The 144,179-nt window shown below is 38.9% G+C and overlaps 6 protein-coding genes across 7 annotated transcripts; all 6 read left to right on the forward strand.

Annotated features, from left to right (window-relative positions):
• The first annotated feature begins 3,252 nt into the window (after positions 1 to 3,252).
• LOC109030369 (UDP-glycosyltransferase UGT5) lies at positions 3,253 to 13,155 on the forward strand. Its single transcript, XM_019041303.2, has 6 exons — positions 3,253 to 4,095; positions 5,051 to 5,244; positions 7,585 to 8,056; positions 9,148 to 9,379; positions 10,921 to 11,143; positions 12,802 to 13,155. Exons 1-6 carry the CDS (start codon positions 3,889 to 3,891, stop codon positions 13,088 to 13,090), a joined length of 1,617 nt encoding a protein of 538 aa, XP_018896848.2. The 5' UTR covers positions 3,253 to 3,888; the 3' UTR covers positions 13,091 to 13,155.
• Positions 13,156 to 15,751: 2,596 nt separating this feature from the next.
• Positions 15,752 to 42,788, forward strand: LOC109030371 (uncharacterized). The gene is given in 9 exon segments (XM_072304494.1): positions 15,752 to 16,458; positions 17,199 to 17,392; positions 19,809 to 20,283; positions 22,048 to 22,279; positions 23,944 to 24,166; positions 38,404 to 38,878; positions 39,932 to 40,163; positions 41,119 to 41,341; positions 42,498 to 42,788. Coding segments are annotated over 9 exon segments (2,517 nt in total). The 5' UTR covers positions 15,752 to 16,281; the 3' UTR covers positions 42,784 to 42,788.
• A 1,861-nt stretch (positions 42,789 to 44,649) lies between these two features.
• LOC109030375 (UDP-glycosyltransferase UGT5) lies at positions 44,650 to 62,465 on the forward strand. Its single transcript, XM_019041311.2, has 6 exons — positions 44,650 to 45,247; positions 47,145 to 47,338; positions 52,303 to 52,777; positions 54,508 to 54,739; positions 57,614 to 57,836; positions 62,176 to 62,465. Exons 1-6 carry the CDS (start codon positions 45,071 to 45,073, stop codon positions 62,456 to 62,458), a joined length of 1,584 nt encoding a protein of 527 aa, XP_018896856.2. The 5' UTR covers positions 44,650 to 45,070; the 3' UTR covers positions 62,459 to 62,465.
• Positions 62,466 to 63,143: 678 nt separating this feature from the next.
• LOC109030370 (uncharacterized) lies at positions 63,144 to 81,259 on the forward strand. Its single transcript, XM_019041304.2, has 13 exons — positions 63,144 to 63,718; positions 64,604 to 64,794; positions 65,612 to 66,086; positions 67,049 to 67,280; positions 68,383 to 68,605; positions 69,978 to 70,254; positions 71,919 to 72,053; positions 72,485 to 72,799; positions 74,968 to 75,158; positions 77,174 to 77,648; positions 78,424 to 78,655; positions 79,968 to 80,190; positions 80,964 to 81,259. Exons 1-13 carry the CDS (start codon positions 63,515 to 63,517, stop codon positions 81,244 to 81,246), a joined length of 3,456 nt encoding a protein of 1,151 aa, XP_018896849.2. The 5' UTR covers positions 63,144 to 63,514; the 3' UTR covers positions 81,247 to 81,259.
• Positions 81,260 to 82,977: 1,718 nt separating this feature from the next.
• On the forward strand, positions 82,978 to 102,426 carry LOC109030374 (uncharacterized). Its single transcript, XM_072304368.1, has 12 exons — positions 82,978 to 83,579; positions 84,186 to 84,379; positions 84,887 to 85,361; positions 85,899 to 86,130; positions 87,173 to 87,395; positions 88,582 to 88,870; positions 95,666 to 95,857; positions 96,784 to 96,986; positions 98,111 to 98,585; positions 99,187 to 99,418; positions 100,087 to 100,309; positions 101,225 to 102,426. Exons 1-12 carry the CDS (start codon positions 83,409 to 83,411, stop codon positions 101,508 to 101,510), a joined length of 3,195 nt encoding a protein of 1,064 aa, XP_072160469.1. The 5' UTR covers positions 82,978 to 83,408; the 3' UTR covers positions 101,511 to 102,426.
• A 529-nt stretch (positions 102,427 to 102,955) lies between these two features.
• On the forward strand, positions 102,956 to 116,335 carry LOC109030373 (UDP-glycosyltransferase UGT5). 2 transcript variants are annotated; one of them, XM_072304496.1, is made up of 6 exons: positions 102,956 to 104,244; positions 105,946 to 106,145; positions 107,214 to 107,688; positions 109,134 to 109,365; positions 112,583 to 112,805; positions 116,203 to 116,335. In XM_072304496.1, exons 1-6 carry the CDS (start codon positions 104,068 to 104,070, stop codon positions 116,318 to 116,320), a joined length of 1,425 nt encoding a protein of 474 aa, XP_072160597.1. In that variant the 5' UTR covers positions 102,956 to 104,067; the 3' UTR covers positions 116,321 to 116,335. The 2 variants fall into 2 exon arrangements, with proteins under 2 accessions (XP_072160597.1, XP_072160596.1); XM_072304495.1 differs by lacking the exon at positions 116,203 to 116,335 and adding an exon at positions 114,494 to 114,778 and having other exon boundaries at positions 102,958 to 104,244.
• Positions 116,336 to 144,179: the final 27,844 nt, after the last annotated feature.

Genomic DNA, 144,179 nt, shown 5'->3' on the forward strand with positions numbered 1-144,179 from the left:
GGCTGTAGAAAGTGGAAAAAAATCATACGGCCGGGCTACACGAAACAATAAAAAATTATACAGTCGGGCTATAGTTCCTATCGCCGGGATTTACACTTTATCACCTGGCTGTTGCTTTTTCGCCATCGGCTAAAAAGAAAAGAAAAATAGAAAAAAGTAGTAGAAATTCGTGTGCTTTATAAATCCTTAAGTTTGTACGGAATCACCTTAATATTTACAAAACGCACATTATATTTTCCTTTACTACATATTTTTTTTTCATAAAATAAAATGAGAATAATCCATACAGAGTGTACAAACATTTCGAAGTCATGAGTTGAAAAACGCTGACTCCATCCACGAGATGAAATATTAGAGCCTAACATAAAGCGGAGCAGCGGCGCACTGGCACCTACAAACCTAACAGGGATACTTCACGCATCGCGCAATGCGTGAAGTATCCTTGTTAGGTTTGTAGGCGCCAATGCGCTTTTCGCGCTGGCTGCCCGCCCGCCGCGCCGCAGCGTACCACGGCGCTTGAAGCAACTATTTCACACCAGAAGTATTGCACAGTGTCATACGAAATTGAAGGCGCTCCAACATATTAGGAATGGCAGGCATTCTTCAAAAGTACGGAGCTTTCCTCGCAAAATAAATCAAGATACTACGGCCAAAAAAGAGAGCGGTAGTCCAAAAACTCAGTAAGTCCTAGCATCCGTAATTAGTAACGTTTAGCATACACTTTATCGCCAGGCTGTTGCTTAATCGCTATCGGCTATAATAGGCTATATGAAATTGTGTTGCCGGCTATAGAAGCTATTGGAAATCTTACAGCCGGCTGTAGGTCTATGGTATTTTGGAACACAGATTCTACTGCCAATTTTTACCAGGGTTTAGAGAGTAGGTGAATATAGGTTGTTTTGAAGGCCACGACGAGACGAGATTTTTGAGGTATCACCGACTAAGATCGGACGAGTTTGGAAAATCATCCCCTAATGACCTTGACGTTACTGAACTAAGGGATGGGCCGATTTTCACCAAAAATGAAACTTGATGAAACAAAAGAACCAGGCTTAGTTTCGTTTTGATCGTATGGAAAGTTCCGGAAAAAAACGGTCGCAAAGGTTCGTTAGATCCCAGTTATAAATATATACATCGTACTTTTTTTATGACCTACACTTTTCAACTCAGGGATTCAGGATCGATGCTCTTTGAGCAAAAATTCCCGAAAATTACGAGACCGCACCGTCAACAATAGGTAGGTATTTCTTCGAAATCTACCTAAAAAGGCTGCAAGATCCAGCGGATGGGAATGTGTTCTTTCGCTCAAAAAAAAAAAAAAAAAAAAAAAAAAAAAAAAAAAAAAAACACTCACACACAAAAGAGAGGGAAAATATGATGAAAAAAAATCCTTGACGCCATAGGTCGTCGTAGAGACCCTGGGACGGAACTTATAATTTTGAGACGGATACCCATCGAACCTACTTTAAAAAGCTTTAAAAACCCGTTGTAGACCGTCGAAAAGGTTTTCAGTGAGATTAAATGTGACTAAACAGCAAGGATAGGTTTTTTTCAATTTGATCCCCCATGAACTCATTATCGGTGGGCATCACTAGCCTGCTAGAATTTTAGTGCCTCTACTTAGAATCCATTAACGTGGCGAAAATGGAAACTCATCATAGGTCGGCCTGTCTGTAAAACTTTCCCTATGAATTCAATGCTTTTATTGAAGTTACAGCGTTGCGAAGTCCATTTAATTCGACCCTGGAAAATTTCCATACTCCAGAGACACCGACACATATTCCTAGAACGATCTATAGGTAAGTGAAAATTTCCCTTTTTTCCTGTGGAGCGAGTTAAAAAGGAACGTGATAGGTCACATAAAAAAAAGTTTGGAGTGGTTTTGAGAGTAACTAGTTGTGAACTTGTTACATTTAACGACTCAAGGTCGAGGTAAATATATTTTGATTATGTATACAGTCGTTTAAATTGTCCTTAAATTGAGTCTTATGGAGGTATAAAACCTCTAATACCCAAGAGAGGTTTCCAAAAATATTAATTTTAACAGTTCGATGAGTTTTCATACAGTCCTGCTATGCTAAGAAAGAACACCGTATGAACATTCTAGAGTTGCCAAAGGTCCCTAGTTAGAACATGCATTTTTTAGGAGAGTTATGAGTGTTTTTCATTGAAATTTTCGGATTTCTTGGATTAAGTCATGTAAAAAATCGTCCGAAAATTTAGGGAAGAAGATTCTCAACAATTCCAATAAATTCATATTTTATCGAAGGATATTTGGCAACACCTGAGGGTTCATGTGACGTTTTTCAGACGTTTTTTGACGTTGTGACAGAGATTCTCCGTCAGATGTGGGATCAAGATAAACCTGCTTCCTTTTTTCAAAATTCAGTAATTAAATTTTACTTTTTTGGAAAGACTGATTGATTATTACTATTTTATTCAAATATTTTGACAGTTTTATGTTCTTTATCACTATGTTGTAGTATACTGCACAATTTTTGAAACTTTATCGGCACTGTGAACACTAATATTTCGATTAAATTAAAATTTTTTGAAAGCTTTTTTGACAACCGATTATATCGTTAGATAACTCGCTTTCTTATTATTCTTTACGCACAATGGCCATTTCGGGCGGGCAGGCCGCCTATCTTCAGGTGACTGTCACCTGAAGATCCCCCCCCCCCCCCCGGAATGGTCATTGTGCGTAAAGAATAATAAGAAAGTTAGTCATCTAACTGTATATCGGTTTTCAAAAAAGTTTTCAAAAAATTTAATTTAAACAAAAAAATAGTATTTTCTTTATATTTATTTCAATCTACAATTTATTTTATTGTATTTATTTCAATCTACATTAAGTATTTTTAAAAGAAAAGGAGAAGTTGCCCAAATTTAAAAGCACTGGAATCGCGCTGATTCCTCCTGGCTAAATACGATTAAAATGATGATCAATATTTGCTGCATTTTAGAGTGTTTACTAAAAGCTGTTTTTAAAAATAAGTCTTTCAAACGGTCATTGCTACCAGGGATAGGCTATCTGATCACTAATCCGAAGAAATGACTCTGCCAAGATCCGACCTCGAGATATGTTGTGAACATATCATTACGTAAAGTAAGTGCGTAAAATTCATTGACCCAAGTGAGTCAGCACGACTGACTCGAGTGGTTGTGTTGTAATGTCTCGGTACATCGTGTATCGAACAGCGGCTGAATCCGGGTCATTGGCACATGGCGCTGAAACTTATCATTCATTCACCTCGGCCACGATTCTCCGAGGATTGACAGTTCGTCTACACCTTGTGAACTCGTTTGAACCGTCCAAGACGCAAACTTTCATTCTCATAACCTACCGACCGACTGACGGACTCGTGCCGCGATTCGCGAGTGTGCGGTGATCGATATTTTTGACAAAATCCGCTAGGCGGCGCCACCTCTGTTTCCGTTTTAAGTTTCGACCTTCCATAGAGTGCTGTAATAGGACGTGTCACACCGTTAAGTTCGAATGCTGCTTGGTTTAATATATTTCTGTTGTATAATACCCCACGAAGCAACGAAAATCAAAGGTTTGGCGGAGATTAGGGTGATGTCGATCAAATTGATTTTCAATTTAACTTTCGATTTACTTCAAACCAAATTAAGAACTGTTTTACACATTCAGTATTAAGTTTTGACCAGGGTTTCTTCGTTGCATACTGTGATTTAATTAGATTGGGAACCAACATTTTCACTCAACAAAATTGGTAAACAAATAGTGGTCAATCCACAATATTAATTTGTTCTCAAGTCACTTGAGAGAGGGATCAGTTTTTTTTAAAAGGTATCTTTTGAAGATTTGAAAGAGATGGATACATTTTTTAATTAAACGCATTAATTACATAGAGAACTCGACGTATGCCTTTAAAGAGAAACAAGAGATTACACATGATTTCCATATCGATTATAAGTATCCTAGTACTTAACGTGGGCACTGGGGCCTTTAAAATTTTAGTTATATACCCCACACCGTCCTTTAGCCATCAGCGATCAATCATGGCTTTGACGGAGAGATTAGTGAATGATGGTCATGAATTGTTCGTCGTCAGTCCTAACGAAGTTCAGGTAAGTACAATGTATATGAGATTTTAAGATCTTGTAACTTTTACATTTCTTATAGTTATCGTCGGTAAACTATGCAAATCTCGGTTATCGACGGACGATAGAGCGAATCAATTAAAGAGGTCGGACATGAAATTTTTGACTGGAACTGCAAATTTTGGTGTTCATTTCGTCACGTTTTATATTATCAAACAGAAAATTTCACCAGAAAACCAATGGAGCCACTTTTAGAACCTTAAAAATTTGCATAAACGGAGTTATAAGCGTTTGAAGTTTTCAAATTTTGTCTGACCTCTCCCACTGACTCGACCCACTGTTCGACGCTGCACTGCACACTAACTGAGATAGTTTATTAGCTAAATAGAAAAATTATTAACGTTATTTCTTGGAAACTTGCCTGATTTATATGTGAGAAACTTCGTAAAAATGTCAAGGAATAGTAATGGTTCGTCCGCCTTTGATAAACGAAAATTGGAGCGGATATTTTGAAACACTGCAAACAGGATTTGTGATTTTGCAATTACTCTGTCAATACAAGTCGATGGTGTTTAAAATAAAGAGGTTTATTTTTGGTTGCTAAAAGTAGATACGTCATACCATTTTGTCAAGAGCATATTGATGTCTGAAGCCGAAAATTGCTTACCACGATTACTACGTTTCAAGTCATTGCTCAATGCTCACGGTTTGTTCCACTTTTTTTTCTTTTTTTAAAAGAAAGGTAACTAATAGTTATTTCTCTTGAAATTTTCACTGAATTTTCCTCACATAATATTCACAAAAAATTTTACGGATTTAGTCTTGTTCTTAGAAATTAGAATATAATAGGAGACAATGTAACGCACAGATAGAGATTTGCATTTTCCGACTTTAGCCATCGATCAGAAGAAAAATTCGCGCCTCAACTTATTCAAAACGGTAAAATTGTATAAAATATTCTCATTATTTATACGCTTTACAGGGTTTGAAGCAGCACGGGAATTATACTCACATCGACGTTTCTTTTGCGTACGAGTACGTAAAGGATGCGAACAAAGATGGCGATATCACGCCGCATCTCAAAGCTACGAAATGGGACATTCCTAAAATGTGGGTTTTTTACGCAAAATTCACCGGAGAAGAATTCAAAAGCGAAATTTTCCTTCGATTTAAACGGTATGTTGGCGTTTAGTTTCTTTTAAAGTTAAAGATCTTAAGCAATAAAAAAATAGCACGAAAGAAATATTTAGGCGGAATGTTTGCCCCCCCCCCCCCACAAAAAATTAAAAAATTAAAAAATAAAAATAAAATATGTAACAATCTAGCATGTTTAATAAGTCAAATAATACAACAGAATAATAAAACGTACACCAACTGAAGAATGTATCTGAGGACCTTCAGCAAAGCCATTGCTACTTATGAATGTGTGAAGTAAATCATGGCATATTACGCTTCACTGTTCCTTCTGATTTAATTTATTTGGGCTTCAATTCAATTAGGAACTACTATTTCTGGCTCATCCGTAAAACCACTTTTGGACATAAGCAAACCAACGGCACATACGTTATTTCTTACCGGCGCCAGGAATTAGATCGCGGTAATCAGGAAGGAACCAAGTCACATATGGCTAAATTTCAAAGGGCAATTAAATTTTGTTCAAGAGAACGCTTTGAGCGGATTCCTTTAAAAGTTTTAAGGATTTTGTTTCCTATACTATACAAAAAATTCACTAAAATTTGCACAAACATCCGCACAACGGTTTTCATGTGAAAAATTAAACTGTCCCAATTAAATTTGGCAACAGCTGATGTGGCTTGGTTCCTTCCTGGCTTAAGTGCTTAACGCGGTCCAATTGTAGTTCCTAATGGAACATCTAGACAAGGTACGAATTTAAGCATTCTGATACTTATTTCCAAACGGAATTTTACGTAAAAAATATTTGTCCATTAAAAATTACTGAAATCAACTCCGAACTAAGATATTAACGTTTTAATTTTACATTGGTTACGATAAATTTGAGCTTTCGGTCACAAGAAACACGATACTCTACGTGAGTCAAATCGCGCACTACAACGGTTTGAATTCAGGCGTCAAAAAACATTAAATATTTTTTTTGGGGTCAATGTCAGTTATTGTTGCACGAATCGAGTTCTACGTCACATTTTCGTTAAGAAACATATATCAGAATGCTTAACTTCGTACCTTGTATAGTGCAGGGTCGGATGAAGGGGTGGCTACATGGGCCGCGGTCCATGGCGGCAAAATTAGGGGGCGACAAATTTTGCAATTTTTTTTAATGCAGGTACAAAAAATCAGATTCAGAAAAAAATTACAAACAAGAAAAGGTGACAAAATCTCTCATTTCCTGAGAGTTTATTAATTTCTAATTTTGTCGTATTTCGGGGATACAAAAGACTGCGCACCTTTAATTAGTTGAGTTAAGAGAGAAACCAAACCACGTAATTTGGCCTGGAGCGGCGCGGCGCAAAGAGAAATGATGACGAGGACTTGAGATGAAAAGGAGAAGCCCTCGACGCGGCAGTCGGAATGTAACACAAAACACATATTAGCGCCTACAAGACTGCATGAATACTTCACGCATTGCGTCAAACACAGTACGATCAACAGCGGTCGGCGCGGCGTGAAACGCACAGTGCCTACAAGACTACATGAATACTTCACGCATTGCGCCAAACACAGAGTGGTCAGCACGGCACGGCGGAGGAAGTTAAAATTATTAAACCACATTTATGTTTGTTCTTTCTTTATGTTTTAGTTCAAAAGGCTTACAAATGAAAGGCCTTGTCCCCACAGAGAAAGGTTTACGGAACTAAACTTTCCCGCAAAGTTCCGTGAACTTTTGCTAGTAGTGTTGACAGGGCTTACGCAAAAAATGTGTCCAACACGAGTGAACGCGTCTTATGCACCCTTCTCCCTCCGGCTCGTTCACTTGGTGGTTTTTATTAATGTTTCGAAATGAATGAGAAGAGGGCGGCAAAATACAGGCGGCCCATGGGCGGCAAGTAGGTAAGATCCAGTCCCAGACCCCGACCCAGTAGGTAAGTTCCAAATCCGACTATGGTAGAGGTGTCGTCAGCTAAGTTGACGGTTGTTTACTTTCGATTTGCAAGCGCCAACGACGAATTCGGGCCTCTGAACAAAGCGGCGTTCGCTACTATCCACACTGAAAACATCAGCCTCATGATCGTATCGTAAAAACAATACTTATCAGTTATGATTTGCGACTTTTTTGTGGTTGTGATTTCTGTGTGGCTAAAAATTAAAGTATTACAAGGTTTGAAAGTCTTTGAAAACTTATCTAAGCTTGTGTTTTTGCTTCTGAGAGAGTCAGATGTTTTCATGCGGATAGTAGTGACGCGAAAACGCCTGCAAACCGAAAGTAAACAACCGTCAACTTAGCTGACGACACCTCTATAGTGGTCCATTGCAATATTTAGTCGGCGTTTTAACGGATCTCTTTAGCATGAATAGATCCATTTTATTTGTATTTTTCAGGCGTGTGGAGACGGAGAAACTCAAATTCGACGTTGTGATCGCGGAGACATTTCTAATGCCTTTCACATGCGGGCTATCCCGCCTCCTGGCCGGGTCCGCGCCCATCATCTCGATGACAACGCTCCCTGTGGACTTCTCCGAGGACCCGTTGGGCAGTATCACGCATTTATCTTTCGTCCCTTTCATATTCAGCGACTACACCGATAAAATGACCCTGTGGCAACGCTTGGAGAATTGGATCTCACAGCTTTACATAATGCGGGCGTGTAGGAGTACCATGGAGGAGGCGGCGAGGAGATTTTTCAGGGAGACGTTCGGGCCTGGAAAAGAGAGTTTGGTCGATGGGTGCTGGAGTAACGTTAGTCTTTCGATCATCACCTCGAATTCGCTCTATTACTATCCGAGACTCTTGGGTCCGAATATTGTTGAGGCTGGACCCCTGCATCTGAAACCCCCCGAAAAATTGCCGCAGGTAAAAAAGTAATAATTCGTCAAATAAGGTGGACGTATTTATGCGAAAAGGAGATATGTGGAAGTGGAAAGATGGGGTGTGCTCGTTAGTGGTCGGGCCATAAGAATGAATGGGGATAAAGCGCCAGTGACGTCAGCGGTGAGTGCGGTGACGGTTTCGGGATCGGGATCGCCGTCCGGCGTGTTTAACTCATGAGCCCTGTCCACAACGCTCTCTTGCCATGCCCGCGGCTCATGAGTTAGCATATTTTGGCGCTTAGCTCCTTTTGATTTAATGTCGAATCCCGCTTTTCAATTTTCTCAAAAGGAGCTATATCCACTTTTACATTGTTTCTTATGACCCAACTAACGAGCACACCCCATCTTTCCACTTGCACATATCTCCTTTTAGCATAAATACGTCCAGGTATCAAATGGACGTATTTCTATCAAAGAGACCTATGTGCAAGTGAGAAATATGGGGTGTGCTCGTTAGTTCTCTGGCCGTAAGAGTGAATGAGAATAATGAAGCGCCAGTGACGTCAGCGGCGAAGAAACCAACGCCATTGCGGCTCGTGGGCTGCTTTAACTCATGAGCCCTGTTCACACCGCTCTCTGACCGTGCCTGCGGCTCATGAGTCTCGCATTCAGTTGGCACATAGTTCTGTTTGATAGAATGTAATATCCCGCTTTTCCAATTCTTCAAAAGGAATCACGCCCACTTTTACATTGCTTTTTATGCAGCTTTCTAGAGCAGACCCCATATCTCTCACCTGCACATGGGTCTGTATGGTAGAAATACGTCCAAATGTAAATGAATGTGAATGTAAATCAAAATTCGTTCATGGTTTAGTGAACCCGTTCAGCAAAATCAACAAAACTACATTTTCAACCGCCTTATTTCCACTCGCGTTTTATTTCTTTGCAAGGAAATTAAGCGACATATTGCCTTGAAACTTCCCGTAAATTTTCCCTTGATTCAAATAATTTGCTCTTATTCTAATTGAATGACCTTGGATTCCAAAACAACTTTTTACCATTGAAACTATACTAACCATCTTTTCACACCCTTGTCCACTCATCTTTACAATCCCTTTTGACTTCTGCTTCTAGAATTTACAAGATTGGCTCGACGGCGCTCAGAAAGGCGTGATTTTCTTCAGCCTGGGGAGTAACATGAAGAGTTCAAATTTGCCGAAGGAAGCGAAGGAGAATTTTTTAAATGTTTTCAGTCAGCTACCAGCTGGCTACAGGGTGTTATGGAAATGGGAACTTGACGGGAAAATCCCTGGACAGACGGAGAATATTCTGACTCAAAAATGGGTGCCACAGGACAGCGTTCTAGGTAAGAAGACTTCCAAATTCCGTCCAAACTTTTCACAAACTGTTCAGAAATGCACATATTATCATCGGAGTAGTTCTACGCGCTAAGGGGTCTATCGAAACAAAACTGTTCCAATGCTATGGAATTTAGTTTGGTCCGGCCCACTAAACCACATTAATCGGTTTGTTACATCCAATTGGACGTATTTCTATCAAACGGAACTATGTGCATTATGACATGAGCTTTGTTATGCATATATTCTTATGGGTCTCAGAACTCATGTCTTAATGCACATGGTTCCGTTTGATAGAAATACGTCCAATTAATTAGTCCGTCGAACCAAATTTTAGGAAATCGGCCATCACCACCGAATAGCTTGATTAAGCAAACCGAATAATTTGGTCGTAAGTGTAAAACGAAACTTAATGTAATGCATCATGGTACGAAGTTATTACTTTATGTTTCAATCAATTCGTTTTTCTAATCGGCATTTCATATCACTGAATCTACAAAATATTCAGAAAAGTTGGCAACTTCCTTTATAAGCGAATATATAGGGTGCAGTGAAGCAATGAATGATCAAGAAATGTTGGCCAGAAGGCAGTGTTTTTTGTTAAAGCACAGATCGAAGTAAATATTTCCAAAAAGAGACAAAACAGAATATTTGACTGGTTTTGTAGAAAAACTGCTTTGCTAAGAAAACAACAAAATTCAAACAATTCAAATTTTGTAAAGCTTCTTCGGTTGAAATATTCATTTTCGTGGAAAATTATGAGTTCTTTTCCTCTAAATTATCAGATACTTGAAATCAAATTGCGGGTATAGTTCTCGGAAGAATTAAAAGAAATACATTCGAAAACTTCCTGAGACATTTTTTATTCATCAAAGAAAAGGTAAAGTACTAGGCTCATATGACTTTCTTCCTTGCACGGCACAATAAATCCATCACCGTGATGAATTCATTGATATGGATTATGAAATTTCTAAATTTGGATTTCAGAATTAAAGCTGAAGGAAATATGGGCTGAATTTTGCAATTCGGAACTACTATTTCTAGCTCACCTGAAAAATCCCCAATGATTATGGGGAAATTAATGGCGCATAATTTGTTTCTAAAATGAGCCAAAAATTTCACCTCCACATTGTAAAATGAAGTCCAAGTGTGAATTGAGTTAGCACGTTCAACGTTGTTCCTTTTGATTTCATTTATTCGGACTTCATTTTTCAATCAGAAACTAAAATTCCTGAAATTTACGAATTGACATTGTTCAATAAATGAATCAGTGAGAACGAAAACACACCAACTCGGTACTCGAAAATACTCACTTTTCACTAAGGACAGACAATTTTTATAAAGGTCATTGAAGTTACCGTACCTGTTCCTACTTGGACATTTAAAGTGTCCTTCAGTACTTGCTTTTAGGCACCAAAAATCTTTTTCTTAGACTAACCTCTTCACCTTCTATGCAGTTTTGTGTGCGTCTCGATTTTTTTTTCATTTTTTCGAGTTGGTGTGTTCTCGTTCTCGCTGATTCAAATGAGTCCGTGTTTTTTTCTTTCAGCGCACCCAAAAGTAAAACTGTTCGTCACTCAAGGTGGACATCAGAGTTTCCAAGAGACGGTGCACTACGGGGTGCCAACAGTGGGCATACCGTGGTACGGAGATCAAGAATGCATCGTTTCCAAAATGGTTGACACTGGAACTGGTGCGCGTCTTCCACCCTACGACCTGTTCTCTTATGAAAAAGTAAAGGCGGCCATCGAAGCTGTGTTGTTTGATGACAGGTGAATTGAATTCAAATCACATGCTACTCTGCCGTGCTTAAGAAAAGCACCGTATGAGCCTTCAGACGTTGCCAAGTTCCTTCAATAAAAACCGAAATTACCGGGAAACTTGTGAATATTATTTTCTTACATTTTCAGACAATGGAGAATTTGCAAGGGTCTGAAATTTGATGAATTTCCTGTTTAAGTGGAATCCTCTGAGTGAACTGAACACGAAGATACCCTTGATTCATAAATCGAGCAATTATTAGAGGAGATATGACAAAATAACCGATTCTGCTAAAATACATGTGTTTAAATGGGAAATGCCGACAGATGACGTCACAAGGCGGCGCATTTTCTCACTTTTAAATCAATTTTTCTCCGATTTCCCATGTCAGAAAAAAATTATGAAAAATATTGCGAACTCAGCTCTTTAGGCACTTTCAGATGAAGCAATAAAAAAATTGCGTGCAAATTCTCCATTTTGTACATAATTGAATCTAAAATATCTGGAAATTTCGAGGAAAAATATCCATGGATTTTGTCAAAAATGAAGGTTTTATCAAAGGAAATTTGGCAACTCCCGAATGTTCATACGGCGTTTTTCCTTAGCACGGCAGTGCTCTTGCCAGGGTTCACAGCTGCCTTCTGAGTAAAAATAAACAATTTCTCCCACATATCGATGGCTAAAGTGCAAAACCACTTATCTCGATTGCAGTGTTGGAAAATATCTGCTCCTACTTTATTTTTTTTGGAGAAAAACAGATAAACTTCATAGCTTGAAATAATATAGCAGATAGCAGCATACTCGGCTAAACAGCGAAGGAAAATCAAGGAGGTTTTCAAGAAATTACGTTGACTAGTTTTCGGAAGGAAAAATAGAATATGATAGGAAGTTTGCAACGCCGCCAACGGAAATACGTGGTCTCGCCCATTAGCTGTCGATATAATTAATTCCTTCGGTGAATATGTAGTTCTACTGTTTTACTAGGCGGGAAGGAGGTTCCGATCGCAAAAAAGTACCTACCTTCAGTTTCTTGGGTATGCTAAAAGCCCTACAGAGAAACACGAATAGTCGTTTCGTTATTTTGAAAAATACGTCGCTTGAGTCTATCCTCAAGAGAATACGTACAGAAATGGGGAGGTTGCATGTGTGAGGAATTTGCCATTTGACTGTTGATTCTTATGTAAAAGTTGGCGAGAAACACGATAGTGTCACTGGTTTTCTCTGGTATCAACTCCAAAGCTCAAAAAAAGCTCTCAAGTTGAGGCCGAAATGGAGGGGATATCTCACACTGTCCTGAAAGTCCACAACTACATCAAGACGAACTCTCCATGCAAAGATAGGGAGCAAATACCCTGCTAATGCAGGGTTGCCGTGTTTTCAGTTTTAGAGTCCCCAAATAAAGTGGCAGCCCTGTCAATGTATTTGCTCCCTATCTTTGCATGGAGAGTTTGTCTGCTGTGAAATTTGCTATTCTGGATTTTTTTTTTTTTTGGTGGATAATTAAAGAGAAGCAACATTTTTACCATACTGCAGTTGCGCTGGTTACTTTTTGCTAAATGCGATCCACTTGTGATGAGTAGATCTGTTTTACCAGTCTTGTATCTAGTTTGATTTTGAATTAGGTTTCTTTCCGCCATCCAGATAACTGCATTTGCTTTCCCTTTTCCAGTTTTTCAAAGAACATGAAAAGGCTTTCTGCCATATCGAAAGATTTCTCATCTCAGGCCATGGATAAAGCAGTCTTTTGGGTGGAGCATGTAGCCCGGGTTGGAGGGGCGTCTCACTTGAGGCCAGCAACCGCCGATGCGACATTCTTTCAGTATTTTTGCTTAGACATTATTTCCGTGATCTTAGCTTCAAGTATTTTAGTCTTGTTTGTGTTTCATAAACTTTGCCGAATTTTAATTTCACTAACCGCTCGGAGTGAACCGGCGTCGAAGCTTAAAAAAATTGATTAATTATTTTACGAAGAGTTCCTATTCGAATTATGCAAATAAATCCTAAAAATTCACATGCAACTGCACCGATGGGTTTTGCCTTCCTTGTGTTATTATCCTTCCTACTTTCCTTAAAGTCTTTTGATTTCCCAAACATTCAAACACTATCAGCACAGAATCTGATTTGTATATTATCACTTGAACACTATTTAAAAAAAAAAAATTGCACCCTCCTTCTGTTTTACTCCGCAATAATTTTTCGGAACAGAAAAAAAATAAATAAATAAATAAGTAAAAAACTGAGGAGCAATTTGCAACAACTATATTTACGGCAAAACTACCAGAACCACTTATGTCGTTTGCGGTGCGAAAAAGTATCCGCTCCCATTTCATTTTTTTGAAAAGGGACGAATCAATATAATTCTAAGAGTTTTCATCACGCAGGTAGGAAAAGTCACGGAATTTTCAAGAATTGACGTCGAGTAGTTTTCCATTTGCAAGAAAAAAAAATGGAAAAACGTCTGCAACGTCGCAAACTGAGATACTATACGTGGTCTGGTATAGTTTCACTGTTAACATAAGATGCTATGCGGAGTTCATGTCGATAATGCATGTTCAGATTGCTGAAGATCATGAAATTCCGATGATATAATACGTAAACGCATAATACATGAATACAAAGTTTAGCCAGAAAATTATCCATAAAACACATTTCATACCCTTTTTTAAAATGTCATTATTTGGTGGAAAAGCGGATCTTCTTTTTTGGATCCATTACGATTATGAGTTTTATAGTGCAATGATACTCGGTCTGAATAATGCAAATGGCAAAGGCATTTTTTAATGGATCCATCAAACCTATTAGTCGAGTTAAAAGTCAAAGCAAATGCTCTTTTTTCACGCATCTAATACAGAAGCTACAGAAAACTTCGAAAAACAGCTCATTTAAACATTTAGCGTTAACATTAAAAATTATAATAAGCAAATTCACTTTTACCTTCTTTTTTTCTACCTCTATGACTAAGGTCAAAGCCCTGCTGTTTGTCTGGCTTTATATTCTAGAGAGTTGTCTGGGTCACTCGGACAAGGTGTCAAAGGGTCAATGGCCTTTCTTTACCTTGTCAACTCCAACCAACTGGGCGGATTAAACAAGTGTCGGTCAAACTTCTTATCACGTTGTCTAATTGCCTTTTAATTTATTGGGCGCTTCTGGGTACCAGATGCGCCCTTTCCAACCGTTCGACTCCCCCGATGTAACATGTACTATACTACATGCCCTTTTGCCTTATGGGTAATGACGCCATTCTGGTACACCCGGGAAAAATTGGATTTTTTTCTGCATCTGGTATTCGTAAAAGTTTTCGTGAAATGTTTTGCTTTTAAGCATAACAATCTCGCACGGACGTTTTACCTGGTTAAAGTATTTTAGGGCCTCCTTATGCTTTAAATACTTATATCCGAGGCAGTACTTTCAGATCGATTTGAAAATATTACGAACAGTCACGTGATCTCTTCATTTTAGTGACGTATTACTGTGCTACTTTGTGATTGGTTCATTTTCTTGGCGCAGCATCGACACGTCAGCTGTTTGCGGCATTGAGCGGAAGGTTTAAGGTTATGTCATGGACCAAGAGAATGAATAAGGACCCCCAACTCCAGTTAGCGGAGACATTAGCGCTGCCTGCGTTCACGCCGTGAATATGGGTCCAGCCAGCGCCGATGTCACCGCCGGCCGGCCGGTCCCTCTCTTCCCCGCGACCCGCGCTTCCCCTCCCCATTGCTGAACTCCTCTTCACGCGGCCCCGCTCCCCCGCGACCTGCGCGCCCTACCTCGCGGCGTCGCGACGCCGCTGTCCGCTAGATCGCGTTGACGCACCAGCTTTAGAGGTTCCGCCGCTCTTTCCCGTCGTCTGATTTACAGTGAATCCTTTATGTTTCCATTCACCACTGACTCAAATTCATCACAAAATGCTTGTGGAAAGTTTCAGGACTTCGCGGTCGATCTGAAGTTTTGAAGGGTTTTGCGGTAAAAGAATCCCACTTTAAATTCCAGCTTCGTCAGTCTTCGGGTACATAAGTTGGTAGTAATATGCTTTGACAAAGAAGCGCCCTTCAACGCTTGGGCGTTGGAACTGCTTGTTTTTACTTTTTTCTAAAAAAATCAAGTAATAATAAGCCTTCCGGATTCCGCAAATCTGATGTCAAATCGTCGGTTTTGCATTGTTTGCAGGTGATTTTTTTCTTCTTTTTTTTAAAAGAGAAAACTTTTTCTACATTGCTCAACGGTCATTCGTAAGGCAAAACATATTCTGTGTCCTCCCCTAAAATGTATTTATCCTTGACACTTTTATCATTATTGATTTCTTTGATCAGTGAGGGTATTGAGGGACATGAATTCGCACTGTGAATCCTAAACATAGCATGATTAAAAATTTAAGTAAAAGATACGGCGCGTCGTAGAATGTTTCAGTAAGTCAAGCAGTGGCGTGGCGTGAATTGCGATACATCGATTGTTATGCAATTTAAACCTATGGAAAAGGATTGATAAACAGGGTGTTCGCAGCGAACACCTTAATAATCGATTCTTTACCAGAGGTTTAAATGGCATAACAATCGATATACCGCAATTCACGCCACGCCACTGAAGTCAAGTGGGTCAGAATAATCTATTTGAAGGTGTTACCGAGTCTGGTGTCAAGTGTTGTCTGTGTGAGAAAATATCAGTCCACTCGTTCGAGAGCTTTGCTACACTTCTGCATGTGCGATTTAAGCCTCTATCGTTTTACTTTCAACGCGGAAACTAAATCCTAAATTGCAGAACTGCAGTCCCATTTTTCTAAACTAAGTCAAATATTTGAATTATGTATGTATTGTGAGTGTTTGAGCAAAACTCCTCCACGTGGGGGTGCTATGTTAGTTTACAACGCACAATGAGTGCTCTGGAAAGAGTGACATCATTGACAATGTATCATCCGTCATCTTGAAAAGTCAAAGTCTCGGTACATCAATCTATTCTCCTTAGAGAATAACCAGAAGGTACAATGACCGAGTTACCCTTTTTGATTAAAACGATTTGCATTGCCATTGCATATTCTGCGTGAATTTGTCGAAAGGTTTGATGAAGTTCGGTATTCGTCACAAGCCTGAACTTCTCTCTTCCAAAAGTGAACCTGTGCTGTTTGTGTGCCTTTAAGAAGGTTGCGGGATTTGAAATGATATCAGTCATCAGTTTTTTCATCTTGACACTTGGAACAAGCGGGGGAGCGTTCAAAATTCTGGTTTTATATCCCACGCCATCTTTCAGTCACCAACGTTCTATAATGGCTTTGACCGAGAGGTTGGTCAAGGAAGGCCATGAGCTGTTTGTTGTTAGCCCAAATATAGTACCGGTAAGTACTCGAGTCAATAAAACTTATGGGAATTATCATGTACAAGGCGGATGTATTATTTAAGAAAAGGAAAATAGCCGCCTTTTAAATGTTTTCAAATATATTTGGAATAATCCACAGGAAGAAATACCGTAGTTGAAAAAACATCAAAACGAAGGGACTGGTACTTGAATAAATAGGAGAGATAAAAAACGCTCAAAATTATCGAAGCACGTAATGATGGCGGTTTGCAGTTTCAAAAATTGCAGTTAAAATTTTGATTTGGCATACTGAAGGCATGAAATTGCCGAATTATGACACAAATCAGGCACTTTATTAGTTGAAAAAAAACTTTTAAACTGAACCTCTCTCAACTTAAATTTCTGTGCTTCAGGAAGGGTTATTCCGAAAAATCTTACAACATAATATTCGACCCAATTCGACAAAAATCGCTCTAAAGACCAACCATTTTTTTCATTTAGAGACGACTTTCCTGCTGTTGATTTAAACGAAGAAATTTTATCTCTGGATATATTTTTTAAATTTTTGTATTTATTTTTTCTGGGAAAATGAAACCAAGTACGTACTTTTTCTATTTAATAGATTTATAATTCTAGTGGATTTCAAACTTATAAAAATCCGAATACTTCAAGGAAAAAAATGTTGTGATTTTTTTCTACACATTCATTTATGTGTATTTTTTTGCACCTCCATTATTAGTAACTAATTAAACTCACAGGTAATTATGGTATCTTATACAGGAATTAAAGGAGCACAGGAACTACAGTCACGTGGACCTCTCTTTTGCGTACGAGTACATAAAAAATCCGACCAAAGAGGGCGCTGTGAATTTACAGATCAAAATGTCCAAGTGGGAAATTGCTGACAAAGTCGTTCCAACAGCCAACATCATTAAGAATGCATTCCAGAGTGAAGAATTTCTTCATTTCATCAAGTAAGTATAAAAATTCAGTACTCTCTCTTCATAACGACCGTCATTGTAACCAGGACCTCCTCTATGAGAAGGAATTCGGTCGGTCAGAGAGAGAGAGAGAGTGCTGCAGGTATGTACAATTACATCAACAAATCTCAGGAGAAAAATTGTCGAGGTAAAAATAAAAGGTGATTAGCGCACATAGGAGAAAAGGAAAAAAACATTTAGATTCAAGATCTTAATGAAGAATCCTAAGTTTTTTCGATATTTTTCCTGGGCTCCGACGAAAATATTTTGATTCCAATAGTTAGAAGAAATAATTTGTGGCACAGTCACATATCGTTATAACGTTTTTCTCGAAAACACGTTCATTTTTCCAAGTCCCTGCCGGCCAAGTCATCGTTAGAAAGTTGCTCGAAAAAACGTTCTTCCGGAAATAACGTTTTACTTTTAATTCTCCTTCGAAGACGTTCTAACTAGAAACGTGAGATACAATTGTAAGAATAATTTGGCATCTAATATTAGCTAAAGTTTGGGTCCTAACTTATTCGAAGTGGCATCGATAAAGGCCTGCTGGATTCCCGAATTTGTACATATGCCCATATTCACCTGACGAACTCTGGTCTTCATCCGAGTGAAATTTAAAAATATTTCTAAAAAATTGACACCAGCCTCCAAAAAAAAGGAAAGACGTTTCACTCTCCTGTCACCGATGGATGTTTTCATGGGCGATTTTTTCTTAAAATTTTTTGAACACAGTTTTCTGCTGTATTTTTGACAAAAAAAGGTGAAAGAAGAGGAAGTCAGATGGACGAATGTTACCAGAATCTTAGAAATAACTTACCGCCTTGAAACTTTCTGTGACTTTATCCCAGATTATGAAGAATATACTTCCACTTTTTAAGTCGTAGTGCGCTACTTTGTTTCCTGTTTAAAAATTAAAACACCAGAGGAAATTAGGCAAGCAGTTCTTATGCACTCTGGTTGATTTTGATTAAATCCGCCCAAATGAATAAAAAAAAAGAGGATACGCGGAGATAATGAACTGTAATTTAAATTTTGCAAAAAACAGATTGGAAATTCTACGAATAGTGTCAAATTTCTGTCATAGTCGTTTTATGTGTAAAACGTGTAAAAAAGAAATCTCACATTTTACCTGATACAGCGGGAAATAAAATTTAACGAATTCTGATGCTTGAAAACGTGTGAGTCAATTTACTAAGCTTCATTTTCGGTTTTTACGACTTTGAAAGTCACGACCGTCACTGTCATGATTGGTAGGTTGCAATCATGCAATGTTTAAAGTCTCACTGTCGAACGATTTTATATTTTTTTAAAACCACGTTATTCAACCATTTTTCTTAATAGTCGACCAAAATAATCGATGAGACGTTCATGAAATTTTTTCAAAACTTTTTTACGCAAAAATAAGAAAAAACCTGATGAAAAAGGTACCAGTATTAACTTATTAGCCTGAAACTATGCAGAGCTAGAAAAACGAATGCTCGATCCAAAATTATTAAGTTGAATTTTTAGATTATGGGAGGTCAAATTGGACAGTTTTCGTAGAAGTGCCCGTATCAATAATAATTTCACATTTTAACTGCTTTAGAATTCAGCATAACACTTGCCACAGTGCGAAACCACGTATAAAGGTGAGAGAATGCATCGTCATAGTGACGTCATCTGGCGGCATTTCCCATTTAAAAACATGTATTTTAGCAGAATAGATCATATTGTCATAATTTCTCCAATAATTGTTCAATTAATGAACCAAAGGTATCCTGGTGCTCAGTTCACTCAGTAGTATCCACTTACACACGAAATGCACCAACTTTCAGACACATGCAAATTCTCCATTTAAAAATGCAATGCAAAAATGCAACCAAATGTGTCTCTTCAAATTTTACGGGAAGTGATTCACACAATGGGAAGCTCGAAAATCAGGTCTTAAGGAAGATACGAGGGTTGCAAGCTAATACGTCGTTCCTCAAATGAAAGAACGTATCTTCGTTCCAATGTTGCAAAACCCACTACGAGAAAAACGTTTCTCACAGAAAAATTACGGAAAAACGGTTACTCAAAATTTCGATGATATTTGACGGTTGCCCCAAGAAAAATCTATGAAAAATTCAGTATCTGGCGGCATTTCCCATTTAGACACATGTATATTGGCAGATTCGATCATTTTATCATATCTTCTCCAATAATTGTTACATTCATGAACCAAGGGTATCCTTGTGTTCAGTCCACTCAGTACGTTTCATTTAATGATGAAATTCATCAAATTTCGTCAAATTTCAACCACCTGCAAATTCTCAAAAAAAAAAAAAAAAAAAAAAAAAAAAAAAGGAGTTACGTGGTTTCGCATTTTTGCCATCAAAACGTCATGTTAAACAACCATTAGACTCGACCTCCTTCTAATTAAGTTTTTCAGGCACGCGGAGACGGAAAAAACGAAATTCGACGTGGTCATCACCGAAAATTGGGTCATGTCTTTTACATGCGGATTAGCTCGTCTCCTCTCGGGACCTCCACCCGTGATCTCCATGACAACGGCCGCTTCGGACGACTTCGCCGAGGAACCACTGGGCAGCGTGACTCATCTCTCCTTCGTCCCGTCCATGTACGGTCACTACACGGACAGGATGAACCTGTGGCAACGACTCGAAAACTGGGTCTCTCAGCTGTATTTGATGAGGAAATTCAGGGATGGATTGGAGTCGGTAGCCGGGAGTTACTTCAGGGAGAACTTCGGCCCTGAAAAAGAGGGGTTGGTCGACGGCTGCTGGAACTGTGCGAGCATGTAGATTATCACTTTGAACCGTGTGTACTTCTATCCGTGATTGCTGGGTCCGAATGTTATTGAGGTCGGACCTTTGTACCTTAAACCGCCGGAAAAATTGCCGAAGGTGGGTTCGAGAACTGACCATTGTGCGAAGCTCATTTCTGCCGTGCTGAAGAAAAACGCCGTATGAGGATTCGAATGTTCACTGGGAAAAAAACACATTGGACCTAGAGTCCAGACTCTTGGAAACATTCAGAAGAAAAAATACTCTTGATTCAATTAGATGTTTGCTTAAATCAAAAAGAAATCCGCTCATATTAAGAGGCTTGGTTCTTGATTTAAGCAAAAATCCGATTGAATCACGAATCATCATTTTCTTTTCGATGTTTTTAAAAGTCTGGTCTCTAGATCCAATGTGTTTCTTCCAGCGTTGCCAAGTTTCCTCTCCAGAAATATTTACTTATTAAGAGAGTTACGAATATTTTTCCTTTAAAATCTCAGATATTTCCGATTTTTTTTCCAATATATTTATTTAATTTTTTTTAAAGGTTATGCATCAACCCAGGTGGTATCCAAAATCTGCGCACAGACACCACAATCCTCAGAGAGATCTGCTAAAATATCACCGGGTGCCCGTCATTTTTTGGAAGAATTTTTGTTAGCTCATAATGAATTTAGTTCTTCAAATCTAAAGAAATGATTTACAGAACTAAATTCATTATAAGCTAACTAAAATTCTTCAGATTAAAGTGTGAACAAAATTCTCTAAAAAATCAACGGTAAAATGCTTGCGAATTTTCCCGAAAATTTGTGTTTTTTCAAAGGAAATTTGGCAACGGCTGACGACTCGTACGGAGTTCTTGTTGATACAGGGATTTTTTGGTCTTCTTTCAAGGAGCTTCCCAAAAAGGGATTTTTTATTGCCAATTTTTAGGAAAAAAGGACAGATTCTACCAATATGTGGCTGAAATGAAACCTTATGATAATGTATATTAGCTTTCAATAAACAGGGAAGCTCAAGTTCAAGGATGGTTTCAGCGATTCAGCATTTTATTTTGTTACAAGCTTTAACATACCGACGATGAAACTGCAGAATTGCGAATCTGGGTTTGCGGCGCTACAGACTCCCTGTCATACTTTATTTTCTGCATGGGAAACTACTGAACGTCATTTTCTGAAAATTGCAGTGATTTGTCTTCTATTTTTTAAAAATTGTTCGTGAAAACTTCAAACCATGATGTTGGTTTGGTCACCTTTTAAGAAATAAAATAGTAGCGGAGATTTCGAACACCGCAACCTAGATACGCATGTTTGCAGCTTCACCGTCGGGTGGTAAGAGGTGTACTAAAAATTTAAACTTGTTATAGCTGATTGCCAAAACCAACTTTGGGCTTCAGCTGAAAATTTTAATAGAATTTTGGTCCTGAAAAAAAAAACATTGGTCAATGGCTGCTGGAACTGCGTTAGCCTGTTGATTATCACTTTAAACTTTGTGTATCTCATACCGACTTTGGTGGGACCGAATGTTATCGGATCTGAACCACTGCACATCAAATCTCCAAAGAAATTGCCGTTTGTGCATCTTCAAAAATGGGAAGACAACAGACACAAATAGAACTTGGCGAATGCCAAAAAATTATGCAAATCGGCTTCCTACACCTCTAAATATAAATTTGACAATTATGAGAAGTTTCTGAGTTCAAAAGATCACATTCATCGTAAATTGGGCAAAATTAAATTAAGACAGCCCGTGACATATGAGTGTGATGCTTTGATAGGTAAAAACTCTTTCAAAATGCCCTCAGGAATTACTCGTGTTGCTAAACTCTACCTATTTGGTTTTTACAAAAATAGGGAGGATTTTTTATTTTTTTTTTTGTACTTGCAGAACTTACAAGATTGGCTCGACGGCGCCGAGGAAGGAGTGATTTTTTTCAGCCTCGGGAGCAATATGAAAAGCAAATCTTTGCCGGAAGAAGTGATTGGCAACTTACTGCTGTTTTTCAAAGAGTTGCCGGTTGGCTACAGAGTGCTGTGGAAATGGGAGCTGGATGAAAAAATCCCTGGACAGCCGGAGAATATTCTGACTCAAACTTGGATGCCACAGGAAAGCATCTTAGGTAAAACACCACGCAAAATACAAATCGTTGCTCTTCCAGTGTAAGAGTATATCGTCACCTCCCGGCCACAGTACCATACGTGCCATGCGACTTTTAAAAATTTCCGCTGCCATTTTATTTTTTACGGAGAAATTGTTAAACGAAGCTATCTGAAAATTTCACTGAACTTTCTTTGTACTGCCGATAAAATTTGGTGAAATTTTCAAACAGATTCAACCAACAATTTCTCTGTTAAAAATAAAATTGCAGCGAAAATTTTTCAACGTTGCATGGCGCTTGTGATATTTTGGCTGGAAGGTGACCATATAGGCTGCGGTGCAATGAGCCACAGATCTTGGCGCCACGCTCGGATCTCAGCTAAAATTCGGGCCCAGCGCCATCTTTGACTTTCGTAAAAAACTGCCCAACCAACTTTGATAAACTTTCGAGCGTGGCGCCACACACCAGCGCATGAAAAAATCCGGGCCCAGCGCCACAGGGCGTAATCCACCTAAGGTTAGGTTAGGTTAGGTTAGGTTAGGTTAAGTAAGGTTAGGTTAGGTTAAGTTAGGTTAGGTTAGGTTAGGTTAGGTTAGGTTGGGTATGATCAGGTCCGATGCGACACGACGTGGGCCTCACTAATCGATGCGCGCCAGTAATCCAGGCGATATGCAATCGTGAGTTGTGGCGCTCGGCCCTGTGGCGCTGGGCCCGGATTTTTTCTTGCGCTTGTGTGTGGCGCCACGCTCGAAAGTTTATCAAAGTTGGTTGGGCAGTTTTTTACGAAAGTCAAAGATGAGCGGAAAGTCAACTGTAAGCTGAACTTTGTGGCAGGTTGCACCAGCACTTAAGCGGTTTTAAACATAAGGGAAATTCGCGGATTTTCCAGGAGTGTGGCACCACACTCTGTGGCGCTGGGCCCGAATTTTAGCCGAGATCCGAGCGTGGCGCCAGGATCTGTGGCTCATTGCAACGTAGCCACGATGTATACCTCGATTTACGCATGAGCCCCCAAAAACATGCATTTATACGTAAAACAGGAAATAGAGATACGCCCTTACGTTAGATGGGTGACGAAATGCCACTGAACGCCATTACAGAGATTTCTTTGAAAGAAATTTTTACGTGGTGAAAACGCAATATAGACAAGGTGTAAAAATTGGAAAAATTAGTTTCCCCATGCACATGAGTGTTTTTACCGATGGTGTAGAAATTGTACTTCCTAATTGTAAAATTTAGTCCAATTATAGGTGAGTAATTACGGAAATATAAAGATGGTTAAAAGACTGAGACGTCTTGGGGCTCCCTCTTCAAATCTTTACAATATTCACGGAAAAAATAGGATAGTCCTCACAACCAGCGGCTGGTTAAAATTTGCCAGCTACCGTGCGGTAATTAATATAAGTATCGCACGATGCCTAGCGCATGTTTTACCAGCCGCTTGTTGTGAAGAGCATCCTATTTTTCCGTGCTTTATGACGCGGAGAACAAAACAAAATCACTGGGAAATGAGGCTAAAAGTGAGGCCTTGTTTCCTTTTTTGTTGCAATGGTAGTTTTAGCCTTCTTTCCCACTGACGTTCATTTGTTTTTTGTATCATACATGGCAAGCTGCCATAGTTTCAAAATGTCATATCTAGCACCGAGAAACCTGTTTTGATTAATGTTGGTGCCCGATTATTTCAGCACACCCAAAAGTGAGAGTGTTCATCACGCAAGGAGGGCTGCAGAGCTTCCAGGAGGCTGTTCATTACGGAGTGCCAACGGTTGGCATCCCATGGTTTGGAGATCAGGAATGCATCGTCTCAAAAATGGTAGATGCTGGAGTCGGCGCACGGTTGTTGGCATCGGATCTCTATTTGTATGAGAAAGTAAAAACAACCCTTGAGATGGTCTTGTATAATGAGAGGTGAGTTTAATTAGACAGCTTTACGCAAAGAGAAAATGAGAGTTTAGACCCATTTATATTGCATTTAGCAGAAGGAAACCAATGAAATTTTCAGGAAAATTGAGTCATTCAATTCCATTTCTTGAACAGCTCTTCTTTTTGGGAGGCGGCATAAGTATTACACTATGATTAAGAAAGGTATAAAGAAGTTATAAGCACATGATCATAAAATTGACAATTCTTGCAAATCTGACATTCAGAGTCATTACTCTGGAAATGGATCCTTATTAGGGTTTGCGATGATTTTTCCTTCAAAAGAATACATAGCACCGAAGAAAATATTTCGTGAGTTTCGTAAAATTTAGTGTAAGTTCACAACCCTCTCAAAGTTTTCAAAACAATGATGGTTTTACTTTTGTGTTTTCTACTTTTAGCAGTTGTGGCAAATTATTGTAATTCCTAATAAGAATCGTATAAATCAATCTCCAGAGTCATAATTTGGTATTTGACTCGAGCCTCACAGACATTGTTAATTTTATGATGATATAATCAAAGCATCCTTGTACCTCCCTTAGGAACGGGGTAAACCAGGGACCCCAGAAGACATTCCCTGCGTAAAGAGCAATTATGAATTTGACCTTTGATGGTTTATCTGAATGAGCCTATGGTCATTATCTGTATAATGTATCGTCAAAAGCATTTATTTCATTACCGTTCATCATTTAATCTGAACTTATAAATTAAAATCGGAGGTTATTTGTTTTGAGCATTTGAAATTCTAAGAAAGGAGACAATGTCGCGTTAGTTCCGTCTCTGCGTTGGTTTTGTTGTGCGTTTGAGGTTGAGACAAGCGATGCATCTATCGACACAATAATACCTATTCGTGCTTCCCTGACGGGCACATAGCATATCTAATCAGTTGAAGGCACTTTTTCGCGATTGAAGGCACGTTCCCGCTGAAAATAAATTGTTGAAGTTGAATCTTGAAAACAGCACCCCACTCACTTACTGCCTACACGACATTTAAGGTGATTCGATGGACGCCATATTTTGTGGCAGAACGGCATGCGATATATCGCATCAATTGGTTCCATTATTCTTGTCATTTTTCTCCAATAATCTCCCGTCGTATTTCTAAGGCGCAATGATACAACTATTTGAACTCTCCGGAATGCGTGAGGTATCACGCCACATTCGAAGGCGTTTTCAAAACTGCCAAGTTCCATTACCCGGATTATCGTTTTGCATAGTTCATATTCTTTTGTTTTATTCCTTACCACTTGTTTATTTTTAATCCTCGTATATTAAAACCACCCATTTGCAAAATACAATTCTAGCTGAAGCGCACTTCAGCTATGCGTTCACCACTGAAAAATGTCAAAGGAAATCGACAAGCCCAGCGTGTAGGAAGGCTATTTCAATTGTAATCTCCCGTCGCATTTCTAAGGAGCAATGATACAACTATTTGAACTCTCCGGAATGCGTGAGGTATCACGCCGCACTTGAAGGCGTTTTCAAAACAGCCAAGTTCCGATACCCGGATTATCGTTTTGCAAAGTTCCTATTATTATGTTTTATTCCGTACCACTTGTTTATTTTTAATCCTCGTATATGAAAACCACCCATTTGCAAAATACAATTCTAGCTGGAGCGCACTTCAGCTATGCATTCACCACTGCAAAATTGTCAAAGGAAATCGACAAGCCCAGCGCGCATGGAGGCTATTTCAATATTTTGAGATCGTTTGTTGTTGAAGTTTGTTGTTAGGAGACTAAAGCATTCACTTCCCAATTTTAACAAAGAAATTCAACGTAATAAAGGCGTGCTTTCTTTAGAGAGAAAATATAGCATTCGAGTGCAGTTCCGATATCAGCATCGAATGCTATGTTTTCTCTCTAAAAAAACCACGCCTTTATTACGTTGAATTTCTTTGTTGAAATTGGTAAGTGAGCGCTGTAGTCTCCTGACAACAGAATTGCGATCTCAAAATGGAAGAAAAATGACGAGTAGCCGAAAAATTGGAACCAATTGATGCGATATATCGCATGCCATTTTGACACAAAATATGATGTCCATCGAATCACCTTAAGTAATTTGTCTCAATTTTTCAGTTTTTCCAAAAATATGAAAAGACTCTCGACCATATCACAGGATTTTACATCCCGAGCCCTGGACAAAACCGTTTTCTGGATAGAACACGTGGCTCGACATGGAGGAGCACCTCATTTACGCCCGACAACTGCCGATTCAACCCTCTTTGAATATTTCTGCCTCGACATTATAGCTGTGATCTTAGTTATAGTTTCTATCGTTTCAATTGTCGTCTTCTGTGTGGTCAAACTTTTGATATTCGTGATATTTAGACGCTCATCAGTTGAAAAAATTAAAGGATCGTGATTTTGAGCACGGAATAAAATCGGTCTTTTTCAAATCACAATTTGTCCAAAGCAAATTTGGATATAGTCAAAACTGATTCTCGTCGATATTTAACCATCTAAACAATTCTTGAGAGTCTTTTGGATGTACATTCATCACTTCACGTAGAACAGCGGATTTGTTCTCATAAGGTTAAAAGGATACAATTTCCGATTAGGTGCTACATGGTACGAAAAAGTAAACAGTTTTGAGTAAACAGAGTTGAGCAGAAAAAAAACGAAGCCACGTCAGCTATTGCCAAATTCAATCAAGCAATGTCATTGTTTATAAGAGAAAATTTCAGTGAATTTTCCCCACAGTATGAAGCAAATTCCTTAAAATTTTCAAAGAAATCAGCACACACTTTCTCTTGTAAAATATTGAATTTCTCAGATAAATTTAGCGATAGCTAATGTGGCTTGGTTCCTTTCTGCTAAACGTAATCAATTTATGGATACGTACGAAATTAGAAAACTGCATTGACACGGGAAAAGATATAATAGGTTCTTCCAATGACGGCACTAATTTAAAAACAATGGACCACTAGACAAGGTACGAATTTTAGCACTCTGATATATGTTTCGTAGCTAAAATTTCACGTAGAACACGATGCACACAACAAAAATTACCGCAATTAACTCCTTACGAAGATATTGAATGATTCTTGATGCGTGAATTTAAACTACCCGCTCACGAAAACTCAATGCTCTACGTGATTCACATCGAGCGCTAAATGTTATCATGACGGTCTGTGCGAGATGAAAATCTGGCAACCTCAATCTTGACGCTTTGGCCCACCTATAGCAAATTGCTCATAGTTTAAACAACACATGGTGGGAAATGAACATTGCTCAATTGAGAAGCTTGCTGAAGCCGTTGTAGTGCGCGATTTGACTCACGTAGAGCTTTGAGTTTCTTGTGAGCGGGCAGTTCAATTTCCTCGTGACCGATGTGAAATAAAAACGTTAATATCCTCGTTAGGAGTTGGTTTCAGTAATTTTCGTTGCGCGAGTCGTCTTCTACGTGAAATTCTGGTTGGGTAACATGTATCAGATTGCTTAAATTTGTACCTTGTCTAGTGCCCTAGTGGAAGTGAACCTCATGCGGCGGGAGGTCTGCAGGTGGTAAACCACCCGCGGCGGGGACTAACCTTCTGCAACCTCGTGCGAACCTCAAGCAACCCCCCGTCGCATGGGGTAGACATCCGGTTCCAGGAAAAAACCGAGTAACCTCCCGCGAACCTCCTGCGAACCTCCTGCAGACCTCTCGCAAGCCTTAGTGAACTGCATGGGGTTGCAGGCCCTTGCTTGAGGTGATTAAGGCTTGCGAGAGGTCTGCAGGAGGTTCGCGGGAGGTTACTCGGTTTTTTCCTGGAACCGGGTGTCTACCCCATGCGACGGGGGGTTGCTTGAGGTTTGCACGAGGTTACAGGAGGTTAGTCCCCGTCGCGGGTGGTTAACCTCCTGCAGACCTCCCGCCGCATGAGGTTCACTTCCACTAGGGTGGTCTATTGCCAGCAATCTAAATGCTCTCAAGAATCATTATCACGATGCAAAAATTTAAATGCGTTCCCGTCACAAATGAAGCTATATAATAAGCCAGCAAGCATGGCTGCGATAGGATTGTGCGAATGCCCCCTTCTTACTTTTATGGAGATGCATAGAATTGCACAAATATTTCTGGTGCTGAAAACCCACATGTCTACGCGAATATTCAATACTCAACGAGAATGCGTTAATGCGGCAACCTTGGTAGTTTGTGGCACATAACTATATCCTTAACGACTGTTGATTCCCTCCTCACTCACGGGCATGTCCCGCTTCGATGGATAGCCTTCACTGCGCGAATGCTTTCAAAGACTTTTAAATAGTGAACAAAGGGCCTGTGGCTATAGCCACAACGGAGCCGCCAACCATTGAAAAAAGTAGACGTAAAAAATCTTAGAAAAACCATGTTTGAGTTTTTTGAGAGATGAATGGATTCAAAATCCGACGGGTGCACCCAAAAGAAAGCGTATATTTATCTCTGCGATTGCAACTTTATGCACCACTTTTATGTTTTATTTTTAATAAATGATTTTAAAAAGCTACAACCAATTTTTCTGAAAAGTATCTCAAACAAAATTATCCAAAATTTTGACGCGATATTTTTGTTCATTCTAAAAACAAAAATATGATTTTTGTACAAAATTTCGGCCCAATCCAAAAAATGTCACTAATTACCAAAAACAAAAAAAAAACCAGGCACCCAAAAAATATGATGGCAGTACCGTTTGGATTCATCATATAAAAGGAAATGATATCAAAACGGCCCAATTTTCTCTTTCATGCCCATGCAATATACCAAACACCCCAACTTTTTTCACAAAAAAAAAAAAATAAATAAATAAATAAATACCTATAAGGTATGATGACCTGAACACGTTTATTGGATCCATCGCTTTAAAGGAGTATGATATCAAATCGGCCCAACTTCTCTGAAATATGCCTATCTCGGATCAATAATTTTTTTGAGACCTTCCGACTCATCGCTGAGGAGACACTGATCATTACTTGACCCTTAGTATATGTCCTTGTTTAGATGTCAAAGAGTTCCTTATGAGAACTGTAATGAATTTTTTTTCTTTGAAGAGATAAAATCAAAAAATCGTCATAAAATTGAAAAAAAAATTCGAAGAAAAAAAAAGGAATGGGCCGGCCGGCCGTACATACAAGTGGTAGATAATATAGGGTGATTATCGTCTCTCTTTCACATATACATGAACAAGTATCATCGTCAAAAGGAGGATCAGTCCTTCTTGAAATCGTCATTGAAAGATAGACTGAAAGATATTCACACATGAGTGAACAACTTAACAACTTTCAAGCAATGCCATATTCTTTGTTTGTTTCTGATAGAAGGCCTTACAAACTACTGAACCTTGGCGTATTATTGCGAATATTATGTGCCTCCTACTTACAATGCTTCTTTCTTAGCAACTTCATGGATGTTGGCAAGACCGGGTCGGTCACCCATGCCAAAATGTTGGGGCATACCAATGTATCTACATTTCCCCCTTTTTTTTGTACGTGCCGGCCGGCCCATTCCTTTTTTTTTCTTCGAATTTTTTTTTCAATTTTATGACGATTTTTTGATTTTATCTCTTCAAAGAAAAAAAATTCATTACAGTTCTCATAAGGAACTCTTTGACATCTAAACAAGGACATATACTAAGGGTCAAGTAATGATCAGTGTCTCCTCAGCGATGAGTCGGAAGGTCTCAAAAAAATTATTGATCCGAGATAGGCATATTTCAGAGAAGTTGGGCCGATTTGATATCATACTCCTTTAAAGCGATGGATCCAATAAACGTGTTCAGGTCATCATACCTTATAGGTATTTATTTATTTATTTATTTTTTTTTTTTTGTGAAAAAAGTTGGGGTGTTTGGTATATTGCATGGGCATGAAAGAGAAAATTGGGCCGTTTTGATATCATTTCCTTTTATATGATGAATCCAAACGGTACTGCCATCATATTTTTTGGGTGCCTGGTTTTTTTTTTGTTTTTGGTAATTAGTGACATTTTTTGGATTGGGCCGAAATTTTGTACAAAAATCATATTTTTGTTTTTTTGGAAGGATATCACGTATTTTTGGTATGACTTCTGCGAAGTATCAGGCAAAGAGAGTTCCCATTTTAAATTTAAAAGTTGTTCCCGCGGGCGCGAGGCAGAGAGGAAACGACCCCCCCCCCCCCCCCCCTCGAAAGCGGCCCACCTTTTTTTAAGGAATTTCGTTCAAACCGCATGTCAATAATCTGTAATCGTTCTCGAGACATCAGTAAGGAAGGATCCATATTTTTGGCACACCCTGTACGTCACAGAAAAAAAACCGCAGGTCAGTATTGAAATCGTGACAAAGTTGGGTCACTTGACGTAATGCCTAATTCTCATTGGCTACGAACGATAGAAACTACAGTAAAGCGCATTGACTTATAACGCAATCTAGGTCGCGCGGTAGGTAAGACAGCTAGCGGGGTAAATCAGGGTAAAGACGCGCCTTCCGCTTAGTGGATACATCCGGATATACGAACGAAAAGTACCCGTATCAGGCAACGGCGGCACTGGCATGACAGGCATTTCGGTCTCGGACTTGCTGGGTGTTGCTGAGTTGCCTATCGTCCCGCCTGAAGGGACTCTAGTCTCGCCGAAATTTCCTAATGCGCAGTCTAAGCCATAGATAGTGCATAGAGAGGTTATGATAATTATGTTATTGTTTCGTTTGGAAATTTTGAATCGGGTTTGAGCAAAATAGCATTGCAATTTCAATTTCTCCTGGCTCCTGTCTCTTTTTCTATGTCATATTATTTCTGAAATTAATAACAATATAACTTCTTGAATGGTTTTCTCATTGTACGCACGAAACATTTTCAATTTTATGCTGCCCCGAGGAATAATACTTCCAAATGTGACCATTCTTGATTTTGCATGATATTCCTTCTCTCTCTAGGTACCTTTTTCGTTGTGAGTGAGTTTTCTTTTATGATTCTCTGATTACTGAGGGCACCATGCTTGGGCACAATGTGCCTGAAACGAAAAGTTGCTACTTACTAACTTACTTGTCTACTATGTGCATTCCTATCCAGACATCATATGAAATCATCTTGGTACTTGCGTTAAATCTTTCCGTTCATAAGGAGATGGTATACAATAAACTTTAGTTGTGATGACATAAATTTTCTCAACTGCATGCTGATTATTGAAACTATGTCAGTACGACAAGGCAAGACAGCCCTATCTTAACCGTGCAATATATCGCATTTCGATCTCTTATCAGACTGCTTCAAACTTTCAATAATCGGCCTGCTGCAATGAAATCCTTTTATAGCTTTCATCATTATGATTCTCCATTTGGCCATTCTGGTCAACTAGAGTCCACAAAGACACATTGACTTTAAACGCGCAACAGGGTGAAAGGGAGAGTGCCAGTTTAACTAATAATGGGTTTATTTTCAATGATAAAATTAACCAGTCTATTTACTGTCACACCTTCAAAGTGGGTGAATGTGTCAGGCAAGAACCCTGATAATCAACAACTTCAGAGCTGCTCTTAATATAGGACTTCTATGTAATGTTCCATCTCCTGTGTACAGTAGGCACAAAACCAGGATTTACATTAGAGGCATCACCTGTGTTAAGGGATACCTTTTATGTCTTACATTATCCAACATTTTTTTTTTTGGATTCTTGGAACTAATGATAGAATGCAAGCTAAATTCTGCAGCTCTGTGCAGGACCTCTATCATTTACGCTGCTTATACCTAGTTATGCCTGCCAGGTCCTTTGACCATTCGAATCGCAATTTCTCCGAGCTCCAATTTCATCATCAGTAATAACATTGCAAACGCGTGATACCGTCTCATGAAGACAGTAAGTAAAGTAAGTATTTATCAATATTTTTAGTTTTATGAGAGATGTCTCTAAAGCTATGGCATTCTGTATCTTGAGAAATGTGACCAGTTCACTCGTCATTGGAAAAGATAAACAGTAAAAGTTGATGCTTCCGCAAGCAAAAATTACAGTTACCACAACTGAAATTTCGATCTCAATAGCATGAATCTTCTGAACTGTAATGAAACAGTTTGATAACATTTCATTTTCAGGAGCCTTTATCTGCCAATGCTGGTCATACAGAGTCAACAACGATTGAGTTTCAGTGCGTTATCAGGGTACAACAGAGAATACCACTTTAATTTTTGGTTTTCCTTTCAATAACATTTCATTTTTATGAGTCTGTATCTGCCAATTCTGGTCATGCAGAGTCGGCTGCGATTGAGTTTAAACGCGTTATCAGGGTAAAACAGAGAGTACAATTTTGATTCTTTGTTTTACTTTCAAGGATGGAAAAAAACAGTCCATTTTCTGTCACACCTTCAGGCATGAACTTTTCAGCTAAGGACTCAAATAAATGACAACTTAGGAGCCACTTGGCATGTATGATTCTTCTGTATTGGTCCGTCCCTTTTGCACGATAGACGGAGAACCAGAGGTAAAAGGAAAAACATCACCTATACTCAAGGCTTAATTTTATATTCTACGCTATGTGATCCCTCTCATATGATTCTATTGAGCGAATGATTCTGCCGGTAAGTTAATTATGTAGAGCACTATCTCATATCTACGCTGGGAATTGCCAGGAAGATCCTACAACCATCCGATTAAGGTAACTCTCACATCATTACAGTGGCAGGTAAAGTAAGCAGGTATTTATGAGAGATTTCTCAACCCGGGCATTCAATGCCCACTTTCCGTCAAAGAAGATGCTCTGTTGGTTTATGCTGTTGCAGCCCAAAATATTGATCACAACTAATATTTTTAGTCGCCTCAGTCTCAATCGATAGCTTTTATTATTCTGCCAGTTCTGGCTATCCAAAGTCCACATCTAATGAGTTTTTACTCACTTTCAGGGTGTGCCAGAGAATTATTTCTTGTATCCATTTTCCGTGCTAAATGAACCAGCTAATTTTCTGTCGCACTCTCATAGTGGGTAAATTTGCCAGGCGAGGACTCAGATAATCTAGAGGTCAGGCGGCACTGATGTATTATATCGAACAGCCGCTCTGTTTTATCTCCTAAACGTGGTAAGCAGTGACGGCAAATTTGCGTCACCAGGTACTGCAAATTTTAGCTGATGTGTAGAGAGGTTGTCACCAAGGTTATCCTGCACTAGTTATAGCATCTCAATTTTATCAAACCAATGAAATAGCAGTATAGATACATACCTTCTGCACAGGTCAATATGATAGACCTTGATTTGAAGAATTTTATCCAAACACAGGCTTTGACGATTCAATCGACTTCTGACCCAGAATCGAAGAGACTTGATAATAATCAAATCAAAGCTAATGCTTGAAGTCAAGTATCTTTGATTTTGTGACATTGAGTTGATTTCATTGAAGTGGTTTTGTTTCAGTGAAGCGTAGCTTCTTTAGGTGAACACATAACCAAGACTGACGGGTGAATGCATTTACCGGTTATCCATTATGAAGCATCCCAAGTCTATGAAAACATACAGGCTTTAGGCACCAGTTGCATGATACACTGAGAAAACACACATCAACTCCTGAAAATGTAGGCTGCCTAGCTGCTAGCAAAATTTTAGTAGAAAGTGGAAACGCAGAATCATTCCCACCGATTGAGATCCCAGACACACATCATCGTATTGAGGGAAAGGATGATTTTCTGGTGGAAAGTTGCTGAATCTGATTAACGAGAAATAGTATCTAGGACTCACTATAGTGGGATATCATCAATCATTCATGAACAATTACTTGAAAAGATCACTAGATCAGGGCCGCTGGGAAGAAATGGCAGGTTGATCCGAGTACTTACAGTGACAACTAAATTTATCAAGGGTGCGGGAATCATAAAAGGGTTATATAGAAATGGATCCAGTTATATTCGGCTAGGATAAAATAGATAGAAACATACATCGATTAATCCATCTTATTTTTATTATTTAAATATTGAAAACAGTAATGACATAAACATAACCTGAAATTTAACTTCTGGAGTCGGCGCTCACCATCCATCGCGCGGTTCTACAAGTTGTTTTCAAATTCTGACTGTTTTGAAAAATTGAAGGACCCGCTCCTTCTTTCAATAAATTCTCCTTTCGACGCCCATATAAGTCCGCAAACTTTCCGAAAGGCACATCCTGGGAGTCTACAGATTTGAATCATACCTAGTTTAATGGATTTTATGCTACCCTTACCTCCACAGCCCTAGGGACCGATCGACATTCAAATCGTCAGAAAACGGGTTAATTATTAAATTGTTCTTCTTTATACGCCATCTATTTCAAATTTCCAAAAAATCATATTTAGTTTATGTGACGCTGATTCAAAATATCTATACTTGTATGGGGTTTTTTTTCTACGGTATAGCTGTAATGTCAGTGAACTAAACACGATGGTCTCTCCCGCGACCGAACGTTTCGCGGGCCCCGTATCTGCTCAACAATTCCATCATTGTCATCTTTTGGGGGTCCATGTCGTCAAAAACTAATGTCATGTTTTGGGGTCCAAAATTTGTCGTTAAAGCTTAATAACTTTTTTAATATTTAACTAAACTTAAAAAGGGTGGTCATTACGAGTGGAGCTGAGCATACTCTACCCAAATATTATAGGGTTTTTGGGGTTTACTCTACGACTTAATTAGTAGGAGAGCTTAATGGACCGCAAACCGTGCAGAAAAGCCCGGTCGCGTTGTTTCGTGTAAAACTAGTTAGGCAGCAGCCACCCGTCTTTTTTTTTTTTTTTTTTTTTTTTTTCTTTCTTTAGGTCGTCAAATTTTTAGGGGAATTTTTTAGGATTGGGCCGGGGTGGCTACCGCCACCTAGAATTTTCTATTAATATAACCAAAAAAAAAAACAAAAAAAAACCAATTAAATATCATACAAGTTTCTGAATCGTTACAATTAGGATACATATTTTCCCATTGATCATGGTAAAAACTGGAACAAAAAGTGCAGAATGATGACACGCAGTCCTAGAGCATTCTTACAGTCTTGTAGGCGCTAACGTGCATTTTACGCCATCTGACCTACTGTACTGCGTTTGACGCAGTGAGAGAAGTATTCACGCAGTCTTGTAGGCGCTAATAGGGGCCTTATGCCGACCGCACTGTTTGATGCAATGCGTGAAGTATTCCTAAAATTTTGCAGGCGCTTGTATACGCTTAACTGTGGTCGCACTGTATTAGGCGCGATTATTCAAACTCGCATTAGACTAATCGCGGCACAGAATAATAGAGCTTAGGGCCATGATTGTTAAAAACTTTCCAGATGTGTACAGACTACCTTGAAATCTTCAAATTTCGCATTATTTTTTCTTTCTCGTTTTACATCTTTCATGGTGGCAAACAATTTTACTCCCTCGTCAATATTTACTTTCAAAATTTTGCTGCTGACTTGAACTTGAGGTTCGTAAAAATGTGACCTTTTCACGATGGTATGTTGAAGGCCAACCTAATCGCACAATGTTGACCATATGCAGTCTTCCTGAAGAACGACACAGAATATGACCCAAATTTGTAAAGTCAAGTTTTAAGATATGACGCAGCCAAAATTCCACACAGTCGAGTAGGCAAGAATCATAAAAGCTGTTCAAATTGTCATTTCTCAGATATGAAAACTTTCGAAAAACAGCCGCAGGAATTCGTCGTTATGTAAGTGTAAAATACATCTGTCACTCACTTCATATCTTCATATCTGAAGGACACCTAATTTACTGAATGAGAGCGATCAATTCAACAATCTAGAAGGTCTAATTTAGAAAAAAATTGACTCTGTTAAAAGTGAATACCGAATAGTACAAATTGAATAGTGCTACACAATTTCAGGCAAGCATCGACGTTTTTGTTTTTCCAACGACAGTGAAGTGTTAGAAGATGAGATTTTTGTGCGACTACAAGAAAGTGTTATTGTTTTACCCGACTGTATTGACTTGAATTTTCAAAAATAATTTTTTTTTAAAGAACAGTTTGGAGACGGATTCTAGATTAGAACCTTTTGCGCTCGAGAAAATCCCAGGGTAAAAAAAAAAAATAAATAAAAAAAATTGGCCCCCTAAATTGGCAAAAGAGATTTCTCTTTATGAAGTTTAAACTACTTCTATAGACATTTTTTATGAGGAGACAAGAAAAGGGTACCGAGAGGAAATATGATTCCCATATCCATTTTCATCATCCTAACATTAGGAATTCTGCAGACTGGAGCCTTTAAAATTTTAGTTTTCTTCCCAATGCCATCATACAGCCATCAACGTGCCATATTATCCTTGACGGAGAGGTTAGTGAGTGACGGCCACGAACTGTTCGTTATTAGTCCTAATGCAGTACCGGTAAGCATATTTATGGATAAAGTATTCTTGTATTTATTTAAATTGTGTATTTTTAAACTTTTCAACAAGTTGGAGACGTTAAAAGGTGTTCGGATGTTACAAACACCTATTGAAAAGAAGATTAAATTTGAGAAAATTACGTTATCCGGGTCAAGTTACGGGAGAGGTTATTTATATTATCTGTAATTTTTTTCTGGAAAGCATTAAAAGTCATGACAGACTAATCCGGCTTTAAAATTTCGATAGCCAAAGTACATCCGTACATCCGTTTGCGACGTTGCAGACTTCTTGTCAGAATGTTTTTCTTTTTTTATGGAAAATGAGTCAACGTAAAACGAATGGCAAGCAAAAAACGGAAAAAATTGACCGTCTCTTTTCAAATAATTAAATATCGTGAACAATCCTCATTGATTCTGTAGGGTTTGGAGTCACATGCTAACTACACGTACGTGGACGTTTCTTTTGCTTACGAATACTTTGGGGACCCAGACAAGGACAAAAACAAAGATGAGGTTGCGGATCTTCAGACTAGATTTTCAAAATGGGAGCTTCCTCGTACGTGCGTCGCGGTGGCAAGTATCGCCAGGAAGGAATTTGAGAGTGAAGCTTTTCGTCATTTTATAAGGTAAATTTTCCCTTCTATATTTTTCGGGGATGAAAGAAAAATCGTCCCGAAGAGATCTTCTTTCAATATTAAATGGAAGTATTTATATCCTGAAAGGAACTGTATGCGATAATGAATGAAATTGAAAGGAAGTACGATATACAACAAGATATATCCAATCCTATGAAGAAATCAACGGAGAAATTCCCAAACCACATACCTCAGTTTGCAAAGTTGCCGACTTTCTGCCATATATTATTTTTTGAATAAAGGACTACTAAACGTCAATGAAGATGTTGCATGTGTGAGGAATTTGCGATTGCGAAAATATGGCGTCGAAACTCAATATAGGCCTTCTAAGCCCCATCATTCGATGCCGCTATTATTCTAACGCGAGTTCGAACAATCGGGCCAAACAAAGTGCGACCGACGAGACGTTAAACGCAGATCAGTGCCTTCAAGACTGCATGAATACTTCTCGCATTGCGCCAAATGCAGTGTAGTCAGTCGGTCACTCGGTCAGTTGGCGTGACACGCTCATTAGCGCCCACAAGGCTGTAGGGATACTTCACGCATTGCGCGTATAGCGCAGTGCGCGCTTTAATCGTTGTAATGGAAATGTTGCAGGTGTGAGGGATTTGCGATTTGACTGTTGATTCTTATGTAAAAGTTCGCGAGAAACACGATGGTGCCACTGGTTTTTTTCTGAAATCAACTCTCAAACTCAAAAAAAATTCTCAAGTTGAGGCCAAAATGGAGGGGATAACCCACGCTATCCTAAGAGTCCACCTCTACATCAAAACAAACTCTCCGTGCAAAGATAGGGAGCAAATACATTGACAGGGCTGCCACTTTATTTGGGGACCCCAAAACTGAAAACACGGCAATCCTGCTAGTGTATTTGCTCCCTATCTTCGCATGGAGAGTTCGTCTTGATGTAGACGTGGGCTCTCAGGATAGCGTGGGATATCCCACGATCCCCTCCATTTTGGCCTCAACTTGAGAGCTTTTTTTGAGCTTAAGACTTGATTTCAGAGAAAATCAGTGGTACCATCGTGTTTCTCGCAAACTTTTACACTAGAATCAATAGTCAAATCGCTAATTCCTCACATGCAAAATCTCCATTCTTAGATATAACGTATGTACCATTAGTTTACGTATGCACATAGAGTTTGAACCACAATAGCAGTTCCAAATTGGTAAATGAGGTCCAATTTGATCGAAAAACCTTCCCAAATTTAAACCGTCGATATGATGCTTCATTATCGATGATCGAATATTTCACTTTGGATTATTCCTTTATCTACGGCTCACTATCGAGATACTATCTAAGATCCCTTTTAAACTGACCATTTCAGACGCGTGGAAACAGAGCGGATTCAATTTGATGTGGCGATCATCGAGACCTGGTTCACACCGTTCACTTGCGCATTAACTCGTCTAATCTCCGGATCCACTCCCATCATATCCATGTCAACGGTGAATGCAGACATAATGGCCGAAGACTCCTTGGGTAGCATCAGCCACCTATCATTTGTGCCGGCGATATTCGGCGAATACACTCATAGAATGAGCTTATGGCAAAAAATAGAAAATTGGGTTTATCATTTTTATTTAACTCGTGCGATGAAAAATGCCATGGATCCGGCGGCCAGGGTTTACTTCAGAGATAATTTTGGTCCTAGTTCAGAGCGCTTGGTTGATGGCTGCTGGTCCAACGCCAGCTTGTCGATTGTCGTCTCGAACTCGGTGTATTCCTATCCGAGACTTTTGGGTCCGAATGTCATCGAGACTGGACCTTTGCACCTAAAGCCACCCGGGAGATTGCCAAAAGTAGGTAAAAAACAAGCTTATACTGATTCTCTAGAAGTATCGACTCGTTTATTTTTAGTCATATTTGGACCGAGTTTAACAGAAAGGAACCAAGCCACATCAGCTATTGCCAAGTTTAACTGGGCGATTAATTTTTTTACGAGAGAACGTTTGTTCGGATTTCTTTGAAAATTTTAAGGAATTTGCTTCGTATCATGGAAAATTTTCACTGAAACTTACACAAAAATCCGCACAACCGTTTTCATGTAAAAAATTAAATTGCCCAATTAAATTTGGCAATAGCTGATGTGGCTTGGTTCCTTTCTGTTTAACGTGGTCCATTTCTGAGTAGATCATTATGGTTCTTACATGTTTTGTAACAATAAGCTGGTTCAATAAGTTTTAATTCTTGCATTAAAGAAAAGAAGAGACTGAATTCAACTGAAGTTTTCTGGATTTTGGATTGGGTTTGGGACCTTCTTTTGCGGCTTAATGTCGTTCGGAAAAATCCCAGAAAACTCCTGCAAACCAGTATCGCTGTAGTTTTTAAAAATACAAGAAGTAAAATACATATATCATTGAACAAGCTCTTAACCAAGCTGAAATCATGCAACTGGCGGGAAAATTAGAAAGCGAGGACACGGAATATTCTCTGATATACACATAAGTATTTTTGAAATTGATAACTATCCGTGCTCTGGGGCAGGCTTCTTGCATGTGCGGCTAAATTGAAGGCGAAACTCAAATGGGATATATCCACAAGATCGTCTACTGGCTCTATCAAAGCTTATTGATAAGATAAATGTGCATTTTGCAAGTGGATTCGCACTCTCTGGTAGTTTTGTTGCCTATGCGGTGAAATTGAGGGCGAAATTCAAATGATCGATACCTAGAAATAAAGTTGAGTTTCCTGTAAAATTCAGCGCAAAGCGAAAAACTCGAACCTTAAATCCCCGAAACTCACTACAGCTATCTTACCTTTTTTTTCTTTTTTTTTTTGTCTTTTTTTTTTGTCACAACAGAGGCTTTTAAAATTTCCAAAATGGAATTTTTAATTTCATGCTCCGTTTTCAGAATTTACAAGACTGGCTTGATGGTGCGGAGAAAGGTGTAATTTTTTTCAGTCTTGGAAGCAATATGAGAAGTAAATCGTTACCTGTGGTCGCAAGAGACAATTTGATGAAATTCTTCAAGGAATTACCAAAAGGATACAGGGTTTTGTGGAAATGGGAGCTTGATGGAAGAATCCCCGGACAATCAGACAATATACTCACTCAAAAATGGATGCCGCAGGAAAGCGTTCTGGGTGAGGCCTTTTAATTTGCAATTTTACCATTTTTTGTGTTGTAATTTGTGATGTAATTTGCAAATTTACCATTTTTGGTGTGCTTCCACGCAATACAGTTCGCAAATTATTCTTACACAAGTATATCCGTTGAAAAGACATAACGACCCGCCCGAGGGACATCAATGGGCCTGTTGCAAACTTTTGCTAGAGCAAAACTAAGAGTTGTTTCTTATAGATAATGCCTCAAAAATCACGATGAGCGCATCGGCAAACTCTGAAATGCACTCATAACTTCACAATCTGCGTAAGAAATTTGCGGTTTTTTGAGCTTCCCGCTTCAAAAACGATACTACGGCACAGGTGAACATTTTGTAAGAGGAGTCGTTCCATCGTCGGCAATAATCATCATGGCCGACGCCAATCCGCCAAAACACGTTTGATGGGACGAGATAACACCTGAACTGGATTAGACCAGATAACAATCGGTGTGTTAACGTTCATATTTTCCACGGCCGAATTGATTGACCTTGAACTCTCCTTGAATTACGCGCGGAACTGCGTGCAAGCGTCGGCCATGATGAATATCGCCGACGATGGAGCGACTCCTCTAACAAAATGTTCACCTATGCCGTAGTATCGTTTTTGAAGCGGGAAGCTCAAAAAACCGCAAATTTCTTACGCAGACTGTGAAATTATGAGTGCATTTCAGACTTTGCCGATGCGCTCATCGTGATTTTTGAGGCATTATCTATAAGAAACAACTCTTATTTTGGCTCTAGCAAAAGTTTGCAACAGGCCCATTGTTAAATGTTCCATACAATGTGAAAAGAAGGGTGTAAACATTTCTATCTTAAATTTTAATTTTTTATGTAATACATACATCTGAAGGGAAAATAATGGAGACAATTACGTAGGGGTAGATATTTTGTTTAAATTTTTGAAAATTTTTGATGTTGGTGCCCGCTTATTTCAGCACACCCAAAAGTGAGAGTGTTCATCACACAAGGAGGACTGCAGAGCTTCCAGGAAGCTGTTCATTACGGAGTGCCAACGGTTGGCATCCCGTGGTTTGGAGATCAGGAGTTCATCGCCGCCAAAATGGTAGACGCTGGAGTAGGCGCACAGTTATTGCCGTCGGATCTCTATTCTTATGAGAAAATAAAGGCAGCTCTTGATATGGTGTTGTATGATAAGAGGTATGTTACTACCCTGCTAAATCGTTACCTTACTTTATAAATCAAACTTAAAGTCCTGAATGGAAAATTAATGGTATTATTGGAGAATAATGGAAAGTAATGAAAATTGAATTAGTGAGTTTGAAAACACACCAACTCGGGTTTTCTTTCGATTTTCACTTGTTTACGGTTTAGTAACACTTATGGCTAAAAGCATCTGCACGCAAAAGGAAATTTCGAAATTGCAATCGGGAGTGCTCGAAACAGCGACGAGAAAAGGGAAAAATCGAAGTATTTTATTGGAAATAACAATTTTTGGCCATTTCAAGGGAAACGGGTGACCATCCGATTTTGCAGTTGTATTTTTTCGGTTCAGTATACCTTGTGCCAACAAGTTATATAAATATTAAAGCGTTATTTAATACAAAAAATATAAAGTTTTCAGGGCAGACTATGAAAAATCAGTTTCTAAAAGTCGGTGAGAACGAAAACACACCAACTTGGAAATTTTTAAACGCTTAATCTCTGTCATCAAACATGGTGTATCGGTTTAAACTGGTGCTTTACAAAGCCTCTAAGTACTTGTCCTTTGGCACCAGAAAGGTTTTTCTTAAACTAATTTTTTCGCCCGCTGCGCAGTCTTAGGTGTTTCCTGAACATTTTTTTTTTCCGAGTTGGTATGTTTTCGAACTCACTGATTCAATTGATGGAGTGCTTAAATTCAGCGTTGAAATATTAACAGGCGCCTTGAAACTGACTAGATTCAAAAAATCATTGAGTTTTTCTCAGATGCATGGAAATCCTTTTAGTGATAACAGTGGACTACCAGACAAAGCACGGAATTAAACACAACGATATGTTTTTTTGTCAAAAGTTTACACATAATATTGTTGTGTCGAAGAGGAACGCCGTAGGAGTCTTCGAAGGTTGCCAATTTACTTTCGTTAAAACACCAATTTTATGGCCAATGCAATTACACTACATGTATTAATAGCTTGCAAGTATTGTAAAATATACATTTGGAACACGTCGGACATATTTCTTTACAATTTAATCGTTAAATTAACAATCCATTTTTTCTGTGTTGTGAAAACTTGTGTTTCTCAACAACCAACAACCAACTACCAATAATCAACCGATAAAAATAACAGGTTCCCGTTGTTTATTTTTCTTTCAGATTTTTTAAGAACATGCAGAGGCTTTCTGCTATATCGCGCGATTTTACTGCTCAAGCAATGGATAAAGCCGTGTTCTGGGTAGAGCACGTAGCCCGTCATGGAGGGGCAACTCACTTGAGACCAGCAACCGCTGATACATCACTCTTTCAGTACTTTTGCTTGGATATAATAACCGTTATACTGTTTCTAAGTTCCCTCATTATGTTTGCTACTTATAAGGTATCAAGATTTGTTATTTTATTCATGATCTCAAACAAATTGACGAAAAAAATAAAAAATTCTTAACTGAGGATCTTGTTTAAAGATTAATCATTTTTTTTAAAGAAAAGGAGAAGAAGAAGAAGACGAAAAAGAAAAGAACATCCTCCGCAGAAAGTCTTGGTGCATTGGAACAAAATTGTATGTTTATTGACTTCTGTAAAGTTGAGTCGAAAACATAACTAAATCATGATCGATCGGTGAACGCGGGTGGGTATGTCAACTGCGACGTTAATACATCTTCAATCATGTTTTCTTTTCTTCACGCAAAACTATGCAAAATATTTCATTCAAATTTGTGATTTGTTTCCACCTTCTTTTTATTAAGAATGATTGGCAAACATTCACAGAAAATTTCAATAATGCTGATTTATTATAAACTGCTGGCTAGTTGTCCTCTTAAAAAGTAAAACATGTTCGGAGACATACAACGTCACAATCTGAGATAAGCATTTTTCGACTTTAGCCATGCTGTTTAAAATAATGGTATTCTGTTCCTAAGATGAGAAGAAGTAAGATAAAAGGACTCAATTAGAGTCATTTTGGAGAAAATCGTATTTTAGAGACAACATGAGCGTTCTAGAGTTAAATGAAGTCAAATGAATTAAAATATGATACTAAAATTTTGCAGTGTACTTCGAATGGAAACTTTCTTTAACATCCTGAAGAATAAATGAATCAAAAGGGTTGTACCCATTACCGACCGAACACTAAAGGGTTTTACGTAAAACAAAAACACTTAGTGTAAAACACCACAGTGTAAAACAACACATAGTGTAAGATTACACAAAACTAACGGCCTGTCGAGGCCAAGCCGGATCCTCGATATTGGATAAATTTATTTTTTGCCTTTTATGAGAAGACAGAAATTCGGAGGGTACTCACTGAATTCCCGAAATAAGAAGGGGATCTTCAAAGAGAAAATATTCAGTAATTAAGTCTGCAAACATACCTGAAACAAAAAAACAAAAGTTTATTAGGAAAAAATAAAAATAATCCATCTTAAGTGAAAAACACTACACTTATTCGGTTGAAGAAAGTGTTGAATGGTTGTAGAAATTTGTAATTAGGGGCCGTCCCTTAGTGACGTTACGCGTTTTTTCGCATTAAACTTTAGAACTTGAAACCCACTGTTTTGAAAAACAAAACTAGTCAGGGTCTAGCTTCATTATTTCGAGGAGTTGTATGATGTCACTGCTACATCTATTTTAGCCGTCAATTATACATAACTTAAATAAGTGTATTATCTCCTTTGATAGAAGGGATCAATGAACCTCTTCACTAACGACCACTGTTTCATCTTCCAAAGTCTCTGATCAAGAAAGGAGGTCTAGGAAAAACCATTCATTTACCTTCCTCCTCACTACGCGCATTTATTGAGGGAGTAAGATGTACAGAGCAATTGAGAGAGAGGACACTGGCTGGAGAGGAAAATTTCAATGAAGCATGAGCCTCTATGATGTTATGCAGTTGTGATTTCAAAATTTACACGAACAATGAGCTCCCACGATGAGCTGTGATCACAAAAATCCGCAAAATCTCATGTAAACTGACAACACTGCCAACGCCGATGTTGCCGATTTTCACGAATTTACACGTCGCTGGTTTCACGTTTTACAACATTTCAAGAGAATTTCAGCGATAGGTGCTCTGATTGGCAATTCACCGACTAACAGTTTTACAAGAATATTTATAATATATTTATGACAGTTTTAAAAATATATTTTAGCGAATCTCCGTTGAATACCTACGAAGTGACAGTAACCTCTTATAAATGTATCTTGAACAAATCTATTCTATCGGTCAGTATGATGAAATATCTTGTCTCTTTGAAACAATACGTAAAGTGTAGACTACTTCAGAAAAGTGCTACACTTAAAGTAAAGAAGCAGCAAACACTTGATTCCGGTGGAAAAGCAGACCAAGAAGAGCTCTTTGCTTACTTATAATTATTTTAAAAGCTAGGCATTCGCGCAGCGCCGGGCGCACGGGCTATAGTATAGGTAATTTCTGTGGCTGAAAAGTTCGGTTACGCAAACCAAGAAGTTTAATAGGTCCTTAAAAGATCCAAATTTGATTTTTCAAGAGATGTTATTTTTATTTGTGTTATTTCCTAATTATATCGTATGTTTTGCAAATTCCAGTGAGATCTTTATAAATTCTTAAGAACACTTTTGATCATTTTCGGCCCTTAATTTTGTTCCTCTTGCACTAAAAATTACATTTTGCCTTTGAGCTCTGAAGGTGAACAAATAACATTTCCGTGAACGTGAAACTATTATCAGTGATCTGAAGAAGAATATCCGCACTGAGGATGATTTTCCGAATTATCAGCCACATTTTGGTCCTCGCAGCCACCGGTGACGCCTACAAAATCTTGGTTTTATTCCCTATTGCCTCGTACAGTCATCAACGCCCTATTCTACCACTGATAGAGCGACTGGTTCAGGACGGTCATGAAGTGTTTGTGATCAATCCTAACAGAGTACCGGTGAGACAAATGTTGCATTTGATCGACTTGATTTTTAATTTTGATTTTCATGGACATAGCACTACCTACACTGAAAAAAAAATCTCGGTGTATTTACTAAGACAAGGGTAAAATTACCAAGAATTCAGGGTTCTATTTGATCCCAGTTTTTTCTTGGTAAAATTACCATTTATGGAATTGGTAATTTTACCGAGAAATCTCGGTAAAATTATTGACTTTCTCGGTAATTTTACTGGACCCCGGTAAAAACGCCAATATTATTTATCAACTGTGGTAGAATTACCGAGATAAAATGGCAAAGTTACCGGGAATTGATTACCAATAAAAGTGGTATTCTTACCTGAAAAAAACAGTAAAAATACCGGTTTTTAGGTAAGCTAACTACTCTGTCTTGGTAAAATTACCACAAATTGGTAAAAAAAAAGTGAGATGGTAAAGGTACCAACGGACCTTGGTAAAAACGCCGTGAATTTTTTTTCAGTGTAATGTATTGCGATTATTCATTTTTCAGAGCTTCAGACGCAAGGATACTTCTTCTATCGGCTAAAATTCTCAAATTCTCTCGGCTCAATTCTCTGACGAAAACGCATACTTCTATGAGTATTTTCTCATGAGCTCCTGCAAGCATAAAGTAATACGGATTACAAGGCTAACGTAGAAATTGAGATACGCCCTTGCGTCATTGAGGCGACGAGTTGTGAGCCCAAAATGAGATGTTAAATTGGATTTGATGGATATAGTAAGAATAAGGAACAAAGTGGAGTAATGGTGCTTATTGATCCACACAATTTCGCGGGGAAATCAAAGCCAAGAAATCCCAAAAATTACGATTAGAGTAAAAAGATTGTAACTCTAATGAGTACCAGTACCAAACTGAGGGAAGGAGGGAGGGGGGGGGGGGTGCTCACCTCAGGCAGTTTGCACTGGACTATTAAGTTGAGGTCACGCTCAGAGATCTATAACGTTATAGTTATAGATCTAAACTATGCCATATCTTTCCTCCCATTAAATACTGACCCTAAGAGTGAATATTTTGAACAGGAATGGGCCGATTTGGAATTTCTTGGTATCAATTTCGCGTAAAATTTTCCCTTAAATTTGATAGAATATTTTCAAAATTTTAACGAAAACCCCAAATGTTAAAATCACAACCCTTCGTTTACCCTCTAAGAAGTAGCCGGTTTGGCTTTGGGGCTGTGACATTTGGATTCCGTAGAGTCGATTCCCTCTTCGTCGCCCGCTGTCTACGACTGCATCCGACCTAAATAACCGAGAATAAAACCTGGTATGGGTGGTCCGGAACACCCTGCATGTATATGTCATTATAACAAGGTATATGTACAACGTAGGTATGCTCTTCCCGACCCTATCTGCCAGGACTCAGCTTTCGGTTCCCGCCGCTAGAAATGTGGCGCGTAATTTGAATTTTAACAAGTTCGCAGTCTTAGCTGAAGCAAATATGATTGTCTGCTGTTGATAAAAACGAACATAACCAGTGCAAGCAAATACTTTGAGAATAAAAATTCTTTGCTTTTAATGAGGTGATGGTACATTTCCATCAACGGCAGGCGGTCATAATTGTTTTCGGCCAAGACTGCAAAGTTGTCGATATTTTCGCGTCACAGCTCTAGCGGCGGCCGGCGGTAGCCGGAAGCCAAGTTCAAGCTGAAAGGGTCGGGAAGAGCATAACTAGGTTTCACGTACCTTGTGTAAGTGCATTTATATAAATGAGCCAGAAATAGTGATTCCATACTGAAAAATACAATGTGTGTTACTTTTCATTCAACAATTACCTAGAATATGTTGAGTAATGTACTACGTCCCAGTCCAACATGCGTGTTTTTGAACTATGTGAACGATGATGCATGAAAAAGCACATTTTCCGTTTAATGTACAGGGATTGGAAAATCACGCTAACTACACACATGTCGACACTTCTTTTACTTATGAATTCCTCAAAGATCCGAAGAAAGAAGGTTTTATCGACTTCCAACAAAAGCTGACCAAATGGAAAATGACTCAACAATTCGAACTTTGGGCAAACACTATCACAAAAATACTCCGCAGTGAAAACTTCCTAAACTTTAAACAGTAAGTATCATTCTTACGTAAGTAATTTGATACATATTAGCCATATTCTGAAAATAATTGTTTGAAATGGTTATAAGCATCGTAGTTTTACCAGGCATTCTCAAAACATAACCCATTTCCTTCGTTTGGTCACCCCAAGTGGTCAAAAAATATCTCTAAATGACGAACTCGAGCTGGCACTCGGCAGACAAGTTTATTTTTAGAGATCTTACTCGATCAGAGTCAGCTATATAAAATGTCATGTAACCTCATAAAGTGAAATTTCATGAACTTTATTTGTGAAATTCTTCAAGATTCCTGCAGTGGGCTCAATATATGTTACAATACGCATAGAAACAATAAAATCATAATTGTGTAAAAAATATCGTTTATCAGTCCAATTTCGAAGTTGCTAACGGAAATCTCGGGTTATTGTTGCAAGCTCATAAGCAGCCCTTAAAATACTCTTGGAGTTTTGCGAAGAATGAAATTCCACCTTTCAGCGAAATGAAATGGCATACCGCGTAATTAGTTGGGATGGTTTAAAAAACCGCACCTGCCACTCTCTGGGCTAGGTCTATTATTATTATACATTAATCGCACTGCATTCTGCAATTTCCTGGCTCAGTTTAAAAACAACATATATACCATTAGTTTTTCTATGCCCATAAGCGTGTTTACTGGTGCGCCAGATATTCTAAGGTTGTACTTTGAATCAGCACCTAAGTATTCGTAAATGGAGAATTTGCATTCTAATTTTTTATTGCTTAATCTAGTAGAGCGGATAAGCATAACAATCGTGCATTTCTGGAAGAAAGCATGAAACTTTCAGGATATCATCTTTACCTATAGAAGGTTCAATTTCGCAAGTGAGCCCAAAATTCTGAGGTCATGGGGGCCGGGGGGGCAGGGGGTCCTGATTTCGCTATGTTTTGCCGAATTTTCGCGTTGAATCATTGTTAGAACGCCGTTAACAATGTAAAATGTAATCAAAACTTGAGTAAACATCATTAGTAGGTTCTCTCAAACAGTATCCTAAAATGTTATCACCGTCCGATCCCGGAGCACCCCTCAAAATGCCTAAAATTCAAAATGGCGCCCATAATAAAGCCTCCGGAATATCGGTGTTTTCACTTGTGCATATCCTGTCATGTGAGGTATCATTTTCCATGTAATTTTGGTCGCAGATTTCATATTTGAAGTCAAAACAACCCCCCGGTCAAAATTGGTGCCCTTAATCCAAGATGGCGGCCAAATTTTAAAGGCAGGAGGGTGCATTTTTTCAAATTTTTACGTGATAAGGCAAGTGATATGTCATTTTCCATGTAATTTTGGTCGCAAATTTCATATTTGAAGTCAAAACAACCCCCCGGTCAAAATTGGTGCCCCCATTCCAAGATGGCGGCCTAATTACAATGGCAGGAGGGTGCATTTTTTCAAATTTGTACGAGGTAAGGCAAGTGATATGTCATTTCCTATGTAATTTTGGTCGAAGATTTCGTTAATGAAGTAAAAAAAGTTCTCCGTTCAAAATTGGTGCCCCAAATCCAAGATGATGGCCAAATTTGAAAGGCAGGAGTGTGAATTTTTATGAGAAAAAAAATCACGTGAGATGACAAGTGAAGTATCAATTTATACGCATTTTTAGTCAACAAAACGAATCTAAATGAAATGTAAAAAAAAATCTTTTACACAAAAATGAAAAGAGATAATCAAGATGTTTGCCATCATGGCTGACATGTGAAAAGTGATGAGCCACTAATAGTGAGGAGTCTTCCTGATTACTGCACAAAAACTCTGAACTCAATTTCAGATGCCCTAGACGTACTGGTACGTACGGTACGTAGGTACCGAAAATAATATAGAAAACTTTCTGTCGGTTTCAGATGGTGGGTCTCTACTCCATTGAGTGCGATCAAAACATAGGTATACTTACAAATCCATTGCACAAACCTATGTTCCATCAAATTGATGAGCAGACACAAATGTTTCTTTGCGTTTTCGAAGTGATGTTAAACGCGCAAAATCCAAGATGATCGGTGTTCTTGCATGCGTTAACTGGTTACAATTCAACCCTTCACATTCATAAAATAGAAACAGCAACTTTATTCTGTACGCTTTTATCTGATCCTTACCGGCAAGAATTTAAAGAAAGGTTCTTGGAACCTAATCAAAACCATGAGCGGATATGAAGAGCTGGGAAAGAGTAAATCGATGGTGAAACTGCTTAAATACGTATTTCGGTTTGCGGTATTGCAGATTTCTTGTCATACTTACTCCAGTTCCTTCATCAAAAAATATTGAACGGCATTTCTTGAAAACTTCGCTTGTTTTTACTCTCAATGTGAGGAATATTCTGTAAAAATTTCAAGCCATGATGTTGGTTTGGTCCCCTTTCAAAAAATAAAATAGTAGCGAATATTTTGAAATCCCGCAACAAAGATACGCACTTTTGCTGTTTCATCGTCGATATATTACTCCTCTACGGTAGCCAAAAAAATGTGACTTTCGACGATCTCCGTCATCACATATCGAAGGAAAAAGTTCCAGCTTTCAAATTCTTCATTCAATTAGAGAAATTACCCTCGACATCATCAGCAATGAAGTAGGTAACATTAATTTTGGAGCTACTTTTATCCTTAACTTAGGATGGGATGAAGTGATCTGGCTGCTTGTTTGTCTTTGGGGATGGGGATGGATGAATAAAAACAAGGAGCTTCATCCTATTTTAAGTGACATGCCACTAGCTCCTAGAATCGCCGCTTAAAATTATCCGGTGTAATTGTAAGAAAGGGAGTGACACCATGCTGTACTTTCAAGAAAATAATCTTTTCGTTCTTAGACTCATGCAGAAGTTCTGAAGACTCCAACTGTAAAAACCTAAAGAACCGTAGGAGGAAGATCCTGAAGAGCCTGACTGGGAATGTGAATCAGCATGTGTTGATTAAGATTTTCTCCTACACTGACTGGAGAGGGTACGACAGGTGCGTTGCGTGAAACGTTATCTTTATTGAGATATTATATGGGCTTAAAAATGAATAAAATAACTCATTATGTATATGCTCCTGTTAACAGCATTACTAACGTGGACGGCCAAACTGATCACTCTCTTAATTATCTCGTCTCATTTTTGTGTAAAGGATTTTTTTTACATTTCATTTAGATTCGTTTTGTTGACTAAAAATGCGTATAAATTGATACTTCACTTGTCATCTCACGTGATTTTTTTTTTCTCCTAAAAATTCACACTCCTGCCTTTCAAATTTGGCCACCATCTTGGATTTGGGGCACCAATTTTGACCGGAGGACTTTTTTTACTTCATTAACGAAATTTGCGACCAAAATTACATAGGAAATGACATATCACTTGCCTTACCTCGTACAAATTTGAAAAAATGCACCCTCCTGCCATTGTAATTTGGCCGCCATCTTGGAATGGGGGCACCAATTTTGACCGGGGGGTTGTTTTGACTTCAAATATGAAATTTGCGACCAAAATTACATGGAAAATGACATATCACTTGCCTTATCACGTAAAAATTTGAAAAAATGCACCCTCCTGCCTTTAAAATTTGGCCGCCATCTTGGATTAAGGGCACCAATTTTGACCGGGGGGTTGTTTTGACTTCAAATATGAAATCTGCGACCAAAATTACATGGAAAATGATACCTCACATGACAGGATATGCACAAGTGAAAACACCGATATTCCGGAGGCTTTATTATGGGCGCCATTTTGAATTTTAGGCATTTTGAGGGGGTGCTCCGGGATCGGACGGTGATAACATTTTAGGATACTGTTTGAGAGAACCTACTAATGATGTTTACTCAAGTTTTGATTACATTTTACATTGTTAACGGCGTTCTAACAATGATTCAACGCGAAAATTCGGCAAAACATAGCGAAATCAGGACCCCCTGCCCCCCCGCCCCCATGACCTCAGAATTTTGGGCTCACTTGCGAAATTGAACCTTCTATAGGTAAAGATGATATCCTGAAAGTTTCATGCTTTCTTCCAGAAATGCACGATTCTGGGAACTTTTCCCCCTTATCCGCCCTACTAATCTGAAAGTGCTTAAAAAGCTGATTTCACAGTATTTTTTACACTTTTTTGTGATATGGGAAACAGTATAAACATAGATTTAAAAGTGAGGAAATGCACCGCCTAGTGACGTCATCTGGAGGCAATCCCCACTTAAACACACGTATTTTAGCAAATTCGATCATTTCGTCTTATCCTCTCCAATAAAATTGCTCAATTTTTGAACTAAGGGTATCCTCGTGTTCAGTTCACTCAGTAGTTTCCACTTAAACACGAAATTCATCAAATTTCATACACCTGCAAAGCCTCTATTGATTGTATTGTTCATCCTTTGTTTGTTTGCCTTTACTCTAAATTGAATCAGTGAGTTCGAAAACACACCAACTCGGGTTTTTTTCGATTTTCACTTTTTTACGGTTTAGTAACACTTATGGATAGAAGCATCTGTACGCAAAAGGAAATTTCGAAATTGCAATCGGAAGTGCTCGAAACAGCGACGGGAAAAGGGAAAAATCGAAGTGTTTCATTGGAAATACCAATTTTTGGCCATTTCAAGGGAGACGGGTGACCATCCGATTTTGCGGTTTTCTTTTTTCGGTTTCGTATACCTTGCACCAACAAGTTATATAAATATTCAAGCATTATTCAGATCAAAAAATGTAAATTTTTCAGGGCAGACTATGAAAAATCAGTATCTGAATGTCGGTGAGAACGAAAACACACCAACTCAGAAATTTTTAAACGCTTAATTCTCTGTCATCAAACATGGCGTATCGATTTCAACTTGGTGCTTTACAAAGTCTCTAAGTACTTGTCCTTTGGCACCAGAAAGGTTTTTCTTAAACTAAGTTCTTAGCCCGCTGCGCAGGTTTAGGTGTTTCCTGAACAATTTTTTTTCCGAGTTGATGTGTTTTCGAACTCACTGATTCAATTCTCTTCCAGGCGCGTGGAGTCCGAGAACATCCAATTCGACGTGGCCATCCAAGACACCTGGGACACCCCGTACTTCTGCGCGATAGTCCGACTCCTGACCCGTTCCGCCCCGATCATCTCTTTGGCGACGGTGTCCGTGGACCCTCTCGTTGAACCCCTCTTGGGCACCCCGTACCACTTGTCCTTCACGCCGTCGCTGTTCGACCCCTACACAGACAAGATGACCCTGTGGCAGCGCCTGGAGAACTGGTTCTCGCACCACTACATAGTCCAGAGACTCATGGGCACGATGGAGGAGGTTGCGCGGCGGCATTTCAGGGACCAGTTCGGGAGGGATAGCGAGAGCCTCGTCGAGGGATGCTGCTCCAACATCAGTCTCAACTTGATCGCGTCCAACTCGCTGTACTTCTACCCGAGGCTTCTCGGGCCCAACGTCATCGAGCTGGGGCCGCTGCATCTCAAACCACCCAAGGCGCTGCCAAAGGTAAATGGGCCAGTTGCGCTGGTCACAGAATCGTGTTTTAATGGTTGATTCTTGTAGATTAGCTGAAAATAAATAGATCTGTCCAAACAGCAACTTTCCACGTTCAATATTAACCGAGATATCGCGCCGTGAAAAACTCGATTTATGACGTCATCCACCGCGGTAATACATACCATGTTATGCACGACCGCGGTGAATGACGTCAAATACCCGACTTTTTAAAGGACGATATCTCGGTTAATATTCAAAGAAGAAAGTTGCTGTTTGGATGGACCTTATTGTTTTAAGCTAATGTATAAGAATCAAGCATTAAAACACGGTTCTGCATGTGACCAGCGCAACTGGCCTATTGGACTTATATCAAAAGGAACTAAATCAAGTATTGTGATGACTTGAGTCCTGGCATGCATCATGCATACGTTCTTACGGATCTTGGGGCTCAGGTCATGATGGATTTAGTTCCTTTTGATTTAAAAACGTCAAATTGGACTATATTTGGACCTAGTGACGGCAGAGGGATCTACATTCATTCTGGTATAAACTCTGAGATCCATAAGAATTCATTCAGAACATAGCTCATGTTATCTTCTTCTAACCAAAGCATCAAAAGCTCCAAGCAACGTTTCTAAATTTCCGTCGCCATTTCATTTTTTTACAGAGAAATTTTTTTTTTTTTTTTTTTTTTTTTTTTTTTTTTTTTTTTAAAGAAATTTTATTTAAATATATCGTAACTACTACAAGTGTTTCTTGTATCTATCTACGTGGCTTAAAACTAAAACTTAACAAACTGCATTAATTTTATATGTTAACGTTAGATAATACTATGATACAGAGAAATTGTTCAACGAATCCGTCCGAAAATTTCATTGAATTTTTTGTGCTGCCGATAAAATTCAGTGAAAGCAAACAGATTTAACCAACAATTTTCCTCAAATGGCGGCGGGAATTTTGAAACATCGTATGGCGCTTGTGATACTTTAACTGGAGGATGACGGTGTGACAATGGATACAGTTCATTTTGATTGAAATACGTCAAATTGGACTAACTATATTTCGACTTAATTCAGGCAGAGGGATTTACATCCATTCTGATATGCGCTCTGAGATCCATAAGAATACTGCACAACAGGGCTCATGTCACAATAAATACAGTTCCTTTTGATTCAAATTTATCAAATTGGACCATATTTGGACTATTAAGGGAAAAGGATGAGTATCCTTTCTGATATGAGCTCTGAGATCCATAAAAAAACATGTACAACATGGTTTACGTCAGAATGGATATAGTTCCTATTGATAATGAGTTCATTCTTTCATAAGGAACTGGTATCTCTCACTCATGCTAATGAACAGATACCTACATGAGTCAAGTAGTATCCAATGATACGAGTCGTACGTATCCAATGATACGACGTATCATTTGGACCTATTCCAATCAAAAGGAACTAAATGCACTGAGACAAAGGTTTTGAGACTCAGTGGCGAGACGTGAATGATCGATTATCGATATTTCCCCATTCGAAGCTATGGGGAGGAATCAATTATTAAGGTGTTCGTTACGAGTATCCTGTTCATCGATCCAATTCCATCGATTTAACTGTCAGATCAATCTGTATGTAGAACAGTACGCCACAACCTTGCTGAGACTCATAAAGGCACATACAAGATTCTAGCAGCAAAAGAGCATATCACCTAGTTCTATAATAACTCATTTTTATGTGTTTTCGCAGAACTTGCTGGATTGGATGGACGGAGCGGAAGAAGGGATAATATATTTCAGTCTCGGGAGCAACATGAAGAGCAAAGCTCTGCCAGAGAATGTGCGAGGCAACCTGTTGAGATTTTTCCGGGAGTTGCCACCTGGCTACAGAGTCTTGTGGAAATGGGAGCTGGATGGGAAAATTCCGGGACAATCCGACAATATTTTGCCCCAACAATGGCTTCCACAGGACAGTATCCTCGGTAAGAGCTGTCTTATTAGATATTAAAATACATTTTTCTGTAAAATAATATTGCATTTATACGTAGAATATACCCAATGAACGCATTTTGGTCAGTTTGAAACTGATCAACACGAATATTACGTTTAAGACCTTGAGTGAGGTCTATCATCTTTTTTTTTTTTTTTTTTTTTTTTTTTTTTTTTTATTTGGTACTATATACAGATTAAATATAAAGTACAATATAGTGATCAGACCCAAAAGGTCTTTTTACACTTATTTTTAAAACTGTAAAATAATAATTTACAATACAATTGATGAGGCACTTTTAGAAAATTACTATTGGAACAGAATTGGTAGAGAAAAGTAGATGCAAAATTAAAGTGAAAAATTAAGAAAAGAAAAGAAAAATTAAGCGTTAAAATTAAACATAAAGGGAAAAAAAGTAAAATACAATAAGTTAATCGAGAATATTGAAATGTAGTAGACAGATAAATTGTAAATATTAGAGTGAAATAAGTGGTAAAAAGTGCTAAAATACCTAACTGTAATAACATGTGCATAAATAAACTATTTTACTAGAAATTTTTGTCTTTATTGTTGGGATATTCCCTTGCCGACAAGGGTAGAGGGGAATAGAGCCCGTAAATTGAAGATGCTATTTAAGTTTTGCGGAAGTCAGGTGTGTAAAGTTCGTGTGGCTTCCTGCGCTTTAAACGTCTGGTCTCCCCTGCCCAGTCCAGAAGCTTAATTGCCTCTGGATTGGGATGGGATTCCAGACGCTCTTCATACCTTCCGTACATACGGGAGATGAAAACGTCCAGACTTTCTAAGCCGAGTTCAGATCTGATATCCTCGTTCCTCATATACCATGGAGCGTTTGCTATTTGTCTTAAAATTTTGTTCTGGACCGTTTCCATCTTCTGTATGTTGGAATTGGCAGCGCAGGCCCACAGCTGACTGGCGTATGCCCAAATTGGCCTTATCATGGACTTGTATAATAAGATTTTATTATTTAAACTAAGTTTAGATTTCTTACCGAATAACCAATACATTTTTAACAGTTTAAGTTCAATTTGCTTCTTTTTCCTAGAAATATGTTCAGCATAGTTCAGTTTAGAGTCCATGATAAGGCCAAGGTATCTGGCTGCTTGCGATTGGGGTATAGCTTGTCCATTTAGCATTAGTGGAATATGGACAAAGTTCCTAAGTGTGAAAACCACGTTTTCAGACTTGTTTGGATTTAACTTGGACCCGTCAGCATTCGTCCATTCCTCGATTTCATCCAGGCTGGTCTGCAGCATGTCCACAGTTTCCTCGTAAGAAGGGGCGCTCGCGAAGACCGAAGTATCGTCCGCGAACACACCCAGCTCAGAGTTTCCTTTAGGTTTTGGAATATCTGCTGTGAACAAGCTATACAGAAGGGGTGATAGAACAGACCCTTGTGGAACGCCAGCTCTTATTGGTTTAAACTCGGAATATGCGTCCTCGAAACGCACCCTGAATTCTCTATCAGTTAGATATGAAGCTATAAGCTTGGTGTGATTTCCAGGAAGCACCTTCGCGAGTTTCTCAACGAGACGCTGGTGGTTTACTCTATCGAAGGCCTGGGTGAAGTCCAGGAACACCCCATTGCAGAAATGCCCCCTCTCCAGTGCCTTCATAACGAAGGAGGTAACTCTGTGAAGCTGTTCAATCGTACTGTGCTTAGCACGAAATCCAAACTGCTCTTTGATGATCAGATTTTTTTTATTTGCTATTTTTAATAGCCTTTTGATATACAGTTTTTCGAAGATTTTCCCTAGAACGGGAAGTAGGGAAATTGGGCGATATGAGGCCGGGTCAGATGCCGGTTTACCGCTTTTAAGTATTACGATAATTTCAGCCTTTTTCCACTGGAGAGGGATATATTTCAGCCTGATGACCGCGTTGTAAATTGCAACCAATTTCTTGATTACAACTGCGGGTAGCTGTTTCACGATAATCCCCGATACCAAGTCGAAACCGGGCGCTTTCCTGAGTTTGGTCTTGTACTTGATCTCGTTGAATATCTCATCATGACTAATTTTATTGATCTTTTTATCGGGGAGGAAGCGGATATTCGAATAGTCGGTCTATCATCTGAAAATGAGTCTTCACTGTAACGTGGAGAAGAATGAGAACTAAAAAATATTGACAATTCTTTATTAATCGAATTTACACATGGTTTCATCAAAGTATCAACTAGAGCAAATTGAATGTAGACTCTTTTTCAATCGTTACAGTACATCTGCATTTTGCGTAAGTGTGATGAATGGGCGTGACTATAGTTTTTGGAGAATTTGATGAAGAGTCAGCTGACTCTGAAAGAAAACATTAATTTTGTTCAAAGGATTATTAAAAGAACCTTCTTATTTATGCAAGAGAAACAAAACTGGAAAAGTTTTATCTTACAGCATTATACAAATTCCCGCAGTTATTATCATCTACATCTGACCGACCTATGGTATTCATGGGGTGCCATTAATGATGTCTGATGATGGTATTGATGATGTTTGTCGCATTAGAGCGTCTTATAATTTTCTGCCGCGCTAAGTAAGAACGCCGTAAATCCATCAAGATTTTCCCACGTTTTTTGGAACTTAACATTGTATCATATAAAAACCGTTTCACCCGCACGCACATCAAATTTTCAGGTAAGTTCTTGATAGTATTTGCAAAAGAATTCAGTAAAAACATTGTCCCAAGGTACAAAAGTTTTTTTGCTATGATACACTGTTTCCAAAAAATGTAAAATGGCGTTTACGGCGTTTTTGCGTCGCACGGCAGTTTTCTCCTCCTCTGGTCATCGTTGTTTTTATTATTTATTCAATAAATAAAGGTTTATAGAATAATTTTTGACTATACTTTTTTACAGCTCATCCTAAAATTAGACTATTCGTTACTCAAGGAGGACTCCAAAGTTTTCAAGAAGCGGTTCACTTCGGAGTGCCCATGGTCGGAATTCCGTGGATAGTGGATCAATTCTGCCAAGTGGCGAAAATTGTTGATGCCCAAATCGGAGTCCAATTGAATCCGGAGGATCTTCATTCGTTCGAGAGAATTAAGGAAGCATTTGAGACAATTTTACATGATAAAAGGTCGGTGAAGCGAATATATTTGAAATAAAGAATAATTCCTCCAAAGATCAAGGCATTCTGAGATGAAATACGTTGTTAACACAAAAGGGATTTAAGGTATTCACCAATCCTAAGAGGCAAGCATTTTATCAACAATTTTATTTTAATATGATGCAAGTATTTGCTTGGATATGTATTTTAAAAATATATATATATGTCGCAGTCAATTAGCAACGCCGACAATTTGTGAGCGGTTCACAAGTTGTTTCAATGAATCGCAAAAATGCGCATCGGCATAATGCAATTTTTAAGGGTTATGGTCTTCATAAGTATTAACTCGGCTTGAAGCGCCTTCAATTTTTGTGATACTCTACGCTTTGTCACGATGTTCGTTTAGTTGCCTGTCCGATCTCAACCCAACAATGTCACGGAGCTCGCACAACACGCTCCTCTGAGTCTGCATATTCCTTTCATATTTTTAAGGATGGAAAAGTGTCTATTCACATTGAAGGCAACATAATCAGCACTCTAATGCTGTTCTTATATCTTTAAATTTTATGATTTTCTATATTTATTCACCACTGGCTTGTAAATTGCCGGCGATTGCCGATTGCCTGTGACGTATACACTACATTGTTAAAACAAGAGAAAGCAAAGAATCGAAAGATTCAACATCAAAACACACTGAACTTGTTTTATTGATTGAGTTTTCATTATCATGTTGATAGAATGTACCCTTCAATCAATATTGGCGCGTATACGTAGTATACCGCCTTTGCGATCGTTTCGACCCCCCACTCGATACAATAACCGAGTCCCTTAGTTCCTTACCGAAAAGTGACTACCGCGAACTTCTAAGATTTTCCAAAGCGTGTAAAAAGTTTATTTATCCGTCAATAATTATGATTTAAAGTTGTTTCTCATTCTGGGGCTCATTAGTTTATGTGCAGTGAATACCAAGAGTCTACGTTACTTGGTTTTTTTTTAAAAAAACCTTAGAATGCGACGCGCTGATTTAAAATATGCATATATAAGCAGAAGCAAGCGAACTGATTCGAGAATGGCTGATCAGGTCGGCACTCGTTGAATAAGAATTTCACTTCTTCGTTTTGTTTAAAACGTTTCTTTGACAGATCTCCATACCCCTGTTATCCTTTTCAAAATTTGGTACCCCTTGTTCTGATAGCCAGGGCCAGCAGGATAGTGGTAAGTGCAATCTGTGATGAGCCTCGAGACTCATTAGACCATGTGCTAACCGTGGCCCATACAGAAATTCACTCCCCTATCATGCCAAAACAGGGCACAGGCAGGCACAAAACCCAGGTAGTGTCCCGATCGTGGCTCGGTTCCCCGCATTGCTTCCCAGCTGAAGAACAAAAGGCGACCCTCGCGGCCCTCGCCACAGTCAGACCTAATTACTTTCACTTGATTACCCATTTGACCGTCACGCTGGGATCCATCAAATTTTCGAAAAACTTGTTTCGCGAGTACTAAGTAATTTTTTCCTTACTCTCCGTTCAAAGACGAATTGAAAGAGGTCTCATTCATAAAAATCGGCCGAATAGAAGAGAAGTTACAGTATTCGAAATCCGAAGAAATCAACGACACTTCTCCATAGAAAAAATAAAATGAAGGGGAAAAAAGAAATGTATAAATTACAATTAAATATAATTGACCTCAGAATTTGGCAAGCAATTCAACTATATAACGGAGAAAAAATTGGGAGAAATTACAAAAAATTCGCCTCTTGCAAGGGGCTTCCTTGTAAGAATTTTGATCTGAAGGCAAGGATTGAATACCAGCGCAGTACTCGATACAATACATGGTGTGCCTGAACGAATATTTTTTTTGTGTGTCAAAATCGAAAATTCTTTATATTTTTTAACTACAGTGTCTCTTGAGTCGTTTAAGCCAAAAAAAAAATTCCGTCAAGATTCTGGAAAGTAAAGGCGCTAGTATTCTGGGGCTATGTATCCTAACTGTGTCCACACATGGTTTCTGTTCAGCATATCCATGTGTAAGTATTTTTACACGTAGAATCTAATTTTCACATCAGGGAGTCGACACATCTCGATTTTTTCGATTTTATACGGAAAATTGATGGTTTTTCGGGATTGAAATTACTATTGTTTCATGAAAAATAAATGCACCCAAAATGACTATAGCTTATTGATTTTTATATATTTGCACCCACGAAATTGGTTGGTAAATTCAACGAGTGAGTGTATCGACTTGGTATATCGAGTTTCTGCAATTTTTTACGGCAAATCGGTAGATTTTCGGGATGTAGATTGCTTACTTCCAATTCATGAATGAATAAAGCATGGACATGGTTGAACTTCTTTGCATGGAAATACCTTTAAAATAACAAAATCAAGACATATTTAATGCAATTTCATTTATATCGAGTCAATTTCTTTTCAATAATATATCGGGATTTATAATAGGTGCCGGTGATTTGGATATTTTAGCCCCAAAAATACCTTTAAATCGACTGTATCTTCCAGGAGTTCGACAGAATTTTTCCTTTCTTCGCTTCAATTATTCCGTAGCACTTTTCTTTAAGAATCTGATAAGATATTGCTGGGGGCAGATCAAAAAACCTAAACTCGTTCGAATGGCTTTCTACATTCACAATACACGGTCTCGTCAAAGTGCGTCGTTGAAGAGTTGGATCGTATGAATTCTCTTGTTGTGCTACTTGGCTATTTTGAAATCGAAACTAAAATGAAAACTAGAGGGGTTGATATGTGTGAGTTAATGACGCGCCTTACCATACATTGTGTTGGAGTTCACTGCTTGTTTTTTTATATCCTTCCATAACAAGTTTCGGATATAGTTAATCATGTGTTTAATATGTATGACCCAATGATTACGGCGTTTATTGAATGTTTCACAATTGTCTTGTAGAGAATTTTTTCAGTGACAAAAACAAGTCTACAGAAAAAAACAATTTGTCCGATCTTTTTTTAATAGTCCACGTAAAAATTCATGGAATCATTGGTTTACCCTGGTAAAAATTGGCAGTAGAATGTGTGTTCCAAAATACTATTGACCTAAAACCGGTTGTAAGATTTCCAATAGCTTCTGTAGCCGGCTGTACAATATCTTATAGCTTTTTATGGCCGATGGCGATTAAGCAACAGCCAGACGATAACGTTTATGCTAAACGTTACTAAATACGGATACTAGGACTTAGTTAGTTTTTGGACTACCGCTCTCTTTTTGTGCCGTAGTCATGCCTGTCATTCTTAATATGTTGGAGAGCATTCGATTTCTTATGATACTGTGCAATACCTCTGGTGTGAAATAGTTGCTTCAGATGCCGTGGCACGCTGCGGCGGGCGGGCGGGCGGAGAGTACGAAACGCGCATTGGCGCCTACAAACCTAACAGGGATACTTCACGCGTTGCGCGATGCGTGAAGTATCCCTGTTAGGTTTGTAGGCGCCAGTTCGTCGCCGCTCCGCTTTGTGTTACGCTCTAATATTTAATCTCACGAAGTCAGCGTTTTTCAACTCATGATTCTGAAATGTTTGCACACTCTGTATGGATTATTCTCATTTTAATTGATGAAAAAAAAAATGTGTTTTAAAGGAAAATATGATGTATATTTTGTAAACATTAAGGTAGTTCCGTGAAAAACTTAATGATTTCCAAAGCACACGAATTTCTACACAATTTCTTATAGCCTCTTATAGCCAATGGCGATAAATTGTAAAGCCCGGCGATAGGGACTATAGCCCGACTGTATACTTTTTTATCGCTTCGTATAACCCGGCTATATGATTTGCTCCGCTTTCTACAGCCAGCTATATGATTTTCTATAGCCTTTTTTAGTCGGCTATAAGAACTCCTATGGTATTTTGAAACGCAGCTCTTGTCGCCAATTTTTACCAGGGTCGCATTTTTTGTGGTGAGGTTTCTGAGTGCTGGACACAATATTTACTTCACTTTTTTTGAACACCTTCAGTGAAAAGTTTTTTAAACAAATTTTCAACAATATCCGCACTCTGAAAAATTTGGAGCCTGAAGGTTCCAAGTTGAGGTTTTTCAACAACTCGGCTCAGTTGTCAACTCAGTTTATCAAACAACTTGGCTTCAGCCAAGTTATTTTGACAGTTTGACACGCAATTCCCAACTCTCGGTAGCTTAGCCGAGTCGCAGCAGTTGGAACCGAAAATCTCGACTCTAAATTCTGAGTATTTTGGAGTGTCAATATTGCCCACAATTTTCCTTACCATAGAATTTTGAAAGGAAAATTAAAAACGATTTTCTTAGAATGCCCTTATCCCTGAAATGGCTCGAAAAGTAGGGACTTCATTCAAGCCTGTGGGATAAATATTTGACTCTTCTTCCAGCTATGCGAGAAACGTGAAGAAGCTATCCGCCATCTCACACGATTTCACTTCTCAGTCGATGGACAAGGCGGTGTTTTGGATACAGCACGTAGCCCGGCACAAAGGAGCTGCACATTTAAGACCAGCAACCGCTGATTCAACACTATTTGAGTATCTCTGCCTCGACATCTTATCTGTGATATTAATTTTTAGTAGTGGTATTTTGATTGTAATTTACGCTGCTTGTACATTTTTAATATCAAAATATGTTCAAAAAGTGTCTATAAAATTAAAACGATCTTAATTTATTACGTTTGAGAATTATTCTTGCAATGAATCAGAGTTGAGTGGAAATCACCTCCAAAATTGCGCTCAAAAATTTGGAAACCGCGTCATATCCTAATGAGTATTTCTACTCCTACAGAATCAAACATTTTACGCTCTTTTACGTGCAAACTCTCCAATTCGAACTTGAAATTTTGTAGATACATTCTCTTCAAGACACATTTTTAGAGAAACGACAAAAAAGACACTAGATTTCTCCATCCGTATTTTTACAACATAGTAATCGCGCTGGCCCCTCTTTACTAAATGCGATCCATTTCTTTTCCTTCCTTTACATAGATTGCATTTAGCAAAAAGAAACCAGCGCAATTACAGTGTCGTAATAATGTTGTTTCTTCATAATTATCTGAAAAAGGGATCTGAATAAGGAACGGCAACCCACGAGGGACCCGATAGTTAGTCCATCATGTTCTCCCTCAGTCTACAGGAACCATCCATTTCAACGCATAGGATAGCTCTATATTCCCTACGTCTTCTTTGTCTACTGCTTTGTCTATCAATTTCAATAATCGGCCCACAGGCGAGGAAAAAAGTATACGGAACGCATTGAAACTGTGATTCTATTGCATCCTCATGTCCAAATTCATAGTGCATTGCCAAATCAGAGAAAGTTTGCGTTCCTCAGCCGTGGTCAAAGTATTAAAACCGATACGAGCACCCTAGATAAGACTGGATGTTATTTAAACACCTTTCGTTTTATCAAGCGGAAAGACTATCGTTTTTAATTAGTGTCCGCATAATCGGATGATACATTTTGGAACATTTTTCGGGTTGATTCATTTACGACTCAGTTGTTTTATCTTCGCTCACCATTTACATCTTGGTCGCGGGAGCTAAATTTTTAAGTTGCTTATTTACTTCACCAGTTGATAATTTGTATTATTATGTCAAGTGAACTTTCAGATAATAAATCAGTGAACAATTTTTTTTTAGTTAAGTTGTCACGAAAGTGAACGAGGTACTTGTATTCTTGATGCGCAATCAAGCTAACACTTTTTGTGTCGACTAGCGCACGATGCGTTCGATAATACCCCGTAAATATGGGCCGTTGACGGCTCTCATAATAATTTTAACACTTGCAGCTGTCACAAATAGCTTTAAAATTTTAATATTGTACCCGACACCGTCATTTAGTCACCAACGCCCGATTATGGCACTAACTGAGCGGTTAATCAAAGAAGGCCATGAATTGTTTGTCGTCACACCAAACCCTGTGTCGGTGAGTACAAATTTATCTCCTCATCCAAGTCATAATTTTTAGTAGTGACGTCATCGTTTACTTTCCAATGATGCATTGATGACGTCGTCGTTCTTCACTTTAGTTATAGCATCGATGACGCCTCTGTTTGCTCCGAACGCAGCATTGATAACGCCATTGCTTACTATAGTTATGCGTTTGTGACGTCATAATTTACTTGTGATAAGAGATTGATGACGTCACTCTTTGCTGATTAAAAACCGCGGGAGAAAGCGGTGATCGGAGAGTGTTCCCGCCGAGCCGCCATTACTGCCGTGCTACCGCGTATAAGAAAATACGTCGATGAATTTTCGAATATTGACAAACATTTCTCCGCAAAAAACTTGTTTCTGAAGAAGGCAGTCACTATTTAACCTAAAAATTTTTAGGGTTTAAAGAGAAAATTTTGAAATGATATTGCCTGAAAAACTGATGGAAGTTATTCACATCAAGAGTTCATAAAAACTCTGTTTTATTAAGGGAGATTAGGTAACTTCTGAAGGTTGTACGGCATTTTTTCTTCAAACAGAAATCGGCCAAACATGTTTCGTTAGAACGTGTTTTCCCCGCCTGATGAGTATCAGACACGGGGAAAAAAGTGTTGGGGGTCTAACCACTAAAATTGTGGTGCTACCCCAATTTGTTGTATGATATGGACATTTTCGATTAACTTTGGTAGTGCCACAACTTAAATTGGGATAGTACCGCGACATTTTGGATGAGAACCTAATTTACTGGGCGCGTACCACCACAATTAATTGGAAATGTTCATATCACCCAACGACCCCATGTTCTTTTTTTCCTAGGTTTATCAATGTTGATTCAGATTATTTTTATTACAAATATCGATTGTTCTTACGACTGCAGGATCTTAAGGATCACGTCAACTACACTCTTGCAGACCTCTCTTTTGCGTATGATGAGCGCGAAGACCAAAAAAATGGCGTACCCCAATATCAGCGGCAGCTCTCCAAGTGGAAAACAGCTACGATAACCAGGGCGATGATGAAACTTATACAGCTCCAGCTACGAAGTCGGGAATTCCTTAACTTTCAAAAGTAAGAATACCATTGATTCTCATAGGATTTTCCCTAAGAAAATGTGTGTTTTCTTGATATAGTTGCACCTCAAAGGGCAAATTTTCATTTCCATTTGAGTCTCAAAAAGCGTGGAATCATATGCATAACAGGGCTCACGTAAAAATGAGGGTATACCCTTACGTCAGGAGGTGACGCACGGTGGATCAAGTCCATAGGAACGGTCGGACAAAATTTGGAAACTTTAAACGCTTTTAACTCCGTTCATATACAACTTCGAGGTCTTGAAAGTGGTTTCATTGGTTCCCTCGTGAAATTTTCCATCTTTAGCACCCCTTGAAATGTAAAACGGGGAATTCATATTGTTCGTGACCCATGCTAATAAAAACTTTAAAATCTTAGTTGGGAGTTACGTTCAGTAAGTTTAAGTGCAAAATCCTGTTCTACGTGATATTTGAATCAGGAACATACAGTAGAATGCTTTTAATCGCACCATGTCTAGGGGCCCAGTGCATACCCTAATTTTTCATTTGTTCATCTGTGTGTCTCATTTATTATAATTATTCTTAAAAATACGTATGTAGCAGGTTACAAAATGTGTTTCACAAGTATGATCTTTAAATAATAATTATGATGATACTTCAATTTTAATTATGATGTTATTTTAATATTAATTTTGATTAGACAATTATGCCAAAAAACGTTACTTTTGGCAGTAGATACTGTGTTAGTTACAGTTAAAATCATATTTTCGGAGTTTTCCGGCTATTTGGAAGAAAGGTAATTGAAATAAGTTAAGTGCTTATCAGTGTTTAATCTCCCTAACTCCCAATTTTAGGCATCTGGAGTCGGAAAAAATCAAATTAGACGTTGTCATTGTTCAATCTTACCTACTTCCATACCTGGCCCCAATAGCAAGCATCCTAGCTACAAATGCCCCGATAATAGCCGTATCATCATTTTCTTCGGACCTCATTGGGGAAAACTTTCTGGGCAGCAAAATGCATCTATCATTTTCGCCTTCTACATTTGGTCATTACACGGATAAAATGAATCTATGGCAGAAGATTGAAAACTGGTTTTCCCATACTTACATCAAATCCAGCATAAGGAGAACGGTAGAGGATTCTGCGAGGCAATTTTTCCAGGAGATTTATGGTCCAGGAGGTGAAAGGCTGGTGGATTTTTGGTGGGTAAACGTCAGCATTACTCTACTTACCTCCAATTCATTGTATTACTCTCCGAGGCTTTTGAGCCCAAATGTTATTCAAACCGGACCTCTGCATATTAAACCTCCAAAACAGCTACCAAAGGTAAGCTTTCTTCATTAACATTTTCATATAATTATTTATGTGCTGTAAGCACGTTGTAAAATGTAAACATGTAATCTTTTATCCGGGATGCCGTGAAAAGAATTGTTAAAAAAATACTTATTTTATTCAGATGATAAAAATTGATCTGATTCAAAGCATATTTTTTCAAAATAAAATAGTTTTTCGGATTGAATATTTTCTCCCTTTTTTTATATTGAGACTTTTTTTTTAATCCGTGTTATTTTTTTCTATTCAAAGGAAATTAATTAATTCATCGATGAAAAAGTTAGTTTTCTTTGAATTGAAAAAAAGCTTTGTATTTCCAGGAAAAAATAAACCACATAATTGGGCGCTTCATTAAATTAGAGAAAATTATCTTTACTCGAGAGAAATTTTCCTCAAATCAGGCAAAATTTCGTCTAAATATCAAAGAATGGTTTCTTGACATTTCTTTCGTAAGAATTCTGGGTGAATAGCATAAGAAATCGGAGTTTTCATGGTATTTATATTTACTCTACAGTAAAATACACTAGGAAAAATTGTGGTGAATATACGTATAGGGGCAAGTAATAATGGTTTCGAACGCATTTTTCTCAAGGCATATGTGACTGGTCGTTTTAAAAAATACTAGAGGAGCCAATCTACATACCAGGATACCAGATCTACTTATTGGTGGGTGTAGGTTTTAGAGTAGACATTAGCAAACGTAGTGGCACTTATCCAGTAAATTTTTCGTCCTCGCGATTTCGTGGGGGTGAAAAGAATCATTTAAGTTCCGGTTGATGACTCTTATTGAAACATATGAGGCTAAGTTCAGCAAAAAAAAAAAAACGAAATTATCGCCGGCCCTTTAAAAAATTAGGCAGAGGAGAAGTATATAGGCTCTCCTTCAGATTAGTCGATTATGTTTATGTTGATATTATGTTGTGGAAACGCTTTTCATTTATTAATTTTTTCACAAGGATTTACAAGAATGGTTGGACGGGGCGGAGAAAGGAGTGATCTACTTCAGTCTTGGAAGTAATTTAAAAAGCACATCTTTACCACAAGACGTGCTCAAAAACTTCTTGAAATTCTTCCGAGAGTTGCCGGTTGGCTACAGGGTGCTCTGGAAATGGGAATCTGGCGGGCAAATTCCAGGACAGTGCGATAACATTTTAACCCAGAGGTGGATGCCGCAAGATAGCGTACTTGGTGAGAGTGGTTTGAAATTTTTATCTCAAAATTTTGAAGACGCATGAAGATGCTACATTGAAAAGTGCAGCATTTTTTTGAAACGCATGAAATGATCGAATGCTAATAAAATAGATCTTAAATGAGTATAAATAGGACCTGTGAAATGACGCGTCTAGTGGCTTAGGAGTCGTTTCCTGGGTAGGTCTGTTTTTTATTTTTGAATTTTTTCCCCAGCCTACAACTGTTGCTCTCAAGAAATTCACAATTAATTACTTAACAAGGTTAGAAACAGAGTAAATAAAGCAATCTCTGGACAGTTATGATTTATTTGTGCTGAATAAAAGGATGAGTTTATTCCGAAGTAAATGAAAAAAAAGCACTGCTCATTATTCTTGAAATTCGAACAACCGTACTTTTCTTTTTGAACTAGTGGTAACAACTAGCACACTTGCGAGTAAGTGTTGTGACATTAGTGGCAGTTCAGATAGGCAACTAAACTACCTGCCTGGAAAGGCAGAGAGTATCAACGGGATTTGAAGGCGTTCCGAGCCCCGGCCGTACTTTAATTGGACCGCGTTTAGCAGAAGAGAACTAAGCCTTATCAGCTCTTGCCTAATTTAACGGTATGTGATCCGTACTATATGCAGAAAATTCACAAAAATGTACGCGAAAATCCGCACAACCGTTTTCATGTAAAAAATTAAACTGCCCGATTAAATTTGGCAATGGCTAACGTGGCTTGGATTCTTTCTGATTTGCGCGGATCAATTATGTCAGTACGAATTATTGCAATTTGACGAAACAACACGCCTCACACTTGCAAATTGACCGAGATTGCTGACTACCTGCGATATATTTGCCACTTTCTTGATTCTACAGTCGCAAATTGCTGTTTGGCAGACACGATTCGTTCTCGATGGAGCGTGTGTGTGCGATAGAAAATAATGCAATTTTTCGATCAGAAAAAATCTCTGACCATTCAAGAAGTCGTCATTCTAAATTATTCTCATTTGTGTAAGACAATGAGCATTCATTATTTCACATCATAATAAATGTAGTGATAATTGAGGAAAAATCCAGGAATGTGATTAATTCAATTTTCTGCTTTATTGTGTTGCAGCTCATCCGAAAGTGAAAGTATTCATTACGCAGGGAGGGCTTCAGAGTTTCCAAGAAGCAGTACACTACGGGGTCCCCACAGTTGGAATCCCGTGGTTTGTGGATCAAAATTGTGTAACAGCAAAAATGGTCGATGCGAAAGTTGGAGTCAAGTTGTCGCCGCAAGATATCCACTCCTTTGAAAAAATTAAAGCAGGCATCGAAGCAATGTTACACGATGAAAAGTAAGCGTACATATTTTAGTACTTCACGCGGGGAAAAATTCCCCTGTAAAAGAAGAGTAAAATTCCGTTCCCATACTGAAGATAACACAGAGTTAACTTTGACTCTACTTTCGAGTTAACTTTGACTATTTTTCGATTTGTTGGCTCCGTCTGATTCTGATCGATTTTAAAAGGACTGTAATTGATTCCTAATAACTTTGATTGGACTCTATTTTGCAATTAAGAACTACATTACCTGGCTCATCCATATAACGCTTATGCACATAGGGCAATTAATGTTAAATACGATGTTGCTAACCTGAGCTGGGACGGAATTGTAGCTCGGAATTGCATAGTGCGATTCAATTGGCTCTAAATGGAAATCTCATTCGGCTTAAGCTAAGAGTCAATATACTCGACCCATCCTCAACATAAAAACAGAATTTTATTATTTTTAACGGAGGACGTTTATTCATTTCTATTGAAGTGAGTGGCAGGACTGATGGAAAAAGAGGTTTTAACTACAATGAGAAAAATTGGATTTACCACACAACACAATATCGTCACCTTCCAGCCTAAGTATTACTAGCGCCATGCGACGTTTAATTTCCGCCGCCATTCTATTTTCTACAGATAATTGTTCAACGAAGTTGTACGAAAATTTCACTGAACTTTCTTTGTGCTGCCATTATATTTCAATGAAATTTTCAAACAGATTCAACCAAAAATTTCTCTGTGAAAAAATAAAATGGCGGCGGAAATCCTTAAACGTCGCATGGCGTTTGTGATACTTTGGCCAAAAGGTGACGATATCACTACACTATCAGTCCATTTCTATAAGGTTTATATGAATGCATAATGGAGATGTTGCATGTGTGAGGAATTTGCAATTTGACTGTTGATTCTTATGTACAAGTTCGGAAGAAACACGATGGTGCCACTGGTTTTCTCTGAAATCAACTCCCAAGCTCAAAAAAAGCTCTCAAGTCGAGGCCAAAATGGAGGGGATATCCCACCCTACCCTGAGAGTCCACCTCTCCATCAAGACAAACTCTCCGTGCAAAGATAGGGAACACATACATTGACAGGGCTGCCACTTTATTAGGGGACTCCAAAACTGAAAACACGGCAACCCTGTTAATGTATTTGCTCCCTATCTTTGCATGGAGAGTTTGTCTTGATGTAGAGGTGGACTCTCAGGATAGTATGGGATATCCCCTCCATTTTGGCCTCAACTTGAGAGCTTTTTTTGAGCTTGGGAGTTGATTTCAGAGAACACCAGTGGCACCATCGTGTTTCTCGCGAACTTTTACACAAGAAACAACAGTCAAATCGCAAATCCCTCACACATGCAACATCTCCATTGGTCTTAATTTTGTTGAATTTTCTCTAGGTATCGGAAGAACATGCGACGACTTTCGGCCATATCCCGCGACTTCACTTCTCAAGCCATGGACAAAGCTGTTTTCTGGATAGAGCACGTGGCTCGCCATGGCGGTGCATCTCATTTGAGACCAGCCATCGCTGATTCGAGTCTCTTCGAATTCCTTTGTTTGGACATTATATCAGTGATCTTATTGTCTTGTTTTATTAGTCTCTACGGATTTTTCTCTATTGTCAGAGTCGTAATAACGTATTTACGTAAAAATTTTAGCGGAAAAATAAAAGGAGCCTGATTCCCGGTATTTCCTATCGCAGTTTTGCACTACTCCTGACCCAAATGAAGAAAAATAAACACTAAGAAGTGGCCCGAACTGTATGTAACAAGGTGGAGAAATGGTGCCAGGTCCACACCATTTCGCGGGAACAAAGCAAAGAAGTTCCAAAAATTAAAATTAGAGCCAAAATTAATTTTTTGAACTCTAATGCGCACCAGTACGAAACTGAGGGGGGAGAGTGTTCAGCTCACGCAGTTTGCATTGGAATATATAATATTGGCTTTGTTTTCCCCGCGAAATGGTGTGGACCCAGCACCATTTCTCCATCTTAACCCAAACTGAGACACACAATGGGTCCGTTGTGCTGGTCACAGAATCGTGTTTTGATGCTTGATTGTTGTAGATTAGCTAAAAATAATCAGATTCGTCCAAATAGCAACTTTCAGCGTTGAATATTAACCGAGATACCGCGCTTTGAAAAAGTCGATTTATGACGTCATCCACCGTGGATGAGACACCCTTGGTTTGTTCCACCTTGCTTTTATCCGAGTTTTACGTTGAAAAACCAGTGCAAATATGCGACACGCCGACTGATGAAAACAAGGTGGAAGAAACCAAAGCGGGGGATGACGTCAAAACCCCCGAAATTTCAAAGAGCGATATCACTATTAATATTGAACGCAGAAGTTTGCTGTTGGAACAAATCTTAATATTTTTTTTTCCTACTTCAAATGGCCCACGAGGGCTGATCCTGCAGGTGCTACAATTAGATCCCATCGGGTCATCGTTTTCAATTGCAAACATGGTGTGAAAACTTCAAAAGCTTATCTCCACGTTGATATAAATCGTAAAGCTATAAGAGTGGTTTCATTGGTTCTCTATGAAATTTCATTTGCGAGGCATTCCTTAAAATTTAAATTGACACAAAATAAACAACGTAATTGACAGTTTTCGTCACAAATTCAATGCCCAGCACCTCTCTTTATGACTTGTTTTAGTATGCGCCGCACAATAGACCGCATCAATGGGAGAGGTTGGACATGCATTGTTTCACTAAAACTGCAAGTTCAGATGCTTATTTCGTCAAAATTTAAAATTTAAGGGGTGATTCTCAAGGGAAATACGGGATAACCAATAAGACCATTTTTAAAGCCTCAATTTTTTATAAAAACGGAGTCGTAAGCTTTTAAAGTTTTCAAATTTTGGCCGACCTCTCCTATTCACTCGATCCACTGTGCGCCGCCGTGTCAAAAGGTTTGTAAGGAGCTGTTGTATTTGTAAGACAATAAAAACCCCTTGTATGCCAAAGCTAACTGTTGATGATAAATAAATATTTTGTAACAATCGATTCCCTATTTTTATCGCCAAATGAACAACATGTTCAGATATCCATATCGCACGATTTCACTTCTCAAGCTCTCGACAAAACTGTGTTTGGGGTAGAGCACGTAATCCTCCATAGAAGAATCTCCTATCTGTAACCGTTTCTTAATGATGCGAACTATGTTGAGTATTTCAGTTTTGATATTTAAACATTGATTTTGATTTCGTGGTGTGTTATTTTATGCAATATTTTCTTTCTTTCTGAGTTTTTAGTTTCGTCTGCATCTGAGTGCGTCCTCCAGAAACAATGTTTGGGATATACATCGCAAATTTATATCTTTATTAGCTTCTAGAGTGTTCGAGTGGACATGCCAAATACTAAAATAACTGTCACCAGCGTTTTGCAGATTTCTATTGACAAAAGTAGTGAAATCGTGTTATCTTCTATGCAACGTTTCTCATGTTTCGGAAAGAAACTAAATGACGTAGTCAGTTTATTTTTATTTATTATTTTATAAATAAAACATATAAGGGAATGGAAATTTTTAAAAATGCATCAATTCACATAACTGAAGGATCATTCACTTTTTGACAAGCTTCACGACGCATTATCACCCATGACAACCTGAAGGACTTCGTACATTTTGGCAGTCTTGGACAACTCGCCTGCGATGCGTTTAGTGTTAGAACTGTTCTGAGTTAATTTTGTTAAAATTTAATCAAATCTCAAGGAAAAAAAGCCTGAAATTGGTTTAAGTATCGAGAGATATACCAGCACTTTAGATAACATTAAATATATATGGTACACTAAGTTCAGCGATCTTAACTTAGTTTTCCTGCTAACGGATATAAGTTTGAAAAATTACTTAGTTAGGTGCGTTTAAAGCTCAGATTTCTAATTTTTATTTTAATTTTTAAGGAATTTTATTTTCATTTTTTCCACGGAGATTATCGTCTTGAAGCAACTCCTGTCATTTCATCAAGTATTGGTGCGTCTCCGAATGTGCAATTTCGGCTTGGCCTGATGACAATGCTCTCGATAATAACCGAAAAATATGGACCGGTGGCGGTTCTCATAATAATTTTGACACGTGCAGCCGTCACGCATAGCTTTAAAATTTTGATTCTGTACCCGACACCTGTTTTTAGTCATCAACGGCCTATGCTAGCATTGACTGAAAGATTGATCAAAGATGGCCACGAGTTGTTTGTCGTCACTCCGAACCCAGTTTTGGTGAGTAAGATTATATTTCCTCACAAAATTGTAGAGATGAATGATGCGTGATTTGTGCCTCTTTTCATCTATTCGTCGCTTCTCTGACGTTAGGTCGTATCTCAATTTCCGAGTAAACCCTGTTTTACACATAAATGATGCCTCCTGGGGCTCATGTGAAAATTGATATACGCCTTTACGTCAAAGGAGCGACGTATTTTCACGATGAGTGCCGCGCATGATATCTAACAGGCTTACTGGATTTAAGAATTAAGTTTGTCTCATTCCAGAACCGACTCAATCAAATGAATGAATGAATAAATAAACGAAAGGAGCCGTCCATCTCTAGCAAAAAAAAGAGGAACGCCGCATTTGCCTTGAGAAGATGCCTGATTTATTTTTTTAAAAAAACCGTATTTCCTGAGAAAATTATGAATATTTTCCTTCACAAATTCAGAGAATTTTCTTCGATTGATTTGATCTTAAATATTGGAAAATTTTCAAGGAAACCTTTCATGACTCTCAAAAATTGATGGTTTGTCGGAGGAAATTTTTCAACATTCGAATGTACTACACTTTAATCACGCAGAAAACATTTCCTTCCTGTGGACTAATTATTGAAATGGATTTACAAAGCGATAGACATAGAAGTCAAAGGGAAAATGAAGCTCTAATATTGGTTGAAATGGGTGGTTCACTAAAAAAAAAACACATTGGATCTAGGGTCCAGACTCTTGAAAACATTGACAAGAAAAAGGTCCCTTGATTCAATCAGATTTAAGCTTAAATCAAAAAGAAATCCGCTCAAATTAAGAGGATTGGTTCTTGATTTAAGCTTGAATATGATTGAATCAAGAGTCTTTTTTCTTGTCGATGTTTTTAAGAGTCTGGACTCTGGATCCAATGTGTTTTCTTTTTCCAGTGTTGTTAAAGGCCAAGGGGGAAACTGATATACTATGTATGGGGTCCCTCGTAGGTTGCTGTTAGTTTGTCTATAGCTTACCTCCTTTGTCTATTGCAAACACCCACTCCCATTCATAGAATCGCTCGATTTTCTCTTTGACTCCTTTGTCTATAGCTATGTTTGATGCTCAGCAGCGCGTCATAAGATATATACAATAGTAACTAATGAAACAGCGGGTAACAAGGCTAATTCTAACGTAAATATCGACAAAACGTTTCGGCTGAAAATTCAGCTTTCCGTAGTTGGATAAAAACAATAAAAAATTGTAAAAATCTAAGAACGTAGAACTTGGCTGTACCTTTCAAAGGGAGAAAAATGTTGTTATTAATAACATTTAAGTTAACAAATAAAGTTAACGACATTTTCCTCGTTTTGAAAGGTCCAGCCAAGTAGTACGTTTTTAGATTTTTACAATTTTTTACTGTTTTTATCCAACTGATGAAGACTGAATCTTCAGCCGAAACGTTTCGGTTGTATTTACGCAAAAATTAGCTTTGTTACCCGCTGTTTAATTTGATTCTTTGTCTATAGCCTTATCTATAAAATTCAATAATGGACTACTAGACAAGGTACGAATTTAAGCATTTTGATACATGATTGTTAACCAGAATTTCACGTAGAACACGATTCGCACAACGAAAATTACTAAAACCATCTCCTAACGGAGATATTAACATTTTTATTTCACATTGGTCCCGAGGAATTTGAACTGCCCGCTCACAAGAAGCTCATAAAGCTCTACGTGAGTCAAATCTCGCACTACAACGGTTTCAGCAAGCTTCTCAATCGAGCAATGTTCATTTCCCACCATGTGTTTTTCAAACTATTAGTAATTTGCTATAGCTGAGCCAAAGTGTCAAGATTGAGGTTGCTAGATTTTTTATCGTAGAGACGTTCATGATAATGTTTAGCGCGCGATGTTAATCACGTAGAGGAATGAGTTTTCATGAGCGAGCGGTTTCAATTCACGCGCGAAGAATCATTAAATATCTTCGGAAGGAGTTGATTTCGGTAATATTCGTTGTGCGCATCGTGTTTTACGAGAAATTCTGGTGAAAACATATGTATCAGATTGCTGAAATTCGTACCTTGTCTAGTGGTCCTTTAGCCCAAACGGCCAAAAACGTTGCGTACTAGTATGTTTCCCCGTTTCGGGAATCATCAAATCCCTGTGGTATTATATATGTATTTTCCATTCAAGAACCTATTTTTCTCACTGCTGTAGGAACTGAAGAATCACGTCAACTATACCTGCGCAGACACTTCATTTGCGTGGGAGCAAAGGGAGGACGACAAGAATATAGCCAGCCTCTATCACCGAGAAGTTTCTAAGTGGCAAGTACCGAAAATGCCCGTGGCCATGCTGAAAGTCGTGAGGAATCAGTTACAAAGCCAGCCGTTTTTTGACCTCAAAAAGTAAGAACACAACAATTTTTTATGCCTCTTACAGAAATGTTAAGCACGACGCACAAGGACCTCATCAATAAGAGAGATCGGACATGAATTTCTTCACTAAAACTGCAAATTTAGATGTTTATTTTGTTGAATTTCAAATTTTGACGGGTGGTTCTCAGAGAACCTTTAATGAGAAAACCAATGAGGCCATTCATAAGACCTCAAAATTTTGTAAAAACTGAGTTATGAACTTTTAAAGTTCTCAAATTTTGTCCGGCCTCTCCCATTGACTCGATCCACTGTTCGACAGTGCAACTCCCAAACAACGTATCACGGTTTGTTACGTTGCAGACTTCTTATCAAATTGTATTTTTTTAAAGGAAACGACTCAAATACGATGCATTAAACCTTCCATAAATTTTCTACTCTGAGGGAGAAATATTCTGAAAAAACTTCAAGAAAATATTGATTTGTTCTCCTGAAAGAAAATTGAATGAGAGCAAAGATTTTAAAACACCGCAAACGATATACGTGCTTTTGGATTTTCACCATCGATATAGTTTAGGTAAGTACATTGTAATTAGGGGAGGTGTAAGGAGATCCTTAACATAGTGCCATTAAGAGGATGGTTTCAATGAATTTCGAGAGGAATTCAACAGAATTGACGTAACGTAATTTTGAAGTAAACTTACTGACATAATAGCGTCCACTTCAGATTCGCCTTCAAATTCGCAACATAGGCAACAAACAAACCGATAATGACTATCTTCGAAAAATAAACCTGCATCTAGCTCCATAAAATTCACCAAACCAATAGAACATGTGTAAACCTACCCACATCCACTTAAGATTCGCCTTCAAATTTGCCGCATAGGCAATACATGTACGAGAGAGGGCGAATATTTATTTCGGTTGAAGGACATTTCGACAACGATTTTTTGTCCGCACACCGTACGCTTCTAGTAGTTTATGTCCACGCGTCTTTACGGCAGGGGAGCTCGGGCCGAAGTACCTTGATTTAATTTGCGAGGAAAGCTTCGTACTCTCAAAGGACGCCTATCATTCTGAAAATGTTAAAGCGCCTTCAATTTCGTTTGATACTGTGCAACACCTCTGTTGTGGAATAGTTGCTTGAGGCGCCGTGGCACGTTCGGCGCGGCGGGCGGCTGGCCTACTCCCAACGCGCATTGGCGCCTACAAACCTAAGGGGATACTCAAAGCATTGCACAATGCGTGAAGTATCCCCTTAGGTTTGTAGGCGTTAGTGCGCGTTTTGCGCCGCCGCGGTAGCACTAGCACACCGCTCCGCTCAGTGTATGCTCTAATATTTAAAATCGCGGAGTCGGAGTTTTTCAGCTCTTGATTTTGAAATTTTTGCACACTCTGCATGGATTTTCCTCATTTAAATTGATGAAAAAAAAAGTGTATTTAAGGAAAATATAAAATGTGTTTTGTAAATTTTAAGGTGGTTCCGTGTCAAATTTAATGACCCCCAAAGCTTTTTTAATTATTTCTTTTATATTTTGTGCTTTTACTGTGCTACAGCGTGTGTACGCGCAACGAAACGCTTAAAATTGGACGTATTTGACTCTAAAAGATCGATGTATACATACGGGTTAAAACTAATGATTGCAAGATTCTTGGTTTTTCCCCATTTTTATTCATTTTTGTATAGTTTCTTTCAACACAAATCTTATTTTCCAAACTTATCAAACTTACCAATCTTTATCAAACTACTGGACAAAACAGGTGCGCGGACAAAAAATCGTTGACGGAATGTCCTGAAACCTTTATTTCTTCGAAAAGCACACCTTTATAACACACCTTAAACTTCGTTGTAACCTATAAACAATGTTGTGAAAATGTTGGTCCATCTGAAGTTTGCACCGGGTAAAAACAGATCATAATCCGGCCAAGGTGTTAATTTTTTCCGACGATTATTCTCCTTCGGTTTGTTGATTACATACACATTAGATTGCTCTTTTGATTAATCGAAATTTTTATCAGTATTTTATACTCCTAAAATCTGCTTTCAGGCACCTGGAATCGGAAAAAATCAAAATCGACGTGGTCATTGCTCAATTTTTTCTCCTCCCATATTTATCTCCAATGGCACGCATCTTAGCAGAGGATGCCCCGATCATATCCATGTCAACATTTCTCATGGACATTTTTACAGAGGACTACTTGGGCAGTAAAGTTCATCTGTCTTATTTGCCCTCTATATTTAATCATTACACGGATAAAATGAACATATGGCAAAAGATTGAGAACTGGTTCTCTCATCTCTATATTCATTCGAGTGTAGAGACACTAATAACGGATTCTGCGCGGGAATTTTTCCGGAATAATTATGGTCGAGGAGGTGAAAGTCTGGTAGACACTTGGTGGGAAAAAGTTTGTCTCACTTTGAGCATTTCCAACTCGTTATATTACTATCCAAGGCTATTGGGTCCCAACGTCATTGAAACAGGACCTCTGCATATCAAACCTCCAGAACAACTACCAAAGGTAGGTGCGTTTGCTTCATTAAAATTTTAAATTGTGCAAAAGCACGTATTTGGAATTGAGAAGCTGTGGACTAATGGAAAATGTGCATGCAATTTTTTTATTGCTTCATCTGAAAACGCCTAAAGAGCTGATTTCACAGTTTCTTATAATTTTTTTCTGATACGGGAAATGGTATAAAAATAGATTTAAAAGTGACAAAATGCATCGCCTAGTGACGTCATCTGGCGGCATTTTCTGTTTAAATACACTTATTTTAGCAGATTAGATAATTTTGTCATATCTACTCCAATAATTGTTCAATTCAGTAACCAAGGGTATCCTCGTGTTCAGTTCACTCGGTAGTTTCTAAAACACGAAATTCATCAAATTTCAGATACCTGCAAATTCTCTATGTTACTCGACCATAAAATTATCATCGTCATTTCTTGAGACCTCTTTTGGTTCTTCTTCCTGTTGGAGGAATATTCTGTGGAAATTTCAAGTAAATGTAAGTTCCGAGCAAAAGTTCCAAGCAATACTGCCGTGCTAAGGAAAAACGCCTTATTAACCTTCAGCCGTTGCCAAATTCTTTTTGGTAATTCACGAATTTTCGAGAAAACGTGTAAATATTATTGAGATAATTTCGTTTGTAATTTCACCTAAAGTTCCTGAAAATTTTGAGGGAAAATTGTCATAGCTTTCCTGAAAAATAAACACTTTAAAGAAGGAAATTTTCAAAAAAGAAAAGAATTTAAAAAATATCTATTTATTAATTTTTTTCTTTAAATATTTCAAGAACTTGCAAGACTGGTTGGACGGGGCGGAGAAAGGAGTGATCTACTTTAGTTTTGGATCCAACATGAAAAGCTCAGCTTTACCACCAGACATACTACAGAATTTCCTGAAGTTCTTTCGAGAACTACCGCACGGCTACCGAGTGCTCTGGAAATGGGAGCTCGATGGAAAAATTCCAGGACAGTCAGATAACATTTTGAGCCAAAAATGGATGCCTCAACACAGCGTGCTGGGTAAGTAAATAATTGAGGGAGTCTACAAAGGAAACTATTTAATATGATTTATTTTCCCAATGCAGACCCTGTGAGGCTTTCTTGATAGCACTACCAAAATATCTTTAGCTGTTCTGGAGGAGAAAAGTGATTATTTATGACGTTTTTGAAATCACGAAACCAGAAATTCGAAAGCTTTTCCTACGGTGGATAGAAAATATGAAGCTGACAAACTTATTATCCGCTTAAAACTATGTAGACCATAAACTTAGGTGTTAGATAATGTCTCCTGGTTTTAAATATTACAATGCAGAATATAGAAAGTGAAAGGACCATGATAATAAAGGAAGAGGAACATGATGTACCACTCAAAAGTTCTCGAGACTGTAAAGTGACGGAATCGATGTCTCAACATTTTTTTATTGAATTTTCGTAGCACATCCAAAAGTTCGATTATTCATCACTCAAGGAGTACTTCAGAGTTTCCAAAAAGCAGTGCTTTTCTCGATAGCACTACTGAATATGTTTAGCTCTTCTAGAGGAGAAAATCGACTTACACTGAAAAAAAATCTCGGTGTATTTACTAAGAAAAGGGTAAAATTACCAAAAATTCAGGGTTCTATTTGATCCCAGTTTTTTCTTGGTAAAATTACCATTTATGGAATTGGTAATTTTACCGAGAAATCTCGGTAAAATTATTGACTTTCTCGGTAATTTTACTGGACCCCGGTAAAAACGCCAATATTTTTTATCGACTGTGGTAGAATTACCGAGATTAAATGGCAAAGTTACCGGGAATTGATTACCAATAAAAGTGGTATTCTTACCTGAAAAAAACAGTAAAAATACCGGTTTTTAGGTAAGCTTACCAGTCTGTCTTGGTAAAATTACCAATAGTGGGTAAAAAAGTGGGATAGTAAAGGTACCAACGGACCTTGGTAAAAACGCCGAGAATTTTTTTTCAGTGTACTATGACGTTTTTAAAATTTCAAACGACCCAAAAATGGATGCCACAACAGCTTGGTGCTTGGGGAGTCCGGTGGCTATTCAAAATCTTAAACACTGCTATTTTCATCGTACAATATTTTACTCACTCTGTCGCTAATTATGTCGTTCCTCTGACGTAAACGCGTATCTCAATTTCCACGTGAGTCCTGTTTCACATACAAATCCATCATTTCCGTGGTTCATGCGGAAATCGAGGTACGCCCCTACACCAGAGGAGCGAAGATCTAACGTAAGGGCATTCTAAAATTTTGCGTTAGCCCTAGGAAACCAAAAGTCAGCGACAAAAAGTTCCAAAAATGATTTGATTTTTTTGCCCTTTTTTCAGCTCATCCGAAAGTGAGGTTATTCATCACACAAGGCGGACTTCAGAGCTTCCAAGAAGCAGTTCATTTTGGGGTCCCCACTCTCGCCATCCCGTGGTTTGTGGATCAAAATTGTGTCGCAACAAAAATGATCGATTTGAAGGTTGGGAATAAATTGTCGCCGCAAGATATCTACTTCTTTGAGAAAATCAAAATTGGCATTGAAACTGTGTTATACGATGAAAGGTAAGATAATGCTTCTTCATATTTGGCGTGGGTAAATAGACGGACCCTTTCACTCTCATCTAAGTCAAAACGTTCCCGGTGTCAATCTCCAATATTGGAATAAAATTCAGAGTACTATCGAGAGGAAAAATTTCATTCTCGCCGCACAGTTTAATTTTAATAAAAGTTTCTTCTAAATGCACCCCTTGAAATTTTAAATGTGACGAAATAAACATCAAAATTTGTAGTTTTTGTAAAAAAATTCATGTCCGACCTCTCTAATTGACTGTGTGCTGGTTAAACAATTACGTTGTGGCCAAAGTTAAAAAATAATCTTTGTCTATATCGATACCGGTGTCATCGAAAGTGGATTTTAGTGTATATCATACATAATAATTCAAAATTTCTAACGATATACCCATATCCGTAGTTAACGTGTTACAAATCAACAAAAGTACATAACACGCGAAAAAAATTAGGAATAGACTGCACTGGAAAAAAAAAAATCACATTGGATCTAGAGTTCAGACTCTTAAAAACATTGACAAGAAAAAATGATCTTGATTCAATCGCATTTCTGCTTGAACCAAAACGAAATCCGCTTAAATTAGGAGGCTTGGTTCTTGATTTAAGCTGGATTCTGATTGAATCAAGAGCACTTTTTCTTGCCGATGTTTTTAAGAGTCTGGACTCTAGATCCAATGTGTGTTTTTTCCCAGTGTGTGCAGCAAATTAATAGGATTCAGATTAAATTAGCAGATGTTGGTTTTTAATTTTTTGTGAATTTTCCGTAGCTATCTGAAGAATATGCGGCGACTTTCAGCCATATCCCATGACTTCACTTCTCAAGCCATGGACAAAGCGGTGTTCTGGATAGAGCACGTTGCTCGCCATGGAGGAGCATCTCATTTGAGACCAGCCACTGCTGATGCAAGTCTCTTCGAATACTTCTGCCTGGACATTATATCTGTAATCTTAGTGTCACTTTTCGTCATTATATTTGCATTAGTATCTATTTTCAGATTTATGATCTCGTATGTATCCATAAAATTCGGCGAAAAAATAAAAAAAGCTTAAGTATGGTGTCTCATATTGAAGTCGCACATGATATTCTACCCAAACTACTAATGAGTTAAGTTATATCGTTAGCCGTATCAAATGAAAAACAAGCAGTTCCAACGCCAAAGCGTTGGAGGGCGCTTTTTTAACACTGCGCATGCGAGGAACGTTTTCATACGGCCAAGCGAGAGTATTGCGGACGGACGATGTATAACAAATTGCCTACGTGAAGGTGGTCCGGCAGCAACATACCCGCCGCTAGTCTCTGGAAAACAATAGAAAATAGTAGTTACGTACGTTGCCAGCGAGCGCGCTGCGAGCGCATCTGTTTCAATTACCTAGCATCGAGTCGGGCCTCTAACTTTCTATTCTCTATGACATAACCTTAAACCTTCAACCCAGAGTCGCAAACAGCTGATGCTTGACGATGCTGCGCCGAGAAAATGAACCAATCACAAAATAGCACAGTAATACGTCACTAAAATGAAGAGATCACGTGACTGTTCGTGATTTTTTCGAATCAATCTGAAACTACAACCTCGAATATGAGGCATTTAAGCATAACGAAGCCCCAAAATAGTTTAACCAGGTAATACGTCCGTGCGAGATTGTTATGCTTAAAAGCAAAACATTTCACGAAAACTTTTACGCATACCAGATGCAGAAAAAAATCAAATTTTCCCGGGTGTGCCAGAATGGCGTCATTACCCATAAGGCAAAACGGTATGTAGTATAGTACATGTTACATCGGGGGAGTCGAACGGCCGGAAAGGGCGCATCTGGTACCCAGAAGCGCCCAATTGTTTGGTATTGCCTGGATAAGCTTGCACGGATTAAGATGTGTACGGACCGTATTTACAGTCGTTCCTTAATCAGCTATCAGCTACTTTTTTCAGGGAGCTCGATGTGTTTTGCAAACTATCCTGCGGAACTTATGCACTCTTGTTTTCCACCCAATACTCTGAGATTGTGTATTGCGATAGGTTTGTGCATTGAATAATCATCGATGCGACCCAGGTTCAATCCTGGTAGTTACCATGTAATTCTTAATGAGATCATAGATTTTCAACTCAAAGATTTGGCCGATTTGACGAGGGAAAAACTAATCCAAAAAATCAACCAGTAGCTTGCGATACTTCGTGTTTCACTTCCCAAATTAACACAAAATGTTGGTGCCTTTTTCTTTCCATATAAAAAGTAGGCAGGACCTGCAATCAACAATAATTCCTATAAGATCAACAATATTTGTCTCCGAGCTGAGCAAGACCGTGCGAGTTCCGGTATTAGATTCCAGGATTTCTTGGCAAGCCAATCTGCCGTGCTGAGGAACGCCGTATGAGCACCCGAGAGTTGCCAGATTTCTTTCAATAACAGGTTTATATTTGAGGAAAGTTATGAATATTGATCCTTTGAGATTTCAGGAATTTTAGGTAAAATTGCGGGCATCATTATCTGAAAAATTGGCAGAAAAATAGTCATGAGTTTGCCTAGAAATTCGTGTTTTATCAATCGGACTTCGGCAATGCTTGAAGATTCATACGGAGTTTTTCCTTATTAGCACGGCAGTAATAGACTGAATTAGCGGGCACTGAGGAAAAAAAGTTCTGTAGCGAAGACAAGATAAAAATGCTACATCCGTTTGGAATGAACAGGAGCACGCCACTTTTCGATTTTAAACTTTGAACTAGTCACGCTCATCTACTTTTGAGGAATGTCAGTATTAACGTCTCAATGATGAAAGATAAATTTAGTAGTATTTCAAGTACCCTCCGCGAAATGGAACTTTCTTAATTTTCTCTTTACACGATTTCACTCCACATTTCGATACACGAAGTTTATATTTACACGTGGGAAACGTTTGGTAGTGAGAGGAATGCTATAGCGTAAAGTACTTAATCGCTTTAGTCTGAGATTCGGAGAGGATTCCAGTCTGCAGGAAAACACTTAAGAGCATTCCGAGGTCTCGTGCGTGATCACCTGAACTGGGTGACAAAAAGTTTCGAATAATGACAAGTGCAGACTTTTTTACACGAAGGTGTTGCTTCTTCCAATAATCCATTAATTTTAATTATCAGTGACGTTGATAGTTTTTCTGAAAGACTTAAAAGTTTTACGGATTCGGACTGATAATTCGACACGCGCTATCGATTTTCAAAAATTTGACATACGAACACGGAACGATGTTGATTTTTATGATCATCTTGACTCTTGGAATCCGGATGGACGCCTTCAAAATCTTAGTATTGAACCCGTGGCCCTCTTACAGTCATCAACGTCCGATAAACGCGTTGATAGAAAGGCTCGTTGATGATGGTCATGAGCTGTTTGTCGTCAGTCCAAATAAAATACCGGTAAGTATCCCAAGCCATAAAATATATTGATTGTCACAAGATGTCCACCAAAATTTCATTTTCCCGACATTTAAAATGAAAAGTCCAAACGATATAAAAATCTCCGAAAAAAACCAGATGAGCAGCTGGAAAATTCTACAGAAAATCATAGAAAAAACCATTCACTGATATAGAATTTACATTAAGGGTGTTCTGCTAAGGAAATAAATAATTATGGAGAGTCTACGACGTCACAAACCAATTTACAAGGCTCCTGAAATTAGTCTTTTACATTTCTTAGAATCCCGGAATGAAATGCTTAGTGTAATTCTCCAGAGCCTATAACACAGCTACCGTAAAATTCGCTTGATATGAATGCGGTGCACAGTCTTATCTTTTCCGAAAAAAATTCCGCTTAAAATTCACTGAAGTTACAAGGAGAATCTTGGAAAATAAACAAAATTATTAGAAGTTGCACTACAGATGATCTGTTTTTTTTTTTTTTTTTTTTTTTTTTTTTTTTTTTTTTTTTTTTTTATGAGTGAAATTTTGTTGAGCTTGAACTTGAGGGTCGAGACTGAACCATCCGTGTTTCTTTTAACAATCGAACACGTTTTCATACAATAGGGATTGGAGAATCACGTCAACTACTCCATTGCGGACTTGTCGTACGTGTACCAGGAGAAGGAGAATAGCAAGCAAGCCAAAACTTTATATCAAGATGGACGACTTTCAAAATGGGATCTGCCCACTGTGATCGCGAGTTGCCTGGGAATTTTAAAACGAGAGTTTCAAAGTCAGCCATTTCTTGAATTTAAACGGTAAGTGCTGTAGAAAGAACGAGCAAATCTAATAGACAAAAATCATAAGCACGTATCTCTACTGCGAAGTTTTAAAATTTTCGCTCCTTTTTAGTTTTTCCCGAGAGAAATTAAGCAACTTCATGTCATGAAATTTACACAGAATATTCTGACGACAGAGAAGAAATCAGTGGCGTGGCGTGCTTTGCGATATATCGATTGATCTGCCATTTAAACCTATGAAAAAGGATCGATAAACAAGGCGTTCGCAACGAACACCTCAATAATCGATTCTTTACCACAGATTCAAATGGGGATAAATCGATAATCGATCATTCACGCCTCGCCACTGGAGGAAATATCAAGTAAGTTTTCAAGAAATTACGTTCTCTAGTTTTCTAAAGACAAAATGAAATTCGACAGGAAGTCTGCGACGCATCAGTGTGCGTCGCAGACTTCCTTTCAAGCTTAGGCGTTTTATCAGCTCTGTCTGATCTCAAAAATTCACGTATTGAAATTCCTTTCCAGGCGCTTGGACTCAGAAAACATACAATTCGATGTGACTATCGTTAATTCGAACATCTCACCGTTCCTCACCCCGATGGCGCGAGTCCTGGCCGGAAACGCACCAATCATCGGCTTTTCCTCATTCGTCATGGATTGGTCTTCCGAGGACCTCTTGGGCAGTACGGCTCACCTGTCTTTCATCCCGTCTCTCTTCAGCCACTTCACGGACAAAATGACCCTGTTACAAAAACTCGAAAACTGGTTCGCCCATCACTACATCGTATCCAACTTGAGAGGGCGCATGGAAGCTTTTGCGAGAGAACTCATTCGGGAAAATTATGGTGAAATGAATGCGAGTCTCGTCGATGCCTGGTGGACGAGCGTTAGCCTCACTCTGATTGGTTCCAACTCTCTCTACTACTATCCGAGACAGCTTGGCCCGAATGTGATTGAGGTTGGACCGTTGCATTTGAAACCACCAGGAGAATTGCCGAAGGTACAATTTCACACGCTTAGGGTCGAATTCTATCATATTCTATCGTATTCTATGCTACTATTATTATAGAGTAAAAGTTACTTTCAAAGGTAAACGCTCGACTCATGTGACTAAAGAGCTTAGCTGGTTTAGCAATTCTGACCTAATGTACAAAAACTCACCTTGCAAAGTGTTCTGAATGACATTCATGCCCTGAGAGTTGGATAAACTATCCGCATCCGAGATTCTCAAAAATTAAGCTGCGCTTTCCCAAGAATTTAAAAAATGATCGGAAAAAATTAAAAAGATTGGTAAAACGGACTGCATTTTGCAATTTGGAACTATAAATTCTAGCCCGGTTTAAAAACAATGTATGTGCCACTTGCTTCCCTATGCAAACAAGTGTTTGTCCAGAAGAGCCAGAATTCATAGTTCCAAATTGCAAAATTCAGTCCAAATGATTAACTTCAAAAAAGAGGAGAAAAATTACTCTCGGCTGGCAAAATGTATTATGTGCAATAATATTTGTTCTCGAAAAAATTATTTTCATTTACCCAGGACATAAAGGATTGGTTAGATGGGGCGGAAAGAAGGGTGATCTACTTCAGTTTTGGAAGCAACATAAAGAGCAAGTCTTTACCAAAAACCGTGCTGGACAACTTCTTGAGTGTTTTCCGGGAGCTACCGGCTGGCTACAGGGTGCTTTGGAAGTGGGAAGCAGATGGGAAAATTCCGGGACAGCCAGATAATATTTTAACCCAAAAGTGGATGCCTCAAGACAGTGTGCTTGGTAAGAAGGGTTTGGTATTATTATTTTCAAGAAAAATTGGTGTTTTTACATGATAGAATACTGGCTTTGAGAGTATATAGTGTAAATATTCACAAAAAAAAGAATTTCAAATATGTTTAAACTTCTTCTAGTGTCCCAATAAATTATGGCGAGACTAACCAGCAGAGACAGCTAACGAGCGATTAATCAATTTTTTGGTTTTTTTATCCTCGAAATATGAGAGAAGTTGGACAGAAGTTGGAAAATTTAAAAGCTCATAACTCCGTTCATGCAAAACTTTGAGATTTGAAAAGCGGTTCCATTAGTTTTCTCGTGAAATTTTATTTTAGAAGCTCTCCACAAAATTTAAAATGTTACGACGTAAACATCAAAAATTGCAGTTTTAGTTAAAAAGTTCAAGTCCGACCTATCTAATTGACTCGATTCACTGTGTGGCAGTCGCAAAGTTACAGAAATGCTGACGGATTGCCATTTCGGACAACCCCCTCTTCTCCACATCAAGGCAGTGGAAAGGGTTGGAAGGCTTTTTTTGGAATTCATTGAAGAATAGAAGCCTTCATTTCCTTCAGTTTGGATGAAAAAATTATGAAAGGAATTATTGTGCAATGTTTTTTTACCTAAAAACTAAATAAATTTGTCAAACAACAGTATTTTAATTGCCTCGCCGTGGACAGTCTGTTCAAAGTTATAATTAAACCTAGCATTAGACTTTCACAAAAGCTTTACAATTGGAATGTTTCCCCTCTGCCGTTCTTCGTTATTTTCTCGTTATTCTTCGGCATTTTTGACCAAGAAAAGCAGTCTATCAAAATGTTCCTTTCCTGAATTTGCTTTTGTTCTGAAAGTAAGTTTACTGCCATAAACCGATTTTTAAAATTTTTCAGGTTGTTATTTGAATCAAGCCATTTGATCATTGTTGATGATAGGACAAAAGCAAATAGTAAGGTAGTCGCAATGACTCTTATTAAAATACATTGAAATCTCCACGATCAACACACTGACTTCAATAAAGTTTTGATTTTATCTGATCATTTTATGGCAGCTCATCCAAAGGTCAGGCTATTCATTACACAGGGAGGTCTCCAGAGTTTCCAAGAAGCAGTTCATTATGGAGTCCCCACAGTCGTCACACCATGGTTATTTGATCAAGAATGTGTTGCGGCTAAAATGGTTGACGCGAAAATTGGAGTCAAGTTATCACCACAGAATGTACATTCTTTCGAAAAAGTCAAATCTGCCATTGAAACTGTGTTGTACAATGAGAGGTAAGGGTACCCTTGTTTTCATGTTTTGAAGACTCATCTGTAACTGCAATGCGAATAGCAACCATTAGAAGAACCTGTCAGAATATTACTTTTCTCAAAAGCAAAAAAAAATCTAAACAATTTTAAATTCTTCGAAAACCAATGAAGCTCCATAAAGTCAATTGAATAACAGGAAAGAGAGGAAACGTTTAATTGGGAACATTATTAATATATATAAATTCATTTTGAAAACAACACGATGACTTATGCAGATTGTGTCAAATAAGTTCAAATGTTATATCTTGGTGGATCCTGATTCGTGTTCAAAGAAATGACGGAAGAGATGTGGGTTGGTGATATCCGTATTAGAGGCACGCGTTGTGGTAAGCGACGCGCGACGCGACGATAAACGTATGTCACCAGTCAAAAACGCCTTCAACTTCGCGTGATACTTCACCGTTCACATTGGAGCTCATATATTTGTATCATAATTGCCGTGCAGAATCCAACGCTTTTTGAACATTCATTAAGTATATTATCCTGCATTAAGTTAGAGAAACCTTTATGAAAACTGGTTGCATGATTAGTAATGTAGGCTTCTGTCAAAGAGGCAGGAGTAGCTTAGCACGAACTGTGGATAAAATGAAGAGGTCAGCTGTATACGGTTATCATAATTAGATTTCATTGTGGAATTGGGAGCTACAATTTCTGGCTCATCCGTAAAAAGACGCATACGCATAGGAAAAAAAAACGGCACTTACTTTGTTTACATAGCAAGCCAGAGAATGTAGTTCCTTTTCGCAAAATGAAGTCCAATTGGACCGCGTGAAGCAGAAGGGAACCAAGCAACATCAGCTATTGCCAAATTTAACCCGCCGATTTCATATTTGAGAAGAGATCGTTTGTGTGGATTTCTTTAAAAATTTGAAGTTTGCCTCGTACTATCCAAAATATCCACTGAAATTTGCGCAAAAATCACACAACCGTTTTCATGAAATAAATTAGATTGCCCGATCAAATTTGGCAATAGCTTATTAGATTTGGTTCATTTCTGCTAAACGTGGTCCAATTGAAAGCGTGATCGCATGAACTGGACAGTGGTGGAAGTATAGAGCATCGTACTCTGGTTCATTATATCGAACTTTGTTTCTCAATGCAGATAGTTTATAATAGATACGAGGTTTTGATTAATTTGAATTTTCCATAGTTTTTCGAGGAACATACAAAGACTCTCATCAATATCGCACGATTTCACGTCCGGAGCAATGGACAAAGCTGTTTTCTGGGTAGAACACGTAGCCCGTCACGGAGGGGCGTCTCACTTGCGACCATCCTCTGCTCAAGCGAGCCTTTTCGAATATTTCTGCCTCGACATTATATCTGTGATCTTAGTGCTTTGTTCCGTCCTTTTATGTTTAGCTTTTTATATTCTCAGTTACAGTATTAGATATCTCCCCTTAGTTTCTATAAAATTTGGTAAGAAAATGAAAGAAGCGTAACATAATAATATGGCCCGCGTTTAGCAGAAAGGAACCAAGCCACATCAGCTATTGCCAAATTCGACTGGGCATTTCAATTTTTTACAAGAGAACGTTTGTTTAGATTCCTTTGAAAATTTTAAGGAATTTGCTTCTTGTTACGCAGAAAATTCCCTTAAAATGCACTAAAATTCGCCCAACCCTTTTCAAGTAAAAATTCAAATAGCCCGGTTAACTTTGGCAATAGCTGATAAGGCTTGGTTCTTTTCTTCTTAACACGGTCCATACCATCGTTGATCTTAATTTTTTGTGATCTTATTGTCTTGTACTATCGTGTTCATGTTTAATATTTCATATTCTAGGATTTAAGAAATACATTTTTCACTTGTGACCAATAAAATTTTCAAAAATGATTATCTAACCCATGATCTAATTTTTATAAAATTTCATGATTTCTTTTATTGTCAATGCCTTATCCCGCTCTCTATGAGTAACTTTTCCAGATTTTGGATGTATGCCTAAAAATTGGTCAAACAATTTAAGAGGCTTCACAACACTCTCATCCGTTACGTGCGAAGATCTTCCATTCTGTTTAAAACTTTCCAAATGAAAGGTTGGTTTGATTCCTTTTCATGTTAAAGTTACAAAGGTATCGGCGCACACATTTGTACCAACACAAAAAAATGGATGAAAATTGTTTTACATAAAAAGAGCCTCCCAAAAAAGAGGCTGATTTTGGCCCCTTTTTAGGTATTCGATTCGACCATCGGACCAAGGTTTAAATGGAAGCTTATATCAACAGAAAACTCAGGAAAAAATTTCAAGATGAGTATAGGAACCGTTTTCGAGTTACGGGGGGGCAAAGGGGTCACAATCCGGCCTAATTTTTTGCTGTTTTCTTGTAGAATTGATGTATCGGCGGGGTTCTTATCGTTGTTTACGCATGTGTAGCACATGGATTCCTACGTGTTTTTACTCGTAGAATCGATTTTTAACGTTGCCGAATCGATAAACTGATCAGTTAAATCGATTTTGAACGATTTTTCAAGGAAAATCGATGATTTTTCAGGATCGAAATTGTTTATTTTCGATTCATGAATGAATAAATGCACCTGAATAGACTGAAGCACACGTAACCCTATGTATTTTGACACGGAAAATTGATTTTTAACGTTGACGAGTCGATTTATCTATCTTTTGTATCGAATTTTTGCGATTTTTTACGGAAAATCGATGACTTTTCGGCAATAAAATCGGGTTTGCTCCATCCGAGATCGAAGATATGTACCCAACATGATTGGAGCACATCGACTCTTACGTATTTTTATAAGTGGAATCGATCTATAACCTCGATAAGTCGATATAGCGATCGATTGTATTGAATTTTTGCGATTTTCTGCGGAATATTGATGGTTTATCGGGATTGAGATCGGTGTCTCTCCATCCAAGATCGGAGAAATGTACCCTTCATGATTGGAGCACATCAGTTCTTACGTAGGTATTTCTACACGTAAAATCAATTTTAAACGTCGACGAGTCGATATATCGATCTGACATATACAACTCTTGCGATTTTTTACGGATATTCGATGGTTCTTTTGGATCGGCATTGGAAAAATCTACCAGACATGACTGGAGCACATCGATTAGTTTCTGATTATTCTCGCAAAATCAATTTTTGAATTCGACGAGTCGATATACTGACTGGTCATATTGACTTCTTGTGATTTTTATGGAAAATCGATTTTTTGATCAGGAATGAAATTGGTTACTTACGGTCCGAGGGTGGAGATATGCATCTGACATGGTCGGAGCACGCCGTTTCCACGTACTTTTACACGTACACCGATAGACACCGATAGTAGACACCGATCTCAATCCCGATAAACCATCAATTTTCCGCAAAAAATCGCAAAAATTCAATACAATCGATCGCTATATCGACTTATCGAGGTTATAGATCGATTCCACTTATAAAAATACGTAAGAGTCGATGTGCTCCAATCATGTTGGGTACATATCTTCGATCTCGGATGGAGCAAACCCGATTTTATTGCCGAAAAGTCATCGATTTTCCGTAAAAAATCGCAAAAATTCGATACAAAAGATAGATAAATCGACTCGTCAACGTTAAAAATCAATTCTCCGTGTCAAAATACATAGGGCTACGTGTGCTTCAGTCTATTCAGGTGCATTTATTCATTCATGAATCGAAAATAAACAATTTCGATCCTGAAAAATCATCGATTTTCCTTGAAAAATCGTTCAAAATCGATTTAACTGATCAGTTTATCGATTCGGCAACGTTAAAAATCGATTCTACGAGTAAAAACACGTAGGAATCCATGTGCCACACATGCGTAAACAACGATAAGAACCCCGCCGATACATCAATTCTACAAGAAAACAGCAAAAAATTAGGCCGGATTGTGACCCCTTTGCCCCCCCGTAACTCGAAAACGGTTCCTATACTCATCTTGAAATTTTTTCCTGAGGTTTCTGTTGATATAAGCTTCCATTTAAACCTTGGTCCGATGGTCGAATCGAATACCTAAAAAGGGGCCAAATTTTGGAAGGCTCTTTCATGCTTATAATGATCATGCAGTGTACTCACTGAAAATGACAAAGAAAATTAAGCTCCAAATAACTGTGATCTGATAGGGTGGTTGAGAAATTAACATACCTGCAACAGACAAACGAAAACATATTGAGTTTAGAGAAGATTTCAAGATGGTTTGTGTTGTGGAATTATCAAACGAACACGCACAAACATTCCGAAAAACCAACTTCCTTTGAATTTCACCGTGACTACGAAGAATGAGCTGCAAAAATTCCAAGGTAAATTTTTTCTTAGGGCTGCATCCATTACCGTTACTCAAACAACCCTACCTTAGGAAGGCCTCATATGCTTGAAAATATGATTAAGGGAGGCTTAAAGAACCCTTCAACATAACATCAAGTGAGGATTAATTCTTATGAGCCCCAAGTAGTATTAAAAAGTATAAACTCAATTGATCCTTGGTTGGATTAAAATAATTTGTCACTGCATAAATTACAAGGTGCTGAAGAAAATATATTGAACATTTTTTAAACATTGAGGTAAATCTGGACCTAACTTAGAGTTTGTAAAAATTGGGACATTTTTTACTTCCTATGTGTTGTATTTTTCTCAACGGCAAATCAATTTAATCTCATACAAGGCGATACCCCAAAGTTATCCTCTTGAATTATTTCACTCGGTGCTTGTAAATATGAAGTTATGTTCGAGGCCCCCCTAAGCCACCTCAGATTACAATGTCAACTGTATGAAACCTGGAACCTCGGTAAAAAAAAAAACAAATATTTGAAAAGCTACTATTGATGTGACCCTTAACCCTCCCTGGCAAAAATTGGCAGTAGAATGTGTGTTCCAAAATACTATAGACCTTTAGCCGGCTGTGCGATTTCTTATAGCCTTTTATAGCCGATGGCGATTAAGCAACAGCCAGACGATAAAGTTTATGCTGAACGTTACTAAATACGGATACTAGGACTTAGTTAGTTTTTAGACTACCGCTCTCTTTTTGTGCCGTAGTATCTTGATTTATTTTGCGAGGAAAGCTCCGTACTTTTGAAGGATGCCTGTCATTCTTAATATGTTGGAGCGCAATGCGTGAAGTATCCCCGTTAGGTTTGTAGGCGCCAGTGCGTCGCCGCGCAATGCGTGAAGTATCCCTGTTAGGTTTGTAGGCGCCAGTGCGTCGCCGCGCAATGCGTGAAGTATCTCTGTTAGGTTTGTAAGCGCCAGTGCGTTGCCGCTCCGCTTTGTGTTAGGCTCTAATATTTAATATCGCGGAGTCAGCGTTTTTCAACTCATGATTTTGAAATGTTTCCGCACTCTGTATGGACCATTTCATTTTAATTGATGAGAAAAAATATGTTTTAAAGGAAAATATAATGTGTGTTTTGTAAATATTAGGGTAGTTCCGTATCAAACTTAATGATTTCCAAAGCACACGAATTTCTACACAATTTCTTATCGATAAAGTGTAAAGCCCGGCGATAGGAACTATAGCCCGACTGTATACTTTTTTATAGCTTCGTATAGTCCGGCTATATGATTTCCAATAGCCTTCTTTAGTCGGCTACAAGAACTCCTATGGTATTTTGAAACGCAACTCGTATCGCCAATTTTTACCAGGGCTTAGTCTGCCAAACATGGGTCATTTTTTACTCGGAGCTTCGTGAAAGAACGCCCATTTTTCACCTGCTGCCCCTGGAAACTTTACCTTCACAAATAACTCTACAAAAACATTGAATTACATAAATTTAAAAGAAAAACCATCGAAAAAAATTTTTCGAGTAGCTAGAGCTTTTTTTTCACGACTACCGCGAGAACGACAATACCGGGTCACTTTTTACCCGTCTCCCGTTTCTTGCGGAATGGTCGGTTTTCTTTTTAATTCAACGACCCATGATGCTGCTGCTATCATCCCTGAGGTAAAATCGAAGCCAGAGATCATCCTATACTACAACAAAACTAAAACAGGTGTTGATACGATGGCTCAAATGGTCAGGTGCTATACGGCCAGACGACAGACGCGACGGTGGACGTTTGTGTTTTTCATGAATATGTTGAATGTTGGATAATCTAAACTTTGGGAGAAAAAGATAATTTTAGGCATATAAGTCTAATTTTATGTTTCCCTGATGTAAAACATCATTTTAAATACGCGCATGCGTTAAAAAAAAACTAATAAAAAAGAAGATCCTGTGTATTTTAAATACGGGTCTAACATAAACTAACCCGGTATTGGCAAACTAGTGGAAAAAACTTGTTTGGCAGACTAGGGTTAAAAAGTGGCGATTCTTGAAAGTTGGCGACTATGTTTTCCCTCCATTTAAATGTACATAAAACAATCGATTCTTGGTGAGGCAGCTTCACCTAGAATATCGAAATTTTCCATCGATTTAAATGGAGGAAAAGCAATGTTGCCGACTTGAAAATCCCCGTGCCCTTCGTTCCGCGTTAAGGTGATTCGATGGACGCCATATTTTGTGTCAGAACGGCATGCGATATATCGCATCAATTGGTTCCATTTTTTCAGCTACTCGTCATTTTTCTCCAGTTTTGAGATCGCAATTTTGTTGTCAGGAGACTGAAGCACTCATTTACCAAGTTTAACAAAGAAATTCAACGTAATATAAAGGCGTGGTTTTTTTTAGAAAGAAAATATCGCATACGATACTGATATCGAAACTGCACTCGAATGCGATATTTTCTCTCTAAAAGAACCATGCGTTTATTACGTTGAATTTCTTTGTTAAAATTAGTAAGTGAGTGCTTTAGTCTCCTGACAACAGAATTGCGATCTTAAAATTGGAGAAAAATGACGTCGAGTAGCTGAAAAATGGAACCAATTGATGCGATATATCGCATGCCGTTCTGACACAAAATATGGCGTCCATCGAATCACCTTAATTAAAGAAAAAGAAACATGAGAGGAAATTAAGGCAACATGAAATGCAGTCAGGTTGATGTCAGTTAAATCTGTGATTGTTCAAACTGTCGAGAGAGGTCAACTGTTTGCTTCAAACATTTGCGGTGATACAATCGAGGATCGGAAACATGACAGCTGTAAAACGTGCGGATCGCTGATAACCCAAAATAATACCACAATTACGCAATAATTCAGCTTCAACTGTGTCATATGACCGGCTTTATCGGCGTATTACGACAATGCTAACCTTAACCGAAGGCTGAATTAATATTCACTTTACGGAAGTGCGTTTTGTTTACAGTGAAATATGCGGTGTTTTCTCGAGATGTGTTCAATAACTAGTGTTAACACAGTGCGTATTAGTGAACAGTGTAATAGTATCGTCGGGTGAAAGGTTCCAAAATTCCAACCATGCCCTGAAGGTTTACAAATGAGCTATTAATAATAAATAACTACATTCACACACATTTAAAAATATGACGATGGACTACATAAATAGCAATAGTATCACTTTTTCACCAGCAGTGTTTATAAATAAAATTACAGGTCTACATTACGCCTTAACTTGACAGTAAGTAAGAAGGAAATAAAATAATTCTGAGTCCACACTATTTTTCAGGGAAAGCAAGGGAAAAAGAGTTCAAAAATTTCAATTTGAGAGTGAAAAGTTTGAGCTTCTAAAGAGGTTAACTCCGATGCGGATGCGTCTGCCCAAGCTGAACATTTTCCTCACTTAGTCTTGTAATGATACGTAAAAGAGCTCAAATTTTGACAAATTGACATTTTTTAAAATTTAATCTTCGCTTTCCCCGCAAAATAAAGTGGACCCAGCATTATTTTACCACCTTGTTATATACAGTTCGAGCCACATTTTTTGGTGGTTTTTTTTCTTGCTGGACAGTAAGGAGAGGCTTTTTGCCTACCAAAACTGAGAGGCCATAAAAATGTGATGAGTATGACAGGCACTGGTGAAAAGATCTTGGCTGTATTAAAAAAATTTCAATTTTGGTTCATTGGTTATTTTGTTGTGTGGAAATGTCGGTCAGTCATTCGCCAAGAAATGCAAAGAAGTAGGATTCCGACGACAAATATGGTATTCAGGAAAAAGAAATTTTCGGGTGAGTTACTCCAACTCTCATTTGATAAAATTGTGTCCCAATGCCGATCATAAAAGGCCTAAGATAATATACATCCAGGGGATACAATAAGTGCAAATACTTAATCTACGGTTCCTAATTCTAGATGATTATATACCGATATGCGATCAAAACTTAAAGACCGTGAATCCGGGGTTTTAAGCACAAATATAATGCATCGAGCTATTTGTAAGTGATTCACGGAATCAAAGATGTGTGTCCAATTTTTCTTCAACGTTTTAATTTTATGTTGCGGCGTGAGCGCTTTTAATATTTTGATCCTACCTCCAACGCCATCGTTCAGCCATCAGCGTCCGATTTTGGCTTTAACGGAGAGTTTGGTTCGGAAAGGACACAAACTCTTTGTTGCTAGTCCCAATATAGTTCCGGTAAGTTTTCATCGATTCAATTTCTAAATTCTGTCCTCTTGTATTTGTTATATTCTATATACTCTTTACTGCGATTGAAATCATATTAAAAGGTTACGAAGGTAAAATTATACATATAAAATACATTTCAAAAGCATAATCCGTCTTCTTCACGAAAGAAGCCTTCATTCAACAGTTATGTTTGAATTTAATATAACTTGGCGTGCAACAAGAATGATTTTCGACAAACTTTTCGAACCGATTGATAGCAGATCTCATAATATACCCAACGTACTATTCACCACAAGGACGAATGAATGAAGTATAAGATGCTCTTGGTAAATTGTGTAAATTAATACCGCTGTCTAGGTTTTATACATAATAGCCTGCGCGCAAAAGATATCAAAAGTTACTTCATATTTTACAACTGATGATCTACTTTTTTTAAAACATGCAAATTGCAGATAGATACAATGCATATCTGTTCAATAGTAGTTGTAATTAGAGTAGAGTTTTTTTTTTTTTTTTTTTTTTTTTTTTTTTTTTTTTAAATCAAAGGCATTGTCTTTAAAAAAACATCAACAAGAGAAAAAGGTCATTTGTGAGACCGAAATTTATTTTACGTTGCTTGCTGAAGCTTCCAGCTGCTCTAGGTCATGATTTCAACGTTAAAACTACAAAAACACGTTTTGTTTTCGGTGTTTCATAATCTCCGTATCCTTTTTAATTTCATGCGAGGAGAAAAAATCAACAATACCCCTGGTCTGAAATTTTTACAAAGGAGTTTTGATACAGAGAAAAAAAAACTGGGGAATTTTCAAGAATTCTCCCATTTAGAAAATAAATTATAACTTATAAATATGCATTGCAAACTGAGGTGCGCATTTTTGCAATTTCATTCTCTAATTTTTCAGATAATGTAACGATGATTTTTTTTTTTCATTTAGGGTTTGGAGCGAAACGAGAACTACACTTTTGTGGATCTTTCGTTTTCATATAATCTTCTCAAGAATGAAAACGGAGATGCCGTCATCAAAATTTCTACCCAGAGACAGCTATCTAAATGGGAGGTGGGTTCGGCAATACTCTGTCCGGCGACAGACTTGGCAAAATTCCAGCTGACCAGTGACCAATTCCTTCAGTTTAAGCAGTAAGAACGTATTGCTTTAAATTGTACACTTATGATGCAATTACAAGGATCATCCAGTCTCGGATGGTTTTTTTCTTTAAAAAAAACTTTGACGAGTAGTTGTACTATTTTTTAAAGACTCTTTGAAGGAGTTTTTCTTCACTTATTCTTAACAAACTTATCAATGGTCTTGCGAAAACGTCGATGATGGAAATAACTCAATTTTTCAAAATTAGTTACTTCTCTTGGGCTCTTGAATGCAGATTTAAAGGAAGCCCCTTGCAGTGTCTCGAAGTTCCCGATTACCCTAGCTTATTTTTCCGACAGGTCCATTCACAGATATCGTCGTTCCTATGGCGTAAGGGCGTACCTTGATTTTTACATGAGCCCAAACAATCATTAATTTATATGTACAACAGGGCTCATGTGGAAATCAAGATACGGCCTGACGCACGCCAGAAGCGCTGAAAAATTCTTAAAAAATCAAGTATATTGCATTATATTTCACGACCCTGCGCATCTTTATTTGCAGTGCTTTCCTTTCCCGGAACTAGTACCGAATTCCGGAAATTTTAAGATTTTCCTGAATTTTCCCCGAAACTTTTGAAATTCCCGAAATGTTTCGGATCTTCTGCATTTTCCGGAACTTTCTCAGAACTTTTAAGAAAATCAAATAAGAATCCTTCGGGTTAATTATTGAAACTGACAGACAAAGCTATAGACAAAGAAGACAAAATTGATATGGTGGGATCCTATTGGTAGAAGCGGGCGGTTTTAATGGACAAAGTAGCTAAGTAATAGACTAACCAACGTCAATCGACAAGAGACCCTACAGTTGGACTACATTTTGCAATTTGGAACTATACATTCTAGCCCGATTTAAAAACAACGTAAGAGCCATTAGTTTCCCTATGCACATAAGTGTTTTTTCAGAAGAGCCAGAATTTATAGTTCCAAATTGCAAAACTCAGTCCAGTTAGTCCATTATTTTCCCCCTTGGCCAGTGAGAACCACCCATTTCAACCAATAGAATTGTTCCATACTTCCTATGTCTTCTTTGTCTATCAACTTCAATAATTAGCCCGCTGGAACTTTTGACGGTCATGGAATGTGATCACCACTCATTTGCCCACTCTCGGTTGCAGGCGCGTCGAGTCAGAGAACATAAAATTCGACGTCGTCATCGTCCAACCGTTGTTCATCCCTTACTTGACACCGATGGCCCGCGTCCTGGCCGGGGATGCCCCCATCATAGCCGTCTCATCCTACGTCATGGACTGGATGACAGAGGACGCGTTGGGCAGCCCGGTTCATCTCTCGTTCTCACCCTCGGTCTTCGGCCACTACACGGACAGAATGAACTTGCTGCAGAGGATCGAAAATTGGTTCTCTCATCACTACATCGTGTCCGGCATCAAGAGGACGATAGAGGCCTCTGCGAGGAGGTTCTTCACCGAGGAGTACGGTCTCAACGCCACGTTTGTTGATGAATCCCCGTGGGAGAGGATCAGTCTCACTTTGATCACGTCCAACTCGCTGTACTATTATCCGAGACAGCTCGGTCCGAATGTTATCGAAGTTGGGCCGCTTCATCTAGGAACGCCGGATCCACTACCAAAGGTAAAGTAAGACACTGTAAAAATAACTTCGGCCGTGGAAACCGTACTTAGAGGCTATATAGACATACCGTTCTCGTTACGGGCCCATACGCCGAAAGTTCCGGGCATAGCACCCGGACTGTCGAAGCTACGACTCTAGCACCCGGAATGGACGGTGCGACGGTGGTCTATAGAGCCAGTAACTTTTTTTCGGTGTATTTTTTATATGGGATGCGTTTTGGGTGAAAAAAACATAAATAGCACGGTGCAACGAGAAAGTTGGGATGATTTTAAAATTTAATGCAATAAAATTGTGGTTTTATTCTTGAGAAGAGAATTTACACGAAAATTGTTTAATGGTGCATCTGAGGTGGGAGTACTTAATGAACTATGTTCACATTATTTTTTGTAGTTTTTTTTATATGGCAAATTCAGAAAAATAGTTTTAAAAGTGTGAAAATCTTCCACCTTGCGACATCACCAGGTGGCATTTCCCATTTACGTAAACCCACAGGTCCCAAAAATTAATTGAAACAGGGAGACTGCAACGTTGCAAATGGAGCTACGCGCTTTCGCAGAATGGTCATCGATATGAAGGTATTAATCTTCCTTTCCTTTTTTAGAATTTACAAAGTTGGTTGGACGGGGCAGGAAAAGGAGTCATTTATTTCAGTCTTGGAAGTAATATGCAAAGCAGATCTCTACCGAGAGAAGTAGTAGACAACTTCTCGAGATTTTTCCGAAGTCTACCTCCTGGTTACCGAGTTTTATGGAAATGGGAATCAGATGGGAAGATTCCTGGACAATCCGACAATATTTTGGCCCAGAAGTGGATGCCTCAACACAGCGTGCTGGGTAAGAAGAATTGAGGGAGTGCACAAAAAACTATTTAATATTATACATATATTTCCCAAATGCAGACTCTTAGAGGTTTGCTTGATAGCACTACCAAATGGACTAAGCTTATCAGAAAGGATCAAACCCACATTTTCGAAAAAAATGAATTAAGAATGTTTTTGAGTTCCACTATAGCCGTACATTTTCTCCAGCCAAAAACTGAGAATCGAAAAAAAGGAATTCGTTTGTGAGGAGAGGGGTTAAAGTTCATTGTCTATGTTAAGCATTATGCAGGAATAAAAATTCAAACATCTTTTTCATCAGTTTCAACTTGATGTGAGTTGATTCCTTTCCGATGAACTCAGTCCAAATATCTTTAGCTGCTTAAAGGATAAAATAGATTAATTATGATGTTTTTGAAGTCACAACGAGAATTTCCAACACTTCTCCTAACATGGATAAATAATATGAAGTGACAAACTTACTATCCGCCTTAAATCACGTGGTCCATAAATTTAAGTGCTAAATAATTTCTTCTGCTTTAAAGTATTACGATGTAGTAATACAATACATGTAAAAGACCCAAGATAATTAGGAAGAAAGAACACGATATGACACTCAAAAGTTCTTAACACTGTAAAAAGGCAGAATTAATTTCTCAACATTTTTTTATTGAATTTTCATAGCACATCCAAAAGTACGATTATTCATCACTCAAGGTGGACTTCAGAGTTTCCAAGAAGCAGTGCATTTTGGCGTCCCCACGATAACCATACCATGGTTCTCGGATCAAGAATGCACGGCTGCAAAAATGATTGATGCAAAAATCGGAAGGAGGTTGTCACCGCAAGATATCCACTCTTTTACCAAAATCAAAACCGCCATAGAGACCGTGTTATATGATGAAAGGTACGTCTGACAGTAAGCTTCCTATTTCGTTTCGTTATTTATTACATGCACTTCAAATATTCTATTAACTATTGGTGTGATAGTCGTTGTGGTATTATGTGTAGTTAGTAAATTGATAGGAAATCGATTAAATGAAAGCTGAGGACTTGGGTCACTATGTAAGTTTAGGATACACGTAGTCGTAGATGGTGGTATGATGATAAATATCAAAACGATCTTAATGTTTGAAACGTGGCACTGAAATATAATATTGGTCTTATGAGAATCAATTACATCTCTCTAAATTTTCGAGATGTTGTGTTATTAGGGCACCTCCAAATAGCTAGATTAACCAATCGATCAAACATTCTTATCCATTCAAATAAAAAGCTGTACATTTAAGGGGATATTATTTTAAAGTTCAAAGACTCGAGCATATACTTATGCTTCTGGAAAATATAAGAATGCCTCAAGAGGAGAATCACTAAAAAATATATACCTACGTTGTAAAATCCAATGCTAAAAATGCTTGATAAATTTCAAGAATCTATTGCGAAATTGTGTCCGCTCTCCACTAAATTACAGGTTTCCTCGAAAGGAAAATGAAAACTTGATGGTTCTACAAAAAAATGCGACAATCAGCAAATTTTTCACGCATTCTATGATACTTTTCCAGGTTTCTCTTGTTGGCGAAAAAATTTCCTCATAATTCCTAGTGTTCCTGATTGTCCGGGTTGCTTATTACTCTGCACATCCTTAACATTGCAATTGTATGAATTTAAATGAAGAGGGACCATATCAATTTTGACATGAGCTCTGTGATGCAGGTTCTCATACTATATCTGAGGGCTCATGTCAGAACGGCTATAGTTCTTTTTGATTTACACGTGTCAAATTTTTGACCAATATTTCCTTTTTCCTCACTATTTTTATCAGCTACTTGAAGAATATGCAGAAACTCTCTGGCCTCTCGCACGAGTTCACCTCTCAAGCAATGGATAAAGCCGTTTTTTGGGTAGAGCATGTAGCTCGCCATGGGGGAGCATCACACCTGAGGCCGTCGACTGCTGACTCCAATCTATTCCAGTATTTTTGTCTCGATCTCATAACCGTTATAGTTATTTCAAGTTTATCTTTAATCTTTTTAATTTACTTAATTGTTTACTATATCCTAAATCCGAATGTATATAGCAAGTCAAAAGGGAAGCTCAAGCATTCTTGACTGAAGGTACGGCCTCAGTTTGATACGTTTCGATGAATAAATGGATGTATTTATGATAAAAGGAACAACGGGCAAATTGATTAAAACCAAACTATGATGCACGCAAATATCACGAGCAGAGTTTTATTTATTCTCACAAATCGATATTCAAGGCACAACATCACGTACCTCCACAGCGGTGTTTCAAAACTATGATCTGCTCATACGGCGTCGAAACACAACATGGGTCTTTTAAACCTCATTATCCGCGAGTTCGAACAATCGCGCCAAACAAAGTGCGACCGACGAGACGTTAAACGCAGGTCAGCGCCTTCAAGACTACATGAATACTTCTCGCATTGCGCTAAATGCGGTGTAGTCAGTCGGTGATACTTCACGCATTGCGCGTATAGCACAGTGCACGCTTTAATCGTTGTGATTCTCGGTGTCAGACCCACCACACGTGGTGCGATGGATACAATATCAAACCAGCGTACAACGCGAGCCTGCAATGCTCAAAGGATTGTCGAAATTTTCCTGCATTCCGTTAACTTTCTCACTAGAACTACGTGTCACCATTTTAGATCTTTGCTCCGGTTTTTACCATAATTTAAGGGAACATATATATGAATCATCATCGTAACGATTCAGAGACTCGGATGATTTCTTTTTTTTTATTATTACAAAAAAAAAGGAACGAACAAAAATATAGCATCGAAATTTTCGATGCTTTTATTTGAGATCATGTAGGGAAAATCGCGGAAACTTTTCAAAAGAAATATGTGTAGCTGTTTAAAAACATCAATTAAAAATAAAACATAAAAGTGGTGCACAACGTTGCAATTAGAAATAAATACGGTTTTTATCGCGTACACCCGTCGGCTTTTGAAACCATTCATTTCTTCAATAAATTAAACATGGTTGTTCTACAATATTTTATGTGTGGTCTTTTTCATTGGATGGCAGCTGCGTAGCGGCCACAGGCCCCTGGTTGTATAAATATCCCAAAAATTGAAATATCACAGTTGGTGCATCATAATTGGTTATTCTGCAAAAACACTAAACTGTGAGTGAAAATTTTGAAAATCCAAAACCCAATATTTATTTCCTTCATCTGAAGGAACACAGCAATGTGCTCTAATAAATTTTAGAGACGGTTTAGAAATTTTGAAAAAGTAATGTGCAACAATCCTAATGAGCTTGCATCATTTTCTGAATTGGACGTATTTCTGCCAAACGGAACTATGTGCATTATGACGTGAGCTCTTTTATGCATATATCCTTATGGGTGTCAGGGCTCATGCCTTAATGCACCTAGTTCTGTTTGACAGAAATACGTTCAACTAACTCATTGAGGAGAAGCGCTATTACTATCCTGAAGGGCTTTAATCCTCATGAACGCTTGGTTATCTGTACATACATTGACAAAATTAATCACATTCATTCTGAATAATTAAACGTTCGTAAACAATAGGGCTGAGTGCGAAGTCATATTAAGATTCAATGTACAATCGTTTGTGATATTACTTTAACGCCTAATTGCGCGTTAAACCTCTTAAAATTCTCGCTAAATTAGTCATGCCTGTTTCGTCTATCAAAACAGGCCACGCGGGAATTTGAATTAAGTGTAAGTTGTGTGTTAGTTGATGGAGACAATAGCGTTTCAAACAATAAGTTACAACCTTTTAAGCTCTTTGTGTTAAAAGAATACGTGAAGATGTAAGACGATTCGGTAATTTCGTGCCCTGGCCATGAAGGTTAGAATTTTGAGCAGTTTTTCTCAAAACTGCATTTCCTGAAGTTTTATATTCAGAGCACCATTCCTCCAGTTTATTTTGAACTTTTTTGAATTTTTCTCTGTTGAAATATTTGCAAAATACTCTTTTACGCTGTGATGTTAATGACTAAATATTAAACTTTTATCGACTGAAGTACTTTTCCTGTGTACGGTCACAAAAATAAGACAATGCGGTAAAACTGACTGTGTTTTTTATAAAGAGTAACATGCAACCCTGTTGTTGCATCAGTGCATAATAAGGTAAATATCCCTTAGATTCTGGCACTGTAACTTTATGACCCACTGGCCAGTTTTCAGCCATATTGAGAAGGTCATTTACCTTTCAGTTTGACTTGGAAGAAAAGTTCACGATGCTATGGTACCGAGTGACAGGTGAACTACATTCTGCACTAAAGATCTACATCCGTTTGAGCTCTATCCACCTAAGGAAACCAATCACACATACATTGTTTTGTTATTATGTTTAATAATTATTTATGAAATGATTAAAAAGTGTATTAGTCCCTTTCGAATAAAAATGTAATGTCTTATAAAGTTTTATGCAAATTTAGATCAAAGTAGATAAATATATCTGTCGTAGATCTAGGATGACCCTTAATCCTTATTTTTCAGAAATTTGTTATCTTATTTTAGCGGTTAGAAGTAGTAGTTTCTTTTTGCACAATTTAGTCCAAACAGTATTTTAGATCTGTTGTGAAAAAGGCGAGAAGTGTAATTTGTGTGCCTCTCTTTTTAGAGAGAGGATACAATTGAAACATTGGTAGAGACATAAAATAAGAGATGAATCTCCAACTTATTTTGTACGTTTTAATCATCGGTGGTTATGTAGAGGCGTTCAAAATATTGGTTTTGTACCCTACACCGGCTGTTAGTCACCAACGTCCAATCATGGCCCTGACAGAGAGATTGGTGCGGGATGGTCATGAACTGTTCGTTGTCAGCCCGAATGTTGTACCGGTAAGTGGTTCCCGACTGATTTTGTAAAATAGTACTGTTGAATTTTAAAAATGTGCATTGCAAGGTAACATTTCGAGCACTTCAAGGCGTGATTTTTATTTATAGTTTCCGCAAAATACGTTGAAAATATTGCCACTATTCATACTTAACAAAAAAATGAGAAACTAGATTTAACAGTTTACGCTGTAGTCAGACAGTTTAGCTTATTCCGAGAGAACGAAAATCAATGGAGCTAACATGAGCTACTAAAAACAAGCTACTAGTTTCATGATTAGCTAGTCAAAGGCAAGTTTCATATAATTTTCTTTCCTCTCCTGATGAATGGTACCTCTCGATACCTTGAGTATAATTTAGCAACCTGATAGAATTTTTTCATCGCAACACACGCTAAAGTTACTTTAAGGCCAGACTTTGGTGTGCCCCCCCCCCCCTCCACCCGTAGTGGTAATTTAAAATCGTTGAGTACAAAAAACCATAGGTATTCACCTGTGAGTGAAAGATGGAAAATTTGATGTTATATGTGTTTTACAGGTAATTGCGATAATGATCAATGCATATGTAAAATCATTAGGTAAGGAATTGAAATTATACAAACCATACTCTTAAAAACTTTAGAGATCACTTTATTTAAAAAGCTAAGCTTTCAAAATTGACATTTTTTGAACTTTCCTCCCTTTGAAACTTGATTTCTTAAAACGTTTTTCTCCAGAGATGACCTGACGAAGGTCATACCTTCAACATATGGCTTCTTCACAAATACAACGACGTCTGTATTGGGAATTTTAAGAGACTATCTTCAGACGGATGAATTCTTAAAGTAACTACTATTTATTCAAATTTTCCATTGCCATTGCCATGAGAAAGCAGGAACTACAGAGTTTGAGACTTTCTTATTTGATTTTACTATCATACCGTCACTTGACCTACAACAGTAAGCTTTAGCCACTCACAATCAGCGCCGTGCAGCTCTCGACTTAAATGACCATGAAATCCAGACTGTTCAAAGTCAACTGTCTTTGTCTTGTCTTGTTCAAGTTTTTAAGTTTAGAGACATGTTGACATCTTCCAGAGATTAACGAGGATTGAGGATGAATTCGACGGTTTTCGCCATGTGATCAGCCAATGAACAATGTAAATATGTACAACTGAATTGATCTACAGGGTGTCTTATTTCAGGAACAACTTACAAGTCATGACTTTTTGCATGTAGATAATTAATTATGGATATTCAGAAATAGTAGGACCTTATTGCAATGCGTGGTCCAATGTATTGAGACTATTTGGATCACATTTAACGAAAAGAAACCAGCGCAATTACAGTGTTACTAATACAACAACAATTAAATTTAAAATAATAAATATATGAAAGATATAAATAATCATCAACAATAGAGAGATAGAAGAATATATTTCATATATTTAAAGGCGTAATAATATGTTCGTAGTTCCTTCTTCATGGTTATCTAAAGAATCTCCCAGAATAGCAAATATTTTTTGCTTCCGACCCAAAAATTGTTAATTTTTGAGGAAAAAACTGTGTAAAGTTTAGTACTGTACATATATTGAGTATCTTTAAAAGGTAAGATGAAGTTGCACAATTTTGAAAACACTATAATCGCGCTGGTTCCTTTTTGCTAAATGCGATCCAATTGTTGTGAGGCATATAATAAAACACAAGCTGACATGATGTTTATGACGTAGAGTTTGGAGAATCATAGCAACTACACCTTCGTAGACGTATCCTTTTCCTACCAGTATTACGCGCACTCAATTGAGAAGAAAGATGACGTCGCTGACTTACAACGAAAACTATCAAAGTATGAGGTTTTGACGTTTTTCGTGCCCTACGCTGACATACCCAGGAAGCAATTTTTAAGCGAGGAATTCATAAACTTCAAGAAGTAAGTGCCTGCATTATGGATCGCTAACTAAAATGATTTTATTCAGTTATATACGCGGTTAAGAATTGGATTTGCAATAAGGGACTACTATTTCTGGCCCGTTTTAGAAACAACGTACATGCCATTGATTTCCCTATGCTTATATTAAGTATTTGTATAGGAGAGCGAGAAATAGTGGTTCCTCATTGCAAAATGTAATCCAATTCGGCCAATTTCAATGCAGCCACTGAGAGTAGCTGCATCCCTCTAAAGCTTGTTGCCTGAAACCAAGATTCTCTGTCCCGGCTGCCAAAATTCGGTAAACGAGTCGAAAAGTTGGTATCTTGTACTATACTTACCTACAATTTCACCGGCTACCAAACTTTTTTGGGGTGCAACCCTCGCCGATAAATTATTTCCACGTAGTTGCTTAGCAGTGCCTCATGTGTTCAGTTTAGATGCCAATAATTGATCTACACTTTGCAATAAGGACTACAATTTCTGTTTCAGTTTTGAGACAACGCATGTATTATTAGTTTTACTACAGACAGCTGTGCTTTAACGGATGAGGCAGAAATTGTATTTTCTAACATTGCAAAATGTTATCTGATTCTCACAGGAATACCCACCGTGCTTAGGAAATAGAATATATCTCCAGTGGGTCTTTCACAAAAATCAAAAAATTCAGTTAAAATATTGCAGAGGTACATGTAAAAAGATGAATTGTTTGAGTCAATTTAACAACCTTGGAGTGAGGTTACGTTCCATCGTCCGGAAATCGACGTGTTATTAGCACGATTAGATCTTGAGATATTTCCTATATAATACGGGGTCTCTAAAGTACAAAATTTTCAGTCCGAATTCCTGAGGCTTCAAGATTTTCCTGATTTCTTCTTCGAACCTTAGAAATTCTCGAAACGTTCCGGATTTTTTGCTTTTTCCGGAACTTTCCCGGGACTTTTGAAAAGACTTAAAAGGGATCCCAGAACTTTTGACGATCTTGGAGTGGGAGAAATCGGAACAAAAAAGTTCCGAACCCCCGAACTTTTCACGGACCTGGAATGAAAGCACTGAAAATTCCTCTTTCAGGCGCGTGGAATCCGAAAACCTCCGATTCGACGCCGTGATCACGCAGACGTTCTTCCTCCCATACGCGGCCCCGATGTCGCGGATCCTAACCAAAAACGCACCGATCATCACGATGTCCTCCTTCGTCATCGACCACTTCGCCGAGGACCTCCTGGGTAGCGTCATGCACCTCTCCTTCGTGCCCTCCATCTTCGGTCACTACACGGATCGGATGAGCCTCTGGCAGAAACTAGAGAACTGGGTCTCGCATCGATATTTGATGGCGCGGATCACGGAAATCATGGAGGTCGGCGCCAGGAGGTATTTCACGGAGGCCTACGGTCCTCAAGGAGGAGATCTTGTCGATGGATGTTGGGAGAGCGTTAGTTTGGCTTTGATCACGTCCAACGCGATGTATTTTTACCCGAGGCCTCTCGGGCCCAATGTCGTAGAGGTTGGGCCTTTGCATCTCACGAAACCGGAGGCACTCCCTCAGGTAATTAGGTTTTTAAGAGTATTTCACGTTTAGTTCACGTTCTTAAAATAATTGGATGCGTTTAAATCATGAGGAACTTCAGTGATATCCCGCTATAACGAAATGTCAACAGACCAGCCGATTTCTTTGTAATGGCGGAATGGAGAAATTGCATGCAAATTTTTTATTGTTTCACCTGAAAGTGCTTAAAGAGCTGATTTGACAGTTGATTTTTTATAATTTTTTTCTGATATGGGAAACAGTATAAAAATAGATTTAACAGTGAGAAAATGCACCGCCTAGTGACGCTTACTGGCGGCATTTCCCATTTAAACACACGTATTTTAGATTATTTGATCATTTTGTCATATCTTCTCCAATAATTGTTCAATTCATGAACCAAGGGTATCATCGTGCTCAGTTCACTCAGTAGTTTCCACGTAAATACGATTCATGAAATTTCAGATACCTGCAAATTCTCTTATATCGTTATAGTGGGCGTTGCCCAAAAAGGCACAAAAGGCGCCATAGGGATGCCGAGGGACTCGCCGACTTCTTCGTTATAGAGAGATTTTCGATATAACGGTTTTTGTTATAGCGCGAGATAGTATTGTACATCGATTCTGACATGATCCCTGAGATCCATAAGAATACATGTAAGACAAGGCTCGTGTCAGGCCCATTTAAATAAGTCCAATATTTCGGTTGCAAAAAGATAAGATAGTTTTTTTAATCGGGAACGATAGTAAAACAAACATTACTGAACGTTTCATTGCTTCCTCCATAAATTATCATCAAGAATAAAATGAAATTTTAGACGGAAATTGCCATGACACTTTGACTCGGGGGAAAAAAATTGTGGGAGTAGAATTTTCAACCACGGTATTGAAATACGTTATTCGTTGAATGGGAAACGAGATAATGAATGGAGAGTTCTTACTCACGTTTTTGATAGCTTTTTTAATTTTTGGACCCTCCTAAAATGTCGTTTTGCGGCGGCCGCACATTGACAGAAACATACTTTATTAAAAGAAAATCAACCAGGGAGATACGCCTCCTGACCACTTTGCGGCCTGACCTCCTAAGCGTTTTGCACCCACGCGTCATGCCTTACGCATTTTTCACTATGTTGTAGCATACTGCACAATTTTTCTAACACTTTATTGGCACTATGATCACTTTTTTCGATACAAGTTAAACAATTTTCACAAACCAATTATACCCGATACTACGAGGTTTTTGGAGATTCCAAAAATTCCAAAAGCTGTCAAAAACGTGAGTAAGAACTCTTCATTCACTAACTCGTTTCCCAGTCAACGGAACGTATTTCAATACCCTGGTTGAAAATTCTACTCGCTATACTAGTACAATCGGTTTTTGAAAAAAATTTAATTTGTATCGAAAAAAGTTACGTATTTCTCCTACGATTTTATATTACATAGTTTGATTGTATGATTTGTTGGCAGAATCTGCAAGAATGGCTAGATGGCGCAGAGAGAGGAGTGATTTATTTCAGTCTCGGGAGTAACTTCAGGAGTGCCTCCTTGCCCAAGGATGTTATCAATAATCTCCTCAAAGTTTTCGAGGCGCTACCGAATGGTTACCGAGTTCTTTGGAAGTTCGAAGTGGACAGTGAAGATTTAGGACAACATGATAATGTTCTAATTCAAAAGTGGATGCCTCAACAGAGTGTGCTCGGTAATGAAGCTATCATTAAAACCCCATAGTATTAAAATTTATGTCCTACACAGGAAGAAATTTCAACACAAAAGTTTGGATAGTACGGGAAGTAAAACACAAAATAATCCTAGCCTTCGATTGAAAATTTCAAGAGAAAACTCCAGCTAGTTTCTTGAATAAATTTTGTAAAAAAACGAGTTGTGAATGCTAACGTCGCAATAGCAAGAATGCACTTTCTCAGTCTCCTCACCGTTCTCTGCGCTAAATTCACCGCAAACTTTACCGAAATCGATACAACATTTGTGTTGATTTGTGTTGAAAATATGTGTTGATTTGTGTTGAAAATGTGCGTTGATTTGTGTTGAAAATGTGTGTTGATTTGTGTTTTACCTCCTATATTAACCAAAATCAACACAAGAACAACATATTTTTATCAATGTAGAGCTCCTAGATAATATATGAATTGAAGCACTCCGCAACATATTTTTTTTGAAAGTTTCACGAGTTGCACGAAACACACAACAGAAAGTTTGAAAATCGATTCCAAGAAAATTTAAGTGTTTACAAGTAACATTAGTTAAATGACAAAAAACACAAAGTTTCGTCATTCATGCGATCCGATTTCCATTCATTCGTGTTGAAAATACATAGAAACCTTTTTCACAGCGCTCTGCAACACCTAACCGCCAAAGCCCTATATCCTTTTAAAGCTCTTCCGGGAGTCGTCACTCTCTCATGTCTTGCAAAAACCTCTTTTACTGGGCGTCCCTTTCGTCTCCTCCCGGGAGGAACCCAATCAAGCATCTTCTTCGCCAGCCTTATTCCTGTTATTCCGTTAACATGATTAACGACCCATGCGAGACAAACTCCATATTACGAGGGTCATCCAAAAAGTAAGTTTCCCTACCTTGTAACTTCCGAACGAAAAAAGATAAATCAAATCGGTAAAAATGCACATATTAGGTATACTCTAAGCTTTAAAACAAACTCAAGTTTTTGAAAATCGGTCAAGGGGTTCGCGAGTAAACTCAATTTTACTGAGACAACCTCCTGTCGCCGCGTGCCCACCTCCGGGGTCAGGATGCGCGGAGAGTCGATTATAGAAGACTTGGGTTATCGCCTCTATACATTACATCAACAAGAAATTTTAATTTTTTCATTGAGTAGGCCTTACCTTACTTTTTGACATAGTCTCCACATCTTGTTTGATATTTCTGGTATCATCATAGCAGCTTCTTGATGCCTTCCGCGTAGAAGCTTTCGCCTTGACTCTGAAACCAGTCATTGACAGCGATCTGTACCTCTGAATCGGTTGAAAATCGCTTCCATCGTGGAAGTTTTTCCGCTCGGGAACAAATGAAAGTCACATGAAGCTAAATTACGAAAGTTTGAAGGATTGGGGGAAAATTTCCCTACGCAAAGCGACTGATTTGGGAGTGCAGATCGCTGTCAATGACTAGTTTCGGAGCCAAGACGAGATCTTCCACGCGGAGGGCGTCGAGAAGCTGCTGTAATGATACCAAAAATGTCAAAGAAGATGTGGAGACTACATCAAAAAGTAAGGTAACTACTACTAACTACTAGTAAGGTAGTTACTCAATGAAAACTTTAGCATTTCTTGTTGATGTGATGTTTAGAGGCGATAACCCGAGTCTTCTATAATCGACTCTCCGCGCATCCTGACCCCGGAGGTGGGCAAGCGGCGACAGGAGGTTGTCTTAGTAAAGTTAAGTTTACTCGCGAACCCCTTGACCGATTTTCAAAAACTTGAGCTTGTTTTACAGCTTAGAGTATATCTAATATGTGCATTTTTATCGATTTGATTTATCTCTTTTCGTTCGGAAGATACAAGGTAGGGAAACTTACTTTTTGGATGACCCTCGTATAAACAATTATTAATAATATACCGCTCAGGAGTGCATTTTCCAAACTCTTTCTGCAAAGGATTATTTTCCACATAATGTTTGGAAGAGAAAACAATTGACGTTTCCTTATAGTTCAGACCGTGGTTTATTTTTACACGTTCAGCTAGGACAACATCAAGCCGTGTAGGAGCTTAACTGTCTATAGCTTGTTTGATACTAAAAGAAGGTGCCCAGGTGTTACCCTCGTATTATTTTATGAGCGCTTTACTTCTCGCTTCAAGTGTCGAAAGGATGTAACAAACACATCAAAATCTAAAAAAAGAGACGTTGTGTAGGTAAGTTTGAGACGCACCGATCAGGATCGTCTGAACTTAATCAAGATAATAAGATAGCCTCTCGTAACGTAAGAAAATGTGAAGACATTATATTTTTTATGTTGTGATCGTCAAGTTTTGTCGTAAACTTTTCCTTTGTCCAAGGAAAGTATTACACAGTAGCGTTTTCAGCCCTCGAAATGCTTAAATTTACCTACTGAGGGGCTTGGAGGACAAGGCGCATAAGAGCAGTTTTTGAAAATATTGAGATACTATAATAATTTAAAGTAAAACTAATCTTATTGCAAATCCTGTGAAAAATTTGCTCAAAAATTCCAAATTTTCAGTATCGAAAAGTCAGTTTAAAATTTCTCTCCGCTATAAGGATCTATGTAATTTCGGAAGTTCAAACACGTATTTCTCGAAGTAGCAAAAACAGCACTAAAGCGCCTTGTCCTCCAAGCCCCTCATTTCTTCAACGCTTATGTCTCCTTAAACTGAAAATTCCTAACCTATGCCAACAACAATCTATATGCAGGGATGTACACTCATTTGAAGTGAACAGGAACAACAATGTTGGTTTAGGCAGAAAATACAAGTTAGTGGTCCGAACAATCGAAGTTTTTCGGTCGTAGGAAAATGACTATAATTCAGCTGACAAAACGACGGTACAACTACAAAAATGAGTATCGCAGTTGCGGTGCTTCAAAATCTTTGCACTTTTTTCATTTTTTAAAAAAACCTAATATAAATCACGCCCTGAAATGTTCACAAGATATTCTTCACATTGAGAAGAAATACCACCGCAGTTTTAAAGAAATGACGTTTAGTAGTTTTCGATGTAAAAAATAAAATATGACAGGAAGTTTCCGACACCACAAATCGAGAAACGTTTTCCTGCAGTTCCACTATCGAAAAGGAGCAGCCACACTAAGTTTCGTATTTTTATTCTGAATAACCAATTTTCATATTTGAACTTTTATATCGACGCGAAATGAAATTTTTTTTTTTGGTTTCGGCACTTTTTATTTACATTTCTTGGGTTAAAATTCGCAGCGCATCCCAAAGTAAGAGTGTTCATGACGCAAGGAGGGCTGCAGAGTTTCCAGGAGGCTGTGCATTACAAAGTGCCGCTAGTTGGCATCCCTTGGTTCGGAGATCACGAATGTCAAGTCGCCAAAATGATGGACGCCAAAATCGGGGAACAATTGGCGCCAGAAGACCTGCACTCGGTAGAGAAAATTAAGGAAACTCTCGAGAGGGTTCTTTATGACGACCGGTGAGTGAATAATACTGTCTTGCTTAGGAAAACCGCCGTATGAACCTTCAGGCGTTGCCAAATTCCCTTCGACAAATCACGAATTTTCAGGAAAATTTGTGAATATTTTTCTTCCAATTTCTCAGGTAACTTTGTTCGTAATTTGATTCAGAAAGTCTGAACATTTCAAGGAAAAATATTCAAAAGTCTCCTCATGAATAAACTTTTATTCGAGGAAATTAGGCAAATCCCGAATGTTCATACGGCGTTCTTCCATAGCACGGCAGAATAATATACTAACCTTATTGTACAAGTATCAAAGCAGGGGAAGCAGCATTTTTCTCAAAGGTCAATTGAATCGGTCAGTTACGAAAGAGCTCGAGCGCCAAAAATGAAAATTCAAGGTAAAATGTAATAACCATTATAATTGACCCCTTATAAAATCTCAGGGCTCTAAAATATGAAAGCGATGAATTAGTTGATCACACTCTTAACTAGTCTGCAATTTAAAACGGGTTGGTCTAAACAGTTTCCACTGTTTTTTTTTTTTTTTTGGTATTTTTATATCTGGCGCTTGAGCCCTTTTAATTGACCGATTCAATACTCATTAACCCTAAAATGCCCAGGACTTTTCTTAAACTTGGATAGTCGGATCAAATTCATCCGTATTTGAAGCATCGCTTTAAAGAAGACAAACGGAGCTAATACAGAGTGGAAATAGAGCAAGAGAAAAGGTGCGCGTTACTGACGGCGCAGAGATACAACTATTCGTACTTGACGGATGTCTGCGTTGTATCTGGAAAATTGAAGGCGTTATGGCGCGAAGTGTCATCTCCCAATACACCGCTCTATATTGCCAATGAGGTGTACCTCAGATTCAGAAGAAAAATTCGAAGACGAGGGCCGATTACTTTTATTACCTTCCTTCGGTTGTGCTGTTCACGTTAGTTCTTCAATCACTTATAAAAATAAGACAAACGGATCGAACACAGCATGGAAATAGAGGAAGGAAAAGGACGCGCTTTAATGACGGCGCATTGATATGACTATTCTTGCTTGATGGTTGTCCATGTTGCATCTGCGAAATTGAAGGCGTGATGACGCGAGGCATAAACTCGCAATGCTTTGCTGCATATGCTGCAAACAAGGTGTTGCCCAGAGTTCAGAGAAAAGTTGAAAAACGGTTATTTTTTTGAAAGGCAAAAGGATCAGCATCGTTCATTGAAGTATTCACGTAAATTTCCTCGCGCAGAGAAGAAAAATCAAGTAAGTTTAAATGAATTGTCATGGAGTAGTTTTCCATTCTAAAAATAAAGTACGTATAACAAAACATCTTGAAATAGAAAACATATGATATGGTAAAATTAAAGGAATTAGTTTTATTAAAATATAAAACCTCATTCACTCAAGTTTTCCACACGTTAAAATACACCAAAATGAAATGGAAACATACCTATCTTGACTATTATCGAAATATTAAATTAAATCTGCACAAGTGGGCTAAATTAACTCCTGTAACGACTCCAGGAAACCTGTAACGTCGTAAACCGAGATACATGGTTTGGGAGTTACACCGCCAATATGTTTGTATTTGAGTCGGAACCATTTTAGAACGATACTGTGCATCAAATATCGTAGCGTATAGCCACTCAGTAAGTCTTTTTGAAAGCTCAAATTAGTACTTTGAGTAATATGTTCTCATTTTTCAGCTATTTAAAAAGCATGCGGAAACTTTCGGGTATATCGCAGGACTTCACATCACAAGCCTTGGACAAAGCTGTTTTCTGGGTCGAACATGTGGCTCGCCACGGTGGAGCATCTCATCTGAGGCCATCTACTGCTGACGCGACACTATCCGAATACTTCTGCCTCGATATCATTTCCACGATCTTAGTTTTCACCAGCACTATTTTCTTCAGTATTCACTTCGTGTACAGGTTAATCGTAATTGTGTATCGGAAACCACATTTGAAATTAAAAGACTCGTAAAATACCTATAGTCTATTGTTTAGTACTCTGTGTATTTTATATCATCAACTCTCGATTTGTGATCTTCCTGCCTTGTATTACGGTGTTCATGTTTGACGACGCAGATGTTGCATGTGTGAGGGATTTGCGATTTGACCATTGATTCTTATGTAAAAGTTCGCGAGAAACACGATGGTGCCACTGGTTTTCTCTGAAATCAACTCCTAAGCTCAAAAAAAGCTCTCAAGTTGAAGCCAAAATGGAGGAGATATTCCACACTATCCTGACACGATGCGACACGACAATCCCGATGTCGAAACCTGGCAGTTTTAAAAACGCCTTCAAATGCGGCATGATACCTCACGCGTTCCGGAGAGTACGAATAGTTGTATCATTGCGCCTTACCAATGCGACAGAAGATTAACTTGATGTTGCTGGTAGCTTCCACGCTGGCTGTCGGTTTTCTCTGTAAACTTTTGCAGTTGTGACCGTATAGTAATAATGTGCTAAAGTTGGATAGTTTTTAGCAAATGAAGATGTTGCATGCGTGAGGAATTTGCGATTTGACTGTTGATTCTAATGTAAAAGTTCGCGAGAAACACGATGGTGCCACTGGATTTCTCTGAAATCAACTCCCAAGCTCAAAAAAAGCTCTCGAGCTGAGGCCAAAATGGAGGGGATATCCCACGCTATCCTGAGAGTCCACCTTTACATCAAGACGAACTTTCCATGCAAAGATAGGGAGCAAATACATTGACAGGGCTGCCAAATTATTTGGGGACTCTAAAACTGAAAACACGGCAACCCTGCTAATGTGTTTGCTCTCTATCTTTTCATGGAGAGTTCGTCTTTATGTAGACGTGGACTCTCAGGATAGCGTGGGATATCCGCTCCATTTTGGCCTCAACTGAAAAGCTTTTCTTGAGCTCAGGAGTTGATTTCAGAGAAAACTAGTGGCACCATCGTGTTTCTCGCGAACTTTTACATAAGAATAAATGGTCAAATCGCAAATCCCTCACAACTGCAACATCTCCATTGGACGGCATTTTGTAATTTGGAACTACAATTTCTGGCTTAGGTAGGAAACAACGTATATGTACCATTAGTTTCCCCATGCATATAAGAGATTTTATGGCTGAAGCAGAAATTGAAGTTCCTAATTTTGTCCAATTAAAAGTCTTAATCCCGATCGACCGTTTACGTGATTAGTTGGGAGACGACAATTCACACCACGACTTGCACTGTGGTCAAATCACGTCAAATCAAACAATACCGAGCAGGTTTATTTAACACTGAACTTTCTGGGTGTATCAAAAGCAAGAAATGTGGCAATGGGCACGGCTGCCTGTTTGCAGCAGTTAGGTAACTTTGCCTCGTGATTTGTAGATAGACATTGGACAGGGTGTACCTGACCGGAGCATTCATGAAAAATCAGCGTTCCATCTTTCAGCGGTTGCGGAATTTTCTTTACATCGAGTGAATTCAAAAGTCATAGCCACGGAAGCCGGAGATGGTTTTCGCAACTTTCACATTCATTCAACTTCGACGGAAAATTCCTCAGATCGTGAGCAATAGTGCCGAGGCGTGAATGATCGATTATTGATATTCCCCCATGTAAAGGTATAATAAAGAATCTAGTATTAAGGTGTTCTTTGCCAACACTCTGTTTGTTGATCTTTTTCCATAGCTTTAAATGGTAAATCAATCGGATTAAAGCACGCCACGCTACTGGTGAGCACTAATGACTGAATCTGTAATTTTTCAGAAAAGCGTGGGGCGCATTTCTATTTAAACTCAATAATTTACAATGGAAATGATTAATCCATTTTTTATTGGCTTTAAGAGAGCAGGAGTGCTCTTGTTGTCAAGTTTCCGTCCTCTAACTTTGACAAACCCCCGAAATAGAGTACTACATAAGGTGCCAGCTTAAGAACTCCCAGAGATGGACTGGATTTTACAATTAGGAGCTACGATTTCCGAATCATCCGTAAAAGAACCTATCTACATAGAAAAACTAATGACAGACATGTTCTTTTCAAAATGAGCTAAAAACAATAGTTCCCAACTATTTGGAGAATTTGCACGCAAATTTTTCATTGCTTTATCGGAAAGTGCCTAAAGAGCTGATTTTGTGGTATTTTTTATCTTTTTCGGCCATGGGAAATAGTATAAAAATATATTTAAAAGTGAGAAAATGCGCCGCCTATAGTGACGCCATCTAACTTCATTTCCCATTTAAACGCATGTATTTTTGCAGATTAAATCATTTTGTCATATCTCCTTCTATAATTGTTCAATTCATGAACCAAGGGTAGCTCACTTGGTTACGTCCATTCAAACACGGAATTCATCAAATTTTAGACACCTGCAAATTCTCCATTGAAAAATGCAATCCAAATGTGTTCTCTTCAAATTTTATGTGAAGTGGTTCACACAATGGAAAGCTCGAAAATCAGGTCTTAAGGGAGATACGAGAGTTGCAAGCTACTACGTCGTTCCGCAGACGAGAGAACGTATTTTCGTTCCAAAGTTGCAAAACCTATTGCGAGAAAAACTTTTCTCACAGAAAAATGACGGAAAAATGGTTACTCAAAATTTCTATAATTCTTGACGGTTATCCCAAGACAAATCTATGAAATACTCAGTATAAAGTGTTTGATAGTTTTCGAGTAATATTAAAATACTTATTTTAAGGAAGAATTCGGCAATGTTGCGAGGAGTTATATTTGTTCGTCAGGGAACGACAAATAATCATATCAGGATCAGACATCTTGCGAAATGCGTAGGCAGTCAGTCTATCAACTTTATTGCATCGCAATGCTGAAATTTTTCCTATTTGTAAACCGGCAATCATCCAGTTATAAATAGTTAGACAGTAGAAGTAGTAGGTAGTACCTACGTACAAGTATTGTGAGAAAAAATTGCCATGACGGCATTAGTTTGTCGACACAAGAATGAGAGACACAATTCGTATGATTTAGGCCCCATTAAATCAGTTTTAAGTGTCCATTTTAATATCTCACTTAAATGTTGAGCACTAAACTTCCTGCAACATATAACAACTTGTTGGTTACATTAAACATTATAAGGAAGAATCATATGACGCTATGGCAGGTTGCTTTCATTTACGTCTTGTCTAATGGCCAATTCTACAAAAAAATGTTGCGAAACGCTGTCAGGTTTCCACAGAAAGATAACAGCATGTGGCGTTAAAAAAATAAAACCTGAAACGTCGTTTGTGGAGAGCGAACTCTCAGAGGATAACTTTAAATTGGTTTGAGACGGATGAAACTTTCGATGATTTTTTTCCGTGAGAGGTCCGCATTTCACGATGCGATGTTACCAACATTAAGAAGTTGCTACTCATTAATAAATTCATCCTTTCATTCTTTTTCAAAGCAAATGAAATTGGATGAAAAAGGCAAAGAGCTATTCCATCAAAACTACCTCACTGCTTATTCGGAAGTTTGAGCTAAATCTGATTAAACTGGGGGAATCATAGTTTACCATGAGCGGAAGCCTTGAAAATCCTGCACTATCCACCCGATTAATGTGCATAGGTTAGGAAAATTACTAGCTTACGAATTACGGGTACGCATTCAACAACAAAGGAAGTATCTTGTAGCAAAAGGCCGATAATGGTCCGTTGGTCTTTGATTGGATTTTGGATTGAGCGAGACTTCCACTCACGTCATCAAGTTCCGCAATTCAATTAGAGTAACAGAACGAATGAGTTAGTTAGAAAAACCGGACGAAATCATGATCCGATGGTCATATATGTTGATAACCAAACACTGGAAAAAAAAACAAGTTGGATTTTGCAATCGCTAGCGATAGCAATATTCGTCATGGGAACGTTAGCTTCTGGGATATGAAAATGTTAAGGTACAGTTCGTTTGTAGTATCTTCTGAATTGAAGGGGCTATGTAATTTTGTGTTGACATCTCTTTTTTAACATTTTTAATTATTTTCTTTGCATACAAGAAAGCTGTTATGTACCAATTATTTATTTTCGTTGGATTATTTATGGTTTTCGGAAGTTACCGCATTTAAGTTTCAGGTTCGCTTATTCGGCGTAAAGTATACAAAAGGTGTCCCAAAAGCACCGGGACTTGCTCTGTAACTTCAAAAGTAAGATGGATACAGACATGATCTTAATCTCATTTTAAAGATCAACTTAATACCTATCGATTAAAACCAAGATCAGCTCAATCGGATAAAAATTGACCGAGTTATGGCAATTTGAAATCAGCGAGGAAAGTTTACGCCTACGGTTTTTAAGGAAGATTCTTCATCGCCGTAAATCGAAAAGTCGGCCTATAAAGTGATGCTTATTGTGTTTTTTTCATTTTCGAGGTGTCATTTATCAACATTTTGTACCACCAAACACAACAGTTGACAGTGCGTATTATTGCAAAGTGCTGAAGGAGTTGAGAATGCACATTTCCCGGAAACGGTCGGACTTGAAAGCTTCGTGGATACTCCATCAAGACAAGCGCGGCCTCACACATCGAGCTTAACACGTGAATTTATGAGTAAAAATGGAGTTGAAACAATCCCTCATCCCCCTTACAGCCCTGACTTGGCTCCATGTGATTTTTGGATGTTTCCTACACTTAAAAAGGAGCTTCGTGGACGAAGATTCGAATCGAAGACCGAAATCCAGAATGCAATTCAAAACTTTTTCAACGCCATCCCAGAGGAAGAATTCAGGAAAACAATGTTGGATAAGTGGCAAGAGCGCATGAAAAAGTGCATCCGGTTTGATGGACGGTACTTTGAAAAGCAAAAGGAAGTTATGGAAGATTCGGAGGAAAGTGGATACGAATATTAACTTTTTGAATCCTGGTAAGCGAAAAATCTTCCTAAAAACCGTAGGGGTAAACTTTCCTCACTAATTTCAAATTGTCATAACTCGGTCAATTTTTATCCGATTGAGCTGATCTTGGTTTTAATCGATAGGTATTGAGTTGATCTTTAAAATGAGACCAAAATCATGTCTGTATCTATCTTACTTTTGAAGTTACAGAACCAGTCCCGGTACTTTTGGGACACCCTACGTATGATATTTTTACTCTACACATATGCCTGAATACGCATCATAAGGGACCTATGTGCTTCCTAAGTTGCCAAGTATTAATTATTGTTTGATGATTGGTCTAAAACATTCAATACAACCAGTAAAAATTAACTGTCCCCTGCGAAATTCGAACCCCCGCTCGCACAAAAAGTGACATTAACCCGACGTCAGAATGGTGTCTCTGCTGACTGAGCCATCTCGCCGTATGAGAGCAATGGGAGAAATTAGCACAGTTAAGTGATCTCGGACGCTGAGCGGGGCTTCACAAAAGACGACCTTGAGATTTTGGCAGTTCGGCCACTGGCGTCATAAGAGACATCGGATTAAAGCGCATTACTCTGTGAGACATTGTTTACCTATGCTGTCATATGTCACAAGGTTCATCTCAGTATGGATTTGCGATCGCGGCAGTAAGCTGAGGCAATATTTCTGTATTCATGGATTAAATCCATCAATCGAGTTCTGATTTTGGCTCATATATCCGTAACGGGTCCTCCAGAGCAATTTTCCACCTTGTACGATGGTTATTATTTCTTTATATCTATGTTTAAAATTTGAGGTGGGATAATGGCGGCTTCTCAAGAACACCGAGGTAGGCGATCTTTTGCACCAACGAACAGAAAACTGATGGCGAAAAATAACCAATCAGAACCTCCCAAAAAAAAGAATTTGCCTAAAAACGGAACTTCGTGGTTCTGCGCAGATTTACCAGTCAGACACGACATCTTAAGGTGGAAAAAAACTCGCTGAAAGCGAATTTTAGCAATCAACACAACTTGACGTAGAGACATGATTGGCTAAAAAATACAACGGTTTTTGATTCATCGGAAAATCAACCAAAAATCGGAGACTGGGCGAAACGCTCAAGGTCGCAGAGGTATAGGGAATCCCATAGCGAAAGCAACGGAACGATTCTAAAATCATGGGGAACTCCGTTCCCATGACAACACATTGGATGTAGAGTCCAGACTCTTGAAAACATTGACAAGAAAAAATACTCTTGATTCAATCGGATTTTTGCTTGAATCAAAACGAAATCCGCTTAAATTGAGAGGCTTGGTTCTTGATTTAAGCTAGATTCTGATTGAATCAAGAGTACTTTTCTTGACGATGTTTTTAAGAGTCTGGACTCTAGATCCGATATGATTTTTTTCCAGTGAAGTGCGGACCACCTATCTCCTTTTGCGGCGTTGCAGACTTCCTGTCGTATTTTATTTATTTTTTTGGAGAACTAACAAACGTAATTTCTTGAAAAATTTCAGGATTTTTCTTCTGTTTCTTTTCGAAAAAATTAAATGTGAGCGGGAATTTTGAAAACTCGCAGGGAATATACAAGATTTCGCACTTAGGTCATCGATATGTTGCTTCCCGTGGAATCGGAACCAAAATCCAGTATCTTCTAACTAATTTGTTTTTTTGGCAGCAGGGGTTTACCACTAAGCCGTGCTAAAGGAAAACGTCGTATGAGCCCTCAGGCGCTGCAAAATTTCCTTCGGCAAATCACGAAATCTCAGGAAAATTTGTACACACGGAGGAAAAAACCTCGTGCATTGGACCCGGAGTTGAGGTCATATGGATCCCTGAAGTTTTCGAATCTCGCATCCGAGAACTTGACGTCTACCTGCCGCAGTTCGGGTCAGACATCCGAAGTACCTACGTACATACCGAAGGGTTCGGGTCACACATCTGAGCACTCCGGTACTTACCGAAGTACTTCAGGTGTCTGACCCGAACTTCGGCAGTTAGAACTCAAGTTTTTGCATGCGTGATCCGAAAACTTCAGACATCCATATGAACTCAACTTCGGGTCCCATGCACGAAGTTTTTTTCTCCGTGAAACATTTCACTTTCGATTTTTCAAAGGATTTTGCTTCAATCTGATCTAAAATTCCGACAATTTCACGAGAAAATATTCCTAACTTTCCTACACTGGAAAAAAAAACACATTGGACCAGAGTCCAGGCTCTTAAAAACATCGACAAGAAAAAATACTCTTGATTCCATCGGATTTTTGCTTAAATCAAAAGGAAATCCGCTCAAATTAAGAGGTTTGGTTCTTGATTTAAGCAAAAATCCGATTGAATCAAGAGTATTTTATCTTGTCGATGTTTTTAAAGAGTCTGGACTCGAGATCCAATGTGTTTTTTTTCCCAGTGTAAAAAATAAATGATGCCTGAAAGGAAATTCAGCAACATTCGAATGCTCACAGGGCGGTTTTACTCAGCACGGCAGGATGATGAGCCAGAAATGGACGTATTTCTGCCAAACGGAAGTATGTGCATTAAGACATGAGCCCGGAGACCCATAAGAATATGTGCATAACAGGGCTCACGTTACAATGCACATAGTTCCGTTTGATAGAAATACGGTCCAATAAAAATATCGTCTAACGTAATGCAGACCGCAGAATAATCCGCAAACTTGGCACGGAATGGACGGAGCGAGAAAACACATGCTTGACCGGTCAACCGCGGTGTGGGTGTCAAACGAGTCGTTTTTCCTGCCCTCTCCTTCCCCCCCCCCCCCAGGGGGGGGGGGGGTCGTTTACAGTTCATTCAAGCGGACGCGAATCCGAAACTTCTGAATAGGACTCGCCGTGCGCGACCACACCAAACTGTCACTTAATTCGCGGAAAACTGACGCAAAATCGGAGACGGATCAGGGAGCGACCACCTTATTACGCCGCTCCTGTGACGTAAGGGCGTATCTCTATTTCCACATGGGCCCCGGAAAGCATGGAACTATACGAAGCACAAGGCTCACGTACAGATTGAGATACGCGCTTACGTTAGTGGAGCGACGATTAATGAACATCGAGTACGTCCGACACGCGTGTTTACCCTGACCGCCCTCAAAAAAGGAATGGGTGGGAGGACATGTTTTCCCACGTTCAATCTTCCGGACAGGCCGGACGTCTTCACCGCTGTCGCTTTTCCATTGATCAAACTTTCTACGGTTGGCTCTATAGGTGGCTAAGAAAGTGAAAATCGAGATTTATTTTTAGCTATTTACTTTCATTATCGGAGACCGACTTTTAGGAACCACTGAGATTTCGTGATAACCTCCGACACTCGGATGGGAATGGAGATGTTGCATGTGTGAGGGATTTGCGATTTGACTACTGATTCTTATGTAAAAGTTCGCGAGAAACATGGTGCCACTGGTTTTCTCTGAAATCAACTCCCAAGCTCAAAAAAAGTTCTCAAGTTGAAGCCGAAATGGAGGAGATATTCCACGCTATCCTGACACGATGCGACATGACAATCCCGACGTCGAAACCTGGTAGTTTTAAAAACGCCTTCAAATGCGGCGTGATACCTCACGCGTTCCGGAGAGTACGAATAGTTGTATCATTGCGCCTTACCAATGCGACAGAAGATTCATCTTGATGTTGCTGGTAGCTTCCACGCTGGCCTTGTCGGTTTTCCTTTGAAACTTTTGCAGTTGTGACCGGATAGTAATAATGAGCCAAAGCTAGGATAGTTTTTAGCAAATGAAGATGTTGCATGCGTGAGGGATTTGCAATTTGACTGTTGATTCTTATGTAAAAGTTCGCGAGAAACACGATGGTGCCACTGGTTTTCTCTGAAATCAACTCCCAAGCTCAAAAAAAGCTCTCAAGTTGAGGCCAAAATGGAGGGGATATCCCACGCTATCCTGAGACTCCACCTTTCCATCAAGACAAGCTCTCCATGCAAAGATAGGGAGCAAATACATTAGCAGTGATGCCATGTTTTCAGTTTTAGAGTCCCCAAATAAAGTGGCAGCTCTGTCAATGTATTTGCTCCCTATCTTTGCATGGAGAGTTTGTCTTGATGTAGAGGTGGACTCTCAGGATAGCGTGGGATATCCCCTCCATTTTGGCCTCAACTCGAGAGCTTTGTTTGAGCTTGGGAGTTGATTTCAGAGAAAACCAGTGGCACCATCGAGTTTCTCGCGAATTTTTACAAAGGAATCAACAGTCAAATCGCAAATCCCGCACGCATGCAACATCTTCATTTGCTAAAAACTATCCTAGCTTTAGCACATTATTACTATACGGTCACAACTGCAAAAGTTTCAAAGGAAAACCGACAAGGCCAGCATGGAAGCTACCAGCAACATCAAGATTAATCTTCCGTCGCATTGGTAAGGCGCAATGATACAACTATTCGTACTCTCCGGAACGCGTGAGGCATCACGCCGCATTTGAAGGCGTTTTTAAAACTGCCAGGTTTCAACATCGGGATCGTCGTGTCGCATCGTGTCAGGATAGCGTGGAGTATCTCCTCCATTTTGACTTCAACTTGAGAGCTTTTTTTGAGCTTGAAAGTTGATTTCAGAGAAAACCAGTGGCACCATCGTGTTTCTCGCGAACTTTTAAATAAGAATCAACAGTCAAATCGCAAATTCCTCACACATGCAACATCTCAATTGGTTCCGTAATTTGATCACCTCTATTAGGGTCTCTACTAAAACCAGCTAGTACACTGCCGTGCTAAGGAAAAACGCCGTATGAACCTTCAGGCGTTGCCAAATTTCCATTGATGAAACACGAATTTCCTGGTAAATTTATGAAAATTTTTCAGATCATTTCGTATGCAATTTTACCTGAATTCACTGAAAATTCCATGGAAAAATATCCATAACCTACTGCAAAACTAAACATTTTATCGAAGGAAATTTGGCAACTCTCGAATGTTCATACGGCGTTCTTCCTTAGCACGGCAGTATAGAAGTCCGTACTTTCACAGCAATTTTGCAGTTCTCAAAAATATAGGCTCTCCTCTATTGTTCTTATACTCTTCCCGTGTTCAAGCACTCAAAATTGACAAATCGTCACCTTACGGCCAAAGTATAACAGGTGCCACGCGAAGTTTAAAATTTTCCGCCGCCCATTTGCTTTTTTAAGGAGATAATGTCGGTTGCATCTGTTTGAAAATGTCACTATATTTTATCGGCAGCACGAAAAAAAGTCAGTAAAATTTTTGAACAGCTTCGTTGAACAATTTCTCTGTAAAAAAATAAAATAGCGGCGGAAATTTTCAAAAGTAGCATGGAACTTGTGATACTTTGGCCGGAAGATGACGAAATTGCTCGGTCGCATTGTTTTCGTTTCAATCTTGGCGAGAAGTTTGAATAGGGTTCAAATTCTGAAATATTCGATTCTTATTGGTCCGCGATCTCGCTTGGGCTATAAGATAGCTATAATGTTTCTCAGCCGATTCTGAATTATTCAGCTGTTTTTATTTCGCCTTAGATTGCGTCTACAGCAATTGTTGTTGCGAATACGTTGTGCGTGCTAATTTCAGTTCATTACATACTCCATTCTCTGAAGGCGTTTTATGTGCGCAGGTGGAGCACTCTCTTGGAGAACGGACAAAGGAGGAATTAAACTATTCTTTAAATCTCTACTTATTTTGCTCTCCAACAGAATGCGCTACTTGCGGAAATGAAACGCCTTCAACGAGTCGAGTATGTAATGAACTGAAATCAGCACGCACAACATATTCATAACGACAATTGCAGCAGACGCAGTTGAAGGCGAATTGAAAATATTAATTATATTGAAAAACACTTCAGCCTTAAATTGATATTGTCACCACTAGGAGGTTTTGATGGAAGACTTAAGGTTAAGGGAGGTTAAAGGAGGTCCTCGAAATAGCATCATCAAAAGGACATATTTTGCAAACCTCTGGTCAAATTCAGCATTATAACCTTGGAAATGATCCCTTGAAAGGGTTTATTACCACAAAAAAGACAAAAGGATGAGTGAAGCCCCCCCCCCCCCAAAAAAAAAGAATAAAACTCTCCCCCTCCAATTACAAAGTTGAGGAATAGCTCCCTGGAAAACCCCTCACTCGGCACCCCACTCTCCCTGCTTTTTCAGTACTTCCGGACAGCCTCTAAAAAAACAATACTATTTCCGGAGTATTCTACCCAGTAACACCCTAATCTATCAAGGCTTTGACAACCAACCGACGATTACTAAAAAGCCCTGGATAGACGATCAAATTCCGAAACAATTCAGATCAAAGTAGCCATGCTGATGACTGATGATCACCATCTACCATCAAATTTTGACGGGCCGCACTATTTCTTCAAAGTAAGATTAGAATGGAGTGCCACTATTCATCATTTCCTGCCACGGGAAACATTTCTGCCAAGTTTTCATTTTAAAATCAAACAAATTAATGAGTTTAAGACTGATGACTCCCGACACTTTGATGCTACTTTGATCAGAATTGGTTCGGGAATTCGATCGTCTATCCAGGGCTAAAGATCATGCAAAACGGTTGAGTGTTGCGACTTACTTGAGTTCTTTTTCGTGGAAGCTGGCCTGGTTGTATGCGTTGGCAACGTCTAGGAGTTTCATGTTCTCCTCGCGTTTCTTGGGCGAATCCACAGTTTCCCGGGTGTCCATCGGCTGCGGGTGATCCGGAGAGTTGCCCGTGACGGAGGGCTGCTGGATGAAGATGGACGCCGTCTTCGTGTCCGAGTAGTTCTTGTTGTTGTTGTCCGGCTGCTCCAGGATCACCTCCGCCGCCGTCATCGACCACTTCCTCTCGAATTTCTTCCGCCCCGGGGCAGAATTGAACACCTGAAACCATGAAGAACGTCCGTTAGGGTGACCACTCAAAAACCGACCCTGCTAAAAGCATGCATTTCGGTCTTATTTTGAGATCATTTGGACGTATTTCTACCAAACAGACCTATGTGCAGCTGAGAAATATGGGGTGTGCTCTAGAAAGCTGCATAAGAAATAATGTAAAAGAGGGCGTGATTCCTTTTGTAGAATTTGAAAAGCGGGATATTACATTCTATCAAACAGACCTATGTGCCGACTGAATGCAGGACTCATGAGCCGTGGGCATGGCAAGAGAGCGTTGTAGACAGGGCTCATGAGTTAAAGCGCCCCGACGACGATCCCCTCGATGCGCCCCCGCTTTTTCGTTGCCGCCGACGTCACTTGCGCTTTATTATTCTCATTCACTCTTGCGGCCAGAGAACTAGCGAGCACACCCCATATTTCTCACCTTTACATAGGTCTGTTCGGTAGAAATACGTCCATTTCGCCAACAGCACTGTCGTGATAGCGCAGTAAGTGTCCAATTTTCGAGATCGAATTTCCTTCAAAATCCGTCTAATCTCTTTTGGATGAAATGACTGAAACAGCTGGAAAGCAAAATTCATCATAATGTTATAAAAACGAGACATGTGAGAAAGAAGTAAGTGTGCAAAAAATGACGTAGTTTTAGGCAAGACAGCAGTATGTGACATTATTCCTCTAGATAGCTAATGATATCAGAGCTTTCAAATAAAGTGTCGCCCTTTTCTGTCAATCTCTAACCTGAAAATGTGTTTGTTGTCTGTCCAAAACGCAGCCACGAAAGCATGCAGACGATAGCACTTACGGATGTCTTGCCTAACACCAGCCTGACATGAAAATGAAAAATGCTCTCTTTATGTAATAATTGTTTTTCAAAGAGCTTGATGCAAAAACGGCTTTTTTCGCCCACCTCTGGAATTTCTTCAGACTTTGTCTATTGATTACTCATACTTGAGCGCTTCTTTTTCCAAATTTTCAGACCCCCGAAAAATTTTGGGGGGGAGCTAGGGGGAGTGGAAGTCAAAACCTGTGAACCTCGATATCTCTTGAACAAAGAAAGATATATCGAGGTCCGGTTTGGACGAAAAATCGTCTAAAATTGCATACTTTAAGATTCTAAAGGTCGAAATCCCGATATCTTATTTTTAAGTCAACATATGTGCTTTTTTCCAGTTTTTAGGTCTAGAAAATTTCTTTTAAACGAAAAATTTACAAATATCTCAATTTTTTATTTGAACCAAAACCAGTTTTTTAAATTGTTCGTCTTTTTCCGCATCCAACGAGTGGTCCAATAAGCTGGGGAACCAAACGGTTCCGGAGTTGTGATCGATTGAAGTTTCCGCTCAACGCGCGCCGACCGATTTTCGCGCGCAAAAAAGTCGGATTTGACTGTTATTAGATCAGATTGAATGTTCAAACTGAGCAAAATGCTTTATTAGGGACTCTTGAGGGTCGCTGAGTTCAGAAATTACAGATACTTCCAAAAAATTCACATTTTTAAAATTACAGCTCCGTAGCGCTATTTTAGAGGCTCACTGAGCGCCGACCGGCCGCTCAGTGGTCCTGTACGGAGCTGTAATTTTGAAAACGTGAATTTTTTGGAAGTTTCTATGATTTCTGAACTCAGCGACCCTCAAGAGTCCCTAATAAAGCATTTTGCTCAGTTTGAACATTCAATCTGATCTAATAACAGTCAAATCCGACTGTTTTGCGCGTGAAAATCGGTCGGCGCGCGTTGAGCGGAAACTTCAATCGATCATAACTCCGGAACCGTTTGGTTCCCCAGCTTATTGGACCACTCGTTGGATGCGGAAAAAGACGAACAATTTAAAAAACTGGTTTTGGTTCAAATAAAAAATTGAGATCTTTGTAAATTTTTCGTTTAAAAGAAATTTTCTAGACCTAAAAACTGGAAAAAAGCACATATGTTGACTTAAAAATAAGATATCGGGATTTCGACCTTTAGAATCTTAAAGTATGCAATTTTAGACGATTTTTCGTCCAAACCGGACCTCGATATATCTTTCTTTGTTCAAGAGATATCGAGGTTCACAGGTTTTGACTTCCACTCCCCCTAGCTCCCCCCCAAAATTTTTCGGGGGTCTGAAAATTTGGAAAAAGAAGCGCTCAAGTATGAGTAATCAATAGACAAAGTCTGAAGAAATTCCAGAGGGGGGCGAAAAAAGCCGTTTTTGCATCAAGCTCTTTGGTCGATTTTCAATCATCCAAACAGTTTCTAGGAGTCTTTCGGTTGATTAACGCAAATTTAAGAAAGAACAGATGCTTTTTTCAATAAAAGTTTCCGATCAGACGTTTTTGAGCCGGTTTTCCCAAAACTTCACTTTCGCACTTACTGCTCTCTTCGCTATCACGACAGTGTATATGTATTGTAATTCCGGGTAAAAGAACAAGAATGAACCATACGGACTAAGAACATGTATGTTTTTTTGTTTTTTTTTACCACTTCCAGTAGCCTACAAGGTCTCATCCTAGCTGCGCTTCAGTGACCTCCTCCCTCCGTCCCTAACAACCAGTCCCAGGCAACCATTGTTTGAGACCATCGAACTCGGGTCGCCTGGCCGGGAGTCGAACCCGGGACTTCCCGATCCTAGAGCTAGCGCTACAACCACTACACCATAGGAGGCCGACCCACAGGAGAAGTAAATCTAGTCAATTTTTTCCAGAGAAAAAATGGCACCTACCTCGACTCCAGTGCAAGCCGGCGCTGAGGCGAGCCCGTCCTGTATCCTGACATTCCCGTTGAGCTTATCCGGGAAGGCCTTGTTCTCCACCGTAGGCGAGAAGGTGAAATGCTTCTTGACCTTGGTCGGGCTGGGCTCGGGCTTGAGCTTGGGGCTCTCCACTTGGACGAGGGTCGTGGTGGGTGTCTCCTCGAGGCCCGGGGGCGGCTCCGAGCTGGGGGAGCCGGTGGGCGAGGTGGGGACCGGCGGGGAGGCGCGCAGCTCGAAGGCGTCCTCGCTGTCGACGGTCATCTGCTCGGCGGCGAAGCCGGAGGAGCCCCGGCTGGACTTGAGCCGGTCCTCGCCGAAGTTGTTCTTGGCGTAGCGCTTCGAGATGGAGTGGAGCCGCCGCGAGACCGAATGCGAGTGGTTGTGCCGCGCGTTCTCCACGTTCAGCTGCCGCATCTTGATCCGGTACCACTCGAACGAGTTGTCCGGGTCGATCACCTGGGAACAGATGCGGTAAAGTTCATAGAATTTATTCGCTTGAAACAAGAAATTTATTCGCATGAAATGTCACGAAATTTCATGAAAATTCGCGTGAAATTTCAGCAAATGTTTTCAAACTATTGGGGATGCATTTAAGAGGCCAATAAAGGCCTAGAAAGAGTGATTTTCAGTGTTGATCACCTAAGAACAAAGATAGAAAACTTTATGAAATTTGATAGCGAGAATTTTCATAAAATTTCGTGAAATTTTTCGAAACTTTTGGTTGTGTATTCAGGAGGCGAAGAAACGCCTAGAAACAGTGATTCTCGATTTTGATCACTTGAGAACAGAGATGGAAAATTTCATGAAATTTTTTGAAACTTTTGGGGATACATTCAGGAGGCCAATAAACGCCTAGAAACAATGGTTCTCGATTTTGATCACCTGAGAACAGGGATGGAAAACTTCATGAAATTTCATGAAATGTCGTGACATTTTTTGAAATATTTAGTTGTGCATTCAGGAGGCCAAGAAACGCCTAGAAACAATGATTCTAAATTTTGATCGCCTGAAAACAGGGATGGCGAAGTTCATGAAATTTGTTCGCATGAAATTTCACGAAATTTTATGAAATTTATTGCCGTGAAATTTCACGAAATTTCATAAATTTTTTTGAAACTTTCGCGGATGCATTCAGGAGACAAAGAAACGCCTAGAGAGAGTGATTTTTGATTTTGATAACCTGAGAAAAGGGATTTAAAATTTCATGAAATTTATTCGCGCAAAATTTCACGAAATTTCATGAAATTCTTTAGCGTGAAATTTCATGAAATATATTGCCGTGAAATTTCACGAGATTTCATAAATGTTTCTGAAACTTTCGGGGATGCATTCAGGAGGCAATGAAACGCCTAGAGAGAGTGATTCTTGAATTGATAACCTGAGACTAGAGGTGTTGAATTTCATGAAATTTATTCGCTCTGAGTATTTGTCCATACCTTGTCTTTGTCCTCGGTGTCGATGATGAACCGCTTGGCGGGCGGCTCGTTCTTGGGCGTTGCCTCGTCCTCGGAGTTGCGATCGGCGAAGAGGCCCCTGGACTCAGTGGAGGCCCTCAGGGTGTTGGTGTCCTTCTCGGAGGTGGAGGAGGTGGAAGAGGCGTCCTCCTTCTCGAGGGAGGAGAGCGGGGTCTCGTTGAGGAGGTCCTCGATGAGGTTGGGCGTGATGCGGAGGACCTCGTCCTTGTCCAGGCTCGAGTCCCCGTCCGTCACCGTCACCATCGTCACCGCCGTGGTCGACGAGTCCGTCGAGGTGTTCAGCGCCGACTCCAGCGAGGCCGAGTTCGAGGCCAGCACCACCTGCGAACAAATATCCTTTCCACTCAGTTGATAGACACATTGCTCGGAAGCATAGAGTACATAGAGTCGTAATGTAAATGGGAGAGCTATGGCGCCATGTGGATTGCATTTTGCAAAAAGGAACCAGAAGCATTGCAATGTTGCTAAGAATGTGCAACTTCTTCCTTTGCGACAAAAATATTGAAATCTTGAAAAAAAGTGAAATTTACACGGTAATTTTGTCTTAAGTTTACAGTTTTTAGCGAGTAAAAAAGAAACTGTTTATAGATATTCCGATTTTTCTTCCAAGACAAAAGAGGTCGCACAATCTTAGCAACATGGCAATGCTCCTGGTTCCTTTTTGCAAAATGCAATCCATGTTCTGCTCGACGAGTTCCGAGCCCGGTGTGCGCCGAGTTCGGGTCGCTTTTTCGATACATTTTCGATCCAAAATGGCGGTGTGGAATACGTGGTGATTCCTATCTTCTTTGTTTACATCAGATGGCCGGGTACCCGTGTATCGCAAACAATCGATTATGTATCGAAAAAGTGACCCGGCGTCACACAGGAGTCTCGGAATTCGGGACATGGAAAATGCTTAAAGGTGGCGCCAGCTCACCCACTTACATTACGACTCTATGTACTCTATGCTCGGAAGAACATTGCACGATTAAGAGAACTACCAAAAACATTTTAGCGTGCAATTTGAATTAAGTAAACGATTGTTTATCGGGAGGAGGGAATTTAAATTTCCCGTAACAAATGCAACATAAAAACGTTAATATCATGGTTATGAGTTGATTTCAGTCATTTGCGTTGCGCGTCTCGCGTTTTACGAAAACATGTATCAGACAGTTTAAGGTGATTCGATGGACGCCGTATTTTGTGTCAGAACGGCATGCGATTTATCGCATCAATTGCTTCCACTTTTTTCAGCTACTCGTCATTTTTCTCCAATTTTGAGATCGCAATTCTGTTGTCAGGAGACTAAAGCACTCACTTACCAATTTTAACAAAGAAATTCAACGTGATAAAGACAAGGTTTATTTTTAGAGAGAAAACATCGCATTCGATAATGATATCGAAACTGCACTCGAATGCGATATTTCCTCTCTAAAAAAAACCACGCCTTTATCACGTTGAATTTCTTTGTTAAAATTGGTAAGTGAGTGCTTTAGTCTCCTGACAACAGAATTGCGATCTCAAAATTGGAGAAAAATGACGAGTAGCTGAAAAAATGGAACCAATTGATGCGATATATCGCTTGCTGTTCTGACACAAAATATGGCGTCCATCGAATCACCTTAAGAGAACTACCAAAAACATTTTAGCGTGCAATTTGAATTAAGTAAACGATTGTTTATTGGGAGGGGGAATTTTCAAATCCCGTAACAAATGCAACATAAAAACGTTATTATCATAGTTATGAGTTGATTTCAGCCATTTGCGTTGCGCGAATTGCGTTTTACGACACACATGTATCAGAGAGCTTAAATTCATAACTTGTCTACTGGTTACACGAAACCAAAGATTCGCCTTCAATTGGCCGGCTATGCAAAATGACTGTCGTGACACATGAATAGTGGTATTACAATTTCGCGTTGAGATTATACAGTGTGTTGAAGGCATTCCTTTCTATTATATCTTAGTCGCCCTGTGTAATGATGTTACCCAGAAAAATTCACAATTTTCGAGCAGGTCATTATTTTTAAAAATATACTAAGAACATTATTTTGCATTCTAGGAAGTTATTTTTTCGTCCGTAAGTGTCATTTAAAAAAAACAGGCGCAAAGGCTCGGTTCATGTCGCAGTTTTTAATTATTCATGCTTTGGTCAATATATTCTCCAATACAACTCTCCGAGAGTCATCGTTCACAAGATGAAATGGGACTTACAGACAAAATAAATGCTTTTTCAACAATGCAAAATAATGTTCTCCGTGCATTTTACAAAGTTACGGCCTAATTTGAAACTCGAAAATCGTGAACTTTTTTGGTTCACACCGCTATACATAGCCACTAAGATAGGATAAAGAGGAGCGCCTTCAAGACACTATGTAATCTGAATGCAAAATTGTGATACCACTATTCGTGCGTCACGACAGTCATTTTGAATAGCCGACCAATTGAAGGCGAATCATTAGTTTCCAGTAAACCAGTAGACAAGGTACAAATCTAAGCAATTTGATACATGTTTCTGAACCGAAGTTTCAGGATGAAAACGATTCATACAACCAAAACGTGTGTACCTTTGAACAGTGTTGGTACATAATTCGTTCGCAAATACTATCAAGAACTTCTGAAAATTTGAGTTGCATGGGTGAAACAGTTTTAATTTTATAAAGTGTTAAGTTCCAAAAAAAGAGAGAAAATCTTGATGGATTTACGGCGTTCTTGCTTAGCACGGCAGATAACCTCTCTGGCATCGAGTAGAGTACCTTCATAGACAGAGTATGGCCATTCGTACCTCTTAACTACAGGAAAACTGTGCCGCTTTTTCATTGGTCAACGAGTTTTTAGGCTTCATGGTGCTCTTACGGCCGTAAATAAACAAACAAGATGGCGGCTCACCGTAACATCAATGAGAAGCTAAAATTTGACAAAAATGTCAATTACACGGCAGTAACAATTTAAACTAGCATGCCTACGATTAGCAATTGAAAAAACACATGAAAACACTGTTAAATTGCCTTTAGCCTTGATCACAGGAGGATGTAAGATGTGCATAACCTCGAACTTGCTTAATGATAACAGCCATCTTGTTTGTTTATTTACGGCCGTAAGAACATCGTGTCAGCCTGTTTTCACGCGCGACCAATGAAAAACCGGCACAGAAATGACCATACTCTGTCTATAAAGGCACTCTAGCATCGAGTACCTTAACAATGGACCACTAGACAAGGTACGAATTGCAGCATTCTAATACATGTTTCTTTACCAAAATTTCACGTAAAACACGATGCGCACAACGAATATTACCGAAATCAACTCCTTCCGAAGATATTAATGATTCTTGGTGCGTGAATTCAAACCACCTGCTCATGAAAACTCAATGCTCTGCGTAATTCACATCGCTCGCAAACGTTATGATGAACGTCTCTGCGATGAAAAAATCTGGCAACCTCAATCTTGACACTTTGGCTCAGCTATAGCAAATTACTTATAGTTTGATAAACACATGGTGGGAAATGAACATTGCTCGATTGAGAAGATTGCTGAAACCGTTGTAGTGCTCGATTTGACTCACGTAGAGCTTTGAGTTTCTTGTGAGCGGTCAGTTCCTCGTAACCAATGTGAAATAAAAATGTTAACAGCTTCGTTAGGAGTTGGTTTCAGAAATTTTTGTTGCGCGAATCGTGTTCTACGTGAAATTCTGGTTAAGGTACATGTATCAGAATGCTTAAATTCGTACCTTGTCTTGTGGTCCATTTTTACGAACTATCTTTAAAGATTTAACGCTTAGTCAGAAATCTATTTTCCCCGTGCGGATGGGTTTATTATTTGATTTGAAAATGGTGAATGTTGAGACTGACCTTGGGCGGGAGCGGTCCCTTGGAGGCGCCTTGGGGGCGGGAGCGGTGGGCGGAGGCGGTGCGGAAGTGGAGGCGGCGGAGGGCGGTGGAGGCGGAGGCGATGAGGTCCGTGCTCGAGCCGGAGGAGAGCTCCGGCGACTCCGGCCGCTGCGTCAGCACTGCCATCCGGTGCCGACCGACGCCGCCCAGGGAGAGCCGGGCAAAACTCTGCAACAAAACAGAGAAAAAAAATTATCAAAAAGTTATCAAAAATCTACAAAAACACCAATTTAAATACATAGAGGAAGAAGAAGAAAAAACAGAAGGAACCATGGGCATATCTAAATAAAAACACCATGTTAAATATGAAACGGGTTCTTTAGAGAGGAACCAACCTGAAAACCTAAGATTCGCCTTAAATTGGCCGGCTATGCAAAATGATTGTCGTGACGTACGAATAGTGGTATCTCAATCCCGCATTGAGATTACACAGTATGTTGAAGGCGCTACTCTTTATCCTATCCCAGTTGCCCTGTATAGTGATGTTTACCGAAAACTTTCACAATTTTGGAGTATTTCGAGTAACTGTGCAAAAATGCACGAAGAACATTATTTTACATTGTTGAGGAAGCATTTATTTCATCTGTCAGTCTCATTTCATCATGTAAACGATGACTCTTGGAGAGTTGTATAGGTGAATATTTTGAACGAAGCAAGAATACTTGAAAACTGCGACATGAACCGAGCCTTTGCGCCTGCTTTTTAAATACATCATATTAAATATGAACCGGGCTCATCAGAGAGGAACAAAGCCGAAAACCGAAGATTCGCCTTCAAATGGCCGGCTCTGCAAAATGACTATCGTGACGCACGAATAGTGGTATCACAATTTAGCATTCAGAGTACATGGTGTCTTGAAGGCGCTCCTCTTTATCTTATCTTAGTGACCCTGTATAGTGATGTTAACCAAAAACGTTCACAATTTTCGAGTACCAGATTAGGCCGTACAAAAACCCACAAAAACACCAATTTAAATACATCGGGGGTGAAGAAAGACAAAAACAAAACCCCAGAAACCATTGAAACATCCAAATAACAAATAAAATCATCATATTAAATGAATCAATGAGTTCGAAAACACACCAACTCGGAAAAAAAAACTGTTCAGGAAACACCTAAAACTGCGCAGCGGGCGAAGAAGTTAGTTTGAGAAAAACCATTTCGGTGTCAAAGGACAAGTACTTAGAGACTTTGTAAAGCGCCAAGTTGAAATCGATACAACGTGTTTGATGACAGAGAATTAAGCGTTTAAAAATTTCCGAGTTGGTGTGTTTTCGTTCTCACCGACTTTCAGATAATGATTTTTCATAGTCTGCCCTGAAAAATGTGTATTTTTCGACCTGAATAACGCTTGAATATTTATATAACTTGTTGGTACAAGGTATACTGAACCGAAAAAAGAAAACCGCAAAATGGGATGGTCGCCCGTTTCCCTTGAAATGGCCAAAAATTGGTATTTCCAATGAAATACTTCGATTCTTCCCTTTTCCCGTCGCTGTTTCGAGCACTTCCGATTACAATTTCGAAATTTCCTTTTGCGTCCAGATGCTTCTATCTATAAGTGTTACTAAACCGTAAAGCTACGGAACCTTAGGCGCGTCTGGACGCGGCGTCCTGGACGCCGGCGGAAAATGCTGCTACCGAGTCGAGGGCGAGAAGACGCTCACATTTTAGAGCACGGCACCTTAGGAGCGGAATCCGTGGATTTTTTCCGCTCTGTCCGCCGTCAATTTCTCGAATTTTCGTTGATCGGACAGTATGCTCTGGGCCGCGAAAATGGCTGTACGCGCTTTTTTTTAGGAGGGTGTGGATTCGATCGACAAAAATCGACCGAAAAATAAAAACGTGAATCGATCGACACCAATCGATGGACAAATTACTAAAAAACGGGTGTCGATTCGATCGACAAAAAATGTGGATCGATAGACGAGAAATGATTGACAATTAAAAGGAAAACCGGTATCTAGTCAATCGACATGAATCGATCGAAAAACCAAAACGTGAACCAATCGACGTAATTCGATCGATTCACAACTTGGTCGATCGATTCACGGGTTTGTCGATCAACTCACAGGTTTGTCGATCGACTCATAGGTTTGTCGATCGATTCGCAGGTTTGTCGATCGACTCATAGGTTTGTCGATCGATTCACAGGTTTGTCGATAGACTCACAGGTTTGTCGATCTATCCACGGCTTTTGTCGATTGATTCACGGGTGGGTCGGTCGATCCACGGCTCTTGTCGATCGATTCACGGAATTTTCGATCGATTCGCGGCTTTTGTCGATCAATTCACGGCCTTTGTGATCGATTCGTGGGTTTGTCGAACTAAACACATTCAAAAATCGGTAGGAAAGGCAGCGGACTGAGCGGAATTTCTCGGCGTCTTCGCTCCGATCTGTTCGCGACAGATCGGAGCGTCCTCGATCGGCGTTTTCCGCAGCGTCTCTTCGCCGCTAAGGTGCCGTCCCCGCGCAAAAATCATTAGACAGATTTATCGGCGTCTGGACGCCGCGTCCAGACGCGCCTAAGGTTCGTACCTTAAAAAAGTGAAAATCGAAAAAAGCCCGAGTTGATGTGTTTTCGAACTCACTGATTCAAATATATCACCGAGCAGAGTGCGGTACAAACCACTGGCGCCTACAAACCTAAGGGGATACTTCACGCATTGCGCAATGCTTGAAGTATCCTCTTAGGTTTGTAGGGGCCAATGCGCGTTCCGCGCTAGCCAACCGACCACCACGGCGTAGCGTGCCACGGGGTCTCGACTATTTTACAACAAAAGTGTTGCACAGCATGTAAATTTTTGCATAGTGTGAAGCAAATTCTTCAACATTTTCAAAGGAATCCGCACAAACAATCTATTGTATAAAATTGAATTGCCTAGTCAAATTTGGCAATAGCTGATGTTCTTTTCTGATGAACACGATCTGGTTGCCAATTAGCGGCGTTCTTTCCGCATATCCTGTGTGCTTTCGAAAAGTAAACAACGCGCACCGGCTGAGCTAAAGGGCCGAAATGGAAGCTGTCATATTTCCGTACCGCGGAGGCTGTCAAGGTAATTTTTTGTGTCCGATTTAACTAAAGTACGTAGACTCCTCTTATTCAATGAGTGAGAAGTTTGAATTTATGCAACGAAGAACGTTAAAGCGGTAAATTCAATAATATGCATTGTAAAAATCGTGCTGTACCTAAAATTTTGTCAGGAAACCACCAATTATAATGCGTAAATTTGTGTATTGATGGCTAGAGTACCTTTATAGACAGAGTATGGTCATTTCTGTTCTGCTTTTTCATTGGTCGCGTGAAAATAGGCTGACACGATGTTCTTACGGCCGTAAATAAACAAACATGATGGCTGTTATCAGCAAGCAAGATTGAGGTTATGCACATCTTACATCCTCCTGTGATAAAGATGAAAGGCGATTTAACAATGTTTTCATGTATTTTTCGTATGTTATTCGCAGATATGCTAGTTTAAATTGTTACTGCGTATAATTGAAATTTTTGTCAAATTTAGCCTCTTATCGATGTTACGGTGAGCCGCCATCTTGTTTGTTTATTTACGGCCGTAAGAGCATGATGAAGCCTAAAAACTCGTTGACCAATCAAGAAGCGGAACAGTTGTCCTATAGTAAAAAGATACGAATGGCCATACTCTGTCTATAAAGGTACTCTATTGATGGCTAGTGGTCTACCGAAAAACATGATGGGGAATCTGTGACGTGCCCATGGAAATACGCATTTTTCAATAGCAACAATACGTATCAAATAACTTGGTTATAACTTGCAGATTTTGATGTGGGGCGAATTTTTTTTGTTTAGCAAAAGCTCACTCAAAACACCAAAGAGGAGAAGCGTTTGCTGAGCTAAATATCTGCGAGTAAGGCGACTGAACCATCAGAGTAAAAAGTGTTCTCCTTTAGTTATCTGGGCCCAGTGAAGCGTGGGTCTGAAGACGCTACAACAAGCTGTCAAGCTTTCAAAGTTACAAACTCCTCCACGAACACTTAATTACTTCCGAGAATGGAAGGAAGTGAGGATGCGCTTGCTATGACGTCTTGACAAGACCAAAAAGGTTGTTACCCGCGTCCTAATACCTACTTAGACGATGAGTATCATCTTCTCAATCGACCAAAGGCGATAAAGGGTTAAGAAAAACTGCATTTTTTGACACGGAAAAACCAGGTCACTCCTAAAAAGCACCTTCAACTAGCGATGGTACCATCAGACATCGTGATCGAATAGTTTCCACCTTGAAGTTTATCAAATCGAATGAGAGACATTGTTGCTTTTTTTCGAGAACACTATATTAAATCAAACGTGCAAATCGCCTTCGCTTAGCGCAAATACCACGGCACACACTCATGGTCGTGCTGTTGCACGTAATGTGCAGTCCTGTCCAACGAGAGATGAAGTTACACCTTTCGATTGAACCCTGTAACAATCATTCGTGAAAATCGCCTTCAATTAGCGATGATACCACAGAGGACATGGTGATCGAAAAGTTGTATCAAGTTATACTTGAAGGAGACCAACCCCGTTTAATCGTCTGAGTGACGGATCACCATGATAGGCTGCTGAACGCGGTGAGGTAAATCGAGAAAAAGCACAGAGGTAATTTTATGCTTCCCTACTAAAGAAGAACATCATATCTACAACCCACCGCTGCCAAATTTGTATCCTTAAATATATATTTTCTAGACAAATGTTAGTATATTTGTCCTTGAGGTTTCGATGGAATTTATTTCCAAATATATATTGTGCCTCTGAAAATGTTAAGGAGAAATTGTCGCCAGAATATTATGAAAATAAGTTATCTCAGCGAGAGAGATGCGATAAGATTTGAAAATTAATACGTCACTTTGCCGTAACAAAGCAGTGCGGATCCGCACGCGGAGGCGATTTTGTTGTCAGTTTTTAACATGTATTTTATAAAAAAAATCCTCTTTCACAGACATGCTTCCGTATATGAATTGGTTTATTTTGTACTCGTACGCAACGAGCCTCAATCATTCACAGGTATTATCTTTTTTAGTGAATAATTCTGAAGTGGAGTTTCTGAAACTTGAGGTACGACCCATTATACAGAGATGCGTTTAAGTGTTTTTACCATCGGAATCTCAAAATGCCGTTAAGATGCGAGGACTTATGTTTATTTTAAGAGGCACGATTTCAATTGGACATATTTCAATCAAACGGAACTATGTGCATTATGACGTGAGCCCTGTTATGCACATATGCTTATGGATCTCAGGGCTCATGTCTTAATGCACATAGTTCCGTTTGACAGAAATACGTCCACTTTTTCAGGTGCGGAGGAGGCTCCAAAACAAAAGCTCTCCGCGTTGGGGGACTTAACCAGGCCTTCAGGATCTGCAATATAACCACAGAAAATAACATTGATGTCAAATGGAGTTGTTGCATTTGATGATTTTTTTAGAGTTCACGTCGGATAAGTTTATGTAAAGAAGATCACGTACTTTACGTAACCGTTGAAGATAAATTCAAGAATCAAGGTGGCTAGTCTTTTGTCTCACTCTAAAAATGCGTAGACTAACTTTGCGTGGACTCTACTCAGAACAGAAAAACGCACACGGAACAATAAAATACTTCACTTCATTACAGAATCTCAAAACTTTTATTTCTGTCGATAATCAGAATAACTGAAATACTATCGTGGCTTGAAAGAATGCGTTAACAAAAAAAAACCCTCTTAATATTTCAAGATACGTTCTAAACAGAGTTCATTTTAGGTATTTTGGAAAGTGCAGAAACTTTGTTAGTACTGCGTGCCAGGTAAAAAAGTGCACATTATCTTCGCCATTCTAATGACAGGACGTAACTAAATATTGTGATGAGCCTTTTCGTCCATGTATCTCATTGCTTTCTCTTTGCTGTTAACCTAATTTTTTAAACTAAAACGTGGGAGCCATGCAGCGGCGTGGCGTGCTTTGCGATATATCGATTAATCTACCACTTAAATCCATGGAAAAGGATCGATAAACGGGGTGCTCGCAGAGAACACTTTAATAATCGATCCTTGACCATAGCTTCAAACGGGGAAATATCGATAATCCATCACTCACCACTGGAGCCATGTTTCATTTAGCGAGGAAGAAAAAAGGCGAAAAGGCAACATCGCGAAAGGTACCCGCGAAGATTGTCCCAATAAGCACGAAGCAGGCAATCGGGGCGCATCTCCTGAAGCCCTCGGAATCCCCGAATCCCTGTTTCTGAAACCAATAAAACCCTTGGAAACAATAAACTTGTTAGCCGGAGAGAGCTCTTCACTTCTTGTCGGTCTCGTTTTATATTTCGTACTATTTACATCTTTATTGCTGCTGGGATAGCAGCGTTTTGACGAGAGGAGTGGGAGGCACCCACTCCGGCGTGCGAACTCGTCGCTCCGTTGGTGTAAAGGCGTATCTTGATTCCCGCATGAGCCCTAGAAAGCATTGATTTATATGTGAAACAGGGCTCACGTGGATATTGAGATACGTCCTTACGCCAGAGGGGCGTGCAAATTGTGCTAAGGTATCAACGTAAGCGGCTTTTCGCTTACCTACGCCGCTCGCTGGGAGTATCAAGAGTAGGACCGGAGAAACACGTCGTGCATTAATTTTCTCATGAGCCCCAGAGAGCACGGTGTCATACGGAGCACAGGGGTCACGTTGAAATCGAGATACGCCCATATGTTGGAGGAGAGATGACGTATCGCGATCGCGGTGCAACGGAAAATTGCCCTTTTTACCGCCGTCGAGTTTTCTCTTACGACTGCGATTGAATGTGGGGGAAAAATTACGTATGGATCAAGGAGAATGCAGGGTGGCACCGAACTGAAATACAAAAATACACTGGAAAAAAAAAACACATTAGATCTAGAGTCCAGACTCTTGAAAACATTGACAAGAAAAAATACTCTTGATTTAATCGGATTTTTGCTTGAATCAAAACGAAATCCGCTTAAATTAGGAGGCTTGGTTCTTGATTTAAGCTAGATTCTGATTGAATCAAGAGTCCTTTTTCTTGTCGATGTTTTTAAGAGTCTGGACTCTAGATCCAATGTGTTTTTTTTTTTCCAGTGTACCCTAAAGGATGTGTCCCATTATTAAGGAGGGTATTTTGGCCCTAACTTTGGTCGAAAATTGAAACAGCTTCGAATAATGTCATGTACGGTCAAATTGACTCTTAATCATCTACCCCGTGAGAACTTGTCCTTATTTGAGGTGTATTTGAGAGGTTTTTGCCTGATTTACCAGCGCAAAGTAGTGAAGCTTTGCAGTTTTCTCGAATAATTGCTCATTTTTGGTCCTAAATTAGATTGTTACGATTTTTTTAGATTTGTTATGAGCACAAGTGACTACCACTTTCACATTCGAATATGTTAATCCTTAGCACACCCATCACAACATATTCAAAGGAGAAAGTGTTGGCAGCGCAGAGCGAAATTGCGAGTTTACGACTCGCGCCATCGCGCCTTCAATTTTACAGACGCAACACGGACATCCATCAAGCACGAATAGTTGTATCACTGCGCCGTCACCAACGCGCTTCTTTTCCTATGCTCTAATTCCATATTGTGGTGGTTCCGAATGTCCTGTTTGTAGTGGTGCCTCAAAAACTAAGTGAGCAATATAGCCGAGGACAGTAGTCGCTTGTCTCATACATAAACAATCTAATTTAGGACCGAACATGAGCAATTATTCGAGAAAACTGCAAAACTTCACTACTTTGCGCTGGTAAATCAGGCAAAAATCTTTAAAAAAACACCTCAAATAAGGACAAGTTCTGACAGGGTAGACGATTAAGAGTCGATTTGACCATACATGACATTATTCTAAGTTGTTTCAATTTTCGACCAAAGTTAGGGCCAAAATACCCTCCTTAATAATGGGACACATCCTTTCTCCATACTTTCCCAGATTTATCAGAGAAGAGCCCTGACTAATTTAGCCGCATTTTAATCGAGAGGAACTTTTTCCATTGTGACAAGATCACAAGAGCCCTGTCATGCATGCGTTCTTATATATTCAAGGGCTCTTGTCAGATAGTAGCGATACGTGATAATTGACTATCGATATTTTCCTTTTAAAGCAATGATAAAGAATCGATTATCATGACGTTCGTTGTGGACGCCCTGATAATCGATATTTCTCCATAGATTTGAATGGCATATTCAATCGATACATTGCAAAGCATGTCATGCGCTGATGGAAGAATGGACATAGTTCCTTCTGATTCGATACGTCCATTTTGCGACATTTCCTAGGTGTATTAAAAATATTTTCGTAACTCTGAGGATCGCGTAGGATCAGTTTTTATTTTAACTCGAGTATACCTTTTTTCGGTTTTCGTTCTTTTCCAAAAATGCAGCCACAGTGTCAATTAAAAATGCAACATGTGATATGAACTTTAGAAAATCTCAAAACAAAGGACGCATTTTTATCGCTTCACATCGCCATCTGAGGACGAAGGATAAACTCTTCTGCACACTGGAAAAAAAACACATTGGATCCAGAGTTCAGACTCTTGAAAACATTGACAAGAAAAAGGACTCTTGATTCAATCAGATTTAAGCTTAATCAAAAGTAAATCCGCTCAAATTAAGAGGCTTGGTTCTTGATTTAAGCTTAAATCTGATTGAATCAAGAGTATTTTTTCTTGTCGATGATTTTATGAGTTTGGACTCTATATCCAATATGTTTATTTTCCAGTGCAGCAATATCTGTAGTGGCGATTTATGAAATTCGGCAACAATGGATTCCGATCATTTGAATGGTCAGAAAAAAAAAATAGCTTTTAGATAAGACAAGCTGCTTTACCTGACATCGATATTATAAAATCCATTTAAATGGAGGAAAAACAGTGTTACCAACTTGCCAGCATCGCTACCGAACGTATCTAATTTATCTCGGAGCCGCGCGCTCAGAATCGATGGGCGGGTAAACACACTTAACCCGAATTTTTCGGCGTTGAGGGGTAACGCACCGCAGTTGCCAATTTTTGCTTCCGCATAAGCTTTTATTTCATAATTTCTTGTGCATTTTTAATATATCTTAAATTGGCAGCGTCGGTTTTGATTCAAGCTCCTTCCGGGAAAGCATGAAGTGAGCATTTCTTCACTGATGGTCGCTGAGTCGCTGAGTATTCGTTGAGTATCCGTTGAGTATCCGATGAGAGCTACGGGCAAGATGCCGAAGATTGTTCTCAGGACTTGAGTATTTTCGCTGACGACGCTTGGGCGGTTCAAATTAATGACGGGCAACAATAGCGGCGACGAAGAGAACTCTGCGTTTAATGAGATGTTTCGTTGATGATTTTATGATTTTCAGCTTGTTTAGTGCGATAAAATAAACGCGAGGTAGAAGTTAGAGCTATCACCAGTGTCACTTGGGAAAATTAATCACTACTGTCATACTTAGAATGTAATGGTTACTTTAAAAAATCAACGCTTAGAGTCACTTAATAAGTTGCAAAACGCAGTCTACTTGGACAACGCCTTGCCATAAAGAACTAAAATTTCCGGCTAAATCTAGGGACAAGATATACGCTGCTACTTCCTTATGAGAACACAAGTATTTTTACGGATGGCCAAAAAATGTTAGTCCTTAATTGCAATGTGTAGTTCAATTCTTCAATGAAGGTGAGAGAATCCAGAACGCCTTCAATTTCTGGAC

The sequence above is a fragment of the Bemisia tabaci genome, chromosome 9, assembly GCF_918797505.1.
Source record: "Bemisia tabaci chromosome 9, PGI_BMITA_v3".
NCBI lineage: Eukaryota > Metazoa > Arthropoda > Insecta > Hemiptera > Aleyrodidae > Bemisia > Bemisia tabaci.

Coding starts and splice junctions, on each gene's coding strand:
- LOC109030370 (XM_019041304.2), top strand. CDS start 63,515: ATGCGTTCGATAATACCCCGTAAATATGGGCCGTTGACGGCTCTCATA. Junction 72,800..74,967: donor TCACTCCGAACCCAGTTTTG/GTGAGTAAGATT, acceptor TCACTGCTGTAG/GAACTGAAGAATCACGTCAA. Junction 75,159..77,173: donor CCGTTTTTTGACCTCAAAAA/GTAAGAACACAA, acceptor ATCTGCTTTCAG/GCACCTGGAATCGGAAAAAA.
- LOC109030374 (XM_072304368.1), top strand. CDS start 83,409: ATGTTGATTTTTATGATCATCTTGACTCTTGGAATCCGGATGGACGCC. Junction 84,380..84,886: donor CCATTTCTTGAATTTAAACG/GTAAGTGCTGTA, acceptor ATTCCTTTCCAG/GCGCTTGGACTCAGAAAACA. Junction 86,131..87,172: donor GCCTCAAGACAGTGTGCTTG/GTAAGAAGGGTT, acceptor ATTTTATGGCAG/CTCATCCAAAGGTCAGGCTA.
- LOC109030373 (XM_072304495.1), top strand. CDS start 104,068: ATGAATCTCCAACTTATTTTGTACGTTTTAATCATCGGTGGTTATGTA. Junction 107,689..109,133: donor AACCGGAGGCACTCCCTCAG/GTAATTAGGTTT, acceptor ATTTGTTGGCAG/AATCTGCAAGAATGGCTAGA. Junction 109,366..112,582: donor GCCTCAACAGAGTGTGCTCG/GTAATGAAGCTA, acceptor TAAAATTCGCAG/CGCATCCCAAAGTAAGAGTG.
- LOC109030375 (XM_019041311.2), top strand. CDS start 45,071: ATGATTTTCCGAATTATCAGCCACATTTTGGTCCTCGCAGCCACCGGT. Junction 52,778..54,507: donor CACCCAAGGCGCTGCCAAAG/GTAAATGGGCCA, acceptor GTGTTTTCGCAG/AACTTGCTGGATTGGATGGA. Junction 57,837..62,175: donor ACAATTTTACATGATAAAAG/GTCGGTGAAGCG, acceptor CTCTTCTTCCAG/CTATGCGAGAAACGTGAAGA.
- LOC109030369 (XM_019041303.2), top strand. CDS start 3,889: ATGCCTTTAAAGAGAAACAAGAGATTACACATGATTTCCATATCGATT. Junction 8,057..9,147: donor CCCCCGAAAAATTGCCGCAG/GTAAAAAAGTAA, acceptor TTCTGCTTCTAG/AATTTACAAGATTGGCTCGA. Junction 9,380..10,920: donor GCCACAGGACAGCGTTCTAG/GTAAGAAGACTT, acceptor TTTTTCTTTCAG/CGCACCCAAAAGTAAAACTG.